Consider the following 114,245-nt stretch of genomic DNA (forward strand, 5'->3'; position numbering starts at 1 on the left):
GTAATGAGTCATTCACGTCATCAGCAGAGTTGTCAAGGGAACCATCAGGAGAGGGTCCGTCCCATCATTAGGAGGGACAGTTGCCCTGTCATTAGGAGGGTGTTAACTAGAGCACAATAGGTGCTAATTAGACCTATTGTTTAGTCACTAGCCTATAGCAGTCTGCCTCTCGGTAGGAGGGGTCTGGTTAGGTTTAAAACTCCAGCTTTTGTGACTTCTGATTATTCTTCTCTTCAAGAGTCAAGACAGAAGTCAGACCACCAGAGCAAGAATTTTAGCTGAGGAAGCTTCTGCGATTTGAAGGGAAACGTCCTCGCATCAAGTAACCCAGTCCAGTCAAAGATTCAAGCGTCTCTACTATTTCATGATAGAGGCTGTGAATACTTATGTGCATGTGATTTCTTAGTTTTTAAAACATTTTTAAGAAATTTGCAAAAATCTAAACAAACATACAAAAAAAAAAAAACCCAAAAGAAAACAAAAGAAAACTTTTTTTTTACATTGTCATTATGGGGTATTGTGTGTAGAATTTTGAGGAAAAAAGGAATTTCATCCATTCTGGATTAAGGCTGTAACATAAAATCTGGAATCAATCTGGAATTATATATATATATAAGTTTTGGCTTTTACACTGGAGATGGTGATGAACAGAAGCATCAAAAGTTAAAAAATGTGGAGTCAGTAATTTTAAAAGCATTTTTTAAAAGATGGGAGACAGAACATTCTTCAGCCTTGTTGATGGTTTGAACTTAATAGCAGCTGAAAGCATCTACATATAAACTAGTCAACAAAGAACTAATAGATTGTTTTTGGTCTGATCCTTTTTAAGAATAAACTGATCTGCCTCGTGTCACGTTCTACATGCTGCACATCTACATGACTCTCCTAGAAAAAACACTCCAGCTCAGTGTGAAAAGTCACTATTTTTATTAAAATATTACATGTATATACAGCAAAAGGCACAGTAGAAATCCAGAGGGGAGAGCAGCAAGGGCAGTCGGTGTTTTGGTGCTTTTTTGGACATTTAGAAGCACTTTCTGTGCACGATGGAGGGTCCGGCCTCATCGTATTCCTGCTTGCTGATCCACATTTGCTGGAAGGTGGACAGGGAAGCCAGGATGGAGCCGCCGATCCAGACGGAGTATTTCCTCTCAGGAGGAGCGATGATCTGCAGAGGAGGTGGGGGCAAAGGCTGCTCAGTAACCGTGTTCGATTCCGGTGACAGCGAACAACAGCGTCTCTGCTGCTGTGCAGACTCACCTTGATCTTCATGGTGCTCGGGGCCAGGGCAGTGATCTCCTTCTGCATACGGTCAGCGATACCAGGGTACATGGTCGTGCCGCCGGACAGCACGTTGTTCGCGTACAGGTCCTTGCGGATGTCGATGTCGCACTTCATGATGCTGTTGTACGCCGTCTCATGGATGCCAGCGGACTCCATACCTGAGCACAGCAGACGGATCAAAGTTAGAACAGAATAGAACAGAACAGAACTGAACAGAATATAGTGGAATAGAATAGAGTTGATTAGAATAGAGTAGAATAGAATAGAGTTGAGTAGAATAGAGTTGAATAGAGTAGAAGAGAATAGAGTAGAAGAGAATAGAGTTGAATAGAGTAGAATAGACTAGAATAGACTAGAATAGATTAAAATAGAATAGAACAGAGTAGAATAGAGTACAGTAGAATAGAATATAGTTGAGTAGAATAGAAAATAATCGAGTAGTATATAGAATAGAATAGAATAGAATAGATAGAATGGAGTAGAATAAAGTAGAATAGAATAGATTAGAATAGAGTAGAAGATAATAGAGTTGAATAGAGTAGAAGAGAATAGAGTAGAATAGAATAGAATAGATTAGAATAGAGTAGAATAGAATAAAGTTGAATAGAATAGAGCTGAATAGAATAGAATAGAGTTGAGTAGAATAGAATAGAATAGAATTGAATAGAATAGATTAGAATAGAGTAGAACAGAATAGAGTAAATAGAATAGATTAGAATAGAGTAGAATATAATAGATTAGAATAGAGTAGAAGAGAATAGAGTTGAATAGAGTAGAAGAGAATAGAGTAGAAGAGAACAGAGTTGAATAGAGTAGAGTAGAATAGAATAGAGTAGAGTAGAACAGACTAGACTAGACTAGAATAGATTAGAATAGAGTAGAATATAATAGATTAGAATAGAGTAGAATAGAATAGACTAGAATAGAATAGAGTAGAGTAGAAGAGAATATAGTTGAAAAGAGTAGAAGAGAATAGAGTTGAATAGAGTAGAATGGAATAGAATAGAATAGAATAGAGTAGAATAGAATAGAGTAGAATAAAGTAGAATAGAATAGAGTAGAGTAGAATAAAGTAGAATAGAATAGAATAGTCTTTATTGTGATTGTACAGGGGCTGGTTAGAATGAAATTGCAGTAGTGCAAAAATGTATATGTGTATATACACATATATATGTGTGCGTGTGTCTGTGTCTGTGTGTGTGTATAAATGTAAACATATGAATAAAGTACAGTTTAAAAAGTGGCTGTAAACAGTTGTATTTTGTGTTTGTGTTTTTAGTTCAGGTAAAGTCGGAGGTGTGCAGCACTTTACGGTAAATCTGATTGGCCGTGTATGAAGCAAAATATCTTGTTTTCTTATTGTTAAGCTTTGGCAACTGTCAAGAACATTAAATGTTGCTGGTATTTGTTTTATAAACTATATGTAACTATTTGCATAAACAGTGATAAAGATTTTGATCAGTGAAGTGGGGTGGGGTGGGGTGGGGGGGGTTACAACCTCCTTAACCACCCTGTAGATCCGCCACTGTAACAACAACAACAACAAAAAAAACATGATAAAAGGGATTCAGACAAGAAGTGGTTACACGCACATGAGGTAACCACAGCGTATGAACCTCGACCTGACCTGACCTGACCTTACCTGACCTGACCTCGCTGTTAACATGAAACCTCATCACTGAGGAACATGAGCTGCAGGATGTCTGGGAGTTGGGTTGGGGGCAGCTGTGATCCGCTGTCACTTACCGATGAAGGAAGGCTGGAAGAGAGTCTCGGGGCAGCGGAAACGCTCGTTGCCAATGGTGATGACCTGTCCATCGGGCAGCTCGTAGCTCTTCTCCAGCGAGGAGGAGGAGGCGGCCGTGGCCATCTCGTTCTCGAAGTCCAAAGCCACATAGCAGAGCTTTTCCTTGATGTCACGCACAATCTCACGCTCAGCTGAAGAGATGAAGAAGAGTAAAATATTCTGCAGGTTCTCAGCAATTCACGAGAAAAAATATATAAAGTTATGTTGACGTGTTTGCGTGCATCATCTGAGGTCTCCTCACCTGTGGTAACAAAGGAGTAGCCACGCTCAGTCAAGATCTTCATCAGGTAGTCAGTCAGGTCACGACCGGCCAGATCCAGACGCATGATGGCGTGAGGAAGAGCGTAACCCTCATAGATGGGCACGTTGTGGGTCACACCATCCCCAGAGTCCAGCACGATACCTGTTCAGACAAAAACAGGAGCCCCTGAAGACACCATTCGGACCAGGATGTTTCAGAGTCCAGGATGGAGACCCACCAGTGGTACGACCGGAGGCGTACAGCGACAGAACTGCCTGAATGGCCACATACATGGCAGGGACGTTGAAGGTCTCAAACATGATCTGGGTCATCTTCTCCCTGTTGGCCTTGGGGTTCAGGGGCGCCTCGGTCAGGAGGGTGGGGTGCTCCTCTGGGGCCACACGCAGCTCGTTGTAGAAAGTGTGGTGCCAGATCTGTCAAACCAGCACATGGATGAAGACTTACCAGCAGTTCAGGCAGAACACTGAAGTCACAGCTTACTGGCTGATCTTCATCAGCTGCCTCGTGTGTGTTTTTATAGTCAAGCCCGTAAGTATTTGGACAATCTGTGTGCCATCAAAGTGGAGTTTAAATGAAATAAGGTGAGCTTTTATTGTCTTGATTCAAAGGTTTTTTTTTTGTCAATAGGCCAAGCAGGTTTTCATAACACTGACAATCCAGCCTCAGTATTCCATTTCTATCTACCATGTATGGTGGCCATGACGTGGCGGTAACTACAGCCAGTGAGGAGCCAATGAAGGATTACACAGAAAACTCCAAACTCAAGGGAGGAGGAGTAACAGGAAGACAGAGGACAGGAAGGAGAGGAACAGTAGCCGCAAGTAAGACAGTAGCGAGCAGTATTTCTGATATTTATACTTTCCAAATCGTTTTTATTTCTACTTTTGATACTCTGTGTGCTTCTTGCCCTGTGTGCTGATATACAATACTGGGAGTCTTCCCAAAGGATTAACAAAGTTCTATCTAATCCAATCTAAATTTGCATCACTTTAAAATTGGCAAAATTTCAAAGTGATTTTAAACTTTTGACCCCTGTATAACTCCACAACATTCAGTTATACATAGTCCAAACTATACACTTTTGGAACCTTTATGATCAGATCAATTATGTGGCATACTCTTCAATATGACTGGAGCATTTTTAGTTTTTGAACCTCTTCATTGGGTCAAAAACTTTCATATCACATTTTCACTTTCACATTCATATCAGCCTGTGATGGCCACCATACATTTTGTGGAGGCCATATTAAGTCATACATATTAGGCAAAAAAAACAAACAAACAAACTATTTAATATTAATCAAAAAATATCACTAATGAATTACAGTCGTTTCTGTCTCTCCATTTTCATGGCTCATAAGTAATTGGATAAATTAAATCTGAAGATTGTCTTGAGTACAAATCATCACTTTTACAGCCAGTTTTATTTACAAGTCAGGGGATGGATACATGTACATTTCCATGCCACTGAATGTGTCTTGTTTTCTTATTTTAAAATCCTTCTCTGCACCAGTGTATTTTAATGTTCAGCACCAGTGTATATGTGGTATATTTAACATGCGTTTACACTCAGTACCAGAATCAAGTGCTAGAGCAGCACCAAATTTTTCCTTTTATAATTCACATTTGAGCATAACTGGTCATAGAACAGCCAGCTCATAAGACTTGCTGGGGATTAGTGATAAGGATGTGCAACATATATTCAACTTTTTGAAGTGAGTTTAATAAAGCTTTGCATCCTCACTTCTCACCTTCTCCATGTCATCCCAGTTGGTGATGATACCATGCTCGATGGGGTACTTCAGAGTCAGGATACCCCTCTTGCTCTGGGCCTCGTCTCCCACGTAGCTGTCCTTCTGACCCATACCCACCATCACACCCTGGAAACAATCAAACACACCTCAGCACGTCTGACTGGACAAAGACGAGGATCACATGTGATCATGTGACCAACAGTGGTGCAGATGTCGTCTCAGGATTCGGACCTGGTGACGGGGACGGCCAACAATGGATGGGAAGACGGCACGGGGAGCGTCATCACCAGCAAACCCAGCCTTGACCAGGCCAGAGCCATTGTCACACACCAGGGCGGTGGTCTCATCGTCGTCACACATGTTTGATGTTTTCTCAGATGGCCTTCTGCTAAAGAAAGAAATGTTCTTATGAGACCTTCACCTGCACATATCACCACCCTCATCAGTTTCTTTAATGGCTTAGTGGCTAGCACTGTTGCCTCACAGCAAGAAGGTTGTGGGATCACTTCCCGCTTTGTCATTTCTGTGTGGAGTTTGCATGTTCTCTCCGTGTTGGCGTGAGCTCACCTCCCCCTTCCCCTCCGGGGGGTGCTCAGCAATCGGAATCAAAGTTCAGTGATCAGGATTAAAGCTCAGTTGTGCAGATCAAAGGTGAACAATCAGGATCAAAGCACTTTGATATTTGCCTTTTAATGTAAAGTGCTTTATAAATAAATCTGGTTTTAAAAGGTTGTCGAGGAAGTTAGATGTTTGGCTATTGGAATTAGATCAGCAATTAGGATAAAAGGATCAAAGGTCAAGATCAAATTTTGAGAATCAGGATCTAAAGTCAGTGATTCAGATCAAAGGTCAGGAACCTGAACAAAGATAAGTGATCAGGATGAAAGGTGCGACATAGCGCAGTATTTATGTGTTTCACGTTTAAGTCAGGATCAAAGGTCAGCAATCAGGACCAAACAAAGCTAATGCTAACAGACACCTCATACATAGAGGACTGTTGATCCTTGGCTGGAGTTTACGCTCTCTGAGTACCCTCCTCATTGTTCTGGTTGGAGAGAGGGCTTCATCAACACTATGATTATTATTTGCTCTCATTATTCACTCTGTTAGATCAGACAGATTAATTTGATAAAAAGTGATTAATCTCAGGTTTAAATCTACAATTCTTCCATTTAAAGTCGTCATGAAAAGCTGGACACTGTGACATGTGGCACTATGTGCGACGTGAAGTCAACCTGATGGCTCTAATCTCCTCACAGCTGCCAGAAGAGCCAAAACGGGACAGAACACACACACACACACACACACACACACACACACACACACACACACACACACACACACACACACACACACACACACACACACACACACACACACACACACGGTTCTATTTTCAGTTGTCCCGTCGCCTCTCTGAATAGCTCCTCTCTGTCCCGTGGGTAATTCAGAGCTGGTTAGCAGCTGAGGTGCAGCATCTTTTAACAAGTGGTCATGAAGCCAGTCTGTCCTCAGCTGTCACCACATACCCCCCCCCCACCACCGACCAGCATCATTAAAGGAGTCACACGGGACAAAATGGACTTTTGTCTAACAAATACCTTCACCACTTCATATTAAATATCAAAACCCCACAACTCTACGAGCGCACATGCAGAAACTCTCCTGGTACGAACACATGTAGGCGAGAAACAGCTCGTTTTAGACTTCTGTGACATATGTCACAAAAGTCCACATCTTGACTTTAGATAGCCAGAAAATCTCTTCAGGATTTAAAACTATAGATGCAGAAACTGCTCAGTTTTTTTCTGATCTTGATTCATGTGTTTTTCTTCACTTTTATGAACACTACAAGATTTTTGTAATGAATTTACCCAAAACTAAACTAATGAGAAATTCAGAAATAAAAAAAAATTATTAATTAATGGTGCATATGTATCCTTTAGTTGTCTACTTGCTGACATACAGTAGTTTTGTCCTGATCTACATAATAATCCATATATAATGAAGGGCAATGGACAATGCAAATGTTGCATGTGTGTAAAATAAATTAAATTATACTGATGACATCATAACGTCACTTATGCAACTTTATTCCAAATAATTTGCTGATCCACATAAGCTTTGGATCAATCCTCGTGGTATTTGGGAAAATGTGTCGTTTGACAACTATGATGTAATTTTGTGATGTTTTTATGCCATTAATATAATATCACTGATTCCATTTGATAAAGCTTTACTTTGTCTCTCCGCCCCTATTGGCTGTGAGGAAACCGTGACAACCACAGGGGCAGTGAGCGAGGCTTAAGAACTGATTGATTGATTGACTGATTGATTGACTCAGAGATTTTTTCACAAGACAGCAAGAAAAAAAAAGTGCATTCAGGCCATCTGCGGCTGTAGAAAGGTGTTTTGTGGAGGGGGCTGTAGCCCCCTTTGTAATTTCAGTAGAGCCCTCATAATGTCACCATAAATTTGACATTTGCTCTTCAAAATCTTTTATTTTTTGCCTCAGACTGTCAAGCTCTTACCACCACCACTCTGCAGCAGATCCGCTGCTATAACGCGACCAAATTTCTGATTGTGATCAAGTAAAAAAATTCACAGCTCTCACATAATGCAAGACATATTTATATTTTTCATTCTGTTTTTGTTATATTTGACCCCTAAATAATCATGGGTCCACAAAAAAAGGGGAAACATTTTCCACCAGTTTAGTGAGAAAAAGCTACCGTACATTAATATATTTATATCATATTTTTAACTTGGTATCATAGTCTGTCTTAAAATCAGAACTCAAGCATTCCCACAATGTAACTTCTCAAAATGTCCTCGCTGTTGTGAATTATGTTGATAGGTTTATTTTAATCAGATTGCATCCAGTTGGTATAAATTCTGTCATTATCAGCTTTGATCTGTCAGAGAGAGTTAACGCTGCATCGCTGGCGCACCTCAGCGGGTGTCCCGTTGCTCCATTCTAAACCTCAGAGGCGTTCCTAACCTGCTGAGCGCAGGTCGCACCTCATGCATCATGCACGACCTGTCAATCAAAAGCTTCCTCTGCCTCCTCTCACTGTAATTTCATGCATTTCTGCATCCTCGTGTTTTTTGGCCGCTGTTCAAATTGAGCAGAAATCTGCTGCAGCAGCATTTTCCTCTAAAATCACCGGCTCAGAAAAAAGAAGCACAAACGCACTCACCAAGATGCACCTCAAGACTGGAGTTTCCACTGGGACAAAGGGCGAGTGGGAGATGGGGGTCCTTAAATATGTGCCGGGGAGCAGGTGGGCGGGGCTCAGGAGTTCACACAAGCCCAAATAAGTTCTGTTTCGGAGGACGATTCAGTAAAGTGGATCCTGTGTCAGGGAGAAAGTGGAGTGATGTTTCCTCACAGACAATGGATGCATGAAAGATGAAAAACAGAGCTGCACCAGGTGTGGTCATCAAATATCATATTAGACAAATACATGGGGGTGATTTCCATCTGTTATTGAGCTTTCAGTGTTTAATATGAGGAGAAATACATTCAGGGGGAAGTTTGAGTCAGTCAGGAAAACAGGATTTTGGGATGTTTCCTGCAGCAGCATCATCTGTGTAACCTGAGAGCGGCCCTGAGTGGTTCTTGTTGAGACGCCGTCTAAGGGGTCGCGGCTGTGACAGTCCGCTGCCGTCGTGGCATGTGTAAAGAAGGAGGGTTCTCAAAAACATACCAGACAGCTGAGAGGCCACGCGGGGGGGAGAGCGGGGGGACTGAGAGGCCAGACCTCCACCAGACGACAGACAGATCACGGGGATGGACTGTGCACGGAGCGATGAGGCCGTTTCTGATCCCTGATTGGCTCCACTTTCTCCTTTTAGGGGAATGGAGTGTAACAGGTGCCTGTGGCGGCGTGCCACGACAGACACTGGACAATCTAGGCTCCTTATTTGTCACCTCACGCCGGCCGGGCCCCCCTGCCGGGCTCTTATCAGGGTTCAGAGGTGTTCTTTTTCCCCCTAAATGAACACGGAGAGTGCAGTGAGAGCACAAACACTCCCACACCCTCAACACGCCAAAATAGTCCATTTGTAGTGGAGCGCTGTGATCTGTCTCTGAGACAGACAGACACTGATAACCTACTGGTCTATATCATCCCCACGTCTGACATCAATCCCTGGATTGTTGGTGTGTATGTGCACAGCTTCATAATCTCATCCAACAGTCAGTGAAAAGCATCAGAGGGCTGATCAATAAACTGCACGCTCATCCATACATGTAAATACTATATACATACATACGAGGTCTATAAGAAAAGTATCTGACCTTATTATTTTTTTCAAAAACCATATGGATTTGAATCACGTGTGATTACATCAGACATGCTTGAACCCTCGTGGGCATGCGAGAGTTTTTTCACGCCTGTCGGTTACGTCATTTGCCTGTGGGCAGTCTTTGAGTGAGGAGTCGCCCACCCTCTCGTCGATTTTTTCATTGTTTATGAATGGCTCAGAGACTGCTGCTTTGTTTGATCAAAATTTTTTCAAAGCTGTAAGGCACAACTGAGTGGACATCATTCGATAAATTCAGCTGGTTTTCGGTAAAAATTTTAACGGCTGATGATAGATTTTGGTCTGGTAGTGTCGCTTTAAGGACGGTCCACGGCGCCTGACGGCGATCTGCGCTTCGAGGCGGCAGGGTCTCGCCGTTTCAAGTTGAAAACTTCCACATTTCAGGCTCTGTTGACACAGTAAGTCGTCAGAGAACAGAGAACTTTCAGAAGAAGTCAGCATGAGGAGTTTATTCGGACATTCCATTGTTAACGGACATTTTGTAATGAAAGAACGTGTGGGCAGAGTCGCATGTCGGGCCGGACCCGACCGCGGGGGGTCGCGACAGGAAGAACACCTCCGTTGGAAATCTTAACGGGCAAGTTGGAACATGCTCAAGCTGTTAAACAATTTCTCAGTTACTCACTTGTTGAAAGCCATCAAAAGCCGCCTGAATTTTACAAATGGTTTTCAACACGGAGGTGTTTTTCCTGTCGCGGCGCACACAGATTCACCGAGTCGTCACGGAAACGACTCGGTGAATTTGCGTGCACGTCTTTCATTAAAAAATGTCCTTAAACAGTGGAATGTCCGCATAAAGTCCTCATGCCGGCCTCTTCTGAATCTTCTCTGTTCTCTCACGACGTCCTGGATGAATTAAGCCTTAAATTAGGATGTTTTCAGGTCGAAACAGGCCGACGACGGCGCCTGGAAGCGCTGCACGACATCCTGCTCCGTGGGAAGTCCTTACAGTGACAGAAACACCCCATAATCTCTCATCAGCCGTTAAACTTTTCACCGAAAACCATCTTAATTTCTCGAATAGTGTCCACTCGGATATTCCTCACAGGTCCAGAAAAATTTTTGATAAAGCAACGCGCGCCGTCTGGAGCAGCGTGTGAAACAAAGGAATTCAGCCGAGAGGGCGGGACCACATCTCACTCAAGGCCTACCCACAGGGAAATGACGTCTCCGACACGCGTGAAAAAACTCACGCATGCGCACGAGGGTTCAAGCATGATTGGTGTAATCGCACGTCATTCAAATCCCTATAGTTAAAAAAATAAATAAAAGGGTCGGTTTATTGTCTAATAGACCTCGTATGTCTGTTAGGGTGTTTTTGACTAAGTACGACTTCCTTATGACTCAATATATGCTTTAGATCAGCCATCATGGCTTCTTGGTTGTTGAGATATACAAAGCAAACAAACAAACCTTGACCTTTGACCAAAACTATTCTAATATATAATCACCTCTAAATATCTACTGAAGTAATGTTGCTGCCAGTTTTGAAGGAAATCCATCCATCTGTTTTGGAGTTATCTTGTCCATCAGCCCCCCCCCCCCCCCCCCCCACACACACACGCACACACACACTCAGACCAGTGAAAACAATAGCTTGGTATTGCAGCTGGTAATAAAGGTGCATAAAAATTACAAAGAATGATAAAGACTATAACTGAAGGTGACAACTCCAAGCAAAGTATACAGCAAGAGTATTACACTGCTCTCTGTGCCGGTCTAGCTTCAGGTCCATCAAACGCATCCCAGCTCTGGCAGCACTCACTTTAGTAAGACCCTTCGGCTGCTCCCTTGTTTGCACTCGGGGTCGCACAGCAAATCCAAGGTGGCTCTGCATGTTGAATTGGCACAGGTTTTACGCCCTTCCTGATGCAACTCCACATTACATGGAGCAGTGTGGCAGAGGTGGGATTTGAACCCAGAACCTTCTGCACTGAAACCAAGCGCATTAAATGTAAAAATCTGTGAGGCCCATGTGAATTTTCAAAGACTGGGTTTCTCTGGAGGACAAAGTAAAATTTGCAGCTTCCTCAAAAAGTTTCTGGACATCATATCTGGTCTCTGGTATCTCTCACCTCTGCCCAGTAAATTGTGGTGTTCCTCAGGGATGTCCTCTGGGCTCTTGTCTGTTCAGTACTGTTTTGGACTGAGTCCTGCGTGAGCATCTTGGCCACTTGGATCACCAACTTTTACTTTGATACCTTTGATATCATGCGCACAGCAAGTTTCAAGGAAACAGGATCAAGCACGTCGAAGGAGCAGTGGAACAAACACACACACACACACACACACACACACACACACACACACACACACACACACACACACACACACACACAAACCTTTCTCAAATTACAGTATATTGATTGGCCTATTGATTGAACAATGGTCGATTTAGATGTTGATTGATTTAGAGACTGATTGGTAATCCTACTTTCAAACAGGTTAAATGCTTTAAAGTGTCGAGCTGTTACCCACTAAAAAGGACGTCTTTACAGGACGTCCACCAAATTAGCATTTCTAGTGAAAATGTCTCTCTTTTCAAGTCAAAGCTGTAGCTGCATCCAATTTTATCACCAGAAGACAGACGTCTCTTAAATAGGTCATGATTTTGAGGGACATTTGTCTTTATAAGGGCATGAAGTAAGTTCGAGGTTTGTCTGCAGCCCCCTCAACATGCACGCACGTGCACAACTTCAGCAGCTGTGAGCAGCAACTGCTTCAGCAACCATTTGTACACAGACGGTGATTTATTCCCAGTTTAGAAAGCGTGAGCGTGATTCTGCAGAGCAGGACGAATCTGAGAAGAATGCAAGTACAATACCAAATCAGAAAAAAAACAAAACATGCACAATACAAATATACAGTATATATATATTTTAAATTGCTACTTCAGTACACACCAGGCTTGTTGCAAAATTCAGAATTTGGAATTTCACTTAAACCCATTTGAAGAATTTGAATGGGCTTCACCCCCACAAGATGTTGAATTGGAATTTCAGTTGGAATTACAGGAAGTGGAATTAAATTTACTGCAATTCAGAGAAATTCCTTATAGCCAATTAACAAGAATAATTTGTCATATTTAACAAAGGTTTTGTCTTAAATACTAAAAATACTTTACAAACACTAAATTTAAACACAAATTCCATCCATTTTGGATAATTTGTAATATTGTTTTTAATTTGAAAGTGAAAAAATTATGCAAAATTGTGGTAAAAGCAACAATCATTTATTACAGTTCTTATTTTTCAGGGTAACATTGTTGCATCTAATTGTCATAAGTTCCTCAAAGGTTTTATCACTGAGACAACATCTTTCTGGTGGAAATATCTTTCCTGCAACACTAAAGATCCTTTCAACAGGTGCACAGGATGCAGGTATGACCAGATATTTGCAGGCAAGTGCTGCTAGGTAGACAGGGGGCTCATGCCAGGCTGTCATCTGGCACAGCGGCTGATTTAGTGCAGCAGGTAAGACAATATTCGGCACAATAGACAGACTCCTTAGACATTTCTCTATTAAAAAAAGCGATTGTGCCACTTGAATTTTCAACTGGCAGTCAGGTAGGGGTCAACTGAAGAATTATACAGGGGTCAAAATTAAAAGATGCTCCAATCATATTAAAACCTATACCACATGATTTGTCTGAGCATAAAGATTCCAAAAAGCAGTGTTGTATGAAGTACCGGAAAATCACACTTAAGTAAAAGTACAGATACCCATTAAAAATGACTTTGGTAGAAGTTCAAGTCACCAATTGAAATGCTGCTCAAGTAAAAGTCTTAAAGTATCTAGTATTTATTGTACTTAAGTATGACAAGTAATGTACAACTAAATGTACTCAAGTATTGAAAGTAAAAGTACAAGTAAATGTTATTAATCAAAAACAGACTGATTTTTTTATATTACAAAGTTGATCTAGGCTTGTAAATGACTGGTAGTATTAGTCAAAATACTGAAAATTGTGCACATCACACAAAAACACTTCAGAAACAAGGTTTCAAAACCTAAATGAGAGTAGGCTACTCACTAGGTGTTCACAGGAAACAGTTATTTATTTCTATATGTATTTATTTATTTTCATTGTTACATGGTTTTATCTTTTCTGTTGTGTTTTGTTTCATTAGGTTCTTTGTCTCTTTCTCTAAAATTGTACTGTAACATTATTAGTCTATTATTATTGACTATTATTGTCTATTATGTAGACTATTATTGTTGTTGCTATAATATATGAATAAAATAAATTAAAAAAATTGCAATATGACTCTTTTATGACAACGAACGCTGAGCCATTAATTATACAGAAAACAAATCAACACAAACGTGCTGATACAAACAGCTTAATGCTAACTTTAACATTGAAAACGCCATAGACATGCTAACGCATTAGCATCAGTCCTGTTTTTAAGTTATAAAATACATCTATCAACTGTTTCAGAAGACCATAACAGGCCGGTTTAACATAAAAATATTAAATATTACTCACAGACATATGATCTTTGGGGTTTTAGCGGGGAAAAATTAGGATAAAACGAAATCAATCAATCAATCAATCCACGAATCGTAGATCGAAGCACTGCTTCGACCTTCGAATCACTGCTTCGATTGGTTCAAGGTTCAAAGCAAAGCGGCGCTGCAGAAAAGTTGATTACAGACCCGCTGCAGGTCTGTAATCAGTGTAGAGAAATGATCATTTTCCTGACAAACACCCCCCAAGTACGCAACTGCAAAAAATTCTACCGGACATGTCTCATGACAAATCGGCCTGACTTCGTTGCAGTCACTAGTAATCAGTGGTGTCTCTGGGTGAAAACACGACTTTTTTTCGTGTGTGTGTGTGTGTGTGTGTGTGTGTTTTTTTTTGTAACGAGTAACGGCATGGTGACTAGAAAATGTCTTGGAGTAGAAGTATGCAATTAAGGTCGGAAATGTAGTGAAGTAAAGGTGAAAGTAAGCTGAATTAAAAAAAACTCAAGTAAAGTACAAAGTCTCCCAATACGTACTTAAGTACAGTAGTGAAAGTTACTTCGTTACTATACAACACTGCCAAAAAGGTATAGTTTGGACTATCTGTGACTGAATGTTATGGAGTTATGGGTTAAAACAGCAAGAATGGTGACAAAGGTCAACTTCAGTTTGTACAGGGGTCAAAAGTTAAAGTTGCTCCAGTTTTGGTAAAAAGTGATCTGTAAACACAGATCTGTCTGAACTGTGTTTATTGGTTGTTCTGGGTCTGTCCCTCTGCGTTCCTGCACCTCCATATTTCCAGCGATAACTAGTTCTCATTCTGTTCTCTTAATGCACACGTGGTTGTGGGTTTAGTGCTCCGTACTCTACTCCTCCATGTTTCCATTAAAGACATGGATGACCTCTAATTTCCTGCTTTTAAACTCAGATAAAACTGAAGTTATTGTACTTGGCCCCACAAATCTTAGAAACATGGTGTCTAACCAGATCCTTACTCTGGATGGCATTACCCTGACCTCTAGTAATACTGTGAGAAATCTTGGAGTCATTTTTGATCAGGATATGTCATTCAAAGCCCATATTAAACAAATATGTAGGACTGCTTTTTTGCATTTGCGCAATATCTCTAAAATCAGAAAGGTCTTGTCTCAGAGTGATGCTGAAAAACTAATTCATGCATTTATTTCCTCTAGGCTGGACTATTGTAATTCATTATTATCAGGTTGTCCTAAAAGTTCCCTGAAAAGCCTTCAGTTAATTCAAAATGCTGCAGCTAGAGTACTGACGGGGACTAGAAGGAGAGAGCATATCTCACCCATATTGGCCTCTCTTCATTGGCTCCCTGTTAATTCCAGAATAGAATTTAAAATTCTTCTTCTTACTTATAAGGTTTTGAATAATCAGGTCCCATCTTATCTTAGGGACCTCGTAGTACCATATCACCCCAATATAGCGCTTTGCTCTCAGACTGCAGGCTTACTTGTAGTTCCTAGGGTTTGTAAGAGTAGAATGGGAGGCAGAGCCTTCAGCTTTCAGGCTCCTCTCCTGTGGAACCAGCTCCCAATTCGGATCAGGGAGACAGACACCCTCTCTACTTTTAAGATTAGGCTTAAAACTTTCCTTTTTGAAAAAAGCTTATAATTAGGGCTGGATCAGGTGACCCTGAACCATCACTTAGTTATGCTGCTATAGACTTAGACTGCTGGGGGGTTCCCATGATGCACCCAGTGTTTCTTTTTATTCACCTCTTTTTACTCTGTATGCACCACTCTGCTTTTAATCATTGGTGATTGATCTCTGCTCCCCTCCACAGCCTGTCTTTTTCCTGATTCTCTCCCCTCAGCCCCAACCAGTCCCAGCAGAAGACTGCCCCTCCCTGAGCCTGGTTCTGCTCCTCAGCCTGGTTCTGTCACCAAGTGCTTGCTCATAGGGGGTCGTTTTGACCGTTGGGGTTTTTCTGTTTATTGTATGGCTTTGCCTTACAATATAGAGCGCCTTGGGGCGACTTTGTTGTGATTTGACGCTATATAAATAAAATTGATTTGATTTGATTTGATTTAGTGTATTCCCAATGTACCTAATTGTCTGACCTGTGACTATTACTGTTTTGAGCCTCTGTGGTAAGGACCCATGCTTGCCGTTTTGTATAACGCTGCTGCTGTTATAATATGTAAGACTGGTTCTGCATTGATACAGCATTTCATAGTGACTTGATGTGATGTGTCACGCCCCCACAGTTTGAATACATGACAGTGTGTGTGGAGTAGAAAGAGCCGGCAGCTTTTAACATTATGTCAGCTCTATAAATACATGAGGGGCTTTGAAAGTTTCCATGTCAGCTCTCCCTTGTGATGTGCTGTATGAGGAGCTACATGCTCACAGGCACGCACGGATTGTGTGTAAGTGACGACTCTGCACAGTGGGTGTTAAATGAAAGACACATTCCAGAAGTGCACAAAGTGCATGATGTTCAGCAGACTCAGCGTGCATACAATATTTCACATTTTGAGTCCAGGAGTTAGACAGTATCAATGGTGCAATGGCACTCAGAATTATCATAACAATTACTCCATCATTTCACACAAAATATCAGTTAGTAGTAACAAACAAATGTGACAAAACATCCAAATTTAAATACATTGACTTTAAAAGTTGTGTAGACTGACACAAGCCACATTATGTTTCTTGTCCAAGGACACACACGGGTATGGTACCTGGAATAGATCTTGGGTCTAAACATTGGACAACATTGGACAACTTATTGTTGGAAACATGGAGGTGCAGGAACACTGAAGGACAGACCCAGAACAACCAATAAATACAGTTCAGGGGAGAAATAATGGACAGAGAACACTGTGATCACAGGAGGAATACACAATGTACATGTTGCAGAAGACAAGAATGAGAGAAGAAAAATGGAAAAGAAAAACCAGGTGAGGAGAAACCTGAACACTGCAACCCAGATGCACAGCAACATAGAGACACCAGAACACTGCAGCCCAAATGCACAAGAACATGGACAAACCAGAATACTGCAACCTGGACGCACAGCAGCATACAAAAACCAGAACACTTGCAACCCAAACACACAGCAACATAGAGAAACCAGAACACTGCAACCTGGACGCACAGCAACATAGAGACACCAGAACACTGCAACCCAGATGCACAGCAACATGGAAAAACCAGAGCACTGCAACCCAGATGCACAGCAACATAGAGACACCAGAACACTTCAACCCAGATGCACAGCAACATGGAAAAACCAGAGCACTGCAACCCAGATGCACAGCAACATAGAGAAACCAGAACACTGCAACCCAGATGCACAGCAACATAGAGAAACCAGAACACTGCAACCCAGATGCACAGCAACATGGAAAAACCAGAGCACTGCAACCCAGATGCACAGCAACATAGAGACACCAGAGCACTGCAACCCAGATGCACAGCAACATAGAGACACCAGAACACTGCAGCCCAGATGCACAGCAACATAGAGACACCAGAACACTGCAACTCAGATGCACAGCAACATAGAGACACCAGAACACTGCAACCCAGATGCACAGCAACATGGAAAAACCAGAGCACTGCAACCCAGATGCACAGGAACATACAGAAACCAGAACACTACAACCCAGATGCACAGCAACATAGAGACACCAGAACACTGCAAACCCAAACGCACAGCAACATAGAGAAACCAGAACACTTCAACCCAGTTGCACAGCAACATAGAGAAACCAGAACACTGCAACCTGGACACACAGCAGCATACAAAAACCAGAGCACTACATCCCAGATGCACAGCAACATGGAAAAACCCGAACACTACAACCCAGATGCACAGCAACATGGAAAAACCAGAGCACTGCAACCCAGATGCACAGCAACATGGAAAAACCCGAACACTACAACCCAGATGCACAGCAACATGGAACAATCAGAGCACTGCAACCCAGATGCACAGCAACATGGAAAAACCCAAACACTACAACCCAGATGCACAGCAACATGGAACAACCAGAGCACTGCAACCCAGATGCACAGGAACATATAAACACCAGAACACTGCAACCCAGATGCACAGCAACATAGAGACACCAGAACACTGCAGCCCAAATGCACAACAACATGGACAAACCAGAACACTGCAACCTGGACGCACAGCAGCATACAAAAACCAGAACACTTGCAACCCAAACACACAGCAACATAGAGAAACCAGAACACTGCAACATGGACGCACAGCAACATAGAGAAACCAGAACACTTCAACCCAGTTGCACAGCAACATAGAGAAACCAGAACACTGCAACCCAGATGCACAGCAACATGGAAAAACCAGAGCACTGCAACCCAGATGCACAGCAACATGGAAAAACCAGAACACTACAACCCAGATGCACAGCAACATGGAAAAACCAGAGCACTGCAACCCAGATGCACAGCAACATGGAAAAACCCGAACACTACAACCCAGATGCACAGCAACATGGAACAACCAGAGCACTGCAACCCAGATGCACAGGAACATAGAAACACCAGAACACTGCAACTCAGATGCACAGGAACATAGAGAAACCAGAACACTGCAACCCAGATGCACAACAACATGGACAAACTAGAACACTGCAACCCGGACACACAGCAACACAGAGAAAAAACAAAACACTGCAACCCAAACGCAAACCAGAACACTTGCAACCCAGATGCACAGCAACATAGAGAAACCAGAACACTGCAACCCGGACACACAGCAACATGGACAAACCAGAACAATTCAACCCAGATGCATAGCAACATAGAGAAACCAGAACACTGCAACCTGGATGCACAGCAACATGGAGAATCCAGAACACTGCAACCCAGATGCACAGCAACATAGAGAAACCAGAACACTGCAACCCGGACGCACAGCAACATAGAGAAACCAGAACACTGCAACCCAGATGCACAGCAACATAGAGAAACCAGAACACTACAACCCAGATGCACAGCAACATAGAGAAACCAGAACACTGCAACCCGGACGCACAGCAACATAGAGAAACCAGAACACTGCAACCCAGATGCACAGCAACATAGAGAAACCAGAACACTACAACCCAGATGCACAGCAACATAGAGAAACCAGAACACTACAACCCAGATGCACAGCAACATAGAGAAACCAGAACACTGCAACCCAGATGCACAGCAACATAGAGAAACCAGAACACTACAACCCAGATGCACAGCAACATAGAGAAAGCAGAACACTTCAACCCAGAACACACAGCAACATAGAGAAACAAGAACACCACAACACATATGCACAGCAACAAGGAGAATCCAGAACACTCCAAACCAGATGCACAGCAACATAGAGAAACCAGAACGATTGGAGTGAGTCTTCATCACACAGACACATAGACATAGTTACTGCTCCAAGTGGAAGAGTTAAAGTATATTTTTTTCCACAAGTGGGATATTGACAGATGGATTATTAACACCGCAAACCTGTTCAGGGGACCGCAAATACAGTTCAGGGGAGAAATAATGGACAGAGAACACTGTGATCACAGGAGGAATACACAATGTACATGTTGCAGAAGACAAGAATGAGAGAAGAAAAATGGAAAAGAAAAACCAGGTGAGGAGAAACCTGAACACTGCAACCCAGATGCACAGCAACATAGAGACACCAGAACACTGCAACTCAGATGCACAGCAACATAGAGACACCAGAACACTGCAGCCCAAATGCACAATAACGTGGACAAACCAGAATACTGCAACCTGGACGCACAGCAGCATACAAAAACCAGAACACTTGCAACCCAAACACACAGCAACATAGAGAAACCAGAACACTGCAACCTGGACGCACAGCAACATAGAGAAACCAGAACACTTCAATACAGTTGAACAGCAACATGGAAAAACCAGAGCACTGCAACCCAGAGGCACAGCAACATAGAGACACCAGAACACTTCAACCCAGATGCACAGCAACATGGAAAAACCAGAGCACTGCAACCCAGATGCACAGCAACATAGAGAAACCAGAACACTGCAACCCAGATGCACAGCAACATGGAAAAACCAGAGCACTGCAACCCAGATGCACAGCAACATAGAGACACCAGAGCACTGCAACCCAGATGCACAGCAACATAGAGACACCAGAACACTGCAGCCCAGATGCACAGCAACATAGAGACACCAGAACACTGCAACTCAGATGCACAGCAACATAGAGACACCAGAACACTGCAACCCAGATGCACAGCAACATGGAAAAACCAGAGCACTGCAACCCAGATGCACAGGAACATACAGAAACCAGAACACTACAACCCAGATGCACAGCAACATAGAGACACCAGAACACTGCAAACCCAAACGCACAGCAACATAGAGAAACCAGAACACTGCAACCTGGACGCACAGCAGCATACAAAAACCGGAACACTTCAACCCAGATGCACAGCAACATTGAGAAACCGGAACAGTGCATCCCGGACACACAGCAACATAGAGAAACCAGAACACTTCAACCCAGCTGCACAGCAACATAGAGAAACCAGAACACTGCAACCTGGACACACAGCAGCATACAAAAACCAGAGCACTACATCCCAGATGCACAGCAACATGGAAAAACCCGAACACTACAACCCAGATGCACAGCAACATGGAAAAACCAGAGCACTGCAACCCAGATGCACAGCAACATGGAAAAACCCGAACACTACAACCCAGATGCACAGCAACATGGAACAATCAGAGCACTGCAACCCAGATGCACAGCAACATGGAAAAACCCAAACACTACAACCCAGATGCACAGCAACATGGAACAACCAGAGCACTGCAACCCAGATGCACAGGAACATAGAAACACCAGAACACTGCAACCCAGATGCACAGCAACATAGAGACACCAGAACACTGCAGCCCAAATGCACAACAACGTGGACAAACCAGAACACTGCAACATGGACGCACAGCAGCATGCAAAAACCAGAACACTTGCAACCCAAACACACAGCAACATAGAGAAACCAGAACACTGCAACCTGGACGCACAGCAACATAGAGAAACCAGAACACTTCAATCCAGTTGAACAGCAACATGGAAAAACCAGAGCACTGCAACCCAGATGCACAGCAACATAGAGACACCAGAACACTTCAACCCAGAGGCACAGCAACATGGAAAAACCAGAGCACTGCAACCCAGATGCACAGCAACATAGAGAAACCAGAACACTGCAACCCAGATGCACAGCAACATGGAAAAACCAGAGCACTGCAATCCAGATGCACAGCAACATAGAGACACCAGAACACTGCAACCCAGATGCACAGCAACATAGAGACACCAGAACACTGCAACCCAGATGCACAGCAACATGGAAAAACCAGAGCACTGCAACCCAGATGCACAGGAACATACAGAAACCAGAACACTACAACCCAGATGCACAGCAACATAGAGACACCAGAACACTGCAAACCCAAACGCACAGCAACATAGAGAAACCAGAACACTGCAACCTGGACGCACAGCAGCATACAAAAACCAGAACACTTCAACCCAGATGCACAGCAACATTGAGAAACCAGAACAGTGCAACCCGGACACACAGCAACATACAAAAACCAGAGCACTACATCCCAGATGCACAGCAACATGGAAAAACCCGAACACTACAACCTGGACACACAGCAACATACAAAAACCAGAGCACTGCAACCCAGATGCACAGCAACATGGAAAAACCAGAGCACTGCAACCCAGATGCACAGCAACATGGAAAAACCCGAACACTACAACCCGGACACACAGCAACATACAAAAACCAGAGCACTGCAACCCAGATGCACAGCAACATGGAAAAACCCGAACACTACAACCCAGATGCACAGCAACATGGAACAATCAGAGCACTGCAACCCAGATGCACAGCAACATGGAAAAACCCAAACACTACAACCCAGATGCACAGCAACATGGAACAACCAGAGCACTGCAACCCAGATGCACAGGAACATAGAAACACCAGAACACTGCAACCCAGATGCACAGCAACATAGAGACACCAGAGCACTGCAGCCCAAATGCACAACAACGTGGACAAACCAGAACACTGCAACATGGACGCACAGCAGCATACAAAAACCAGAACACTTGCAACCCAAACACACAGCAACATAGAGAAACCAGAACACTGCAACCTGGACGCACAGCAACATAGAGAAACCAGAACACTTCAATCCAGTTGAACAGCAACATGGAAAAACCAGAGCACTGCAACCCAGATGCACAGCAACATAGAGACACCAGAACACTTCAACCCAGATGCACAGCAACATGGAAAAACCAGAGCACTGCAACCCAGATGCACAGCAACATAGAGAAACCAGAACACTGCAACCCAGATGCACAGCAACATGGAAAAACCAGAGCACTGCAACCCAGATGCACAGCAACATAGAGACACCAGAACACTGCAACCCAGATGCACAGCAACATAGAGACACCAGAACACTGCAACCCAGATGCACAGCAACATGGAAAAACCAGAGCACTGCAACCCAGATGCACAGGAACATACAGAAACCAGAACACTACAACCCAGATGCACAGCAACATAGAGACACCAGAACACTGCAAACCCAAACGCACAGCAACATAGAGAAACCAGAACACTGCAACCTGGACGCACAGCAGCATACAAAAACCAGAACACTTCAACCCAGATGCACAGCAACATTGAGAAACCAGAACAGTGCAACCCGGACACACAGCAACATAGAGAAACCAGAACACTTCAACCCAGTTGCACAGCAACATAGAGAAACCAGAACACTGCAACCTGGACACACAGCAGCATACAAAAACCAGAGCACTACATCCCAGATGCACAGCAACATGGAAAAACCCGAACACTACAACCCAGATGCACAGCAACATGGAAAAACCAGAGCACTGCAACCCAGATGCACAGCAACATGGAAAAACCCGAACACTACAACCCAGATGCACAGCAACATGGAACAATCAGAGCACTGCAACCCAGATGCACAGCAACATGGAAAAACCCAAACACTACAACCCAGATGCACAGCAACATGGAACAACCAGAGCACTGCAACCCAAATGCACAGGAACATAGAAACACCAGAACACTGCAACCCAGATGCACAGCAACATAGAAACACCAGAACACTGCAACCCAGATGCACAGCAACATAGAGACACCAGAACACTGCAGCCCAAATGCACAACAACATGGACAAACCAGAACACTGCAACCTGGACGCACAGCAGCATACAAAAACCAGAACACTTGCAACCCAAACACACAGCAACATAGAGAAACCAGAACACTACAACCTGGACGCACAGCAACATAGAGAAACCAGAACACTTCAATCCAGTTGAACAGCAACATGGAAAAACCAGAGCACTGCAACCCAGATGCACAGCAACATAGAGACACCAGAACACTTCAACCCAGATGCACAGCAACATAGAGAAACCAGAACACTGCAACCCAGATGCACAGCAACATGGAAAAACCAGAGCACTGCAACCCAGATGCACAGCAACATAGAGAAACCAGAACACTGCAACCCAGATGCACAGCAACATGGAAAAACCAGAGCACTGCAACCCAGATGCACAGCAACATAGAGAAACCAGAACATTGCAACCCAGATGCACAGCAACATGGAAAAACCAGAGCACTGCAACCCAGATGCACAGCAACATAGAGAAACCAGAACACTGCAACCCAGATGCACAGCAACATGGAAAAACCAGAGCACTGCAACCCAGATGCACAGCAACATAGAGACACCAGAACACTGCAACCCAGATGCACAGCAACATAGAGACACCAGAACACTGCAACCCAGATGCACAGCAACATGGAAAAACCAGAGCACTGCAACCCAGATGCACAGGAACATACAGAAACCAGAACACTACAACCCAGATGCACAGCAACATAGAGACACCAGAACACTGCAAACCCAAACGCACAGCAACATAGAGAAACCAGAACACTGCAACCTGGACGCACAGCAGCATACAAAAACCAGAACACTTCAACCCAGATGCACAGCAACATTGAGAAACCAGAACACTTCAACCCAGTTGCACAGCAACATAGAGAAACCAGAACACTGCAACCTGGACACACAGCAGCATACAAAAACCAGAGCACTACATCCCAGATGCACAGCAACATGGAAAAACCCGAACACTACAACCCAGATGCACAGCAACATGGAAAAACCAGAGCACTGCAACCCAGTTGCACAGCAACATGGAAAAACCCGAACACTACAATCCAGATGCACAGCAACATGGAACAACCAGAGCACTGCAACCCAGATGCACAGCAACATGGAAAAACCCAAACACTACAACCCAGATGCACAGCAACATAGAAACACCAGAACACTGCAACCCAGATGCACAGCAACATAGAGACACCAGAACACTGCAGCCCAAATGCACAACAACATGGACAAACCAGAACACTGCAACCTGGATGCACAGCAGCATACAAAAACCAGAACACTTGCAACCCAAACACACAGCAACATAGAGAAACCAGAACACTACAACCTGGACGCACAGCAACATAGAGAAACCAGAACACTTCAACCCAGTTGACAGCAACATAGAGAAACCAGAACACTGCAACCCAGATGCACAGCAACATGGAAAAACCAGAGCACTGCAACCCAGATGCACAGCAACATGGAAAAACCAGAACACTACAACCCAGATGCACAGCAACATGGAAAAACCAGAGCACTGCAACCCAGATGCACAGCAACATGGAAAAACCCGAACACTACAACCCAGATGCACAGCAACATGGAACAACCAGAGCACTGCAACCCAGATGCACAGGAACATAGAAACACCAGAACACTGCAACTCAGATGCACAGGAACATAGAGAAACCAGAACACTGCAACCCAGATGCACAACAACATGGACAAACTAGAACACTGCAACCCGGACACACAGCAACACAGAGAAAAAACAAAACAAAACACTGCAACCCAAACGCAAACCAGAACACTTGCAACCCAGATGCACAGCAACATAGAGAAACCAGAACACTGCAACCCAGATGCACAGCAACATGGAAAAACCAGAGCACTGCAACCCAGATGCACAGCAACATGGAAAAACCAGAACACTACAACCCAGATGCACAGCAACATGGAAAAACCAGAGCACTGCAACCCAGATGCACAGCAACATGGAAAAACCCGAACACTACAACCCAGATGCACAGCAACATGGAACAATCAGAGCACTGCAACCCAGATGCACAGCAACATGGAAAAACCCAAACACTACAACCCAGATGCACAGCAACATGGAACAACCAGAGCACTGCAACCCAGTTGCACAGGAACATATAAACACCAGAACACTGCAACCCAGATGCACAGCAACATAGAGACACCAGAACACTGCAGCCCAAATGCACAACAACATGGACAAACCAGAACACTGCAACCTGGACGCACAGCAGCATACAAAAACCAGAACACTTGCAACCCAAACACACAGCAACATAGAGAAACCAGAACACTGCAACCTGGACGCACAGCAACATAGAGAAACCAGAACACTTCAACCCAGTTGCACAGCAACATAGAGAAACCAGAACACTGCAACCCAGATGCACAGCAACATGGAAAAACCAGAGCACTGCAACCCAGATGCACAGCAACATGGAAAAACCAGAACACTACAACCCAGATGCACAGCAACATGGAAAAACCAGAGCACTGCAACCCAGATGCACAGCAACATGGAAAAACCCGAACACTACAACCCAGATGCACAGCAACATGGAACAACCAGAGCACTGCAACCCAGATGCACAGGAACATAGAAACACCAGAACACTGCAACTCAGATGCACAGGAACATAGAGAAACCAGAACACTGCAACCCAGATGCACAACAACATGGACAAACTAGAACACTGCAACCCGGACACACAGCAACACAGAGAAAAAACAAAACACTGCAACCCAAACGCAAACCAGAACACTTGCAACCCAGATGCACAGCAACATAGAGAAACCAGAACACTGCAACCCGGACACACAGCAACATGGACAAACCAGAACAATTCAACCCAGATGCATAGCAACATAGAGAAACCAGAACACTGCAACCTGGATGCACAGCAACATGGAGAATCCAGAACACTGCAACCCAGATGCACAGCAACATAGAGAAACCAGAACACTGCAACCCAGATGCACAGCAACATAGAGAAAGCAGAACACTTCAACCCAGAACACACAGCAACATAGAGAAACAAGAACACCACAACACATATGCACAGCAACAAGGAGAATCCAGAACACTCCAAACCAGATGCACAGCAACATAGAGAAACCAGAACGATTGGAGTGAGTCTTCATCACACAGACACATAGACATAGTTACTGCTCCAAGTGGAAGAGTTAAAGTATATTTTTTTCCACAAGTGGGATATTGACAGATGGATTATTAACACCGCAAACCTGTGAAAACTGCTCAAAGCAGCCTAGGAATTCTTTTAATGTTGTTTTTTGATGGGAAACCCCTACAAACACTTTGAATTTGATTTTGCTGTAACCATTTTATTCTAAACACAACTGGACAGTGAGGCGGTCTCAGCTCACCTCCTAATTTATGGATTCTGTCTCCCTCTGCTGGTCGTAAAAATAATCACTTCACACTTCCACCGAGGTATAATCGTAGTCTTCTGATCAGTCACATCGCTGAGCTTTGATCCTCATGCTGATATTTGATTTGGTTCACTCCTCTCTGATCATGCATATTTACCTTTGATTCTACATATTTACCTCAGGCTCTCATTTTTGATCCTGCATATTTACCTCAGGCTCACCTTTGATCCTGCATGTTTACCTCATCTCATCTTTGATCCTACATATTTACCCCAGGCTCACCTTTGAGCCTGAGGCTCCTCATCCAATGACCTACCTGCATTTGTCCAATCATAACTGTTTCAAAAAGCCACCAGTTGGACTGTCTCTGACTGAGTGCGTTGGAGTGATGGGATCAAAGGTCAATTTCAGTTTGTACATGAATCAAAAGTTGCTCCAGTTTTGGTATAAAGTGATGCAAATTACTGATTGAGCTAAACAGGTTCAAAGATGTGATAGTTTGGATCACCTGCCAGTCTTACTGATCATGTTATGAGATGACATAAGTCAAAGAATCCAGTTGATGTCGATCTTGTTTGACCTTTATTTTGGACACCAAGCATTCAACACAGTCAAATCCTGAGTGCTGCCATTCGTCCGAGATGTTGGTCCATATTGACACGATGACATCACACAGTCGTCCATTCAACCAGTCTGTCTATTCTCCTCTGACATCAACAAGGCATTTTTGTCCACACAACTGTCCCTCACTGGATATCTTCTCTTTTTCGAACCATTCTCTGTAAACCCTAGAGATGGTTGAGTGATAATCCTGATAGATCAACAGTTTCTGAAATACGAAGACCAGCCCGACTCAGTATTTCAGCTTCAACAAGTCGTCTTCACCACATCTAGTTGTCTAAATGCATTGAGTTGCTGCCATGTGATTGTGTGAACAAGCAATTAAACAGTTGTACCTAATAACGTGGCCAGTGAGTGTATTGATGCCTTTATGACATGTGGACAATTTTGGAAAAACAGAGAGTCCAGTCCCTCTCCAGGAGTTTGGTTCCACAGCCTGTTCTGTGTGTGGAGATGAGCCCATTTCAAGTGTGTATCGCTCAACTTCCCGCACAAGCTCAGACTCCTTCCCCGCCACAGAAGTGAAATTCTGTGGTACAAGAGTTAAGTTCTATCACTGAATGTCAGTTCATGTGGGTATTTGTCCCTGTCCACTGCCAGAAAAGCAGAAGAAATATTTCTTCTTCTCTACAAGAGTCAAGACAGAAGTCAGACTACCAGAGCAAGAATTTTAGCTGAGGAAGCTTCTGCGATTTGAAGCGAAACGTCCTCACGTCAAGCAACCCAGTCCAGTCGAAGATTCAAGCTTCTCTACTATGGAAACCACCTGGACAACTGAGAGCCTACACAGAAACATCTACCTTTTAAAGATAAGTCTCTTTGAAGCCAATGATTCAGTTTCTTTTTGGTTTTATCAATGACAGGATCGAAGTTCAGATTGCATCTTTCTTTTATGTTTTTGGAGATAATAACTCCAAAGTAGGTTACTTGAGACTTGACAGGAATAGAGTAAAATGACGATTGACAACAGCGCTTAATAGGAAGGAGCTCACATTTATTTACATTAAGTTTAAGGCCTGAGGCTTCAGAGAAATATTTGTGCAACTCTATGTCCAGATGAGACTCATGGCCAAGGCAGAGGTTGAAGCAGTAGGTGTTACATGTGCTGCAATTCGAAACAAATAAATATATTTATTTATTAATTAAAAGGTTGAAATGGGCGTGGCACATTGTAGAACATTCAGTACACTGAGAAATATGTGGGACGTTTGATTGGTTGAATGTTGACTGCAATGCGTATTTCAGATCAAAATGCATTTTCCTTCAATACAGCGCCACCTGCAGGTGATTAAATGTAATTCGTTGTATATGAGTAACATCAACAGATCCATAAACTTTTCAGCTTGATAAGTTGTACAGTGTGAGCCACGCCCCCTTTAACATTATAACTCATATGTAAAAAGAAATAAAAAAAAATAGGAAAGTTGGACTTAAATTAAACAGAAAATTTAAACTTAATTTCTGCACAAAAGGGAAATTTCTTTCAACTTTGGTGGTATTTGATTTAATATATGGAAAGATATTCATTTTAATATGATTAACTATATGATATGAAGTTTCAGCTCTGAAGGACAAACATTTGAGTTTTGGTGAAATTTAGAAAACTTGCATAATGAGGCACGCCCACTTAGGGTTCAACTCTGTCCTGGTTCCCAATCATACCAGGTGACTTTCGTGTACTTTTGTGCCTGTTTTTTCAGATGATCTTTTTGCAGTTGTGGTGACTCACCTTTACAAAATGTGGCATTTTTCCTGGAGGCAGGATACTGAACTTAGTGCAGACACTCGATCGGTTCTCCTAATAGTTTGGTCAAACATCACTTTGGATGTTTTTAAATTTATTTTATAATAATAATAATAATAATAATAATAATAATAATAATAATAATAATAATAATAAGCTTATATCTCCTTTTAATAGCAAAAACACTTCTGTTAATGTTTAAAGTTAATTATCTCATATGTAAATCAGCCTTTTTATTGAAAAATTATAATAATGCACAACTCAGGTCAAAGTCTGGATCAATGACAGTTCACTTGCCCTACAAGGATGTTTCGATTGCACAGACTGGTCTCTATTCCAGGAGGACTGCCCAGATATTGATGAACTCACCGATGTTGTGTGTAGCTATATCTCATTTTGCAGAGACTCCGTGATTCCTTCTATGGAGGTAAAACTTTTTCCTAATAATAAACCATGGCTCTCTAAGGATATTAGGGGACTTATTCACAAAAGGAAAATTGCCTTTGATATGGGTGATGACCTTACAGAAAGAAAACTAAAGAAGGAAGTGAGGTCTGAAATAAAAAAGGCAAAATTAAGGTATAAAGATAAAATTGAGGCTGAACTGAGCAGTAACAATTTGAGGAAAGCCTGGAATGGAATGAGAACAATGACAGGGTTACTGAGGAAGGGGAATGACAAAATTTCATTGGATGGTTTTACTTCAGATAAAGAGTTAGCAGATGATTTAAACAGTTTTTATCTTTGATTTGAAAATCAGAATTTTATTGCACGGACAGGTGTTTTTAAAGATACTTTGACAATGTCTCCAGCATTTTCTATTGATGTGGATGATGTGGCAAATCTTTTTAAGAAAACTAAGGCTAAGAGCCCTGGACCTGATAATATCTGTGGTAAAGTATTAAAAACTTGTGTGGATCAGCTGAAACTTGATCCTCACCTGATTAGTTGGATAACTGACTTTTTACCTCATAGGTCACAGTGTGTGAGAGTCAATGGTGTTCTTTCTCGTGTGCTCCCCTCTTCTACTGGCTCTCCTCAGGGTTGCTGCTTGTCACCCCTGCTCTTTATTTTGTACACTAATGAGTGCCGCAGCAGTGTCAGTAATAGACACATCTTAAAGTTTACTGATGATACAGTTATTGTCAGTCTTCTTCAGGGAGATGAGCAGGACCACGGGCCTGCTGTTGATGACTTTGTCTCTTGGTGTGAGGAGTCTTTCTGGAATTGAATATGTCAAAAACTAAAGATATGATTATTGATTTTAGGAAGTATACCTGTTTTCCATCACCAACTGTTCTTAAAAATGTTGATGTTGAGATGGTGGAGAGCTATAAATATCTGGGTGTGGTCCTTGATAATAAACTTTGCTTTGAACCTCATGTTGATGTTATCTCCAAAAAGGTTCAGCAAAGATTGTTCTTTTTGAGGAAGATGAGAACCTTCCAGGTTTCTTCTGAGATGATGGCTCTTTTTTATAGAAGTTTTATTGAATCAGTTTTGACTTTTTGTATTGTTGCTTGGTTTGGAAATTTGACTTGTCCAAATAAGAGTCATCTTGGCAGTCTTGTCAAAACTGCTGGAAAAATCTCAGGCAGTCAGCAGGCCGGGGTAATGTCCATCTATAACAGACAGGTCCTGAGAAAGGCTAATGCTGTTCTGGATTGTTCTAATCATCCACTGAAAAAAGAGTTTGAGCTTCTGCCCTCAGGCCGTCGTTTTAGGGCTCCTATGACGAGGCATAAAAGATTTCAGGTCTCGTTTATTCCTAGTGCAATTTTATTACTCAATGGCAATTAGCCTTTGATGTTGTTTATTTTGCACTACTATTGCTTATTTGCACATGCACATATTGCATTTTTGCAATACTTTTTGTTTTTGGCATGGACTCTGGATTGAATATTTGACATTGTATGGGTATTGTTTTATTGTTTTTATTATTATTATTATTATTATTAAGTTTTAATTTTATTACTAAGTTTAGTGATAAAAGTTACTTAGTTAGTTATTATTATTAAGTTTATTCCTTTGTTTCCTTCCTTGTTTGATTTTAGACTTTTAATTGGGTCTTATTTTCACTGTTGATATTGTTATCTTTGTGTACCTTGTCCTTTGTGTGCTCCTGCTGCAACATTAATTTCCCTTTACGGGACAATAAAGAAATTCTGATTCTGATTCTGATTCTGAACTCTTTACATGCCATAATTATAGTACATTCTATAGTATATCTTTCTTTTGAAATGGAAACATAATTTTTATTTTTATTTTATTCTTTTATTCCTGTATTCCTTTGTTTTATATCACACTTGCTTTGCCAATGTAAACGTGTGTTTCCTGTAGCAGTAAAGCCCCTTTGAATTGAACTAAATTGAATTATATTCATACTGCTGCTGGCTTCGGTTGGGGACAGAAAATGGATGGATGGATGAGAATCACACTGATTTGTGATCATTTTGTTTGTTTTTTAAGTGGAGCTGTCCGTGGTGCTGACCTGTTGTTTCAGCACCAGACAGAGGTCCTGATTTACTGAGATCTCAGTATTTATTTTCAAAGAGTAAATGTGCAGTTGACTGTGGTAGAAAGTCGTATGTAAATGAGAATTTTGCACGTGTTAATGAACACAAAATTATTTTAAATGAGCACATAAGTAAACCTGTAATTGCAAACAAAGGTTTCTGTGCCAAATATTAAAGTGTGTTTTTCAATTGTATCAAATACTTATTTAATGCAATAAAATTCAAATTAATTGTTTAAAAATAATACAATGTGATTTTCTGATTTTTTTTTTTAAGATTCTGTCTCACAGTTGAAGTGTATAAAAATTACAGACTTCTCCATTCTTCGTAGACAGTGGATCAAATACTTATTTGCCTCACTGTATCCGGCTGCACCTCCCTCAAATACTTCTCTACTACTCATACAAAACCACAACTCTTCTCTTGGCACTGGCATTAGCTTTCTTTAAGCCCACAATCAATCAGTGAACTTGAACTCATTATTTGATCTTTGCTGGTCTTTGATAGATAAGTTGTTAAGATGTGAATTTCATGGTTTTTCTGTGCAGTGTTTTGTTAATTTTTCTGTCATTGGACCATGTTTCATGTTTACTGGACTTACTTTTTGAAGATATGCCAGACTTCCTGTTTTTTGACAACCTGCAGTGGATTTTCTTCTATAACTTTGGCAGCTTTTGAGTGATCAAATTCATCTTTAAAACATAAGGCCTCGACTGCCCATCAAATGTATGTGCAACTCAAAGTGCAGCGGATGAAACAGTAGGTGTTACATTTGCTGCAATTTAAAATAAGTAAATAGATAAAGTTATTTATTAAAACATTTTCCCTGAAATCCAAAAACAAAAGTTTTTAAGAAAAAAGGGAATCAGTTTATTTTGAGGAGCTGGTGGTTATCAAACTGATACAAGAATGGGGGGGGGGGGTCAAAAATCTGTGTCCGATCCCTGCATCCTCTTCCTCTTTGTGACATCAACACACTTGTAAATCCAGGTGGTTGATGGGTTTTATGTGACAGGAGTCCAAGGTGTCCGTGATTTTGGAGACTGAGACGCAGCAGGTGGATTCCGGCCCCCTCCCATCCTCAGTATCACTCATGGAAAAATTAACAGATGAATTTATTATAAAATATCTTTTTATCCATCCATCCATGCATCTATTTTTAAGCCTGCTTATTCCAGTTCTCATCCACAGGCCAAGCAGGTTTTTGGTCCCACTTAAAGTACATACGTATCTCTGGTAAACTGACTGTTGTAAATAAATGAATAATTAAGAAAATATTGATGTATTGTGTTTTATTTATGGTGCAATTAAGTCATAAACAGGGTCAAAAGTTAAAGTTACTCAAATTTTGATAAAAAGTGATGGAAATTACTGGTTGAAAAAAAAAGATTAATAAATGGAATTGTTTTGACTGTGCTGAATGTTTGGTTCTAAACTAAAGGTCAAACATGGTCAGCATCCATAGGATTCTATGACATGTGACCCTGTGACATGATAACTGAGCATGACAGATGGTGCAAAATATTCATTTGTAAAACTGTTAAATAAACAAATAATATGCATCACCTTTTTACCAAAATTGGAGCAACTTTAACTTTAGACCCCTGTACAAACTGAAATTGACCTTTGTCACTATTTTTGCAGTTTTTACACCATAATCTTCAGTCACAGATCATCCAAACTACCTTTTTGGAATATTTATTATCAAACAAATATTGCCCCAACATGGGTGTTTTATGTTACATGAACATAAGTGCAACATGTAGCTTCTACAACCCCAATTCCAATGAAGTTGGGATGTTGTGTGAAATGTAAATAAAAACAGAATACAATGATTTGCAAATCCTCTTCAACATATATTCAGTTGAATACACCACAAAGACAAGATATTTAATGTTCAAACTGATAAACTTTATTGTTTTTGTGCAAATATTTGCTCATTTTTGAAACTGATGCCTGCAACATGTTTCAAAAAAGCCTTTCCTTCTAACAACACTCAATAAGCATTTTGAGCCTTTTGGGGATGCTCGTTTAATACGTAATCATGACACTCACAATTTGTGTCCTCACGCTTATATAAAATCAAGTTTTATGAGTGAACATATTCAAATCATGCAGTTTTAACTTAACAAGAACTTAAAATCTAACTTGCTCAGTGAACACAATAAAATTATAGAAAGTATTTCCACCAAAGTATAATGTGTTAATGTAGCCAGAAAGAATTTTGCTGAGTGACCTAAATGTAAATTTGTTGGGTCAATATGATGAATTTGTGTTACTGTTACTCAATTACCATGGTTCAGGCCAACTAGATTTGTAAGGGCAAATGTAACAAAAAATGAAAAGTAAGTCCCTTCAGCTTCTCCCTTATTTGTGCTCGGGGTTTGTCACAGCAAATCTGAGGTGGCTCTGTATGTTGAATTGGCACAAGTTTATGCCAAATGCCGTTTCTGATGCATACATAATTTTATTATGTTCCCTGAGCAAGTTAGTTTTTGAGTGTACATTTTAATATGATTAAAATATGTTGCTGCTTCTGGATCTTCAAGTGTCGTAGAGCTCGGGGTGGGAGTCTTCCTCCAGGCTTGCCTTCATTCTGTATGGCACCTGCTCCTCCGTTGTCAAAGCGTGCCACTGCAAACAGACAAAAACACACCGTCAGCACACACACGGCTCTTCAGTGATGAAGCTGTGAATGTCTCACACATCAACACTCACTTTATCTCCCAGAATCCTGTTCACAATGGCACCGTTGGTGATGTTGTACTCCATCTCGACGGCTCTCCGCTGCTCCCGGGCAAAAAAGTGAAAGGCGTTAGGAGGCCTTTTTTTTGCCTGTTTCTTGGAAAGCTGGGTCTTTGCCTTTCTCTTCTTGGTCTCTCTGTTGGAATGCAAAAACAAACAAAAAAAGGATACATTTTCAGGCCTTCACATGAAGCATTTTGTGATTAATGGTGGTGCCAGTGGAATTCCCCAGAAAAGTTTGAAAAACTATTTTAAAATGAAGCTGTTTCCTGCATTCTGGCCTCTAAATGCCACCTGAAGATGGATGTCATTTTTAGTAATATTAGCTTTACTAATCCTTCACCTTTGTGTCCTGCAACCAGCCACAGGATCACAGACTTTACATTTTCCATATTCTAATGCAGATCTGGTGCGTTGACTGTTGAACACAATTAGTTCATTCACGTTTAATTTAGTCTTTTCTGCTTCTTATTTTAATGAGCCCAATAAAACAAAGTCAGTTCTTGTCTGTGGCGTGTTGTTAAAATTGAACACCTCACTCCTGAATTATCTAAAACAAAAAAGGTGAACTGAAGAGAAGTAGATTCCAACATAAGATGAAGTGTTGAAAAGTGATGTGTGTCATTGTGTTTCTCTTTAATGTGTGTGTGACTTACAACTGTCCAACAGGCTGCTGGCTCCCAGCTGAGGTTCCAGGTGTAGGTGTGGAAACATCTGCCTGGTCCATGAAGGGAAACCACATCTGTACAGGCTGCAACATACAAAAAGAGAGAATTAGCTGCAGTAGTTTTTCAGTGAAGACCTGTAGGTCATCCAGGTCCTGTGGAGAATGAGGGAAGCTTCAAGAGAACACAGACGGACTGGGTCATCACGGCCTTCCAGGGCCTCATTTATAAACCTCTGCATACAGTCACCACAAAAACTACATGCACGTACACAGGCAGAAAGGCAGAAATGAGCATGCACAGTCCATGAAGTTCTACAGCTTCATGGGGGGGGGGGGGGGACAGATAAGGATTTTCTTAAAACAAGACGTCAGATTTCAGTTAGTTTGCCAGAAAGCACATGAGAGATTTAAGCTTAAATGTGATCTGTTTACTCGTATCAAAATTATTCTGTGTCAGATAATATTCCTACTGAGGGTGAGTGCTTTTATCACTGTATGCATTAGAAGCTAGTCATTAGCTGTTTATTAATGTCATGGAAATAAATTCAAAGAGGACCACTTTTTATTTTGAAGAAAGCACTGAGACAAGGCTTTGGGATGAAGGACTTCTCAGACGTTTTCTGCCAGAAAAAACTTTAATATGGATACGAGACCAAGAGCAACAGATAAAAATAACAGTGGACTCTTTCTCCAATCACAGCTACAGAAGCCTGTTGGCAGCATGTTTCCTCAACCCGTTTGTGTTATCAGTTTTTGCAGTGATGTATATACACATATACCATCATTAAAGCGATCTGTGGTTCTTCTGCAGGCGGACGTAGAAGAGCAGAGAGGCTTTCAACTGGCTGTTCTGTCAAGAACGCCTCTGCCGCTGCTGCTGCTGCCTTTTCCATCTCCTCGATGGTCGCCTCTACTTCTTCCCAACTCATCTGGGCAATGGTGTCCTCAAATGTGATCAACAGATCAGCCCCATGAAATGGCTCCATGGGGAAGCCTGTGGGTCAGCTGGCTGGAAGTTCTTCTTTGATCAATAAGCTGACTGGTTTCCTGTGACACACATCAATGAAAATCATCAGTTCTTTACTTGGACCTCTGGGAACCATCACTTTCTTTCCCCACAAACTATAAATCCAGATGAAACAGGATGTGTATTTTTTTATTTAAAAAAAATTATTTGTGCACCTTTCAATTATCCTAACTTGTTATCCAGTTATAAAAGGGACCATTCCAGATTCTTTCTTTTCTTTTAATTTTTTGAACAATTACAGGTGAGTAGTTGACCAATAATAATTGATGAATAGAAACTAAATTGAATCTGTGTTTTTCTGTCTATAATCACTGGTATACAATTTTTAGAAGATGTCTGCTTCAGAAATAAAATGTGATATTTATTATAGATTTTGGCAGGCTGAATCAAATATGACCCTGAAAATGGCTGATGTTTCCAAGATATTTAAGTTTTGGTTTTTTTAACACAATTCAAGCAATTTGAAATAATTTCAGTGCAAAGACAAAGGGAGCAAACTGAAGCTGAACACCGATGATCTCTAATTCCAACCCCATCAGGAGCTGCGACCCTGTTACCTGTTGCCTAGACAACACAAATGTTCTCTTTTTAATTCATATAAATTTACTAATGCAAAAAGTTATTTCTATTTAGATCTTTTAGATCTCAGATTTTTTTAATACATGCATAAAAAGCAATTTTCCAAACACTGCTTTCACCTACAGGTTCAAAAATGCCACGTGTAATTATTATAAATAAAATCTAGGTGTGACAAACAATCTAACCTGTTTTTGTTTACTTCCTACCTGTTGCCTAGACGACACGAACATTCTCTTTTTAATTTACTAATGCAAAGTTATTTCTACTCAGATCATGGTCCTTCACTATATTTTCCTCACAAACATTAAATTCAGATGAAACAGGATGTGCATCTTTTGTAAAATTATCGTTATTTGCGCACCTTATCCTGTTTAATTACACTAACGGTTATGATCGTAATTTGTTTTATATTTATTTTTTTAAAATCATCTCAGTTTACCTGTTTTACTTGTAATTCCACAAACAACTGCTGAAGAAGTTGTTTCTTGTGGAAAAAACTCACAGACAAGTTATTTTTTTGATCGGAGCTGACAACTGCGTGAACCTCCGTCTGGTTTCACCAACTCACTTTGCGGACTGACACATTTGTATTAACGCGCGCGCTATTTAAAGGTACGTGTGACGTCATAGTTGTGTCGCTGTACGGCAAGCCAACAGTGCCACAATTACTCCAGTTTCAGTCGCGTTTCACCCCCCCCCCCCCAAAAAAACGCCGCAGATTACGCGCGTGGTGAAGTGCACAGACGCGCGTATTTTAGGTGCGTTGTGTGAATCTGAGCGGTGTTTTTTACGGCGTTTTTTTTAAGGGCTCCATTGCAGCATTTAAAACGGCGTATTGTTTGACACATTACAGCGCATTTAACGGCGTCGTCTTTAATTACGGCGTAAAAAGCGCCGTAATAGCTGACAAAACGGCGTTTTTTACGGCGTTTTTTGGGGGGGGGGGGTGAAACGCGACTGAAACTGGAGTAATTGTGCGTTTTGCATTAGTAAATTTATATGAATTAAAAAGAGAACATTTGTGTTGTCTAGGCAACAGGTAACAGGGTCGCAGCTCCTGATGGGGTTGGAATTAGAGATCATCGGTGTTCAGCTTCAGTTTGCTCCCTTTGTCTTTGCACTGAAATTATTTCAAATTGCTTGAATTGTGTTAAAAAAAAAAAAACTTAAATATCTTGGAAACATCAACCATTTTCAGGGTCATATTTGATTCAGCCTGCCAAAATCTATAATAAATATCACATTTTATTTCTGAAGCAGACATCTTCTAAAAATTGTATACCAGTGATTATAGACAGAAAAACACAGATTCAATTTAGTTTCTATTCATCAATTATTATTGGTCAACTACTCACCTGTAATTGTTCAAAAAATTAAAAGAAAAGAAAGAATCTGGAATGGTCCCTTTTATAACTGGATAACAAGTTAGGATAATTGAAAGGTGCACAAATAATAATTTTTTAAAATAAAAAAATACACATCCTGTTTCATCTGGATTTATTGTTTGTGGGGAAAGAAAGTGATGGTTCCCAGAGGTCCAAGTAAAGAACTGATGATTTTCATTGATGTGTGTCACAGGAAACCAGTCAGCTTATTGATCAAAGAAGAACTTCCAGCCAGCTGACCCACAGGCTTCCCCATGGAGCCATTTCATGGGGCTGATCTGTTGATCACATTTGAGGACACCATTGCCCAGATGAGTTGGGAAGAAGTAGAGGCGACCATCGAGGAGATGGAAAAGGCAGCAGCAGCAGCGGCAGAGGCGTTCTTGACAGAACAGCCAGTTGAAAGCCTCTCTGCTCTTCTACGTCCGCCTGCAGAAGAACCACAGATAGCTTTAATGATGGTATATGTGTATATACATCACTGCAAAAACTGATAACACAAACGGGTTGAGGAAACATGCTGCCAACAGGCTTCTGTAGCTGTGATTGGAGAAAGAGTGCACTGTTATTTTTATCTGTTGCTCTTGGTCTCGTATCCATATTAAAGTTTTTTTCTGGCGAGTAAACAGATCACATTTAAGCTTAAATCTCTCATGTGCTTTCTGGCAAACTAACTGAAATCTGACGTCTTGTTTTAAGAAAATCCTTATCTGTCCCCCCCATGAAGCTGTAGAACTTCATGGACTGTGCATGCTCATTTCTGCCTTTCTGCCTGTGTACGTGCATGTAGTTTTTGTGGTGACTGTATGCAGAGGTTTATAAATGAGGCCCTGGAAGGCCGTGATGACCCAGTCCCTGTCTGTGTTCTCTTGAAGCTTCCCTCATTCTCCACAGGACCTGGATGACCTACAGGTCTTCACTGAAAAACTACTGCAGCTAATTCTCTCTTTTTGTATGTTGCAGCCTGTACAGATGTGGTTTCCCTTCATGGACCAGGCAGATGTTTCCACACCTACACCTGGAACCTCAGCTGGGAGCCAGCAGCCTGTTGGACAGTTGTAAGTCACACACACAAAGAGAAACACAATGACACACATCACTTTTCAACACTTCATCTTATGTTGGAATCTACTTCTCTTCAGTTCACCTTTTTTGTTTTAGATAATTCAGGAGTGAGGTGTTCAATTTTAACAACACGCCACAGACAAGAACTGACTTTGTTTTATTGGGCTCATTAAAATAAGAAGCAGAAAAGACTAAATTAAACGTGAATGAACTAATTGTGTTCAACAGTCAACGCACCAGATCTGCATTAGAATATGGAAAATGTAAAGTCTGTGATCCTGTGGCTGGTTGCAGGACACAAAGGTGAAGGATTAGTAAAGCTAATATTACTAAAAATGACATCCATCTTCAGGTGGCATTTAGAGGCCAGAATGCAGGAAACAGCTTCATTTTAAAATAGTTTTTCAAACTTTTCTGGGGAATTCCACTGGCACCACCATTAATCACAAAATGCTTCATGTGAAGGCCTGAAAATGTATCCTTTTTTTGTTTGTTTTTGCATTCCAACAGAGAGACCAAGAAGAGAAAGGCAAAGACCCAGCTTTCCAAGAAACAGGCAAAAAAAAGGCCTCCTAACGCCTTTCACTTTTTTGCCCGGGAGCAGCGGAGAGCCGTCGAGATGGAGTACAACATCACCAACGGTGCCATTGTGAACAGGATTCTGGGAGATAAAGTGAGTGTTGATGTGTGAGACATTCACAGCTTCATCACTGAAGAGCCGTGTGTGTGCTGACGGTGTGTTTTTGTCTGTTTGCAGTGGCACGCTTTGACAACGGAGGAGCAGGTGCCATACAGAATGAAGGCAAGCCTGGAGGAAGACTCCCACCCCGAGCTCTACGACACTTGAAGATCCAGAAGCAGCAACATATTTTAATCATATTAAAATGTACACTCAAAAACTAACTTGCTCAGGGAACATAATAAAATTATGTATGCATCAGAAACGGCATTCGGCATAAAACTTGTGCCAATTCAACATACAGAGCCACCTCAGATTTGCTGTGACAAACCCCGAGCACAAATAAGGGAGAAGCTGAAGGGACTTACTTTTCATTTTTTGTTACATTTGCCCTTACAAATCTAGTTGGCCTGAACCATGGTAATTGAGTAACAGTAACACAAATTCATCATATTGACCCAACAAATTTACATTTAGGTCACTCAGCAAAATTCTTTCTGGCTACGTTAACACATTATACTTTGGTGGAAATACTTTCTATAATTTTATTGTGTTCACTGAGCAAGTTAGATTTTAAGTTCTTGTTAAGTTAAAACTGCATGATTTGAATATGTTCACTCATAAAACTTGATTTTATATAAGCGTGAGGACACAAATTGTGAGTGTCATGATTACGTATTAAACGAGCATCCCCAAAAGGCTCAAAATGCTTATTGAGTGTTGTTAGAAGGAAAGGCTTTTTTGAAACATGTTGCAGGCATCAGTTTCAAAAATGAGCAAATATTTGCACAAAAACAATAAAGTTTATCAGTTTGAACATTAAATATCTTGTCTTTGTGGTGTATTCAACTGAATATATGTTGAAGAGGATTTGCAAATCATTGTATTCTGTTTTTATTTACATTTCACACAACATCCCAACTTCATTGGAATTGGGGTTGTAGAAGCTACATGTTGCACTTATGTTCATGTAACATAAAACACCCATGTTGGGGCAATATTTGTTTGATAATAAATATTCCAAAAAGGTACAGTTTGGATGATCTGTGACTGAAGATTATGGTGTAAAAACTGCAAAAATAGTGACAAAGGTCAATTTCAGTTTGTACAGGGGTCTAAAGTTAAAGTTGCTCCAATTTTGGTAAAAAGGTGATGCATATTATTTGTTTATTTAACAGTTTTACAAATGAATATTTTGCACCATCTGTCATGCTCAGTTATCATGTCACAGGGTCACATGTCATAGAATCCTATGGATGCTGACCATGTTTGACCTTTAGTTTAGAACCAAACATTCAGCACAGTCAAAACAATTCCATTTATTAATCTTTTTTTTTCAACCAGTAATTTCCATCACTTTTTATCAAAATTTGAGTAACTTTAACTTTTGACCCTGTTTATGACTTAATTGCACCATAAATAAAACACAATACATCAATATTTTCTTAATTATTCATTTATTTACAACAGTCAGTTTACCAGAGATACGTATGTACTTTAAGTGGGACCAAAAACCTGCTTGGCCTGTGGATGAGAACTGGAATAAGCAGGCTTAAAAATAGATGCATGGATGGATGGATAAAAAGATATTTTATAATAAATTCATCTGTTAATTTTTCCATGAGTGATACTGAGGATGGGAGGGGGCCGGAATCCACCTGCTGCGTCTCAGTCTCCAAAATCACGGACACCTTGGACTCCTGTCACATAAAACCCATCAACCACCTGGATTTACAAGTGTGTCGATGTCACAAAGAGGAAGAGGATGCAGGGATCGGACACAGATTTTTGACCCCCCCCCCCCATTCTTGTATCAGTTTGATAACCACCAGCTCCTCAAAATAAACTGATTCCCTTTTTTCTTAAAAACTTTTGTTTTTGGATTTCAGGGAAAATGTTTTAATAAATAACTTTATCTATTTACTTATTTTAAATTGCAGCAAATGTAACACCTACTGTTTCATCCGCTGCACTTTGAGTTGCACATACATTTGATGGGCAGTTGAGGCCTTATGTTTTAAAGATGAATTTGATCACTCAAAAGCTGCCAAAGTTATAGAAGAAAATCCACTGCAGGTTGTCAAAAAACAGGAAGTCTGGCATATCTTCAAAAAGTAAGTCCAGTAAACATGAAACATGGTCCAATGACAGAAAAATTAACAAAACACTGCACAGAAAAACCATGAAATTCACATCTTAACAACTTATCTATCAAAGACCAGCAAAGATCAAATAATGAGTTCAAGTTCACTGATTGATTGTGGGCTTAAAGAAAGCTAATGCCAGTGCCAAGAGAAGAGTTGTGGTTTTGTATGAGTAGTAGAGAAGTATTTGAGGGAGGTGCAGCCGGATACAGTGAGGCAAATAAGTATTTGATCCACTGTCTACGAAGAATGGAGAAGTCTGTAATTTTTATACACTTCAACTGTGAGACAGAATCTTAAAAAAAAAAATCAGAAAATCACATTGTATTATTTTTAAACAATTAATTTGAATTTTATTGCATTAAATAAGTATTTGATACAATTGAAAAACACACTTTAATATTTGGCACAGAAACCTTTGTTTGCAATTACAGGTTTACTTATGTGCTCATTTAAAATAATTTTGTGTTCATTAACACGTGCAAAATTCTCATTTACATACGACTTTCTACCACAGTCAACTGCACATTTACTCTTTGAAAATAAATACTGAGATCTCAGTAAATCAGGACCTCTGTCTGGTGCTGAAACAACAGGTCAGCACCACGGACAGCTCCACTTAAAAAACAAACAAAATGATCACAAATCAGTGTGATTCTCATCCATCCATCCATTTTCTGTCCCCAACCGAAGCCAGCAGCAGTATGAGTCTAATTCAATTTAGTTCAATTCAAAGGGGCTTTACTGCTACAGGAAACACACGTTTACATTGGCAAAGCAAGTGTGATATAAAACAAAGGAATACAGGAATAAAAGAATAAAATAAAAATTATGTTTCCATTTCAAAAGAAAGATATACTATAGAATGTACTATAATTATGGCATGTAAAGAGTTCAGAATCAGAATCAGAATTTCTTTATTGTCCCGTAAAGGGAAATTAATGTTGCAGCAGGAGCACACAAAGGACAAGGTACACAAAGATAACAATATCAACAGTGAAAATAAGACCCAATTAAAAGTCTAAAATCAAACAAGGAAGGAAACAAAGGAATAAACTTAATAATAATAACTAACTAAGTAACGTTTATCACCAAACTTAGTAATAAAAGTAAAACTTAATAATAATAAAAACAATAAAACAATACCCATACAATGTCAAATATTCAATCCAGAGTCCATGCCAAAAACAAAAAGTATTGCAAAAATGCAATATGTGCAAATAAGCAATAGTAGTGCAAAATAAACAACATCAAAGGCTAATTGCCATTGAGTAATAAAATTGCACTAGGAATAAACGAGACCTGAAATCTTTTATGCCTCGTCATAGGAGCCCTAAAACGACGGCCTGACGGCAGAAGCTCAAACTCTTTTTTCAGTGGATGATTAGAACAATCCAGAACAGCATTAGCCTTTCTCAGGACCTGTCTGTTATAGATGGACATTACCCCGGCCTGGTGACTGCCTGAGATTTTTCCAGCAGTTTTGACAAGACTGCCAAGATGACTCTTATTTGGACAAGTCAAATTTCCAAACCAAGCAACAATACAAAAAGTCAAAACTGATTCAATAAAACTTCTATAAAAAAGAGTCATCATCTCAGAAGAAACCTGGAAGGTTCTCATCTTCCTCAAAAAGAACAATCTTTGCTGAACCTTTTTGGAGATAACATCAACATGAGGTTCAAAGCAAAGTTTATTATCAAGGACCACACCCAGATATTTATAGCTCTCCACCATCTCAACATCAACATTTTTAAGAACAGTTGGTGATGGAAAACAGGTATACTTCCTAAAATCAATAATCATATCTTTAGTTTTTGACATATTCAATTCCAGAAAGCCTCCTCACACCAAGAGACAAAGTCATCAACAGCAGGCCCGTGGTCCTGCTCATCTCCCTGAAGAAGACTGACAATAACTGTATCATCAGTAAACTTTAAGATGTGTCTATTACTGACACTGCTGCGGCACTCAGTGTACAAAATAAAGAGCAGGGGTGACAAGCAGCAACCCTGAGGAGAGCCAGTAGAAGAGGGGAGCACACGAGAAAGAACACCATTGACTCTCACACACTGTGACCTATGAGTTAAAAAGTCAGTTATCCAACTAATCAGGTGAGGATCAAGTTTCAGCTGATCCACACAAGTTTTTAATACTTTACCACAGATATTATCAGGTCCAGGGCTCTTAGCCTTAGTTTTCTGAAAAAGATTTGCCACATCATCCACATCAATAGAAAACGCTGGAGACATTGTCAAAGTATCTTTAAAAACACCTGTCCGTGCAATAAAATTCTGATTTTCAAATCGAAGATAAAAACTGTTTAAATCATCTGCTAACTCTTTATCTGAAGTAAAACCATCCAATGAAATTTTGTCATTCCCCTTCCTCAGTAACCCTGTCATTGTTCTCATTCCATTCCAGGCTTTCCTCAAATTGTTACTGCTCAGTTCAGCCTCAATTTTATCTTTATACCTTAATTTTGCCTTTTTTATTTCAGACCTCACTTCCTTCTTTAGTTTTCTTTCTGTAAGGTCATCACCCATATCAAAGGCAATTTTCCTTTTGTGAATAAGTCCCCTAATATCCTTAGAGAGCCATGGTTTATTATTAGGAAAAAGTTTTACCTCCATAGAAGGAATCACGGAGTCTCTGCAAAATGAGATATAGCTACACACAACATCGGTGAGTTCATCAATATCTGGGCAGTCCTCCTGGAATAGAGACCAGTCTGTGCAATCGAAACATCCTTGTAGGGCAAGTGAACTGTCATTGATCCAGACTTTGACCTGAGTTGTGCATTATTATAATTTTTCAATAAAAAGGATAATGCACGGCCCCATGTTGCAAGGATCTGTACACAATTCTTGGAAGCTGAAAATGTCCCAGTTCTTGCATGGCCGGCATACTCACCGGACATGTCACCTATTGAGCATGTTTGGGATGCTTTGGACCGGCGTATACCAACCAACCAACCAACTTTTTTCTTATATAGCGCCAAATCACAGCAAACAGTTGCCCCAAGGCGCTCCATATTGTAAGGCAAGGCCATACAATAATTATGAAAAACCCCAACGGTCAAAATGACCCCCTATGAGCAAGCACTTGGCAACAGTGGGAAGGAAAAACTCCCTTTTAACAGGAAGAAACCTCCAGCAGAACCAGGCTCAGGGAGGGGCAGTCTTCTGCTGAGACTGGTTGGGGCTGAGGGAAAAAACCAGGAAAAAGACATGCCGTGAAGGGGGGCAGAGATCGATCACTAATGATTAAATGCAGAGTGATGCATACGGAGCAAAAAGAGAAAGAAACAGTGCATCATGGGAACCCCCCCACAATCTACGTCTAAAGCAGCATAACCAAGGGATGGTCCAGGGTCACCCATCCAGCCCTAACTATAAGCCTTAGCGAAAAGGAAAGTTTTAAGCCTAATCTTAAAAGTAGAGAGGGTATCTGTCTCCCTGATCTGAATTGGGAGCTGGTTCCACAGGAGAGGAGCCTGAAAGCTGAAGGCTCTGCCTCCCATTCTACTCTTACAAACCCTAGGAACTACAAGTAAGCCCGCAGTCTGAGAACGAAGCGCTCTAATGGGGTAATATGGTACTACAAGGTCCCTAAGATAAGATGGGACCTGATTATTCAAAACCTTATAAGTAAGAAGAAGAATTTTAAATTCTATTCTAGAATTAACAGGAAGCCAATGAAGAGAGGCCAACACGGGTGAGATATGCTCTCTCCTGCTAGTCCCCGTCAATACTCTAGCTGCAGCATTCTGAACCAACTGAAGGCTTTTTAGGGAACTTTTAGGACAACCTGATAATAATGAATTACAATAGTCCAGCCTAGAGGAAATAAATGCATGAATTAGTTTTTCAGCATCACTCTGAGACAAGACCTTTCTGATTTTAGAGATATTGCGTAAATGCAAAAAGGCAGTCCTACATATTTGTTTGATATGCGCTTTGAATGACATATCCTGATCAAAAATGACTCCAAGATTTCTCACAGTATTACTAGAGATCAGGGAAATGCCATCCAGAGTAACGATCTGGTTAGACACCATGCTTCTAAGATTTGTGGGGCCAAGTACAATAACTTCAGTTTTATCTGAGTTTAAAAGCAGGAAATTAGAGGTCATCCATGTCTTTATGTCTGTAAGACAATCCTGCAGTTTAGCTAATTGGTGTGTATCCTCTGGCTTCATGGATAGATAAAGCTGGGTATCATCTGCGTAACAATGAAAATTTAAGCAATACCGTCTAATAATACTGCCTAAGGGAAGCATGTATAAAGTGAATAAAATTGGTCCTAGCACAGAACCTTGTGGAACTCCATAATTAACTTTAGTCTGTGAAGAAGATTCCCCATTTACATGAACAAACTGTAATCTATTAGACAAATATGATTCAAACCACCGCAGCGCAGTGCCTTTAATACCTATGACATGCTCTAATCTCTGTAATAAAATTTTATGGTCAACAGTATCAAAAGCAGCACTGAGGTCCAACAGAACAAGCACAGAGATAAGTCCACTGTCCGAAGCCATAAGAAGATCATTTGTAACCTTCACTAATGCTGTTTCTGTACTATGATGAATTCTAAAACCTGACTGAAACTCTTCAAATAGACCATTCCTCTGCAGGTGATCAGTTAACTGTTTTACAACTACCCTCTCAAGAATCTTTGAGAGAAAAGGAAGGTTGGAAATTGGCCTATAATTAGCTAAGATAGCTGGGTCAAGTGATGGCTTTTTAAGTAATGGTTTAATTACTGCCACCTTAAAGGCCTGTGGTACATAACCAACTAACAAAGATAGATTGATCATATTTAAGATTGAAGCATTAAATAATGGTAGGACTTCCTTGAGCAGCCTGGCAGGAATGGGGTCCAATAAACATGCCGATGGTTTGGACGAAGCAACCAATGAAAATAACTCAGACAGAACAACCGGAGAGAAAGAGTCTAACCAAATACCGGCATCACTGAAAGCAGCCAAAGATAACGATACATCTTTGGGATGGTTATGAGTAATTTTTTCTCTAATAGTCAAAATTTTGTTAGCAAAGAAAGCCATGAAGTCATTACTAGTTAAAGTTAATGGAATACTCAGCTCAATAGAGCTCTGACTCTTTGTCAGCCTAGCTACAGTGCTGAAAAGAAACCTGAGGTTATTCTTATTTTCTTCAATTAGTGATGAGTAGAAAGATGTCCTAGCTTTACGGAGGGCTTTTTTATAGAGCAACAAACTCTTTTTCCAGGCTAAGTGAAGATCTTCTAAATTAGTGAGACGCCATTTCCTCTCCAACTTACGGGTTATCTGCTTTAAGCTACGAGTTTGTGAGTTATACCACGGAGTCAGACACTTCTGATTTAAAGCTCTCTTTTTCAGAGGAGCTACAGCATCCAAAGTTGTCTTCAAAGAGGATGTAAAACTATTGACGAGATACTCTAACTCCCTTACAGAGTTTAGGTAGCTACTCTGCTCTGTGTTGGTATATGACATTAGAGAACATAACGAAGGAATCATATCCTTAAACCTAGTTACAGCGCTTTCTGAAAGACTTCTAGTGTAATGAAACTTATTCCCCACTGCAGGGTAGTCCATCAGAGTAAATGTAAATGTTATTAAAAAATGATCAGACAGAAGGGAGTTTTCAGGGAATACTGTTAAGTCTTCTATTTCCATACCATAAGTCAGAACAAGATCTAAGATATGATTAAAGTGGTGGGTGGACTCATTTACTTTTTGAGCAAAGCCGATAGAGTCTAATAATAGATTAAATGCAGTGTTGAGGCTGTCATTCTCAGCATCTGTGTGGATATTAAAATCGCCCGTATACGACGTATCGTATACGACAGCGTGTACCAGTTCCTGCCAATATCCAGCAACTTCACACAGCCATTGAAGAGGAGTGGACCAACATTCCACAGCCCATAATTGACAACCTGATCAACTCTATGCGAAGGAGATGTGTTGCACTGCATGAGGCAAATGGTGGTCACACCAGATACTGACTGGTATCCCCCCCAATAAACCTGCACCTTTCAGAGTGGCCTTTTATTGTGGGCAGTCTAAGGCACACCTGTGCACTAATCATGGTGTCTAATCAGCATCTTGGTATGGCACACCTATGAGGTGGGATGGATTATCTCAGCAAAGGAAGAAGTGCTCACTATCACAGATTTAGACTGGTTTGTGAACAATATTTGAGGGAAATGGTGATATTGTGTATGTGGAAAAAGTTTTAGATCTTTGAGTTCATCTCATACAAAATGGGAGCAAAACCAAAAGTGTTGCGTTTATATTTTTGTTGAGTGTATATGCACTTTGTTTGGTTGGGGCTCTTTTTGCATGAGTTACTGAATCATTGTGGCGTGGCATGAAGGCAATCATGCTGTAGCACTGCTGAGGTGTCATGGAAGCCCAGGTGGCTTTGATAGCAGCCACCTACAAAGCTTCAACAATTAGTGTCCTCAGTTCACAAATGCTTACCAAGTGTTGCTAGAAGGAAAGGTGATGTAACGCAGTGGTAAACATACCACTCTCCCAGCTTTTTTGAAACGTGTTGCAGGCATCCACTTCAAAATGAGCAAATATTTGCATAAAAAGTTTATCAGTTTGAACGTTAGTAGAGAAGCTTGACTCTTCGACTGGACTGGGTTGCTTGACGCGAGGACGTTTCGCTTCAAATCGCAGAAGCTTCCTCAGCTAAAATTCTTGCTCTGGTAGTCTGACTTCTGTCTTGACTCTTCTTCTCTACAAGAGTCAAGGGTCAGACAGAAGTCGGACTACCAGAGCAAGAATTTTAGCTGAGGAAGCTTCTGCGATTTGAAGCGAAATGTCCTCACGTCAAGCAACCCAATCCATTCGAAGATTCAACCTTCTCTACTATGGAAACCACCTGGACAACTGAGAGCCTTCAAGGAAAGTTTGAACATTAAATATCTTGTCTTTGTGGTGTGTTCAATTGAATATAGGTTGAACAGAATTTGCAAATCATTGTATTCTGTTTTTATTTACATTTCACACAACATCCCAACTTCATTGGAATTGGGGTTGTATTATATTAATATGAGTACATAATATAATGACCAAATAGATGTAATAATAAAATAAAGTAACAATATTCTACTAATACTAAAAATAATAATATTAACAGTGTGTAGATCAAGCGGGTAACATGCTACTGACTCACTGTCATCCTACATACGGAGAATATCTATGCTTTCTCTGTCTTTTCCACCAGCTTGTCTGCTTAAGACACTCTCAGGCTTCTTAAAAGTCCTCCTCCCTCCTCTTACCAGTTTGGCACCTTCATCTTACCAAGGGAAAATTCTAAAAAATGTCTAAGAATTTGAGGAATTCTAAGATTTTTCTTAGAATAACATCACTAGGAGCTATTTTTAGCCTTAGGCTGCTTTGTGGATACGGCCCCGGATGGCACAAGATGCAGTGATCTCTTTTTTTCCAGTTTCTTTTATCTTTTGGATCTGTTCATGAAGATATTCACTGCCGGGTTTAAATTCAAGCCAGTGCCAATTCCATGGATTCTTGATTCCATTATCATACTTTTTCATACTGTCTTTCTCGCGTCCTCCCGTCGTCCGACATCGCTCCTTGACAAAGTTATTCTAAAAATTGATCTTTGAACATTTTGAATGCGGTAAATTTTATATGTTGCGTCTAGCACTGATTTTGTGTCAGAAGGAACGCTGTCTTTTGGCAGCCCAATTGACGGACATCTGTCATAGCTACAGAGTACTGTCTCTAAGCTCATTTGACTGCCGTAGTCCAGAATGTCTGAGGAGTGAGTGTTCTGTTGTATGTTTTGCCTTCTGGGCACATGCCTGCATACCTCTCAAAAGTGATGAATCTGATCGGGCCATAGTCAAGGAGGAAGACTCTGACACTGGCCAACTGTGTGACTGCAAGATCTTGATCACCCTGGCCCGATACCACAGACCCTTCTTCCACTTCACAAAGATCAATGAACCTTGGGGGAAAGACAAACATAAAGTTGAGTTTTCTATGCTGAATCATATTTAGAAGCATCGATTTTTAACTTCACTTTGTCAATACTTCATTTGGCCCACCATTTGGTCAGAAACTCCGTTAGAATTCAAGGAAAAATATGGGATTTTTCATCCTGGAGCTTATTTTTAGTTATTTATTTATTGATGAACAATCTGCAACAATGCAAATAGACCACATGCACAAACATGACATACTGGTGTGAAGAGGCTGCAACATACTACAGCACCAGTAACATGTTACTGCAAATCAAGACTTTTTTAGTTTCTTGAAATGCACTACAAATTCAGGGTTGCTTTGAATTTAATTTTCCAGACTGTGCTCTATGTAATATCCAATAATTTTTCAATTTCAACAAGGACAACTACAAAGTATTTGCTCTTGATCTTCAACATTTCTCTTGAATTTTTAAAAGCTTTTTTCAGATACATACATACATACATAAATTAATACCAGTTTCAAGTGTATCGCTGGAAGAGAAGAAACTATCATCTTTGCAGCAGAACTGGTTGATCTTCTGGGACAGGATCTCACCTTCCCTCTTCTCAGCCATGTAGCGCACGTAAAAATGAGTTGGATTTACAACATGAGACAGTAAAACCCACTGGCAAACTGGGAGAGAGAAGCACAAGAGACATAAGGTAGCCTGGTTCTGCTGGAGGTTTCTTCCTGTTAAAAGGAATTTTTCAACAAAAAAGGAGTTTTTCCTTCCTACTGTCGCCAAGTGCTTGCTCACAGGGGGTCGTTTTGACCGTTGGGGTTTTTCTGTAGTTGTTGTATGGCTTTTGCCTTACAATATAAAGTGCCTTGGGGCAACTGTTTGTTGTGATTTGGCGCTATATAAATAAAATTGATTTGATTTGGACGATTTGTCCTTGCTTTTTGGCACTTGATTTCCGACTGATAACTGGAAGAAAAACAGACATAAAATTGGAACCTCCATCCAATTTAAGGAGTATAGCCATTTTTTTTTTCCTATAATGGCTAAGTAGATCCATGTCATTTGATTGGTGCTTTGTACACCACATATCACAGACGGAGCTTTTATGAACACTGATTCACTAAATCACACTTAATTATTAAAGTCATGAAGTCATTACTATACTCAACAAAAATATAAACGCAACACTTTTGGTTTTGCTCCCATTTTGTATGAGATTAACTCAACGATCTAAAACTTTTTCCACATACACAATATCACCATTTCCCTCAAATACTGTGCACAAACCAGTCTAAATCTGTGATATTGAGCACTTCTCCTTTGCTGAGATAATCCATCCCACCTCACAGGTGTGCCATACCAAGATGCTGATTAGACACCATGATTAGTGCACAGGTGTGCCTTAGACTGCCCACAATAAAAGGCCACTCTGAAAGGTGCAGTTTTGTTTTATTGGGGGGGGGGATACCAGTCAGTATCTGGTGTGACCACCATTTGCCTCATGCAGTGCAACACATCTCCTTCGCATCATCCGTGAAGAGAACACCTCTCCAACGTGCCAAACGGCAGCAAATGTGAGCATTTGCCCACTCAAATTGGTTACAACGACGAACTGGAGTCAGGTCAAGACCCCGATGAGGACGACGAGCATGCAGATGAGCTTCCCTGAGACAGTTTCTGACAGTTTGTGCAGAAATTCTTTGGTTATGCAAACCGATTGTTCCAGCAGCTGTCCGAGTGGCTGGTCTCAGACGATCTTGGAGGTGAACATGCTGGATGTGGAGGTCCTGGGCTGGTGTGGTTACACGTGGTCTGCGGTTGTGAGGCTGGTTGGATGTACTGCCAAATTCTCTGAAACGCCTTTGGAGACGGCTTATGGTAGAGAAATGAACATTCAATACACGAGCAACAGTTCTGGTTGACATTCCTGCTGTCAGCATGCCAATTGCACGCTCCCTCAAATCTTGCGACATCTGTGGCATTGTGCTGTGTGATAAAACTGCACCTTTCAGAGTGGCCTTTTATTGTGGGCAGTCTAAGGCACACCTGTGCACTAATCATGGTGTCTAATCAGCATCTTGGTATGGCACACCTGTGAGGTGGGATGGATTATCTCAACAAAGGAGAAGTGCTCACTATCACAGATTCAGACTGGTTTGTGAACAATATTTGAGAGAAATGGTGATATTGTATATGTGGAAAAAGTTTTAGATCTTTGAGTTCATCTCATACAAAATGGGAGCAAAACCAAAAGTGTTGCGTTTATATTTTTGTTGAGTGTAGTTAAAGTTAAAGGAATACTCGGCTCAATAGAGCTCTGACTCTTTGTCAGCCTGGCTACAGTGCTGAAAAGAAACCTGGGGTTGTTCTTATTTTCTTCAATTAGTGATGAATATTAAGATGTCCTAGCTTTACGGAGGGCTTCTTTATAGAGCAACAGACTCTTTTTCCAGGCTAAGTGAAGATCTTCTAAATTAGTGAGATGCCATTTCCTCTCCAACTTACGGGTTATCTCCTTTAAGCTGCGAGTGTGTGAGTTATACCACGGAGTCAGGCACTTCTGATTTAAAGCTCTCTTTTTCAGAGGAGCTACAGCATCCAAAGTTGTCTTCAATGAGGATGTAAAACTATTGACAAGATACTCTATCTCACTTACAGAGTTTAGGTAGCTACTCTGCACTGTGTTGGTATATGGCATTAGAGAACATAAAGAAGGAATCATATCCTTAAACCTAGTTACAGCGCTTTATGAAAGACTTCTAGTGTAATGAAACTTATTTCCCACTGCTGGGTAGTCCATCAGAGTAAATGTAAATGTTATTAAGAAATGATCAGACAGAAGGGAGTTTTCAGGGAATACTGTTAAGTCTTCAATTTCCATACCATAAGTCAGAACAAGATCTAACATATGATTAAAGTGGTGGGTGGACTCATTTACATTTTGAGCAAAGCCAATTGAGTCTAATAATAGATTAAATGCAGTGTTGAGGCTGTCATTCTCAGCATCTGTGTGGATGTTAAAATCACCCACTATAATTATCTTATCTGAGCTACGCACTAAGTCAGACAAAAGGTCTGAAAATTCACAGAGAAACTCACAGTAACGACCAGGTGGACAATAGATAATAACAAATAAAACTGGTTTCTGGGACTTCCAATTTGGATGGACAAGACTAAGAGTCAAGCTTTCAAATGAATTAAAGCTCTGTCTGGGTTTTTGATTAATTAATAAGCTGGAATGGAAGATTGGTGCTAATCCTCCCCCTCGGCCCGTGCTACGAGCATTCTGGCAGTTAGTGTGACTCGGGGGTGTTGACTCATTTAAACTAACATATTCATCCTGCTGTAACCAGGTTTCTGTAAGGCAGAATAAATCAATATGTTGATTTATATATCATTTACTAACAGGGACTTAGAAGAGAGAGACCTAATGTTTAATAGACCACATTTAACTGTTTTAGTCTGTGGTGCAGTTGAAGCTGCTATATTATTTTTTCTTTTTGAATTTTTATGCTTAAATAGATTTTTACTGGTTGTTGGTGGTCTGGGAGCAGGCACCGTCTCTACGGGGATGGGGTAATGAGGGGATGGCAGAGGGAGAGAAGCTGCAGAGAGGTGTGTAAGACTACAACTCTGCTTCCTGGTCCCAACCCTGGATAGTCACTGTTTGGAGGATTTAAGAAAATTGGCCAGATTTCTAGAAATGAGAGCTGCTCCATCCAAAGTGGGATGGATGCCGTCTCTCCTAACAAGACCAGATTTCCCCCAGAAGCTTTGCCAATTATCTATGAAGCCCACCTCATTTTTTGGACACCACTCACACAGCCAGCAATTCAAGGAGAACAAGCGGCTAAACATGTCACTCCCGGTCCGACTGGGGAGGGGCCCAGAGAAAACTACAGAGTCCGACATTGTTTTTGCAAAGTTACACACCGATTCAATGTTAATTTTAGTGACCTCCGATTGGCGTAACTGGGTGTCATTACTGCCGACGTGAATTACAATCTTACCAAATTTACGCTTAGCCTTAGCCAGCAGTTTCAATGTCCTTCAATGTTGCCTGCTCTGGCCCCCGGAAGACAATTGACTATGGTTGCTGGTGTCGCTAACTTCACATTTCTCAAAACAGAGTCGCCATAACCAGAGTTTGATCCTCGGCGGGTGTGTCGTCGAGTGGGGAAAAATGGTTAGAAATGTGAATGGGTTGGCGGTGTACACGGGGCTTTTGTTTAGAACTACGCTTCCTCCTCACAGTCACCCAGTCGGCCTGCTTTCCCGGCTGCTCAGGATCTGCCAGAGGGAAACTAACGGCGGCTAAGCTACCTTGGTCCGCACCGACTACAGGGGCCTGGCTAGCTGTAGAATTTTCCACGGTGCGGAGCCGAGTCTCCAATTCGCCCAGCCTGGCCTCCAAAGCTACGAATAAGCTACACTTATTACAAGTACCATTACTGCTAAAGGAGGCCGAGGAATAACTAAACATTTCACACCCAGAGCAGAAAAGTGCAGGAGAGACAGGAGAAGCCGCCATGCTAAACCGGCTAAGAGCTAGTAGCTGCACTAAGCTAGCGGATTCCTAAAAACACACAAAGTGAATAATGTGTAAATAATTTAGAGGTGATTCAGCAGAGGGAGTGCTTTAGTTAAGGCACGTGAAGATTACACTGTGAAACAAATCGTTATCTAGGTAAGTAGATCAATCTAACTGCGCAGATTAAACAGCTAACAGATACAGCAAAACACCGCTGTGCTCCGGAACAGGAAGTGATACAATACCGCAGTGAGAGCCAACCACCAGCAGAGCGTTATTGTAGAAAACACAGTGAGAACGACTGGTCAGGTACGACGTCAACCATGCAAAGGCAATTCCAGTAATGCCAAAATGATTCTGCAGCCTGTCGAGTAGAATATGATGATCCACTGTATCAAACACAGCAGTGAGATCTAACAGCATCAGAACTGTAGTGGTGTCCCAATCCATTGCAAGTAGAAGATCATTCACTTTAGTGAGAGTTGTCTCTGTGGAATGATCTTTTCTAAAAGCAGACTGTAGTGGCTCAAAGAGATTATTCTCAGTAAGGTGGTCCACGAGCTGCCGTGAAACCACTTTTTCCAGAATTTTAGAGCAAAATTATAGATTTTATATTGGCCTATAGTTTTTCAATAGGGTCAAGATTAGATTTCTTAAGCAATGGCTTAATCACTGCAGATTTGAAACATTTAGGAACAGATCCAGAAGTTAATGAGAGATTAATAATTTCCAGCACAGTCAGCCCAAGAGTGGACCACAGGTCCTTAAACAGTTTTGTTGGTATAGGATCAAATAAGCAGGCTGTGCTTTTTGTAGACATTACGAGTTTCGTCAGCACGCCTAATGAGATACTATCAAATTCTGTAAATCTAGGTAATACCTCGGTAATGGAGCCCACCTCAACAGCAGGGTGTAGTGGCTGGGTGAAGGCATGCTGGGATATGCTCAAGCTAACGTCTGTTATTTTCTTCTTGAAGTAATCCAGGAAATCTTGTGCTGTAAAAGGAGTGCAAACTACAGGTGGTTGTCCATGAATAAGTGTTGTCACTGTGTCGAACAAGAACTCTGAGTTATGCTTGTTTTTGTTGATCAAATCAGAGTAATAGGTCCATATCGTAGCCAGTAGTGCATGCTTATAGTCTAAGATAGCATCACGCCACGCAAGTTGGAATACTTCTAATTTTGAACTACGCCATTTCCGTTCTAGACCTCTAGCCTTATGCTTGAGGTCACTCAAGTAATCACTGAACCAAGGTGACAGTGTTTTGGGGGTGTGTGGTTTTAACAAAGGTGACGCAATCATGTCGAGTGTTGTTTTGAGCACTGAGTTTAAACTATCCACAAGACTGTCTACTGATGGCGCATTTTCCAAACATGAAGCTAAGATATCAGGCAGTCTAGCTTCGAGTTCAGTCGTAGTTGAGGAGTTGATGCATTGCCGTAGTGATAAAAGAATTGTCCCTAGTCACCAATCCTATTCATGATTTTCATGGACAGGATTTAAGGTGCAGTCAGGAATTGCAGAGTGTCCAGTATGGTGACCTCAGAATAACAATTCTGCTTTTTGTGGACTACGACTCTGCTGGCTTCAGACAGTGACCACTGATGTGCACTGGACAGGTCTGAGGCAGGGTGTGAATTGACTGGGATGAGAATCAACACCTTCAAATCTGATGGTCCTCTGCCAGAAAAGGCAGAGGACCATACCCCAAATCTCCCATTTGGGTTACGGGACAGTTATTTCCCCAATTTAAGGAGTTTACATATTGCGAGGTCTTGTTCATGAGTAAGGGTAAGATGGAGCATTACACTGACAAGTTGATTGTGGTTGCATCTAAGGTCATGCAGACATTGTCCTGGAGAGTCATGCTGAAGAAAAACCTGAGCCAGAAGGAGACTCAATTTACCAGTCAAATTTATGTTGCTATCCTGTCCTATGGTCATGAAGTGTGGGTAATAGCCAAAATGGCCAACAAGATCACGGATACAACCATTGGAAATCAGATTAATCTAACAGGTATCTGACCTTACACTCAGGGACAGGGTGAGAAGCTCAAATATCTGGGAGGGTCTCTGAGTAAAGCTGCTGTGTCTTCGCATCAAAAGGAGGAAGCTAAGGTGGTTCAGGTATCCAATGAGGACACCACCTGGTCATCTGCCTGATGCAGTCTTCTGGGCATGTTTAACTAGGACATGTGTCCTAGTTGGACTCCAGTGTGTCTTGGGTAGACCCAGGACACACTGGAAATTCTATGTCCCAGCTGGTTTGGGGACGCCTCGGGATTCGCCAGAAAGAAATAGAGGACTTGGCTAAGGATAAGGAAGTGTGTGATGTACTGCTTGGTTTACTGCCACTGCAATCCAGACTGAGATAAATAGTAAAAAATGAATGAGGGGAAAAAGTTAAAACACAACAGGATGGAAGATAAAAAGCAAAACTGTAACAACAGTTCAGTGGGACATTGAGGTGATAACTCAGGCCAAGTTTCATAAGCAAGCTTGGGAGCAAGCTCTGGTGCTGCACACACCACATACACAACACCATGGAACGTCCCTGGGTCCCAAATGGCAACAACTCAGCTGTATACTGGTTCATCACCACCTGAAACACGTCATCCACAGTATCCACCAGACAGGCAATAGATGCATTGCGTGACCTTAGCTTTATCCAGTTACTGGGGTACACAGGAACCACCACCAGATCTTGAAAGTTGCTGAGGTTTGTATTAGTGTCGCCAATGTCCATAGGAGGCATTTCATACCTGAGGGTTTGCTGAAAATTACCCAGAGGAGTCACAGTGCATACGTTCAAGGCTGTAAAGGGAGCTGAGAAAGTGAGGTGTAATACAACAACCATGGCCAAGAGTACTGACACTCAAACAAACTGGACAGCTTCCAAACAAACTATGGCAGCAGCCATAAGAAGAAAATCAAAGTGTAGAGTGTGAGAGAGAAACAGAGAAAGACTGTACAGACAGAACTTCACACTGCATGTTCACTGCCTTTAAGTCAGTGACGAGCAACATTATTCTGGCTTGTATTGAAACATAAAAAAAAGAAAGGGGGGATTTATATGCTGGAGGAGATTTAGATTTTAAAATAAATTTAATTAAGCTTAAGGAAAACCCATCATACTCTTGATCCACTCAGAGTTGGTGCACATCTGCCTTTGGGTTGGTAGACGTATGGGTGATACCCAAAGGTAACTGAAGCCTTGACCTATCATTCCTTTTACAGTCAGACAGCCTCTTCCTCTGCATCCTCCCCTTGACATGAGCCATCTCAGGACCAGTAGGTGGTGGAGCTGCAAGGAAGAATACAATGTGTCTTAACATTTAAGGGGTGGACCCACCAAACACAATCGGCAATACGACACTTCACAATACAAAACATGCCCATGTGTTAGGACCTCCCCCTTATCATTTCATTGTGTCCACAATTTGCTGAAAATTTTCCGTGGGGGGGAGAAGATGCCCTTGTGTGTGGTCTGGATTTAGACAGATCATGCAGTGGATACAGTTTCAACACAATGACTGAATGCCAAACACACACAAATGCACAGGTCTGGTGGTGGTTACTGTGTAACCCTGTGTGTGTGTGTGCGCGCGTACAGCCCAATTACAGCATCAAGTTCACAGTGGAACAAAGTAGTTTCATTATTTCCAAGGTGTGGAGATCTTACTCAGTGATTTTAAGAACACAAAAGGAAAAAGAAACAAACAGCTACAGTGCTGAAACTTGGAAAGCACTTCTTGTGTATACTTACTACATGCAAAACACACACACACACATATACATATATATATATATATATATATATATATATATATATATATATATATATATATATATATATATATATATATATATATATATATATATATATAATGTGCATACTGAGCCATGCACTATATTTTGCATCAAACAAAGGTGAGCCAAAGGCGCTGTGTGCTTCACATGCGTATTTGTATCAGACTCCATGCCAGACATAAATAGTGGAAAACTTCTTTTACAGACACTTGTGTTCACACGATGTTAATATAGCCTGATGTTATTTCTATGGACCATTTTACAAAAAGTAAAATGCACAACTGGATGCAAACAGCCACTATGGTGCAAAATACTCAGGATTTCACTCCACCTCCACATATTGAATCATATAAACCCTGTCCCACCCAAATAAATGATATAATTATGATTTATCAATCAATCATACTGCACGCATGACAAACGCACCTGTCCTAGATACAAAAATGCTGTATTTTCTGGAATGTAAGTCACTTTTAATAAGAACTAGTTTGAAAGGTCCTGCAACTTATAGTCTGGTAAAATTTATATGCTGGAAAAAGATACTTTTTTTCTTACAGCTGAAACAACATTAAAGAGCCTTTTTGTTTGAAATAAATGAGAGCAGTGGAAAGTTCCTAACAGGGCTCAGTTACTTTCAGCATGCGTTTAAAACAGTCAAGTCACATTTAAAGTGTTCTTTATACGAGCAGTCATGATGGCGTGACTATTTTGAGCTTGTCCTCATGTCTATAGCGATCGTCGGGCTTTAGAGAGAACATCTAATTCTCAGTCACACTCATTTCAAGCAAATAAATATAAATAAATGTCTTTATCAAACAGCAAAATGGCCTATTCAATGACAAAACTGTGTAAATGATCATCGTTCCTGTGTGCTGTAACGGTGCGCAGGAACAGACATTCATATAATTGTGGCTTTTTTTATTATTTATAAGGCACACACAGTGTTAAGGAGCATATCTAACCAGCAAATTAATGTCACTATATGAGGCACAAAACCCGAGTAAACTGCTTCATTCAGCCACAGAACAGATGAACATATGTGAGGTGAACATTGAAACATTTGAAAAATAGGTTCATGGTTTATTTATTTACAACACAGCTAACGAATGTTTTGCTTTGCACGTGTAACAAAAACCTTCATTAGCTCTTAGAAACCTGTGTGAGAGAGTCTTGAACAGCCGAAATGACCTCCTTGTCTGTGTGTCGCCATGTTGAGATCCCTGCCTGCACTGATTCACGACGAACTCATTAATGCAGTGGAGTGTGGGAGGGCTCAGTGTGTGATGAAAACAGCCTGAACACACCCTTCTCTTCCAGTGCAAAGCACCAGCTAACCCATTAACCCAAGGTTCACCTACCCTGTTCCTGGAGGGCACCTACCCTGCATGTTTTCTAACTCTCCCTGTTCCACTCCCAGGCAATTAATAATATCAGGTGTGCTCAGCCAATCAAGAGCTGGAAAACACCACTTTTAAAAGATCAGGTGTGACTTGAGTAGGTAGATGTGGAAAACATGCTGGACAGGTGACCTCCAGGAACAGGGTTGGTGACCCCTGCACTAACCTAATCTCGGTTCAGGTGCTTATTAAATCATGTTTGGGGACTGCATGGTGGTTCTCCATTAACACACAATATTAAATAAGATGAGAGTTTGACTCAGTGTGAATATTGCAACAGAAATGTCTTAAATCAGTGGTGTCCAAACTATTCCAGAAAGGGCCGAGAGGGTGCAGGTTTTCCTTACAGCCACCGACTCCAGCAGGTGATTTGACTGATTAACATCACTTTGGGCAGGTGGGACACTGTCTGTGTTAACACTGGTGATTTTGCTGTGTAGAACTAATGGTAAAGAGAAAAAAGTTTTAAAATGCACCTTAAAAGATTGAAGTGAAGTGGACTTTCTAATATCAACAGGCAAACTGCTCCATAATGTAGGAACACGGCCAGCAAAAGCTCTAAAACCTGCTGACTTCTTCTAATCCCTGGCACCACAGAGTAAGCTCACATCCCATGACTGTAAAACATTCAGCAAGAGCTCTTGTACAGGAATCTGTATCATATCTGTAGTTTTGTATTGGAACTGAAAAAATGTGGATCAACCCACCTCTAATAAGGACGGAGTCAAAGCCAGTGAAAACAGTACCTTTCCCTTTCTCCTCATGGAGAACCTGATCAACAAGAACATCTGGACTTCCAAGGTTTGAGGCAGCACTTTGGCAGGCCAAGAGGTTCCTATGACGAGGTCTTGGACTTGGAAAGGAGCCTAGCAATGACTGCCTATCAGCTTCAGGACTCTGTGGCCTGGTTTTGCTGTCGTGGAAGCTTGTCATAACCAGCTGAGGTCCTACTGCTGCTGTAGCCCTCTGAAAGCTGGCATGGTGACTTTATGCTGGACCTGCCCTCTGGTTGAGTTTGGGAGGAAGACATCACAGGTAAACTAAGGGAAAGAGAAAAAAAAAACTTTCAAAACACAAGCGCCTCAGCAAAGATGGATAACAGATACCTAATATATTAGTATGAAAATCTGAAGGAAAAAAACCCCCACAAAACACAAAACATTTTTTTACCACAACGTATGACAAACTCACAGCCTGGAGCAGCTATCCTCCATTGACAAGAAGATAGTCACATTCTGATTCAAACCCTCTGAGGAGAAACTATACCTAGAAAAGACAGTTGGAGACAAACAAAATACAATTATTTTAATCACTTCAATCAATTAGAAATGGCAACTGGAGAACACCTTTAAGATAAACCTTATTCCGGAGTCCATCTTGACGCAGTCCATATCAAAAGACTGTTCAAGTACAGGAGCCTGCAATGTCTCAAGTACCTGACACACACACACACACACACACACACACACACACACACACACACACACACACACACACACACACACACACACACACACACACACACACACACACACACACACACACACACACACACACACACACACACTTTGCAAGACGGACTTCACTGGGAGTAATCAAAGATGCAAAACAACTGCAACAACAACCAGCTGAAATGCATTAAAACATAACCATTCAAACCTTTTTCAGGGAGCAGTGCTGCTGAAGGAATGGCACACGGCGAACCTCTTTGGCCATTTTTATACCAATCTCAAGGGCTGTGATCCTCTCCTTTACATGGGAGACCTCAGCTTGGGTAGTGGAGAAATGAGCAAGCAGTTTTGGCAAATGATTCACCTGCTCTTCTTTCCTGTTGACCAAGACATGACATGACATGCTGAAGTTTTGTTTCTGTTCAGCATTGATGTGTATCCTTCTGAACTCTTATGACTGCCCTTTCTCACTCATTTATTCAACTAGGTAGCAATGGGTACTGGTGTACCAAAGTGACAAATGAAGAAATTACAGTAGAAATTTATTCATGTTGTAATGAATATTTCACCTAGAATTTGCAAACATACTGGACATCATGCAGTAACTGTCTTGTTTGCTGGGCAGAGTGTTCAGTGCAGTAACAAGCACACACCACAGTCCAGTGTTCAGGAAAGAGACATCTGCTGGATAGTAAGTGGAGGCGCATACCTTAACAAGCATCAATTAAGATGTTATAGACCGTTAACCCCCTGGGGTCCATGGACAAGTGTCTAAGTGAAGTTTTCCTCATTTTCTATTAATAGATAAGCGATGGAATGTTAGATTTCATTTGGCTACAGCATCTGCTTGTGGGAGATCCTCAATTAAACGGCACCAGTAAAGACTCAAACTGCAAAAGAACAGTTTATGAGTCTCCACTGGTGAAAACAGAAAATCACTGTGGGAAAAATACATGGAAGAATTATTTTCTTCAAGAATGATGCAGGATTCCCCCCCACCCAACGGCTGAAATACGAGGTCTGTCAATAAAGTATAGGTCCTTTTTAATTTTTTCAAAAACTGTATGGATTTCATTCATATGTTTTTACATCAGACATGCTTGAACCCTCGCGCGCATGCGTGGGTTTTTCCACGCCTGTCGGTGACGTCATTCGCCTGTGAGCACTCCTTGTGGGAGGAGTCGTCCAGCCCCTCGTCGGAATTCCTTTGTTTGAGAAGTTGCTGAGAGACTGGCGCTTTGTTTGATCAAAATTTTTTCTAAACCTGTGAGACACATCGAAGAGGACATGGTTCGAAAAATTAAGCTGGTTTTCGGTGAAAATTTTAACGGCTGATGAGAGATTTTGAGGTGATACTGTCGCTTTAAGGACTTCCCACGGTGCGAGACGTCGCGCAGCGCTCTCAGGCGCCGTCGTCAGCCTGCTTCAAGCTGAAAACCTCCACATTTCAGGCTCTATTGATCCAGGACGTCGTGAGAGAACAGAGAAGTTTCAGAAGAAAGACGTGCGGACGGATTGCAGCGTCGGCTCGCAGCTGCTGCGACGCTCCGCCACAGGAAAAACACCTTAAGGACAAGTTGGAACAGGTCCAGCTGTTAAACAATTTCTCATATACTCACTCCACTGAAAGCCATCAAAAGTCGCCTGGATTTTACAAATGGTTATCAACACGGAGGTGTTTTTCCTGTGCTGCCGCACCGCGCCGGCTGCGTCCCGACGCGCGGACACGTCTTTCATTAAAAAAAAATCTCCTTTAACAGTGGAATATCCGGATAAAATGCTGAAACCGACTTCTTCTGAAACTTCTCTGTTCTCTCACGACGCCCTTCTCAGACAAAGGAATTCCGAGGAGGGCCTGGACGACTCCTCCCACAAGGAGTGCTCACAGGCGAATGACGTCACCGACAGGCGTGGAAAAACTCACGCATGCGCACGAGGGTTCAAGCATGTCTGACGTAAAAACATATGAATGAAATCCATATAGTTTTTGAAAAAAATAAAAAGGACCTATACTTTATTGACAGACCTCGTAGACATTTTTTGGCATCAGTTTCCAATCACAGATTATTTCATTCATCCAAAAAGGAAATATATGACAAGAGAGCAGCAGCCATAACTCACATGATATTACAAATATACTGTTTTGGAATGCCCCACTTCTCTGCTTTGTAGTTCCCAGCAGGTGGTGCTGCTGCACTGTAAGGTGATTTATATCATATATAAGATATACATTGTTTTAAAACATTTTTAATATATTACATTACTTTTGTGACCTAAAGACTTTGGTAAACCCATTTCTAACACCAAAACAATCTATCCACATGAATAAGAAAAAAGTATATTCACTAAAGATTTAAATGAATTTGTGAAAACGCTTCATATTTTCAGCTTTCGAGCCAAACAATTTTTAAGCTCCGGGCACACCATGATAGATCAAGCAAATGTATGAGGAACTAATATGAATTTTAGATATCTGTTTGTGTTTGTTTTTGTCCTGCAAAGTCCTTTTCCCAATCGCTAACTGTATTCCTTGTAAGCTGATGTCCGCAGAGTCTGTTGGATTGTTTTGACATGCTCAAAACTTTGAGTGGACATCACAAAGAGAGCTTTCCCAGTGGTTGCACATTTAGCATTTTTACCTCTACTTGTTTTGTACCTTTACAATACTCATGCATTCATATCCTGTGGCAGTCTGACACTTCAGAGTGGACTTCTAACTGGCCAAAGCTCTGGCATAGAATGTGAATTCTGCATGAAGGAAGAGAGGACAGTCCCCAACACCACAGCATGCAGCATAGCTGTTCATATAGCGAAGGTCAGGACTTAACAAAAGACAGTACAGCTGTGTGCATTTTTATCTGGACGTCAGAGCACCCAGCAAATTCTCTTGGCGAGAAGATGCCACAGGGAAAGAAGGCCGTTTGCTGTCCTCACTGTTGCAGCCACACTGAACGCCAGCACAGTCAGAAGACACTGTCAGCACATGAACGCAGTGAGGAAGTATGATGTCATGGTCCCAGAGCAAGCTGGATTCCGTCCACATTAGTGTACAGACCTCAGCCCCGCGTGCACATATGCCTTGAAACCAAGAACATCATTCTGCTGAATGCAGTTCTCTGTGTTCCCAGTGGAAATGTGACATCATCTGTCCATCAGTGCCCCAAATCCAAAGAAGGCCAACGGAATTATGTGATTTTGCCACCAGACAAAGAAAATTTAAATACGTAACTAATCCATTTGCGCTATCCATAACAATGTGACATCACCATTACAGTGTTTTAGACAAATATGTTTCACTTTCAGAAGGCCGAGATTGTTCTGAACATTCTGATGTAAACACATGGGCATTATATTAAAAGAAAGCGCCGATACCATGAACAGTAAATTACTGACACTATTGTAAAATTGAGAAAATGCCCTCGGATCACAGACAGCTAATGGATGCGAGATAAAATGTCCAGAATTGCAGACAGCTGTGGTTTTTATTATTTAACCAATATTTTACCAGGTTAGTTCCATTGAGATTGAGATCTCTTTTACAAGGGGGACTTGGACAAATTTGTTTCCAATTTACCTAACATGTATATCTTTAGATGTGGGAGGAAACCAGAGCACCGGGAGGAAACCAACGCAAACACGGAGACAACATACAAACACCACACAGAAAGGCCACAGGTGGGGATCGAGCCTATGACCTTCTTGCTGAGGCAACAGTGCTAACCACGAATCCACCGTGCTGCCAAAAGGTTAAGAGTTATGTACTTAGTCTGCCTCCTGAACACTGGACGATACAGTGTGCTTGTCGCTTCACCCAGCTAAGAAGCTCATAACCACAGGGAGAAACATGAAGTGCATTATGTGGGAAATTCTGCTCAAAATACACAACAAAAAGGGAAACTACAACCGAAATTAAAATGGCATGCTGTCAAAGGGAATATGCCTTAAGTGCAGTCACCTGTAGCTAGAATACAGAAAGTTATTCTGCTTTATTATTTCCTTGCTCTTGAACAATACACAAACACAGCACTTGATGAAGCAGTTCTTACGAGTACATAAGAGTATCCATACCACTTTTTGACAGTATACACAGCCATATCTGCCTTTTGCTTGATCTCCAACTCCAACCGATCATTCTCACATTTGATCTGTTCTTCCAGTCCAGCTGTCAGAGTCTACAAATCACATAAGACACAAATTAGTCCAGAAGTACAATTAAAAAAAAGGTTTTTGTCCACTGCCTCAGGACCTGATTGTCTACAACAATAAACTCTGAGGACATCTGATCTCGTGTATATTTCACCTCATAAATGTGTTCCAGTTGGGCAAGATTATCTGCAGCCAGGACCAATGCTTCATCCAAAGCATTCTCAAGCTCCTCAGCATCAGTGGCCTAAGGAAGACAGAAATTTTAAATACTGTGACAGCCCACTGCTGCATCCAGCGTCCCTCAGCTATAGAATATTTCTGCATATGACATGTTGGAGTCCTGTAGGTGAAGTCAGATGTATACAGTGTGAAAAGAAAAGGGGAGGGGACCGTTCCCTGGGGAGCGCCGATGCTCATTTGCACAGTTCCAGAAATTGCCTGCCCCAACCTAACGTACTGTATTTTCTCTGTCAAGTAGCTGTTGATCCACGAGATAAATACTTGCTCCACACCCAACTTCAAAAGCTTATCCTTCAGAATAGAGGGATGGATGGTATTAAATGCGATTGAGAAGTCGAAGAATATAAGCCGCACATACCCCCCCACACCATCAAGAAAGGAGAGTGCCCTGTGCAGCATGAACAATATGGCATCCTCCACACCCATATGCGCTCGATAGGCAAACTGTAACGGGTCGAGTGCACGCTGTAATTGTGGCCCAAGAAGCCGAAGAAGAAGCCTCTCAAGTGTCTTCATAACCACAGATGTCAGGGCCACTGGTCTGTAGTCTTTGACCCCTGATGGCCTCCCGACCTTGGGCACTGGCAAAATGCACGCGGTCTTCCACTGTCTTGGCACCTGCCCTATCTGCAGAGCACCTGCAGAGGCACTGCCAGCTCCGCAGCACAGTCCTTCAGGACCCTCGGTGCTATGCCATCAGGTCCAGCTGATTTACCAGGACAGACCTTTTGGAGCTACGCCCTCACCTCGTCCATGGTGAAATACTCCATATACAGCATAGCTGCTAGGTGGAGCAGAGCAGGAGGCAGTAGCAGAGGTGGAGGCACCGCCGGGTGGTGCAGAGTATCATGATGGCTCTAAAGATAATCTTATCAGATATTCCTGTCATGCATGGTGTGCTAAGAGCGCTCCAGTCTGTTCAGAAGGATGCCAGGGCTGCTCCGATCACAAATCGTGGATATTCTACATGTTGAATTGTCCTGGCCCAATATCCCAGGGTATGGGGTGTGTCCTGACCACAAACGAGCACGCAGCCTGCTGAATGTGATGGGTAGCCAATCAGAAAGCGAAGTGACAGGTGCAAGGAGTGGAATCCAAAATCAAAACGGCTGTAATGGCGAACCACAAAGTCTGGTGGTCGCCCTGTCTCCACAAACTATCTCCATTGCTTCTTCCTCGTCCACCTGTTTCTTTACTCTGAAGTCACATTTAAACTCTAGAGGTTTTGTGAGATTTCCTGTCTGACCTGGGAATGTTTGTGTGTGAAATATGTTCATGTGTGGTGTGTTGTCTTTACCGTGTGGCTGCACACCACACACTATAAGGCAAAAATTTATATCTAGGATTTTCTTAGCTCCATGTGTGTGGTCTCTCAGGTATTGGAAACCTACAATTTGAAAGTCTTGCCGTGTGAACTAGACATTAGCTGTAGAAAGATCTCAAGGATAATCAGTGGAAACAGGATGGAACTGAGCTCAATTTTGATCTTCATGGTAAAGGCTGTGAATATTTACGTGAATGTGATTTGTTTTTTTGTTTTGTTTTTTAAATAAATTTGCAAAAATCTAAAAAAAAAAACTTTCACATTGTCATTATGGGGTACTGTGTGTAGAATTTCATCCATTTTGGAAAAAAAGCTGTAAGATAACGAAAATTTGGAAAAAGTGAAGCGCTGTGAATACTTTCGGGACGCACAGCATGTTATGTGATGTGAAAGTTTAAAACATAATCCAAACAGTACCTGCTCTTGTTCTTCAATCTTGTCATTTCTGTCTGGGGATAATGACAGTCGGACTTTCCGGTAATACCCTGATCTGGCTCGCAGCATACTACAGAACATTACAATGAGGAACAAAAGTTAGGCACCTTAAACAAAACAGCTCGACTTTGTAACCCAGCATCAAATACAGCTTCAAATCTGTTTATATTAAATCTAGTTAAGCAATCTGAGTCCATACAGGATGTTCCTCACCATTATACAGGAAAAAAGTAGAGAATTTTGTAATATTTTTTAAATTTTCCCTTTCCATTTGATACTACAAGTATGCCTGCAGCAACTACAGCAACATCTTGTAGTATCTTTGTTAATTCAGCTGTTCTGTTATATGAATAAGACATACCATAGTTGAATCATCTGCATACATCACAAATTCAATAAATTTGGCAATTTGTAAAGATGAACCAGAGAAGTGGACCCAGGCAACCTCCCTATGGTACACCACAATTTGTGTTGCAATCCTCAGAGAAACACACATTATAATAAACTGTTTTGTTTGATGTCAGACAAATAAGAAAAAACATGTGAACCAAAATGGCTATGAATCTGTCCATTTTTTCCAAATGTTCTCCACACAAGTTAAAGTCTTGGAAGAAATTATTTATAATCAGGTATGGAATGACTGTTGGCTGGACTAAAATATACCCTTTAATGACCGACCCTCCATGTTTCAGGAGGAGATTATGTGGTTTACACAACAAAGCGCCTTGGGGCAACTGTTTGTTGTGATTTGGCGCTATATAAATAAAATTGATTGATTGAAAATCACATTCCAGACAAGGTCCAGAACAAGGTCTAAACCAGGGTTTCATGTTTGTATGCATTTTGTGTGGCTAGTTTGATTTCACATTGCAATGTTGCGGCCCTGTAGGCTGTGCTCTCTAGTTAGAAGCTACACACTGAGAAGGACGCCTGGACCAATCATATCCGCCTGAAACAACACTGGACCAGCTGGAGCCCGGAAGGGTTCAACATGTTCCTGGCACTGCAAAAGACACAAGAAGCGTGGGAAACAAGCCGGCATCACTGCTAGGCTAACCGAGAATCCACATAAACCAGCAGTTGCAAGCGTTTTTCCTGCTAGCATCTGCTCGCTGGTTAACAAGATGGACAACATTAAGTTAAGTAACAGAGACCTGGCTGCATGAGAACATCTCAGACCTAGCTGGGGAGCTAGCAGACAGCACAATCTTCCAGGCAGACCACATATCGGACTCGTGTAAGACTAGAGGGGGACGTGTGCATCTATATTAACAACAACTGGTACATAGACACTACCATAATTGAGAGACCCTGCTGTCCAGACCTGTAAATTTTACGGTTAAAATTCAGACCTTTTTATCTGTTCAGGGAAATCACTTGAGTGTTTGTTGCTGCTGTGTGTATCCACCCGCAGGTTAATGCTAGTGTCGCTATGAGCTGGCTGCACGACAGCATCAGTAAGCAGCAGAACACCCACCCAGAGGGCTTCTTCATCGTGGGATGCCGTTTGTTGATTTTAGCTCAGCATTTAACTCCATCAGCTCCAACGGATTGATCAATAAACTGCAGACACTGCAACTTGGAACCCCCCCTCTGTCTGTGGATTAAGGACTTCCTGACTACCAGACCCCAGCATGACAGAATGGGCACCTCCACCACTGTCCTCAATACTAGTGTCCCTCAGAGCTGTGTCCCGAGTCCTGTCTTGTATATGCTGTACACCCATGACTGCGCTGTGATCCATGGTTCCAACACCCTCATCAAATATGCAAACGATACAATCATTGTAGGGCTCAATAGCAATGATGAGACACCATAGAGGGAGGAGGTCCATGCACTGGTGGCCTGGTGCAGTGACAACCACCTCAACCTCACCACCAAGAAAACAAAAGAAATCATTGACTTCTGGAAGTCGAGGACCACATGGCACTCAGGCCTGGGCATCAATGGGGAAGAAGTGGAGCAGATCATAAACTTCAAGTTTCTCGGACTGTGCATATCAGAGGACCTGGGCTGGACTGTGAACCCCATCCACATTATTAAAAAGGCCCAGAGAAACATACTCCCTCCACTCTGCTGGAAAAGTTTTATCGCTGCACAACAGAGAGCGTCCTGACCCATGGATGCACAGTACAGTCTGACAGCTGCACTGCATCAGAGAAAAAAACAACTGCAGCGCAGCATCAAGACTGCACAGTGGATCACTGGCTCTGCAGTCCCACATCTAGAGGACAGCCACTCGAGACATCTCCTCCGACGGGCGACAAAGATCCAAGATGACCTCGCCCACCCAGAACACTCTCTGTTCACCAGCCTTCCCTCTGGCAGACTCAGGGTCATGCGAGTATCAACTGATCTGCAGGAACCACGACACCTCCCCAACACCTACCTCCCAGTCCAATAAATGGATGATTGCATACAACTGTTCTTTGCCGTAGTTTAATACAGACTATTTATATATAACATATTCTACACTTAATATTTATTACTTATGTTACCTTTTAAAGTTGTTTTTTTTTTCTCTATGCCTGTGACACTGTAGCTGCAAAAAAGATGCTGCCTAACAGAATGTTGTTGCATTTCCTGTACAATGACAATAAAGTTCTTATTATTCTTGTTCTTCTATCTCCCCATAGACGAGACTGATTGCCTTTTGGACGTGTGTGCACCTGGCAGCACGTTATTAATTTAGTGTGTAGCTCCATTTCAACACACAAACACACAAATTAATGAACAGGTTGTCAGCCATATGAACAAATGATCACAAGTGATTTTTTTATATCATATGCTGAAGGCAGTAAACTCTGCTGAGTCATTTGCCGTTCTTTGTCAAACATATGAAGATTACAACATACAATTTGGGATGGGGGCATGTGCATTTTAATGGTGGGGTACAGCACGGCACAGTGCATTAAGACGGTTTATGTGAGTCACACCTGTGTGAGTCTCTAATTGTGAAAATATAGAATCACACAAGTTAACTTCATGATTATCACAGTAATGTGATTATTCATCCTAATGAGAGGTTATGAAACCTGTTTTTAAGCAATTACATCTAGAAGAATTTTATGTAAAATAAAAAAATTCTGCTTAACTATTAGCTTTTTGTCTTGTTCATTTTAGCAGTGTAAACAAGGCCAATGATCCTACTGTCTTCCTGTAGACCACACACACCACCTTCAGGAAGGCTCGACTCAACCTGCAGGTAAGAAAATAAATCAAATAAATTTTCTTGCATCTCAGCCTTTTTGCTCGAACTGTACAATTTAAGGACAAAGCCATATTTGACTTTGTACTGTGTTACTACATTAAAACATGAATTAAAAAGCAAAATCCATGAAAACTGTTGAATCAGGTACTTCAGAAACAACTCATTCATGTCATAAGAACAAATACAGTCATGTTGCAGCAAGACTGAATGTGTGTGTGAACGAGAGGGAGCACGGTGAAATAGTGCAGTCACAAGGAGTAGAGGAGTTTAAATATTTGGGGTATCCAAAGGAATGGGACTATTCCACAGAGTGTCATCCTCAACAGCAAATTTGGGCACATTTTGAAGCATCACAGTAACGTCTCGATCCATATTTGTTGATCTTGAACAAACCTGGTATACATAGTAGTTGCTCATACTTGCTCAGGTGCTGTTTGAGACTGCTGACTCTCCAGTAGCACTCCAGTCTGACCTCTTTTTAGCTCCTTTTTTCTTTCCTTTTTACCCTTCTGCTCTTCTCATGAGGACACTGTGTGTTCTATACATATCCCATGGACATGGGATATGTGTTTTGCTGTATCTGTTAATTTTGGCTCTCTGTTGGGACTGTTTACACAGAGACTGCTACCTGCTGCTTTGGACTTTGAACTAATAGTCTTTTTCAAGACTTTTTTACTTTTTTTTTTACTTTTTTACCTTTTTATTTTTTTTTTTTTACTTTTTTACTTGACTCTACTGGTGGTCGGCTCTCACTGCGGTATTGTATCACTTCTTGTTCCGGAGCACAGCGGTGTTTTTCTGTATCTGTTAGCTGTTTGATCTGCGCAGTTAGATTGATCTAGTTATCTAGATTACGATTTGTTTCCCAGTGTAATCTTTACGTGCCTTAACTAAAGCACTCCTTCTGCTGAATCACCTCTAAATTATTTACACATTATTCGCTTTGCGTGTTTTTAGGAATCCGCTAGCTTAGCGTAGCTACTAGCTCTTAGCCGATTTAGCATGGCGGCTTCTCCTGTCTCTCCCGCACTTTTCTGCTCTGGGTGTGAAATGTTTAGTTATTCCTCGGCCTCCTTTAGCAGTAATGGTACTTGTAATAAGTGTAGCTTATTCGTAGCTTTGGAGGCCAGGCTGGGCGAATTGGAGACTCGGCTCCGCACCGTGGAAAATTCTACAGCTAGCAAGGCCCCTGTAGTCGGTGCGGACCAAGGTAGCTTAGCCGCCGTTAGTTCCCCCCTGGCAGATCCCGAGCAGCCGGGAAAGCAGGCCGACTGGGTGACTGTGAGGAGGAAGCGTAGCCCTAAACAGAAGCCCCGTGTACACCGCCAACCCGTTCACATCTTTAACCGTTTTTCCCCACTCGACGATACACCCGCCGAGGATCAAACTCTGGTTATTGGCGACTCTGTTTTGAGAAATGTGAAGTTAGCGACACCAGCAACCATAGTCAATTGTCTTCCGGGGGCCAGAGCAGGCGACATTGAAGGAAATTTGAAACTGCTGGCTAAGGCTAAGCGTAAATTTGGTAAGATTGTAATTCACGTCGGCAGTAATGACACCCGGTTACGCCAATCGGAGGTCACTAAAATTAACATTGAATCGGTGTGTAACTTTGCAAAAACAATGTCGGACTCTGTAGTTTTCTCTGGGCCCCTCCCCAATCAGACCGGGAGTGACATGTTTAGCCGCATGTTCTCCTTGAATTGCTGGCTGTCTGAGTGGTGTCCAAAAAATGAGGTGGGCTTCATAGATAATTGGCAAAGCTTCTGGGGAAAACCTGGTCTTGTTAGGAGAGACGGCAGCCATCCCACTTTGGATGGAGCAGCTCTCATTTCTAGAAATCTGGCCAATTTTCTTAAATCCTCCAAACCGTGACTATCCAGGGTTGGGACCAGGAAGCAGAGTTGTAGTCTTACACACCTCTCTGCAGCTTCTCTCCCCCTGCCATCCCCTCATTACCCCATCCCCGTAGAGACGGTGCCTGCTCCCAGACTACCAATAACCAGCAAAAATCTATTTAAGCATAAAAATTCAAAAAGAAAAAATAATATAGCACCTTCAACTGCACCACAGACTAAAACAGTTAAATGTGGTCTATTAAACATTAGGTCTCTCTCTTCTAAGTCCCTGTTGGTAAATGATATAATAATTGATCAACATATTGATTTATTCTGCCTAACAGAAACCTGGTTACAGCAGGATGAATATGTTAGTTTAAATGAGTCAACACCCCCGAGTCACACTAACTGTCAGAATGCTCGTAGCACGGGCCGGGGTGGAGGATTAGCAGCAATCTTCCATTCCAGCTTATTAATTAATCCAAAACCCAGACAGAGCTTTAATTCATTTGAAAGCTTGTCTCTTAGTCTTGTCCATCCAAATTGGAAGTCCCAAAAACCAGTTTTATTTGTTATTATCTATCGTCCACCTGGTCGTTACTGTGAGTTTCTCTGTGAATTTTCAGACCTTTTGTCTGACTTAGTGCTTAGCTCAGATAAGATAATTATAGTGGGCGATTTTAACATCCACACAGATGCTGAGAATGACAGCCTCAACACTGCATTTAATCTATTATTAGACTCTATTGGCTTTGCTCAAAAAGTAAATGAGTCCACCCACCACTTTAATCATATCTTAGATCTTGTTCTGACTTATGGTATGGAAATAGAAGACTTAACAGTATTCCCTGATAACTCCCTTCTGTCTGATCATTTCTTAATAACATTTACATTTACTCTGATGGACTACCCAGCAGTGGGGAATAAGTTTCATTACACTAGAAGTCTTTCAGAAAGCGCTGTAACTAGGTTTAAGGATATGATTCCTTCTTTATGTTCTCTAATGCCATATACCAACACAGTGCAGAGTAGCTACCTAAACTCTGTAAGGGAGATAGAGTATCTCGTCAATAGTTTTACATCCTCATTGAAGACAACTTTGGATGCTGTAGCTCCTCTGAAAAAGAGAGCTTTAAATCAGAAGTGTCTGACTCCGTGGTATAACTCACAAACTCGTAGCTTAAAGCAGATAACCCGTAAGTTGGAGAGGAAATGGCGTCTCACTAATTTAGAAGATCTTCACTTAGCCTGGAAAAAGAGTCTGTTGCTCTATAAAAAAGCCCTTCGTAAAGCTAGGACATCTTTCTACTCATCACTAATTGAAGAAAATAAGAACAACCCCAGGTTTCTTTTCAGCACTGTAGCCAGGCTGACAAAGAGTCAGAGCTCTATTGAGCTGAGTATTCCATTAACTTTAACTAGTAATGACTTCATGACTTTCTTTGCTAACAAAATTTTAACTATTAGAGAAAAAATTACTCATAACCATCCCAAAGACGTATCGTTATCTTTGGCTGCTTTCAGTGATGCCGGTATTTGGTTAGACTCTTTCTCTCCGATTGTTCTGTCTGAGTTATTCTCATTAGTTACTTCATCCAAACCATCAACATGTTTATTAGACCCCATTCCTACCAGGCTGCTCAAGGAAGCCCTACCATTATTTAATGCTTCGATCTTAAATATGATCAATCTATCTTTGTTAGTTGGCTATGTACCACAGGCTTTTAAGGTGGCAGTAATTAAACCATTACTTAAAAAGCCATCACTTGACCCAGCTATCTTAGCTAATTATAGGCCAATCTCCAACCTTCCTTTTCTCTCAAAAATTCTTGAAAGGGTAGTTGTAAAACAGCTAACTGATCATCTGCAGAGGAATGGTCTATTTGAAGAGTTTCAGTCAGGTTTTAGAATTCATCATAGTACAGAAACAGCATTAGTGAAGGTTACAAATGATCTTCTTATGGCCTCGGACAGTGGACTCATCTCTGTGCTTGTTCTGTTAGATCTCAGTGCTGCTTTTGATACTGTTGACCATAAAATTTTATTACAGAGATTAGAGCATGCCATAGGTATTAAAGGCACTGCGCTGCGGTGGTTTGAATCATATTTGTCTAATAGATTACAATTTGTTCATGTAAATGGGGAATCTTCTCACAGACTAAAGTTAATTATGGAGTTCCACAAGGTTCTGTGCTAGGACCAATTTTATTCACTTTATACATGCTTCCCTTAGGCAGTATTATTAGACGGTATTGCTTAAATTTTCATTGTTACGCAGATGATACCCAGCTTTATCTATCCATGAAGCCAGAGGACACACACCAATTAGCTAAACTGCAGGATTGTCTTACAGACATAAAGACATGGATGACCTCTAATTTCCTGCTTTTAAACTCAGATAAAACTGAAGTTATTGTACTTGGCCCCACAAATCTTAGAAACATGGTGTCTAACCAGATCCTTACTCTGGATGGCATTACCCTGACCTCTAGTAATACTGTGAGAAATCTTGGAGTCATTTTTGATCAGGATATGTCATTCAAAGTGCATATTAAACAAATATGTAGGACTGCTTTTTTGCATTTACGCAATATCTCTAAAATCAGAAAGGTCTTGTCTCAGAGTGATGCTGAAAAACTAATTCATGCATTTATTTCCTCTAGGCTGGACTATTGTAATTCATTATTATCAGGTTGTCCTAAAAGTTCCCTAAAAAGCCTTCAGTTAATTCAAAATGCTGCAGCTAGAGTACTGACGGGGACTAGAAGGAGAGAGCATATCTCACCCATATTGGCCTCTCTTCATTGGCTTCCTGTTAATTCTAGAATAGAATTTAAAATTCTTCTTCTTACTTATAAGGTTTTGAATAATCAGGTCCCATCTTATCTTAGGGACCTCGTAGTACCATATTACCCCAATAGAGCGCTTCGCTCTCAGACTGCAGGCTTACTTGTAGTTCCTAGGGTTTGTAAGAGTAGAATGGGAGGCAGAGCCTTCAGCTTTCAGGCTCCTCTCCTGTGGAACCAGCTCCCAATTCAGATCAGGGAGACAGACACCCTCTCTACTTTTAAGATTAGGCTTAAAACTTTCCTTTTTGCTAAAGCTTATAGTTAGGGCTGGATCAGGTGACCCTGAACCATCCCTTAGTTATGCTGCTATAGACGTAGACTGCTGGGGGGTTCCCATGATGCACTGTTTCTTTTTCTTTTTGCTCTGTATGCACCACTCTGCATTTAATCATTAGTGATCGATCTCTGCTCCCCTCCACAGCATGTCTTTTTCCTGGTTCTCTCCCTCAGCCCCAACCAGTCCCAGCAGAAGACTGCCCCTCCCTGAGCCTGGTTCTGCTGGAGGTTTCTTCCTGTTAAAAGGGAGTTTTTCCTTCCCACTGTAGCCAAGTGCTTGCTCACAGGGGGTCGTTTTGACCGTTGGGGTTTTACATAATTATTGTATGGCCTTGCCTTACAATATAAAGCGCCTTGGGGCAACTGTTTGTTGTGATTTGGCGCTATATAAAAAAAATTGATTGATTGATTGATTGACATTTTAAACTTTTCAATGCTATCAGGAGCCAGCTTTTTCCACTTATTCAAGAGAGGAGCTACTAGCTCTGAGAATAAGGGCACAAGCTGAACCACGACACCCCATCCAGGCAGAGCTTAGGAGAAGACACAGAGGATGCAAGGCTGGGGCTAAGCTAAAGGATAGGCTAACAGACAACCAGAGGCACTACAAACCATCAATTCCCTCTGTGATAATGGGAAATGTGAACTCGCTGTCTAACAAGATTGACGAGTTGTTGGCAATGAAAAACCAGAGGATTTACCATGAGAGCAGCTTGTTAGCCGGTACGACATGGCCAACCCACCTCTTAGAGACAGTGGCGCTAACAAAAAGACAGGACAGAGAGCTGGAAGTGGCAGAGCTGAAGATGTTGGGAGAGGTGAGGATGGACAGAATTAGGAATGAACATATTACAGAGACAACACAGGTCAGATGGTTTGGAGACAAAGACAAACAGATGGGAAAGAAAAATACTCATGGAAACACTACAGCCTGTATCATCCAAACAATTTCATCAACACATTTATAAAGCCCACATATCGATGCAATAAAATAACAAATCCCTCAAGGAGCAGAGCAAGGTATAACTACTATAAAACCACTTCGTACAGTCCCGGCGAGTTTTACTACAAAAAAGCACAACTGGCTAGTACACCACGTAACTCATTGAAACCTACCTCACACTCCGGACATCGAATGATACGGTCACACTCAATAGTGCACAGGCATGATGTGCAGTAGATGTGGCCACACAGAAGTAGACGGGGGAGGTTGCCTTCAACTTCTTCTTCTGGAGAAAAACAACAAACATAACATCCATTTAAACAAACAAGCACCAATGAATGGGGGAAGATGCAGCCTTCAGCATCAACACTGGTCTGATGGTGCAGCACCAGGTCCACATCCAGTTCAAATAAAAAAACCTTTACAAATGAAAAAAAAAAAGTTTGAGATTAAAGCAGGGGTGCTGCAAAAAGAGACTCCTACTGACGATCGTTGAGAGATAATGCATAGTTTTTGTCTTGTAGTTAGAGATGGGCCCGATCCGATATCTATATCAGGATCAGATATTGATGCAATTCACATACTGGATACCGGAGGGGCAAGACGGATCCACTTACTGATCCAGGCCATTGCCGCATAAGCATATGGCAAATGAATGCATAAGATGGTGAGCTTACTTTGCTTGTGAATGGGCGTGGCGAAGATAAAAAAAATAACCTTCAAAATTTTAGTAGCACTACTGGCAAAAAATATGATTTTGGTCCATTGACGAGCTCATGAGACTGAATGTCAACATCGCCACCCTGCAGGAAACATGACTAGCCGATGCAGGCACACTGAGGGAGAGGGACGACACATTTTTCTGGCAAAGGAACAGCTCTAATGAGCCCAGAGAGCATGGAGTAGGATTTGCGGTAAAGAACAACCTGCTGAATATGGTAGAACCAAGCAGGGGCTAATCTGAGCGACTCCTAACTCTCCGTTTTAAGACCAATGAAGACCCCGTCACCCTTGTCAGTGTGTATGGCCCGACGCTGTCCACCACTTCCGGATGCCAAGGATGAATTCTATGAGAACCTCGCATCTATCATCAGGAATATCCCCAGTACTGAACAACTTGTTCTCCTAGGCGACTTCAATGCTAGAGTGAATGCAGACATCGAATCATGGCCCTCTTGCTTTGGTCTGTTTGGAGATGGAAAGTCGAACAAGAATGAATAGCGACTGCTCGAGTTCTGTGCCTTTCACAACCTGTGCATCACAAAGTCTTTAAGACAAAGCCTCAAGGCACCTTGAGGCACCTGCGCTCAAACCACTGGCACCAGCTAGATTTGATCCTGGTTTGGCGGGCCAACTTCACACACTCTTATCACAGCACGGACTGTGATACACAACACTGCCTGGTAATGCTGCAAGATCAGGCTGCAACCCAAGAAGTTCCACCATCCAAAGTAACGGGCAATCCCACACATTGGAACCAGTAAGATGACCCAGCCAGATCTTGTAGATCAATTTGCAAAGGAGCACGATGCATCACAGCCCAGAGACACTGCCACAGAGAGGTGGGAAACTCTGAGATACCATCCACCGCACCGCCCTGGCTACCTTTGGGAAGAAAACCTCAAAGCCACATGACTGGTTTGAGGCCAAGGCATCAGTGATGGCCTCCGTTATTGATGCCAAGCGCGCTGCACTCACAGAGTACAAGGGGTCACCCTCAGAGGAATCTGCAGACGCTCAGGGCTGCCAGGAGCACGGTCCAGCACACTGCCAGGCGCTGTGCCAACGAGTACTGGACAGAGCTCAGTGAGAAGATCCAGACAGCTGCTGCAACGGCCAACATCAGGGGGATGCACGATGGCATCAAGAAGGCACTGGGACCAATGTAGAGCAAGGCGGCTCCCCTTAGATCTGCCACTGGGGAAATCATCACTGACCAATTCCAGCAGATGGAACACTACTCAGACCTCTACTCCAGAGAAAACACAGTGGTTCCCTCAGCCCTGGATGCCATTGAGTACATGCCAGTCATGGTAGAGCTCGATGCAGAGCCAACCATGGATGAGCTCAAAGTTACTTTATTTGTACCAAAAGTTAAAATTTGGTTTGGCAGTGAGTCACTACATTCATAACAATCACATAAACACATAAATACCGATAAAAAATACAATAAATATAATAAAAATACAATGAGCAATGCAAGTATAGGCCAATAGCATGGCACCTAAAGAAAGTCACAATGTGCCTGCCATCTCTATGCAAAGTAGCAAATAAATTAATTAAATATACATTCAAAGTCATCTGTTAAGAGCACTAATAGCAGCAGGAATAAAAGTGCTCCTGTAGCGTTTAGTTCTGCAGGAAGGAGCTTTATACCTCCGTCCTGAAGGGAGCAGTTCAAACTGATCAAAAAGAGGATGTGAGGCGTCCTTTAGAACTGCCTCAGCCAATCTCTGGACCTGCCTCATGTACAGAGAGGCTGGATACAGCTGAGACTCTCCTCCAATGATTTTGCTTGCCCATTTTACAATCTGATTCAGACTGTTTTTGTTTTTAACTGACAAATTTCCAAACCATGACACCAGACAGAAAGATAAAACAGATTCAATATAACAACGATAAAACATAGTTAACAGTGATTTGTCAATGTGAAAGGATGCCCGTTTTCTAAGACAGAACAAGCGCTGGTATCCTCTTTTACACACCACTTCACAATTAGACTCAAAGGTGAGTTTGTCACCAATGACAGTACCCAGATATTTATAGGTGCTCACAGTTTCTACAGCCTGACCTTTTAGGAGAGTTGCTCCATGTTTGTGGGCACCCTTCCTAAAGTCAATGACCATATCTTTAGTCTTCAATACATTCATCTGTAGGAAAGACTTCTCACATCAGTCCAAGAAATCATCTACAACAGGACCCAGACCTCATCAAGCACTGCAAGACTACTCTACTGCAGCCTCTGCACAAGGTCCTCTGCCAGTGATGGAGAGAGGGAACTGTGCCACAGGACATGAGATGCCAAGATTGTTACCATATACAAAAACAAGGGTGAGAGGAGTGACTGTAACAACTACAAAGGCATCTTCCTACTTAGCATCATAGGTAAATTCTACACTCAGGTCCTCCTGATCTGACTGCAGAGGCTGAATGAGCACGTCTACCCAGAATCACAGTGTGGCTTTCGAGCTGAAAGATCCACGATAGACAACTCCAAGATTAGTGTAGAGAGCAGTGGATGTCCCTGTATGTTGCATTCATCAACTTCACTGAGGCCTTCGACCTTGTCAGCAGAGAAGGTCTTTTTCAAGGCTCTCAGAAAGACTGCACATAGCTTAATCGAGTCCTTCCATTCCAACATGAAGGGGACTGTGCAGTTCAACGGCAATCTCTCCCAGCTCTTCAGCATACGCAGTGGGGTCAAACAAGGCTGCGCGCTCACCAGAACTCTGAGATCTTCTTCACGCTCCTCTTGAGGCACGCATTTGGCACAGCACAAGAGGGAATATACCTGCAGACCAGATCAGATGGCAGATTCTATAATCTTGCCTGCCTAAAAGTGAGGACAAAGGTTCATGAAGTCCTCATCAGAGATATGCTGTTTGCTGATGATGCCGCGATGGTAACACACACCCAACGGGAACTGCAGCTGCTGATGGACCACTTCTGCTGGCCTGCAAGGACTTCGCACTAACCATCAGTCTGAAGAAGAACAACGTCTTGAGCTAAGACACACCTGCACCACCATCAATCACTATGAGCTCAATGTTGTTCACCAGTCATGTACCTTGGATCCACCATCACCAATAACCTCTCCCTTGATGCTGAGATTGACAAGAGGATCGGGAAAGCAGCCACGACACTTGCTCTCCTCACATCAAGAATGTAGACAAACCCCAGGTTGACCGTGAAGATGAAGACAGCTGTGGACAATCCCTGCGTCCTCAGCACCTTGCTTTACAGCAGTGAGACATGGACCACGTAAGCCTGCCAGGAGAAAAGGCTCAACTCCATTCATCTCAGAACCCTCCGACGAATACTCGGCATCTCCTGGCAAGACAAGTTGACCAACACTGACGTCCTATCTTGCGCTGGCCTTCCCACGATATACACCCTGCTGAGATGTCGGCTGCAATGGCTAGGTTATGTTCGCCGTATGGAAAATGACCGAATTCCAAAACACATCCTCTACGGAGAGCTTGCCATGGGTCAGAGAAGCATTGCCCACCCTCAGCTGAGGTACAAGGATGTGTGCAAAAGAGACATGAAGGCGCTAGACATCAACACAAATGCCTGGGAGGACCTCGCAGCTGACCATACCAGATGGAGAGGCACACTCTATAGGCAGCTGCAGACAGGTGAAGAGAAGTTGTCTGCTGTGGCAGCAGAGAAGCGAGCTTGCAGAAAGGAAATGACAGCCAACAGACCAGACTCAACACACACGTGACCTATGTGATTGTGACTCCCACTCTTGCATCAGCCTGTACACCCACAAGAGGCACTGCTCAAGTTGAGCAGTCAGTTTGTAAAAAACAACAACAACAAAAAAACAGAGGATATATTTACCCATGGTCAGTCATGACCGATGGAGGCCAGAGACTGGACTCAGAGGATTTAGTACTGCTACAATAAGGATGCCAGCTGCCGTTATATGCCTCAGAAGAATAAGGGTTCCCTTTGTTTTTCTCTACAGGGTCACATTTTTGAGAAAAAGCACATTTCATGACAAAATAAAGCCATAATATACATACATTTTAGATGAGATAGAATTTTACTGATTCCTTGGGAAGACTCCCTCAGAGAAATTGAGGTTCCAGCAGCACACAGTACCAAAAGTGAAAGTTAAAAATAAATAAATAAATAAATATATTTGAAAATATAAATACCAGATTTACTGATCAATACTGGTTTACTGGCTACTACTGTTCCACTCATTCCCGACTTCTGTCTTCCTGTTACTCCTCCTCCCCCTGAGTGAGGAGTTACATAGTCTGATGGCCTGAGGGACAAAGGGGGTTTTCAGTCTGTTGGTCCTACACTTGGGAAGGAGCAGTCTGTGGCTGAAGAGGCTTCTCTGGTTGCTGATGGCAGTGTGCAGAAGGTGACTGGCATCGTCCACAATGTCCAGCAGTTTGTCCAGTGTTCTCTTCTCTGCCACCGTCAACAGAGTCCAGCTTCATGCCAGCCCGCCTGATCAGTTTGTCCAACCTGGATGTGTCCTTCTTGGATGTGTCATCCCCCCAGCACACCATGGTGTAAAAGAGGACGCTGGTAGAACATCCACAGGAGTTTCTTGAAGATGTTAAAAGACCGCAACCTCCTCAGAAAGTACAGTCTGCCCTGTCCCTTCCTGTACAAGTGGTTGGTGTGGGGTGTCCAGTCCAGTTTGCTGTCTACCCATAGCTCAAGGTACTTGTAGGAATCTACAGCCTCCACCTCAGCTCCCTCAATCCGAACTGGTCGCGGTCTTTGTCTGGACTTCCCAAAGTCAATGACCAGCTCCTTTGTTTCCAAGGTGTTGAGCTGTAGATGGTTTGTGCGGTAGCAGGCAGCAAAGCCCTTCACTAGGTTCCTGTACTCCTCCGTCATCCCTGCATCTAACAATGGCCGTGTCTTCTGCAAACTTCTGGATGTGACACAGCTCAGAGTTGTAGCAGAGGTCAGAAGTGTAGAGGATGAAGAGAAGATGGGCCAACACTGTGCCCTGGAGTGCTCTGGTGCTGCTGATCACAGTGCCAGACGTTGTGTCCCTCAGCCTGACATACTGCGGCCTGTTGGTGAGGTAGCTGGAGATCCAAGTGACCAGGCAGGGGACCACTTGCATCCTGTTCACTTTGTCCTGGAGCACAAGGGGCTGGATGGTGTTGAAAGCACTCAAGAAGCCCAGGAAGAGAATCCTCAATGTGCTGTTTCCCTTATCCAGGTGCGAGTGGACTCTGTGTAGCAGGTAGAGGATAGCATCCTCCACACCAACACCTGCCCGATATGGAAATTGTAGACAGTCCTTGGCATGTTGCTCCTGGGGTTTGAGGAAGTTGAGGAAGAGCTGCTCCAACGTCTCCATCAGGTGTTAAGTGAGCACCACTGATCGGAAGTCATTCATGCGGACGTTTTGCCAATGGGAGCCATTTTTCTTTGTTCTTTTGTTTACTGGAGTAATCTCACAATGGGGCTAGATTAGTCAAGTAATTAGAATAATTTGATTACAAAAAATGTTTGAGGCAAATTCTGTGCCTCAAAGCTCCGTTTAACATTGTAGTAAATATTCCAGGCCTGTGTGTGGCACTGTAACGTCCCCAGAAAAAACAGAAGACGAGAGCGTGCGCATAAGATGTGTTAGCGCTATCAATTTAGCACCAACAGCTACAGCTTTCCAACGCGACACACAGAGTAAAATAAAGCCTTTTAAGAGATAGAGAGTCCACGCTGATCATCTGAAATAACTATACAAGTATAATTACACAACTCTGGAAGAACGTTTGGCTTCTGTGAGTGGAGAAACTGGGAATAGTGCAACATTTTTATTTTTATCTTCATTTTACATACAGTCCCAACTTTTTCTGATTTGTGGTCGTTTCTGTTGCATTTCTGAAATTGTTTCTCCTATCAGTCACGTTTTGTGCTTAAACACTACATTAAGTTCAAGATTGAACAAATAAATTTGGAAAATAACAGCTGTTAACGTTCAGAGTTCTCACCTGCTTTTTGTGATCTGTACCTCTGAACATCACCACAGCTTCTCCACGTTCATTCATATATTCTCATTTTTTAAATATGTTTTTAAAGATATGTGACCGTTTATTTCATCTCTTGATCTCATAAATTCAGTATTCGACACGCACATGGTGTGAACAGGACGGTAACGGCAGAATCACGAGAACGTTCAGAGAGAAGTAAAAGCAGCTCCACGTTTTGTTTTTGTTTTTTTAACATGTTCACTCAGGTTAAAATCCTCTCTCTGCTCCGCGCTCGCTGTGTGCACTGATGTTTCTCAGACTGTAACGTGTCGTGCCTCCATTCAGGAATCTCCCTCCCCCACCCCCTCCCTCGCAGTCTGTTGACTCCACGCACGCACAACACGCGCGCGCGCACACACACACACACACCTCCTTCGGTAAACTCTGCATTTTAGACGGCTTTGAAGAAGACGGCCACTGTTTTAATCGGCCGTCTTATCCAAACAGCAGGACGGCTCGCTCCTCACCCTCCATGTTATTGTCCTGCCTTAAGATGAGAGCGAAACAGAGTGAGCGAGGCTGCAGCACAATGTCAGATTCTGAGTCATTTTATGCTTTCTGGATAAAATAAATAATTCATGGTAATCGCGAATATGAAAAATAATTGCGATTGGTGAATATTGTAATAATTGTGACTGCCCTACCAGGGACCCACAGTTGAAGTTTGCTGTTCGCTCGGCGGCGAGCTGCTGTCTCTCTCTGTCTGGTGTGAGTGGCTCTGCACTCCCCTCACAGGAGGCAAGTCACAGCTCCGACCCCGGCCACATCCTCTCAGCGGAAGTCCACTCTTTCTTCTGTGTTTTGCTCAGACTCGCACTGAGTGTTTCAATTTTTTGGGCAACACACAACCCTTCACAGACATGGTAACTTAAAAAAAAGAAAGTGAGTGCGAGGCTTAAGGGGTGGCCTGTCTTGAGAGGGGCCACTAATGAGGGGGATCGCTGTACTTGTAACAACTATAGATTTTGCTCCAAACAACCTGATTTATGATTTGACTGTACAGATTTGCTGTAACACATAAATCACGATGTGACTGTTATAGCTCGTGTATTTCTTTGATTTTTGAGCAATCTAAATATGAACAATATGCCTAATTTTGGGCTTGCTACCATCTGCAGGCCTTCATGAAAAGATGATCACACTAGATAGCTCAAAACTGATTAAATTTTCCAACTCTACACCAAATGTTAGAACTAAATGAGCAGTTTCACATCTGTGAGGCGTATAGCGGGTGAGTTATTAATATCTAAAGTTGACACACAAAACACCCTTTTCGCAAAATGTAAAAAAAAAAAAATAATCTGTGATTAAGATTATGACTTAGGTGGGCACACTCCTGGCTGGGCGCTTTTCAGTCTGGGTGCTCTGTGCCACTTTGTGTCTACGATCACAGTGTTCTATCATCGCTTAACCCCAGCCCGCATCTCACCCCCTCCAGACTTCCAGTTTTCACTCACACAGCTGCACCGATCAGGGCGCTTTTCAGTCTGGGTGTCCTGTGCCCCTCCCTGGAGGAATTTCATTCGAGGAACACTTTAAGGCACCGTTGGCGGTTACAAATCGGCTGATTTTCAATTATGACTCTGGAATTCTCACACTTGTCTTTACTGATTGATGGGAAGCAATGGAATTGCATTAGGCTAAGATGTTTTCTTCATGGATGTGCAGTATGTGGTTCTGAGCGAAGCAGTGGTCAATGTGGCATTTTTGCTGATCTCATAATTACGAATTCAGGATCTTGTAATTACAAGAAAACATCACATAATTACGAGATCTAGCCTAATATTGTATTTTATTGTTTTCGTATGTTATTTTTAGATTATTTTTGTATGCCATGTGCAGCGCTTTGTGACCCTGGTCTGTGAAAGGCGCTTTATAAATAAAGCTTACTTACTTACTTACTTAGATCGAGATAATTATGAGACAATGTGGTTTTTTTATCCAGTGAATGCAATGCACTTCTGTAGCAAATGAAATATGGGCAAAAATCTAACATTATGCATCCCTAAAAATAGATAAAATGGGGGTTTTGATCTGTTTTCAGGAGGGTTTTGACATCCTGAGAGAAATTTTCATATGGGACAAGTTAGTGTTTATCTTGTCTGAACAAGTGATAGGTTGAACAAAATGCTTAATATCCCTGAAAAACCTTAATATCTATCCTGCTGTGTCAACTTGACATATGTTACGATGATTCTATTGAATAAAAATAAATAAAATAGGGCTCAGCTCTCTTTATGTTGAACCTGTGACCAAACGAAATCAGTTTTCCTTCAAACAAATAAAAAGTAAATATAAAAGTTGACAGAAGCAGTTGTTACAACCAGACTGCACGTGCCCAAAAAAAAACGAGCGAGGGAGCGAGCGCGCGCGCGCACACACACACACACACACACACACACACACACACACACACACACAGGTTTAAAAGTATAAAAAATAACGATGTAGTCGTTCTTGTCATCAATCACATTCAACACGTCATTACTAGATTAAATATAACAAAACTAAAATGTCTGAAAGTGACATGTTAGCAGATGCTAACGACGTGCCGAGGAACTTTGCTCAACCACACCGTGAGAACGAAGTTTACCACAAAAGTCCACATTTAATTGAGGGGAAAAAAGAGACGTTCGCATCCTACCGGGCAAAGTGAAGGCATTTCCACAATACTTGCAAATAACAGCGTTGGAAAACAGGCCTGAATCCATCGTCGACGTCCGACGCGCTTAAAAACGAAGAAGCGTCGCCCTCAAGGTGGAAGATGAAGGGTCACGTGACCAGCACGCGCTGCGTTCATGCCCAGGCTGCAGGCTCCATCTCTCTGACAGGGACGTAACCAGACTTTTTTTTTAACAGGGGTGGGTCTTTTTACATTAAGCGTGGATCTTGAGGTTGGTTGGTAAACTAATCAAAATAAATTCCATAACTTGATACTAACAAATAGGGATCACATCTGAGTTGTTTACTGGCCTGGATATAATATAAAATCTCTTGTTAAATATTCGTTTATTTTATTTAACCAAGGTTAGTCCCATTGAGATTGAGATCTCTTTTACAAGGGAGACCTGGACAGTTATGAAGTTTCCAATTCACCTATCCTGCATGTCTTTAAATGTCAAATGAAACCGGAAACCCATGCAAACACAGGGAGAACATGCAAACTCCACACAGAAAGGCCACAGGTGGGAATTGAACCCATGGCCTTCTTGCTGTGAAGCAACATTGCTAACCACTAACCCACCGTGGTAAGTCATGTGTATAATAGAAGATATAACTTACTGAATTTTCATGTAAGCCATATCACCGCCAAGTAATTATATATTCTGTGATTTGTATTGAAGGAATTAATATTTATGCAACCAACTGCAAGAGCAGTTACTTGACATATCACCCCAAATCAGAAAAAAAGTATAAGGAAATAAGGAAGAATAAGGAAAATGCAATAGACCCAAAAACATTCAAAAAAAAATTTAAAAACTGGGGCAATTTATTGTAAATATCATCAGTCTTTATAGGCAGTTTGGTTGAGACAGGTCAACGGATGGATACATGAACACGTCCAACTAACTGACTATGTCTTGGACTTCATTTACATCAATGATTAATAAACACAAACAGTATATTCAAGTCAAGTCAAGCAGCATGTGTTGGTGCCAGCATCCATTACACCACAGAGCCGCCTTAGGTCCCTGATGGAAACCGCCCAGGCAGGCAACTGGTTTATCCCCACCTCACTAAAATAACCATCTATCTGCCACAGTCTTGTGAAACGTGTCCATTCCATTGGCCTTCTCCAGTCAGTGACTGGAGAAAACTATTTGTATGTACAGCTCTGATCACTTGGGAGCCGGACAGCCAGGTCTGAGCGCACACAGCACAGGGAGGTGCCTGTCAGCTGATCACAGCACACTGACAGCTGGATGACGGCTCAGTGCACAGATTAAAAACACAGAAAACACCACCCGGACAGGTGACAATACCTACATATGCAATTACATAACAAATAATGAAAATGAATGACCACATGACACAGAGTGACACTTTCTTCTGGGTGCTGAATGGACAGGGGGGACGTGTCCACCCACAGCCGCTGCTGTAGAGATCTCTGGTCTGGAGAATACATACCAAGTTTTGGAGGACATGAACTTACAACATTCCTCCGTGAGGCGTGTGTCTCTGCCTGCTGTCCTCACATGGAAATGCAAAAAACATCTTTCGCCTTTACGCTGGGCTGCAGCGACCGCACACAGGGAACCTGGTCCATGTCCTTGTTGATTTCAGGCATTTTTCAGCACCTTTTACAAGCTATCAATGGTAATGCAGTGGCAAAGTTTCTGGCTGGTAATCTGAGCTTTTGTAAATTGCAGGTTTGAATCCTGTGGGTGGCGTATATTTCTTTTTTTTTTTCACAGCAGCTGCGCGATGTGGTTACATATGCTCCAGCTGCTCATTCTATGTTCCCGCTGTGACGGTTTTGTGCACGAGCGTGCCCGAAACTGTCACAGCGGCATCGTTCACACCTGCCCAATGTTTTCGTGGTTCACTCATATGAGCTGTTCCACAGTGATTCGCCCTGATTTGTACTTATTTGTGTGAAGGGGCCCTCACAGATGTTGGTCCATATTGAGATGACAACATCACACAGTCGTCCATTCAACCAGTCTGTCCATTCTCCTCTGACCTCTGACATCAACGAGAGATTTTCGTCCAAACAACTGCCACTGGATATCTTCTCTTTTTCAGACCATTCTCTGTAAACCCTAGAGATGGTTGTGTGTGAAAATCCCAGTAGATCAACAGTTTCTGAAATAGTCAGACCAGCCTGTCTGGCACCAACAACCACGCCACGTCAAAGTCACTTAAATCCTCTTTCTTCCCCCATTCTGATGCTCAGTTTCAACTTCAACGAGTTGTCTTCACCACACCTAGATGTCTAAATGCATTGACTTGTTGCCATGTGACTGTGTTAACAAGCAATTGAACAGGTGTACCTAATAAAGTGGCCAGTGAGTGTATTGATGCCTTTACGAAATGTGGACCCTGGAAAACTCTGGAAAAACAGAGTGCAGTCCTTCTCCAGCAGTTTGGTTCCACAGCCTGTTGTGTGTGTGGAGGTGAGCCCAACTATTTTGAGTTGGTATCTCTCAACCTCTTGCACAAGCTCAGGCTCCTTCCCCACCAGAGGTGAAATTCCATGGTCCAAGAGTTAAGTTCCATCATCAAGTGTCAGTTTGTGTGGGCCTTTGTCTGTGTCCACGCCAGAAAAGCAGCGCACCAGACCCTCTATAGACTCCATGTGGGTGGCGAGGCCACAGGACACCGGGTTGTTTGTTCGGGCTGAGCACAGCCGAGTCCCATGGTTGTAGATTTGGCCAGCAGGCACTTGTCTGAAAAATCATTTGTTACCAAATGATTATTTTTGAAACATGATACAAGATCTGTTGGGAATCATGCTGCAAATCATCATCGCAGCCTTCAGTGATTGCTGTTGAAGTGCCTATGTGCAAGGCTGCAGCAGGGCTTCGTGCTGAAGTGACAGGTTTGAACATCAGGAAGCAGGTCACAGAGGAGCCACCCAAAGCTGCCTCATGTTCTGTCCATCACATCCTTCCTGGTTTCCTTTTACCCATTTGTTTTTCATTTATCCTTTTATTAATTTCAAACTTTTTTTAAATGTATTTTTACTAGCAGTTTGTAAAATTAATTAATAAATACTGATAAACCACAAAACTGACTTAAGCTCCAGTGTCTCTGTCCATGGTGCTGAAACTGTTTGACTCCTTTGGCCAATTTTCTTAAATCCTCCAAACCGTGACTATCCAGGGTTGGGACCAGGAAGCAGAGTTGTAGTCTTACACACCTCTCTGCAGCTTCTCTCCCCCTGCCATCCCCTCATTACCCCATCCCCGTAGAGACGGTGCCTGCTCCCAGACCACCAATAACCAGCAAAAATCTATTTAAGCATAAAAATTCAAAAAGAAAAAATAATATAGCACCTTCAACTGCACCACAGACTAAAACAGTTAAATGTGGTCTATTAAACATTAGGTCTCTCTCTTCTAAGTCCCTGTTAGTAAATGATATAATAATTGATCAACATATTGATTTATTCTGCCTTACAGAAACCTGGTTACAGCAGGATGAATATGTTAGTTTAAATGAGTCAACACCCCCGAGTCACACTAACTGCCAGAATGCTCGTAGCACGGGCCGAGGGGGAGGATTAGCAGCAATCTTCCATTCCAGCTTATTAATTAATCAAAGACCCAGACAGAGCTTTAATTCATTTGAAAGCTTGACTCTTTAGTCTTGTCCATCCAAATTGGAAGTCCCAAAAACCAGTTTTATTTATTATTATCTATCGTCCACCTGGTCGTTACTGTGAGTTTCTCTGTGAATTTTCAGACCTTTTGTCTGACTTAGTGCTTAGCTCAGATAAGATAATTATAGTGGGCGATTTTAACATCCACACAGATGCTGAGAATGACAGCCTCATCACTGCATTTAATCTATTATTAGACTCAATTGGCTTTGCTCAAATATCTTAGATCTTGTTCTGACTTATGGTATGGAAATTGAAGACTTAACAGTATTCCCTGAAAACTCCCTTCTGTCTGATCATTTCTTAATAACATTTACATTTACTCTGATGGACTACCCAGCAGTGGGGAATAAGTTTCATTACACTAGAAAGCGCTGTAACTAGGTTTAAGGATATGATTCCTTCTTTATGTTCTCTAATGCCATATACCAACACAGTGCAGAGTAGCTACCTAAACTCTGTAAGTGAGATAGAGTATCTCGTCAATAGTTTTACATCCTCATTGAAGACAACTTTGGATGCTGTAGCTCCTCTGAAAAAGAGAGCTTTAAATCAGAAGTGCCTGACTCCGTGGTATAACTCACAAACTCGCAGCTTAAAGGAGATAACCCGTAAGTTGGAGAGGAAATGGCATCTAGAAAGCTAGAACATCTTACTACTCATCACTAATTGAAGAAAATAAGAACAACTTTGTTGGGAAAGTGTAGGAACACGGACCCACAACAGGGGGCGCAAATGAACGGACAATGGAGTAAGTCAAAATAACAAGCTTTACTGTTGTGAATGTGCACAACGAATACAACCAATCACAGCAATGGACAACAGTCAATTCACAAAAGTGTCGTGTGGGCAGGCTCGAAGATAGGAGACGCCTCTCCAAGGTAAGACCGGAACCACACGGCTTCCTCCGCCACAGGACCCCGGGAATACTGGAGCCGCCAAGTCCCGAACTCCCAGGTGGCCACTGCCTCCGCGTGTCGGACCTGGTACTGCTGGCGAGGAACAAAGGACAGTTAGATGGGGGCGCGTTTGCACCCAGGACTCCGAACAGCAGGGAAGTTACCTCCACCTCTCGTTGGAACAGTAATCCACAAACTAAGCACAAATCCAAAAAGATACACCCCGTAGCTTTGATACGTTACCTCTCTGGTAGAAACGATATCTCGGCGATGAGGTGGAGATGCCGTCCTGCTGATATACCCCAGTGATAATTGCCGTCAGCTGTCTCAGGTGATGGGTGACAGCTGTTACCGAGGCTGCTCCTGTGGGGCGGCGGCGCCCTCTGGTGCCTGGAGCCCGCACTCCAGGCAGGGCGCCCTCTGGTGGTGGTGGGCCAGCAGTACCTCCTCTTCAGCGGCCCACACAACAAACTTAGCCAGGCTGACAAAGAGTCAGAGCTCTATTGAGCCGAGTATTCCTTTAACTTTAACTAGTAATGACTTCATGACTTTCTTTGCTAATAAAATTTTAACTATTATTGAAAAAATTACTCATAACCATCCCAAAGACGTATCGTTATCTTTGGCTGCTTTCAGTGATGCCGGTATTTGGTTAGACTCTTTCTCTCAGATTGTTCTGTCTGAGTTATGTTCATTAGTTACTTCCTCCAAACCATCAACATGTCTATTAGACCCCATTCCTACCAGGCTGCTCAAGGAAGCCCTACCATTAATTAATGCTTTGATCTTAAATATGATCAATCTATCTTTATTAGTTGGCTATGTACCACAGGCTTTTAAGGTGGCAGTAATTAAACCATTACTTAAAAAGCCATCACTTGACCCAGCTATCTTAGCTAATTATAGGCCAATCTCCAACCTTCCTTTTCTCTCAAAAATTCTTGAAAGGGTAGTTGTAAAACAGCTAACTGATCATCTGCAGAGGAATGGTCTATTTGAAGAGTTTCAGTCAGGTTTTAGAATTCATCATAGTACAGAAACAGCATTAGTGAAGGTTACAAATGATCTTCTTATGGCCTCAGACAGTGGACTCATCTCTGTGCTTGTTCTGTTAGACCTCAGTGCTGCTTTTGATACTGTTGACCATAAAATTTTATTACAGAGATCAGAGCATGCCATAGGTATTAAAGGCACTGCGCTGCGGTGGTTTGAATCATATTTATCTAATAGATTACAATTTGTTCATGTAAATGGGGAGTCTTCTTCACAGACTAAGGTTAATTATGGAGTTCCACAAGGTTCTGTGCTAGGACCAATTTTATTCACTTTATACATGCTGTTATGTGTCGACGCAGATTGAGGAGCGAACCTGCGTCAGACAGGACCCAGCACTAAAATAACCAGAAAGCGGTTCCAACAACAAAAAACAATTTATTTTTCACCTGTGCCTAAATAAATTATACAAAAAACCTCAACCCAATGTCCTTCAAGAGGAGTGACTGCTGGCACGCTCTCCACCGTTCATAAGGAGAGAAGTCCGGCGCTCCTGGACTCACTACCATCAGACAAACACCCCCCAGGTGGACACGACAAACTGACTCTCTGTGAAGCACAGAAGATGTGAGGTAAGTTAGCAGTTATAACAATTTCTTTCACAAGACACACACTATCAGCAACACATCAAGGTCTGTACTTTTTATCTTTATGCACATGAGCAGCTTCTCACAATAAGTGGAGGATCACTTATCCTGCACGCCACAGCAGTGAGAAGCAAGCCACACCATTCTCATCACAATTTCAAGTATACTATGTAGCAAAACATCAAGTTACTATCTACAATTAGTCAAACAGTTAATTACCTTTACTGTGTGCTGACAGCATGTGTCCTCACCCTTCCCTGCTTCACAGGCTTAATGTGTCAAACCCAGGTGCGGTCCTCAGCATCTCACAAACGAACATCACAAGGTCGAGTTCCCGGCAGTTCTGCTTGATTCACACATGCCTTAAAAGCAGAACGCCATCCAATTATCTGCTACAGCTGAAAGTCTTTAGGGCTGCACGTGAGCACCAGTCCCAGGTGCCTCACATGATATTGACGAGGGTGAGGATTCTTCAGCCAGCACCTTTTTTCCACAGACAAATCAGCTTCCATGCCACCTGAGGAGCAAAGAAAAGAAAAAAACACCAAAACCTTCAGCCACACCCCCCAACACACAACACATGCTTCCCTTAGGCAGTATTATTAGAAAGCATTGCTTAAATTTTCATTGTTATGCAGATGATACCCAGCTTTATCTATCCATGAAGCCAGAGGACACACACCAATTAGTTAAACTGCAGGAATGTCTTTCAGACATAAAGACATGGATGACCTCTAATTTCCTGCTTTTAAATTTAGATAAAACTGAAGTTATTGTACTTGGCCCCACAAATCTTAGAAACATGGTGTCTAACCAGATCCTTACTCTGGATGGCATTACCCTGACCTCTAGTAATACTGTGAGAAATCTTGGAGTCAATTTTGATCAGGATATGTCCTTCAATGCGCATATTAAGCAAATATGCATGACTGCTTTTTTGCATTTGTGCAATATCTCTAAAATTAGAAAGGTCTTGTCTCAGAGTGATGCTGAAAAGCTAATTCGTGCATTTATTTCTTCTAGGCTGGACTACTGTAATTCATTATCATCAGGTTGTCCTAAAAGTTCCCTGAAAAGCCTTCAGTTAATTCAAAATGCTGCAGCTAGAGTACTGACGGGGACTAGAAGGAGAGAGCATATTTCACCCATATTGGTTTCTCTTCATTGGCTCCCTGTTAATTCCAGAATAGAATTTAAAATTCTTCTTCTTACTTATAAGGTTTTGAATAATCAGGTCCCATCTTATCTTAGGGACCTCATAGTACCATATCACACCAATAGAGTGCTTCGCTCTCAGACTGCAGGCTTACTTGTAGTTCCCAGGGTTTGTAAGAGTAGAATGGGAGGCAGAGCCTTCAGCTTTCAGGCTCCTCTCCTCTGGAACCAGCTCCCAATTCAGATCAGGGAGACAGACACCCTCTCTACTTTTAAGATTAGGCTTAAAACTTTCCTTTTTGCTAAAGCTTATAGTTAGGGCTGGATCAGGTGACCCTGAACCATCCCTTAGTTATGCTGCTATAGACTTAGACTGCTGGGGGGTTCCCATGATGCACTGAGTGTTTCTTTCTCTTTTTGCTCTGTATGCACCACTCTGCATTTAATCATTAGTGATTGATCTCTGCTCCCCTCCACAGCATGTCTTTTTCCCTGGTTCTCATCCCTCAGCCCCAACCAGTCCCAGCAGAAGACTGCCCCTCCCTGAGCCTGGTTCTGCTGGAGATTTCTTCCTGTTAAAAGGGAGTTTTTTCTTCCCACTGTTGCCAAGTGCTTGCTCACAGGGGGTCGTTTTGACCGTTGGGGTTTTTCCGTAATTATTGTATGGCCTTGCCTTACAATATAAAGCGCCTTGTGGCAACTGTTTGTTGTGATTTGGCGCTATATAAATAAAATTGATTTGATTTGATTTGATTTTGGAAAATTGTAATTTCATACATTATTTTTATGAAAGGACTTGTCTGCTCCTCTCTATCAGGGGTGGTTTGTGCGCTTGGTTTCAGTGCAGAAGTTTCTCAGTTCAAACCCCACTCCTGCCCATTTCTCCATACAATGTGGAATTGCTTCAGGAAGGGTATCCAATGTAAAACTTGTGTCAAATCATCATGCAGATCCACCTCAGACCTCCTGAGGTCCTCAAGACACTTGGATCCTGGATCATGTCTCTCCATCACACACACATAAGACATGTCAAAAAGTGGGACGAGAAACACTGATTTTAGAATTTGATTGAGCATAAAATCCAGATGAAGCAGCACCATTTGTCTTTGAACACTTTAAGCGTTCATAGTCATCATATTTACCAACTGTTCTTTTTTTTAAACTCATGATGATTTTGTAATTTAATCACTAAAAAGTTTTGGAGGCCATTTCTGTTTTTGTCCACACATTTTTGTTTCCTCATTCTGCTTTTGTCTTCCAGTCTGTGATTCATTCATTCATGTTCTACTCCTTATCTGGGTCCAGGTTGTGGTGGCAGAAGACCAAGCAGCTCATCCCACACTTCCTTTCAATCAGTCTGTGATGTGGCTTGTTTTCTGAAGCACTGGTGGACGTTTTAATCCACGTGGCACGTCCAAACAAGTCACACAATGGAGACCTTTCCAGAGAGAAGTGACAGAAGACGAGCAGTAAGGGCGTGGCCTTTCATTGTCAGCAAATACGCTTGTCACATTAACTGTTCTGCAGTTGAAGTCAGAGTTTCTGTGTCCATGATAAAATACAGAAATAAAAACCAACCAAAAAACAGTCAGTGATGCTCAGAGGGCCTGTTGCCAGGTGACATTTGGAAGACATTTGACTTCAGGCTGATAAAAACACAACAACTACAAGATCAATATTTCATTTTAGAATGATTTTATTTTTTTATATTCAAATACTCGTATTTATTATCTTTTCACAGTCATGGTACACGGTGTTCACAGAAAGATATATTACATATAAAATAAAATATAAGAATACATAGTCTGATCTAGGGGACAATGTTTTTAGGCATGTGGCTCTTCTACTTTCAGATGGTCCCAGAACCTGTCACAGAATGAGACGCTGTCTCTTTCGTTTCCACCCTCAGCTAACCTTGTTAACATACATTCATGTGAAACTGTTTCAATCATTACACTGGCCATTCTCGAATACTGGGTACAATCAGAGTCTTCCAGTGTCTCAAAATAATTCGACAAGTTGTAATCAAGCTTACAGAAACCACTGTGAAATATTTTTTGAGACAAGATAGCTTCTGTCTCCCAGTAGACAAATCTCTGGACGGAGTGGTATATCGAAACCAAGCCAGCCACTTAAAATATATATGACCTTCTCCCAAAGAGGTGTGATGAGTGAGCATTCCAAAATACAATGAATAAAAGTTCCCTTTCCCTTCTACATTTCCAGTACAAATCATCCCCCGACAGTTTCACTCTGAACAATCTTGATGGAGTAAAATAATACCTGTGCAAAACTTTTTACTCCTGGCCTCTCTCACATATTTACCACACTCTGCCACCAATTTTTCCCACTTATCGGGTTGATATTCATGACCCAAGTCTTTTTGCCAGCTTCCTTTGAGACTATTAGTGTTGTTGCTAATGGCAAGACTAGCAACTTTATAGAATTGAGAGGCCCTACGCTTTATCAGTGGGAGCTTCATAAAATTTATAATTTCTTTATCACCAAGACTGCATGGTACCAAGCCAAGGCAGCTCCTAATTTGTAAATATTTACAAAAATGATCTCCACCCATCAGATTATATTGCTGCTGCAACTGATCATATGATAATAATACACCATCTTCAAATAGACCACCAAGAGTGTTTATGCCTTTAGATGACCATTGCTCCCAATACACAGATTTTCCTCCAATACAAATTTCACTGTTATACCACAGTGAAGAATATCTGAGTTGTGTTTCTACATTTAAAAATTTTGTGAGCTTTTGTCCAGACATCATTTGAGTGCAAAATGACTGGATTTGTAATATTGCAATTTCTTTGGGTTAGTCTCTGTATAGGCATAAGCGGTAAACTATCTGTTCTTCGACAGCGATCCAGGGATTGGAGAACTCGGCCCTGTGCCAATGTTTGGCTAATTTAGTCATTTCGAAAGCTAGATAATACAGTCTTAAATCCGGAAGACCTAACCCTCCATTCTCTCTACAGGCACAGAGTTTACTTAACCTAATCCGAGGTTTTTTCCCACTGCACAGAAAATGTTTTGTGAGATCTTCAAATTGTCTAAATACACTAGCTGGTATTTTGAGGGGCAGCATCATGATGATATAATTGAACTGTGGGACAACTGCCATTTTTATTATAGTTACCTTTCCCCTCAGAGACAATTTTATCTTATCCCATTTTTCAAGATTGGTTTTAGTTGTCGCTAATAAAGGACTAAAATTTAGCCCAACCATATCATCAATATCATCTGACAATTTGATGCCTAAATATTTCATTCCCTTGCACATACATTTAAAGTTAAACTTTTCCACCATGAATGGGAAACATGTTTTAGAGAGAGGCGTGGCTTCTGACTTATTCCAGTTTATAGAATAATAATAATAACTTTTATTTGTACCGCACTTTATATTTGAATGCAAATCTCAAAGTGCACATAAAACAGCAATAAAAGAGATAAGATAAAATTACAATACATCATACATACATTAGTTAAAAAACTAGCTGTAAGCTTTTCTAAAAAGGAAGGGTTTTAATCTTTTCTTAAAAGCATCCACCCTCTGTGGGGCCCTGAGGTGGTCTGGGAGGGCGTTCCACAGGCAGGGAGCAGCAGCCTCGAAGGCCCGGTCCCCCATGGTCTTGAGCCGTGTCCTGGGTGGGAGCAGACGATGCTGTTGGCCTGACCGGGTTCTGCCAAAGGTATGTGGAGTGAGGAGGTCAGTGAGGTAGGTGGGGGCATCACCATGGAGACAGTGGTGGGTGTGCAGAAGGATCTTGTACTCTATACACAAGGCAGGCACGGAACAACTCAGTTCAAATCTCCACTGCAGCAGAAGCTGATTAGACAATTAGCATAACGTGACAGCTCAATAACACAAGGTGTGAGGGACACCAAATCCACTGTCATTACTTCATAAAAGTCACCAAAACCAAATTACCTCAGGAAGTGTGCTGAAGAGCGTGAGACCTCACTCAATCCTCCTTCACAGACTGTGGCGTCAAACCTGAAGTGGTCTCTGCGTCCGTAATGGTGAGATTGTTCTCCTGACGTCGATCTCACACGTCTGCTCACAAGGTCGAGTCTCTGGCAATCACACACTGTGCATTCAAGGTTAAGTGCAACAATCTCTGATCAAGACAGAATACACCACAGCTGTGAGTCCTGATGACCTGCACGTGAAAACAAGCCTCAGGTGTTCAGGGTGAGGTCCTAATGCTCAGCCACTCAGTCCTGAATGCATACCACCTGGTGGGAGAAACAAAAACCAAGCCAGCCAAACACCCCAGCATACAACAGTACCCCACCCTCACGGGAAGCCTCCTGGCGACCCCCCTCTAGGGACCATAGCTGGAATGTTGGCTGGGAGCAAAAAACACCTCCTGCAGCTTCAGTCTCAGCTCCGTGTGCTGACGATCCAGCTGGGAAAGCCTGTCTCCAAGAGCCGAGCATTACTGCGCTCTGAAGACAACTCCGTCGTCAGCTGCTCAACCTACAATGGTAATCTCTTCATGTGGTCATTGATCATCTCAATGTTGAGCTTCTCTAGTTCTCCCTTCAGCTGGATAATGCAAGCTTCCAGCCGCCTCCTCTCCTCTGCCAACAGGGAACTTCGTGTTGAGACTATCAATCCCATCTTGGAGCTTATCTTTTCTCACCCTGAGCCTGTCTGCAGTAGACTGCTCCTCCTGGGTGTGTAGCATGTCTCCCTCCATGGCTTTAAGCTACTTATCACTGTCTTTAGCATCATTAACTGCTTCATCCCCGAACATTCACAGCTCTTCCAGTCCTCTCATCTGGTCTTTCATTCGGGCCTGCAGTTTCTTCAAGTGCTATAAGACATTATCGCGATTTTCAGTAGCATCTTCAAGATGGCCTTCAAGCCCTCCCAGATCCAGCTCCCGTTTCTTCTTGGTAGAGTGGGCCTGGAAACATTACCTATATACATCCTCCAACTGAATCTTCATCTCCTCCAGTCGCTGCTCCACGGCACAGTTGGACCTCTTCAAACTATGAACTCTTTCCGAAGTCATCCGTCTCGGTCTTGAGCACTTTATTAAATCGGTCAAGTTCATCTTTCAGGTCTGTAAGAGTCTTTAACTCTTGCCAGGGTCAACACTTTTGTCTCCTGCCTGGCCTCCGCTTCGGCACGATCATACTCCTCTGCATGTAGAGTAGCAATACGTTTCTCTTTGGCCCACATCTGGTCAGACTCTTTTTGCTTCCTCTCCAGATTGGAGACGATCTGCCGAAGGTGGTCCTGGTCCACCAAGAGGTCATCCATTTCTCTTGCTGCAAACGGATCTCTATCTTATCCAGTTTGTCCATAGGCTGAACTTTTCTACTCCAGCTGCCGCTGAACACCGTCCAAATTCCCACTGGACTCCTTTGAGGCCCTCTTCAGCCCCCTCTACTGACAAGGTGTTCTATCCTGCCTTTGTCTTTCAGCCAGCTGAGTCTAGAGAGCAAAGACGTACTTCTCTACAGTCTTCTTGCTCTCGTTCTCTTCTTTCAGCTTCTCCCGCAAAATATACCCCTCATCCTCCATCTACCCTAGGCAGATGGAGAAGGAAGGTGTCTACTGGACTTCCTCTTGGAGCAGCTCCTGAATGTCCTGCAGCTGACACTCCAGTGCAGAGATATCTTTTGTTATATTTGATGGTCTTGCCTACTGCTTCATTTAGCGGACCTATTAGCGTCTCCACCTCTGACTGCATCTTTGCATTCGTTTCTGTCATTCACTTTGCACAGATTTGGCCAGGAGTTCATAAACCTGTGCATTCAGCCTTCTTTCGACCATGTTCAGAGTCTGCCTAGTCACAAAACAAAAAGCAAAAAACAAACAACCATACCAACACCCCCCCTCCCCAAAAGACCGTCCCATCAAACCCTGGGAAGAGGAGAAAAGAAAAAACAAAACAACCCAAACTTAAGCTTGCAAAAAAAAAAGAAAAAGAAAAATCTAACACCCCCCCTCCCCCGGACGACATGTAGGGACCAACACCCCCCAGAGGACATCCCGCCAGCTCCAGGAGTAATAACCACAGCCGAGGTCCCTCTGGGATCCAAAGTCACCCATGGGGGCTCCTAGCGCCACCCAGAGGACCGTTCCATCAAACTCCAGGAGACACCCCCCCCCCCCCCATGACTAACAACAGACCCAGCCCCGGCCGTCTACGGCTAGATGGACCCACAGTCATTTCCTCCCCAGAGGACACCACAGTCACACCCTGAGGGCAGAAACCGGGGGGAAAAATAAATAAATAAAAAAAACAAACAAACCAAACAACAACCCCAACCCCACCCCCTCAGCACAGGGGAAACTGGAAGTACATCCAGTGTCACCAACCATGACTATATCCCAAAAGTCAACCGGGAGGAGTGGAACAGCGGTAATGGCGTACGGCACAAGATGGTGCCACCCCTCCGACTTTTAAACCAGCCACGGGTATATTCCACTGCCCCAAACCTCAGCTACGCCGATGGCGTACGGCTCAAAGGAACGCTGAAGCCGGAGGTGGAATAGGGAAGTAACGAAAAACACCCCTAAACCCCCCCCCCACCCGGGTGCAGAGGTTACCTGGGAAACGCCCAGCATAACCGAACTGCACCACCCCAGCAATGCCAATGGCAAACGGCACAGAGGCGCACCAAGACTGGAGGTTGTAAAGGGAATTAAAAAATAAATAAATACCCCAACCCCCCAGGTGCAGAGGTTACCTGGGAAACGCCCAGCATAACCAAACTGCACCACTCCAGCAACGCCGACAATTTACGGCTCACACGGCTGGAGCCAGAGGAGAAGAGAGGGAACAACAAAGACAAAAAAAAGAGAGAAAAACAAAAAACAACCCAATTACTCCCCCATCACCCCCCAGAGGACCGTCCCATCAAACCCTGGGAGGTGAAACCAAAAGAAATAAAAAAGAAAGACCAACAGACAAACATAAAGTCACCTGGGTCAAACTATGCTCCAGACAGCCTGCATTTTCAACTCCACCAGAGCACAGACAGTGCTTTAAACCCACAAAAACAACAAATTAACCCCTGATAAAAACACCTCATACTAAAACAAGAAACAGATAATAAACCAATAAAAAAAACTAACATTGGCCTATATCGTCAAGTGCAAAGAATGGAAAAACATTGTGTTTTCCATCCTTTGAACCTGAACGGTAATGTGACTCTGTCACCAACAGAGGGAGCCAAAGTGCCAAATAAAAAAATCCCCGTGGTAACAGAGTAAAAACCAATTCACACTGCTGTAAACGACAGCAGGTTATAACAAACAGCTTAAAGTGCAAACTAAATACCACCGGGGCTGCTACAACAGGCGTCGGAGCCAGCTGCACGGGAGGAGACGGGGCTACAGCCGTAACAGCGGGGTGCGACGCGACCCAAGCTGTAAACTCCGCCATGCGCGCACCAACGCGCACAACCCGGGCAGAGAGCACCCGCAACTGATCCCGGATCAACTCCAACATCTGCTGCAGCCTTCCCGGCAAAAATACCGTATCTGCTTCCGCTGGTCCATTGTTAAATGGCCAGAGACTACTGTTATGTGTCGGACGCGGTCGGAGCACCGACCCAGCGTTTGACAGGACCCAGCACGAAATAAGCAGAGCACGGTTCAAAAGATAACACATTTTAATGTAAGTGAGTGAAGTGATAAACAACTAAAGTCCCCGGTCTGGTGAGGTGGAAACACGGCGCGCTCTCAACAGCGCAAACGGTCCGGAGCCACAGCAGTTTGGACCCAGGGACCCCGCCGACACCCCCCAGGTGGCCGCGACAAACCGAGTCTGTGGAGAAAGAAAACATGAGGTGAGTCCAACACTCTCCACCCAGAGAGACACAGCTCAAAAGGGTGCACACAATCAGCAAACACTTCCTGGCTTAAATATATATCAGCTTCTTACCCTGCAGGCACGGAACAACTCAGTTCAAATCTCCACTGCAGCAGAAGCTGATTAGACAATTAGCATAACGTGACAGCTCAATAACACAAGGTGTGAGGGACACCAAATCCACTGTCATTACTTCATAAAAGTCACCAAAACCAAATTACCTCAGGAAGTGTGCTGAAGAGCGAGAGACCTCACCCAATCCTCCTTCACAGACTGTGGCGTCAAACCTGGAGCGGTCTCTGCGTCCGTAATGGTGAGATTGTTCTCCTGACGTCGATCTCACACGTCTGCTCACAAGGTCGAGTCTCTGGCAATCACACACTGTGCATTCAAGGTTTAAGTGCAACAATCTCTGATCAAGACAGAATACACCACAGCTGTGAGTCCTGATGACCTGCACGTGAAAACAAGCCTCAGGTGTTCAGGGTGAGGTCCTAATGCTCAGCCACTCAGTTCTGAATGCATACCACCTGGTGGGAGAAACTGAAAACCAAGCCAGCCAAACACCCCAGCACACAACAATCTTGGTTCTTCCTGGGTGGTTCTTATGGCAACTGATCCAATCCCAAACAAGGACTATTTGTATATAAAAATGTATTTCCTAAAATGATACATTTTGGGTTTCAAATGAAATTGTAGCTTTTTACCCCTCGAAATCCTCAAAAAGCTTCTGCTTGCGGGGCTTCGCCCCCCTGAGCCCCCCACGAGGACGTTGCCCCTCAACCCCACCGGGGGCCCTGCAGCCCACTGGACCCCCAACTCAAGGATTTGAACCCCCCCTTTCACATTCCTATATACGGCCCAGAGGAAGACTGATGTTCTTGTTGTGTGTTGGGGGGGGGTGTGGCTGGACATTTTGGTGTTCTTTTCTTTTCTTTGCTCTCCAGGTGGTATGAAAACTGATTTGTCTGTGGAGAAGGTGCTGGCTGAAGAGTCCTTCACCCTCATCAACATTATGTGCAGCACCTGTGGATGGTGCTCACATGCAACCTTAAAGACTTTCAGCTGAAGCAGGTAATTAGATGGCGTTCTGCATTTAAGCCATGTGTGGTTCAAGCAGAATTGCCAGGAACTCAACCTTGTGATGTTCGTTTGTGAGACGCTGAGGACCGCGCCTGGGTTTGACACATCGTGCCTGTGAAGCAGGAAGGGTGAGGGACACATGCTGTCAGCACACATCAGAGGTGATTAATTGTTTGACTACTTGTTGATAGTAACTTGGTATTTTGTTACGCAGTATATTTGAATTGTGATGAGAATTGTGCAGCTCGCTTCTCACTGCTGTGGCGTGTGGACAACTGATCCTCCACCTGTTGTGAGAAGCTGCTCATTTACATAAAGCTTAAATACAGACCTGAATGTGTTGCTGATAGTGTGTGCCTTTTGAAGGATATTGCTTGTAACTGCTGACTTACCTCACCTCTTCTATCCTTCGCAGAGAGTCGGTTTGTCGTGTCCACCTGGGGGGTGTTTGGCGGTAAAAGTGAGTCCAGAAGCGCTGGGTTTCGATCCTATTAGGCGCTGGAGAGCGTGCCAGCCTTCACTCCACCAGACTGACGTATCTTTTGTTTATACACTTTGTTTTGCACCAGAGGTGACACAAATAAATTGTTTTGTTATTGGAACTGCTTTCTGGTTATTTTAGCGCTGGGTTCCGTCAGACGCAGGTCCGCTCCTCAACCCGCGTCGACACATAACAGTTCTGTGTCAATGACCTCATTAGAGCAAAGTGTTAAAATGTTTTAAAGGCTCACGCACTTACTTGATGACTCAATTTTAATTTAACTGATTCTGATCAATCAGATAAATGCCTTGATCAGTCTGATTTTGATTATCACAGACGTGGGTTCCTGATGGTTCCCAGAGGTCCAAGTAAAGAACTGATGATTTTCATTGATGTGTGTCACAGGAAACCAGTCAGCTTATTGATTGAAGCAGAACATCCAGCCAGCTGACCCACAGGCTTCCCCATGGAACCTTTTCATGAGGCTGATCTGTTGATCACATTTGAGGACGCCATTGCCCAGATGAGGTGGGATGAAGTAGAGTTGACCATCGAGGAGATGGAAAAGGCAGCGGCAGAGGCATTGTTGACAGAACAGCCAGTTGAAAGCCTCTCTGCTCTTCTACTTCCCCCTGCAGAAGAACCACAGGTAGCTTTAATGAGGGTATATGTGTATATACATCACTGCAAAAACTGATAACACAAATGGGTTGAGGAAACATGCTGCGAACAGGCTTCTGCAGCTGTGATTGGAGAAAGAGTCCACTGTGTTATTTTATCTGTTGCTCTTGGTCTCGTATCCATATTAAACTTTTTTCTGGCAGAAAACTTCTGAGAAGTCTTTGGTTTGGCTCACCAACGTGCAGCTGCTGACGCTCGCCATGAAGAAATGGGCGGAGCCACAGAGAAACCGCTGCAGCTCTGAGATTTGATTGGATTCATGTTTTAAGAACTTACTGAAGTTCTGGATTTAGAATTCAGTTTCAAAGTGCGTTTTGTGCCCAGTGCCCTGTACACTAAACTAATGTTTGCTCTGGTGTCAGTGGACTGATAACGTGGCTCTTTTATTCATCATCACCTTTTTTTTTAAATAAAGTCCATCCATCCATCTTCTTCCGCTTTATCCGGAGTTGGGTCGCGGGGGGCAGTAGCTCAAGCAAAGCCGCCCAGACCTCCCGATCCACACACACCTCCCCCATCTCCTCTGGGGGAACCCCGAGGCGTTCCCAAGCCAGCCGAGAGACTTAGTCCCTCCAGTGTGTCCTGGGTTTTCCCCGGGGCCTCCTCCTGATGGGACGTGCCCGGGACACCTCTCCAGCGAGGCGTCCAAGGGGCATCTGAAAAAGATGCCCGAGCCACCTCAGCTGGCTCCTTTCGACGTGGAGGAGCAGCGGCTCAACTCCGAGCTCCTCCCGAGTGACCAAGCTCCTCACCCTCTCTCTCAGGGACCACCCAGCCACCCTGCAGAGGAAGCTCATCTCGGCCGTTTGTACTCTTGATCTTGTTCTTTCGGTCATGAGCCAAATCTCATGACCATAGGTGAGGGTCAGAATGTAGATCGATTGGGAAATGGAGAGCTTTGCCCCCCTACTCAGCTCTCTCTTCACCGCGACGGTCCGATACAGCGACCACATCACTGCAGATGCTGCACCGATCCGTCTGTCAATCTCACGCTCCATCCGTCCCTTTCTCATGAACAAGACCCCGAGATACTTAAACTCCTCCACTTGAGACAAGGACACTCCACTGACCCGAAGAGCGCAAGGCACCTTTTTCCGGTTGAGAACCATGGCCTCGGATTTGGAGGTGCTGATTTTCATCCTGGACGCTTCATACTCGGCTGCAAACCGCGCCAGTGCACGCTGAAGGTCCTGATTTGACAAAGCCAACAGAACCACATCGTCCGCAAACAGCAGAGATGAGATTCTGTGGTTCCCAAACCGGACCCCCTCTACACCCTGGCTGCGCCTAGAAATTCTGTCCATAAAAGTAATGAACAGAACCGGTGACAAAGGGCAGCCCTGGCGGAGGCCAACGTGCACTGGAAACAGGCTTGACTTACAACCGGCAATGCGAACCAAGCTCCTGCTGCGGTCGTACAGGGACCGGATAGCCCTTAGCAAAGGACCCCGTACTCCTGGAGCACCCCCCACAGGGTGCCCCGAGGGACACGGTCGAACGCCTTCTCCAGATCCACAAAGCACATGTGGACTGGTTGGGCGAACTCCCATGAACCCTCGAGCACCCGATGGAGGGTGTTGAGCTGGTCCAGTGTGCCATGCCAGGACGAAAACCACACTGCTCCTCCTGAATCCGAGGTTCGACTATCGGTCGAATTCTCCTCTCCAGTACTCTGGAATAGACCTTACCAGGGAGGCTGAGGAGTGTGATCCCCCTTAAAGTCCTTTATTATAATCTCTGTAGCTCAAACGCTTCCAAATGACTGTGAAGAACATCTGACTGAAGACAGGAGTTGTTTGGATCCGTCACATTTGTTGCTGGCGTTATGACGTGTGATTAAAACTTTCTTCTCTCATCCTTTCTCTTGCAGGCTGACACGTTGACGTTCTTCTGGGATGTTCTCTGTTTGGTTCACGCTCTTGTTACGCAGATGCTTGAAGAACGTTTTCACCCTTTTTATGTTTACAAAGTGGAGGCAGTGTTGCTGCCGTGATTTGTTTTCAGCAGTCTTTTGTCGCTGTTTGTCTGTTTTTTGTTTTTTTACATAAAGTTTTCAGTGTTAACGTGTGTTTTGTTTGTTTTTGTGTGTGTGTGTGTGTGTGTGTGATCTTTCGTCACCTGTCCAGGGCTCTGCACTGTGACACGAGCTCAAGAAACCCAGGCTTTCTGTGTGAGCTGACGCAACAAATCCAAACATCATGTTCAACAAAAATGGACCAATTACATGTTAATTATTATTTATTGCTGATTGTTTGAATTCAGAAATTAATATCTTTATTTTACCAATCCACCCCCACCACAGTAAATTTAAATGTCTGGATCACAAACAATATGCAGTTAAATTATTCATTGATCTCAAAAAAGCTTTTGATACAATCAATCATGACACATTAATCAATAAACTGGAATAGTATGGGATCGGGGGGATAGTAAATATGATATAAATATTTGAAACCAAGGAGTGTTTTTGTGTTCACCCTGTAGTTTTCATACTAAGGGAATTTCATTCTTTTCGGCTGTGAGGTTAAAACGACATGCAAGAGGCTTCACTACAAATTGGTACTATGATAGAAATTTTGAAATGTTATTAAATCTCTCTTGGTGAGTCAAAAGCTCTCAGGTTCTACCTACTTATGTTTTAAAGGATACTGTTCCTGTCTATGATAGGATGTAGATGTTGAATCGTTTTAACAAACATTTTATATCGTCTGGCTCTTTGTTTGACTCTGTGGGATCTGTTGCTGTGAAATCTTGCAAGGTCTCCTAATGTCTGCTGGTCAACCTTTCAAATTTGTACCTTTCACGGTTCAGGAAGTTCATAAAGTTCTTAAAGCTCTACATCATAGATCCTTACTTTTTGAAGCTGGCAACTGATTTTGTATTGCATGGCTACAATTCCTCTCCATTACCCATGCGTACAACAGGTAACTCAGCTTGTAGTGAAATAAAAGTTTTTGCGTTATTCATTCTGTGAACAATGCCCCCCCCCCCCCCCCCAAAAAAGTCAAATTCTGCCACCAAGGTATCTTTTGAGCACACATACTAAACAATAGGTATACAATAAATACTATAATTATTGGAATACATCGCAACCATGTCAGTAAACAAGACTGCAGAAACCTGTGTGTACTGTCAATATTTGCTCTCACCTACCTGCAATGAAGATACGAAATTCTTGGACTGTACGTGGTGCCACTCAACTAACCAGCACTACTGGATCGATCCTGTTGGATGTTGTTCACAGAGACTGACATATTGACAGACAGAAAATAAATCTAAATTTGATTAAAGAAATTACACCTTGCATTAGCTAACAAATGCTATTTTAACATTTTATGTATTTTTGAACAACTTTATACAACATCCAGTGACTATCTTATCAACAGTAATTATCAATATCCAGTGATTATCAACAGCCAAGATTCTCTTGTCAAAACGAAGTAAGATATGTTACTCAGTATGTACTCAGTATGTACTCAGTATGTACTCAGTATGTACTCAGTATTCAGTGTAATCACTGCATTTTTCACCTTTAACTCACTGTGCAGCACAGTTTACATTGCAGACTCTTACAACTTCACATATAGCAGTCCGAGCAAGATACCTTTCAGCACATAACAGGACCAAACTCAAGGTCAAAGGTCATGGTCACAGGAATGTCAAACTCTAAATTCAAGCAAACAACTTTCCTGGTCAAAATTTTTCAAAGTGTACCTCCAAATTTGGCATGAAAACAGTGAATGGCCTTGTCCATAAGCCATTACTTGGGATGAGTGATCAACCTGGACCATCAGGGTTTACTTAAGGTCAAAGGTGGCGTAAACTAGGTCAAATTTCAGATTACAGTAAAACATGTCATGTATAACACAAAATCAAAAGGGCTTGATGAGAGGATCCAGAAAATATCAATCTTTGAAAGTTATGGCATCATCACAATAAAACCTGAAAAGTAAAAAAAAAATTTAAGGGTGTGGAAAAACCATGAAAGTCATCAATGTAGACTCTTGCAATGTCACATATAGCAGTCCTACCAAGATACCTTTCAGCACACAAAAGGATAAAGCTCAAGGTCAAAGCAATGTCAAACACTAAAATAAACAAACCAACTTTCCTGGTTGCAATTTTTCAAAGTTTGTCTCCAAATTTGGCATGAAAATAGTGAATGGCCTTGCCAGTCAGTCTCTCTTCATGGTGATCATTCCTCGTGGTAGTCTGTCTTGTTCATCTTTTGGTCAGTACCTACATTTTAACATATTCATTTAATAGTTAATGCAAATTAGACTCATTGTAAGTAATAATATATATATATATATATATATATATAGAGAGAGAGAGAGAGAGAGAGAGAGAGAGAGAGAGAGAGAGAGAGAGAGAGAGAGAGAGAGAGAGAGAGAGAGAGAGAGAAATAAGTATTTGAACACTCTGCGATTTTGCAAGTTCTCCCACTTAGAAATCATGGAGGGCTCTGACATTTTCATCTTAGGTGCATGTCCACTGTGAGAGACATAATCTAAAAAAAAAAAAAAAATAGAATCCAGAAATCACAATGTATGATTTTTTTTATAATTTATTTGTATGTTACTGCTGCAAATAAGTATTTCACCACCTGTGAAAATCAATGTTAAAATTTGGTACAGTAGCCTTTGTTTGCAATTACAGAGGTCAAACGTTTCCTGTAGTTTTTCACCAGATTTGCAAACACTGCAGCAGGGATTTTGGTCCACTCCTCCACACAGATCTTCTCTAGATCAGCCAGGTTACTGGGCTGTCGCTGAGAAACACGGAGTTTGAGCTCCCTCCAAAGATTTTCTATTGGGTTCAGGTCTGGAGACTGGAGAGGCCACTCCAGAACCTTGATATGCTTCTTACGGAGCCACTCCTTGGTTATCCTGGCTGTGTGCTTTGGGTCATTGTCATGTTGGAAGACCCATCCACGACCCATCTTCAATGCTCTAACTGAGGGAAGGAGGTTGTTCCCCAAAATCTCGCAATACATGGCCCTGGTCATCCTCTCCTTAATATAGTGCAGTTGTCCTGTCCCATGTGCAGAAAAACACACCCAAAGCATGATGCTTCCACCCCCATGCTTCACAGTAGGGACGGTGTTTTTGGGATGGTACTCAGCATTCTTCTTCCTCCAAACACGGCGAGTGGAATTAAGACCAAAAAGTTTTATTTTGGTCTCATCTGACCACATAACTTTCTCCCATGACTCCTCTGGATCATCCAAATGGTCCTGAGCAAACTTAAGAAGGGCCTGGATGTGCGCTTATTTAAGCAGGCGAACCTTCCGTGCCATGCATGATTTTAACCCATGATGTCTTAGTGTATTACCCACAGTAACCTTGGAAACAGTGGTGCCAGCTCTCTTCAGGTCATTGACCAGCTCCTCCCGTGCAGTTCTGGGCTGATTCCTCACCTTTCTTAGGATCACTGATACACCATGAAGTGGGATCTTGCATGGAGCCCCAGTCTGAGGGAGATTGACACTCATGTTTAGATTCTTCCATTTTCTAATAATTGCTCCAACAGTTGATCTTTTTTCACCAAGCTGCTTGGCAATTGCCCCATAGCCCTTTCCAGCCTTGTGGAGGTCTACAATTTTGTCTCTGGTGTCTTTGGACAGCTCTTTGGTCTTAGCCATGTTAGTAGTTGGAGTCTTACTGATTGTGTGGGGTGGACAGGTGTCTTTATGCAGCTAACGACCTCAAATAGGTGCTTCTAATTTGGAATAATAAGTGGAGTGGAGGTGACTTTTTAGAGGTGGACTGACAGGTCTTTGAGGGCCAGAATTCCTGCTGATTGGCAGGTGTTGAAATACTTATTTGCAGCAGTAACATGCAAATAAATTATTTAAAAAATCATACATTGTGATTTATGGATTTTTTTTTTTTTTTTTTTAGATTATGTCTCTCACAGTGGACATGCACCTAAGATGGAAATTTCAGATGCCTCCATGATTTCTAAGTGGGAGAACTTGCAAAATCGCAGGGTGTTCAAATACTTATTTTCCTCACTGTATACATTACGAGCTGAGTTACCTGTTGTACGCATGGGTAATGGAGAGGAATTGTAGCCATGCAATACAAAATCAGTTGCCAGCTTCAAAAAGTAAGGATCTATGATGTAGAGCTTTAAGAACTTTATGAACTTCCTGAACCGTGAAAGGTACAAATTTGAAAGGTTGACCAGCAGACATTAGGAGACCTTGCAAGATTTCACAGCAACAGATCCCACAGAGTCAAACAAAGAGCCAGACGATATAAAATGTTTGTTAAAACGATTCAACATCTACATCCTATCATAGACAGGAACAGTATCCTTTAAAACATAAGTAGGTAGAACCTGAGAGCTTTTGACTCACTGAGAGAGATTTAATAACATTTCAAAATTTCCATCATAGTACCAATTTGTAGTGAAGCCTCTTGCATGTCGTTTTAACCTCACAGCCGAAAAGAATGAAATTCCCTTAGTATGAAAACTACAGGGTGAACACAAAAACACTCCTTGGTTTCAAATATTTATATCAAACGTTACATGAATAATTTTAAAATTTTGAAGAAGAGCCTACAAAAGAGAAAAAAACTTTAGTTTCTGCAACTGTAGATACCAAAATTGTAAAATTCTTCCTACAAAGTGTTGACACCCCACTGTCAGTTATACTCTCAGGGGTGGCCTGCTCTGGCCACCAGAAGATCCAGTATTAATTTCACTAAGCACTTTTAAATCCAAATTGAGAGCACTTGAGTCCAGCTCCATAATATGCTCTTGCTTTTATAGCATGCTTGTAATTTAAAGTTTTATCATCTTTTTATTTGCCTTTTGTTTGTGTCTGTGTGAGCGTGTAACTGTGCTTTGTATTTGCTGCTGTTTATCTTGGAAAAGATGTTCTTAATCTTAATAGGAGTTAGTTAAATTATATATATATATATATATATACAATTACTCCAGTTTCAGTAGCGTTTCACCCCCCAAAAAACGCCGTATTTTAGGTGCGTTGTGTGAATCTGAGCGGTGTTTTTTACGGCGTTTTTTTAAGGGCTCCATTGCATTTAAAACGGCGTATTGTTTGACACATTACAGCGCATTTAACGGCGTCGTCTTTAATTACGGCGTAAAAAGCGCCGTAATAGCTGACAAAACGGCGTTTTTTGGGGGGGGGTGAAACGCGACTGAAACTGGAGTAATTGTGGCACTGTTGGCTTGCCGTACAGCGACACAACTATGACGTCACACGTACCTTTAAATAGCGCGCGCGTTAATACAAATGTGTCAGTCCGCAAAGTGAGTTGGTGAAACCAGACGGAGGTTCACGCAGTTGTCAGCTCCGATCAAAAAAATAACTTGTCTGTGAGTTTTTTCCACAAGAAACAACTTCTTCAGCAGTTGTTTGTGGAATTACAAGTAAAACAGGTAAACTGAGATGATTTTTAAAAAATAAATATAAAACAAATTACGATCATAACCGTTAGTGTAATTAAACAGGATAAGGTGCGCAAATAACGATAATTTTACAAAAGATGCACATCCTGTTTCATCTGAATTTAATGTTTGTGAGGAAAATATAGTGAAGGACCATGATCTGAGTAGAAATAACTTTGCATTAGTAAATTAAAAAGAGAATGTTCGTGTCGTCTAGGCAACAGGTAGGAAATAAACAAAAACAGGTTAGATTGTTTGTCACACCTAGATTTTATTTATAATAATTACACGTGGCATTTTTGAACCTGTAGGTGAAAGCAGTGTTTGGAAAATTGCTTTTTATGCATGTATTAAAAAAAATCTGAGATCTAAAAGATCTAAATAGAAATAACTTTTTGCATTAGTAAATTTATATGAATTAAAAAGAGAACATTTGTGTTGTCTAGGCAACAGGTAACAGGGTCGCAGCTCCTGATGGGGTTGGAATTAGAGATCATCGGTGTTCAGCTTCAGTTTGCTCCCTTTGTCTTTGCACTGAAATTATTTCAAATTGCTTGAATTGTGTTAAAAAAAACCCAAAACTTAAATATCTTGGAAACATCAGCCATTTTCAGGGTCATATTTGATTCAGCCTGCCAAAATCTATAATAAATATCACATTTTATTTCTGAAGCAGACACCTTCTAAAAATTGTATACCAGTGATTATAGACAGAAAAACACAGATTCAATTTAGTTTCTATTCATCAATTATTATTGGTCAACTACTCACCTGTAATTGTTCAAAAAATTAAAAGAAAAGAATCTGGAATGGTCCCTTTTATAACTGGATAAGTTAGGATAATTGAAAGGTGCACAAATAATTTTTTTAAATAAAAAAAAATACACATCCTGTTTCATCTGGATTTATTGTTTGTGGGGAAAGAAAGTGATGGTTCCCAGAGGTCCAAGTAAAGAACTGATGATTTTCATTGATGTGTGTCACAGGAAACCAGTCAGCTTATTGATCAAAGAAGAACTTCCAGCCAGCTGACCCACAGGCTTCCCCATGGAGCCATTTCATGGGGCTGATCTGTTGATCACATTTGAGGACACCATTGCCCAGATGAGTTGGGAAGAAGTAGAGGCGACCATCGAGGAGATGGAAAAGGCAGCAGCAGCAGCGGCAGAGGCGTTCTTGACAGAACAGCCAGTTGAAAGCCTCTCTGCTCTTCTACTTCCCCCTGCAGAAGAACCACAGATCGCTTTAATGATGGTATATGTGCAAAAACTGATAACACAAACGGGTTGAGGAAACATGCTGCCAACAGGCTTCTGTAGCTGTGATTGGAGAAAGAGTGCACTGTGTTATTTTTATCTGTTGCTCTTGGTCTCGTATCCATATTAAAGTTTTTTCTGGCAGAAAACGTCTGAGAAGTCCTTCATCCCAAAGCCTTGTCTCAGTGCTTTCTTCAAAATAAAAAGTGGTCCTCTTTGAATTTATTTCCATGACATTAATAAACAGCTAATGACTAGCTTATAATGCATACAGTGATAAAAGCACTCACCCTCAGTAGGAATATTATCTGACACAGAATAATTTTGATACGAGTAAACAGATCACATTTAAGCTTAAATCATGTGCTTTCTGGCAAACTAACTGAAATCTGATGTCTTGTTTTAAGAAAATCCTTATCTGTCCCCCCCCATGAAGCTGTAGAACTTCATGGACTGTGCATGCTCATTTCTGCCTTTCTGCCTGTGTACGTGCATGTAGTTTTTGTGGTGACTGTATGCAGAGGTTTATAAATGAGGCCCTGGAAGGCCGTGATGACCCAGTCCGTCTGTGTTCTCTTGAAGCTTCCCTCATTCTCCACAGGACCTGGATGACCTACAGGTCTTCACTAAAAAACTACTGCAGCTAATTCTCTCTTTTTGTATGTTGCAGCCTGTACAGATGTGGTTTCCCTTCATGGACCAGGCAGATGTTTCCACACCTACACCTGGAACCTCAGCTGGGAGCCAGCAGCCTGTTGGACAGTTGTAAGTCACACACACATTAAAGAGAAACACAATGACACACATCACTTTTCAACACTTCATCTTATGTTGGAATCTACTTCTCTTCAGTTCACCTTTTTTGTTTTAGATAATTCAGGAGTGAGGTGTTCAATTTTAACAACACGCCACAGACAAGAACTGACTTTGTTTTATTGGGCTCATTAAAATAAGAAGCAGAAAAGACTAAATTAAACGTGAATGAACTAATTGTGTTCAACAGTCAACGCACCAGATCTGCATTAGAATATGGAAAATGTAAAGTCTGTGATCCTGTGGCTGGTTGCAGGACACAAAGGTGAAGGATTAGTAAAGCTAATATTACTAAAAATGACATCCATCTTCAGGTGGCATTTAGAGGCCAGAATGCAGGAAACAGCTTCATTTTAAAATAGTTTTTCAAACTTTTCTGGGGAATTCCACTGGCACCACCATTAATCACAAAATGCTTCATGTGAAGGCCTGAAAATGTATCCTTTTTTTGTTTGTTTTTGCATTCCAACAGAGAGACCAAGAAGAGAAAGGCAAAGACCCAGCTTTCCAAGAAACAGGCAAAAAAAAGGCCTCCTAACGCCTTTCACTTTTTTGCCCGGGAGCAGCGGAGAGCCGTCGAGATGGAGTACAACATCACCAACGGTGCCATTGTGAACAGGATTCTGGGAGATAAAGTGAGTGTTGATGTGTGAGACATTCACAGCTTCATCACTGAAGAGCAGTGTGTGTGCTGAAGGTGTGTTTTTGTCTGTTTGCAGTGGCACGCTTTGACAACGGAGGAGCAGGTGCCATACAGAATGAAGGCAAGCCTGGAGGAAGACTCCCACCCCAAGCTCTACGACACTTGAAGATCCAGAAGCAGCAACGTATTTTAATCATATTAAAATGTACACTCAAAAAATAACTTGCTCAGGGAACATAATAAAATTATGTATGCATCAGAAACGGCATTCGGCATAAAACTTGTGCCAATTCAACATACAGAGCCACCTCAGATTTGCTGTGACAAACCCCGAGCACAAATAAGGGAGAAGCTGAAGGGACTTACTTTTCATTTTTTGTTACATTTGCCCTTACAAATCTAGTTGGCCTGAACCATGGTAATTGAGTAACAGTAACACAAATTCATCATATTGACCCAACAAATTTACATTTAGGTCACTCAGCAAAAATCTTTCTGGCTACATTAACACATTATACTTTGGTGGAAATACTTTCTATAATTTTATTGTGTTCACTGAGCAAGTTAGATTTTAAGTTCTTGTTAAGTTAAAACTGCATGATTTGAATATGTTCACTCATAAAACTTGATTTTATATAAGCGTGAGGACACAAATTGTGAGTGTCATGATTACGTATTAAACGAGCATCCCCAAAAGGCTCAAAATGCTTATTCAGTGTTGTTAGAAGGAAAGGCTTTTTTGAAACATGTTGCAGGCATCAGTTTCAAAAATGAGCAAATATTTGCACAAAAACAATAAAGTTTATCAGTTTGAACATTAAATATCTTGTCTTTGTGGTGTATTCAACTAAATATATGTTGAAGAGGATTTGCAAATCATTGTATTCTGTTTTTATTTACATTTCACACAACATCCCAACTTCATTGGAATTGGGGTTGTAGAAGCTACATGTTGCACTTATGTTCATGTAACATAAAACACCCATGTTGGGGCAATATTTGTTTGATAATAAATATTCCAAAAAGGTAGTTTGGATGATCTGT

At 42.1% G+C, this 114,245-nt stretch overlaps 1 protein-coding gene and 2 long non-coding RNA genes across 4 annotated transcripts; 1 reads left to right on the forward strand and 2 right to left on the reverse strand.

Moving 5' to 3' along the window:
* Positions 1 to 912: 912 nt before the first annotated feature.
* On the reverse strand, positions 913 to 8,381 carry actc1a (actin alpha cardiac muscle 1a). Of its 2 annotated transcripts, none has more exons than XM_034162735.1 (8): positions 8,308 to 8,381; positions 5,339 to 5,492; positions 5,105 to 5,233; positions 3,571 to 3,766; positions 3,333 to 3,494; positions 3,031 to 3,222; positions 1,261 to 1,442; positions 913 to 1,168 (listed from the first exon to the last, which is right to left on the reverse strand). In XM_034162735.1, exons 2-8 carry the CDS (start codon positions 5,465 to 5,467, stop codon positions 1,025 to 1,027), a joined length of 1,134 nt encoding a protein of 377 aa, XP_034018626.1. In that variant the 5' UTR covers positions 5,468 to 5,492; positions 8,308 to 8,381; the 3' UTR covers positions 913 to 1,024. The 2 variants fall into 2 exon arrangements, with proteins under 2 accessions (XP_034018626.1, XP_034018627.1); XM_034162736.1 differs by having other exon boundaries at positions 5,339 to 5,495; positions 8,308 to 8,375.
* Positions 8,382 to 32,831: 24,450 nt separating this feature from the next.
* On the forward strand, positions 32,832 to 44,739 carry LOC117503022. The gene is made up of 3 exons (XR_004558457.1): positions 32,832 to 33,233; positions 40,214 to 40,228; positions 44,729 to 44,739. It is a non-coding gene; the product is annotated as an uncharacterized LOC117503022 (long non-coding RNA).
* Positions 44,740 to 65,048: 20,309 nt separating this feature from the next.
* On the reverse strand, positions 65,049 to 67,163 carry LOC117503107. The gene is made up of 3 exons (XR_004558483.1): positions 67,082 to 67,163; positions 65,255 to 65,344; positions 65,049 to 65,126 (listed from the first exon to the last, which is right to left on the reverse strand). It is a non-coding gene; the product is annotated as an uncharacterized LOC117503107 (long non-coding RNA).
* Positions 67,164 to 114,245: the final 47,082 nt, after the last annotated feature.

Source organism: Thalassophryne amazonica, chromosome 21 (genome assembly GCF_902500255.1).
Source record: "Thalassophryne amazonica chromosome 21, fThaAma1.1, whole genome shotgun sequence".
NCBI classification, from domain to species: domain Eukaryota; kingdom Metazoa; phylum Chordata; class Actinopteri; order Batrachoidiformes; family Batrachoididae; genus Thalassophryne; species Thalassophryne amazonica.

Excerpts from the sequence above, each read along its gene's own strand:
- actc1a (XM_034162735.1), bottom strand. The coding sequence starts at position 5,467 with ATGTGTGACGACGATGAGACCACCGCCCTGGTGTGTGACAATGGCTCT. Across the intron at positions 3,767-5,104 it reads ACTGGGATGACATGGAGAAG|ATCTGGCACCACACTTTCTA; the intron begins GTGAGAAGTGAG and ends CTGGTTTGACAG. Across the intron at positions 1,443-3,030 it reads CTTCCAGCCTTCCTTCATCG|GTATGGAGTCCGCTGGCATC; the intron begins GTAAGTGACAGC and ends TGCTGTGCTCAG.